Genomic DNA, 129,900 nt, shown 5'->3' on the forward strand with positions numbered 1-129,900 from the left:
CTTTGATCTCCCAGAGTCCTACTATAACACTCAAACCACTATACCACACTGTTGTTGTTGTGTAACTTCAAGTCATTTCTGACTTACAAAGACACTAGGATGAACCTATCACAGGGGTTTCTTGGCAAGATTTGTTGGTGAGGATTTGAACCCTAGTTTTAAGGAATCCACTGACCAGGATAATCCAGGCTGCCCTGGATTCCCCTGTTATCTCCATGCACTGTAGCAACACTAGACACATGTCTAAACACACTTCCTGCTGTGTCATCCAGTGCTGCTGCCACAGGCATGAGTCAATCTCTCTGAGGTCAGAAACAAGACATCCAGCACTGATCACATGGCTGGGTGCGTCGTCGTAACCTCAGAGAGAGCGACTTGTGCAAGTGGTGCCAGGTGGCACAGTGGAATTCATATATGAACACCTGCTTGGTGTTGCTACGGAGTGCTCTAGATTTTCCTGCAAACTCTGGAGTGAAAGGTGAGTTATTTTAAGCCAGTTTAATGGAGGGAAAGGGTGGATTCAGTGTAGCACTGGACTTACATCATGAAGATAGTCCACACTGAAATTGTACCATTGGCCCTGCATCATGAAGACAAGTTACAGTGAGGGTGGTGGTGGGGAACCACTTCATTTGACCCATATAGACATGCCCCTAGTTCAGCCCTCAAACTACTACACCACACTGGCTGTCACACCATGTTGTATCCAGATTTAAATGATGTTTAAATTAGATCTGATGAAATCAGGGGAGATACAGACAGGTGGCTCCATGCCTCCCGTCTTTGCTCCTCATCAGTGCCCTGCCAACCACACAACGCGGCACAGATGCACTCCCTAACAAGCCGTCTAGAGTGGCTTCTTTTTAGGAGTGCCATAATGACCCTCATGCACCATGATGCTTCTGCTTACAGCAAGCACCGTTTGGGCATGCGGACACCTGTGTGTCATCACGTGCCTCATGTGGGTGGGGCCATGGCAAGATGGTGCACGGGCACTGCTAGTAGGGCTGGGCGCATATGGATGCCCAGCCTTCCAGAGCCCTAAAATTGGCCCAGGCCTGTGCTTTGCACCAGTCTGTACTAGGCCTCAGTTAACTTAAATCCTTTGATTTCACAGGGTTTACTCTATATAAGTCATGACAAAGTGCTCTGCATAGTGTTCTATAAAGTTAAGATAACTCAAGGGGGATACAAATGGGTGGCTCCATGCTTCCCGTCTTTACCCCTCGTCGGTGCCGTGCCAATTGCACCGCACAGCACCGACTCGCTCCCTAAAAAGAAGCCGCCTAGAATGGCTTCTTTTTAGGAGCACCATAATGATGCTCATATACCCTGACGACGACGCTTCCAGTGAAACCGTTTGGGTGCATGGATGTCTGTGTGTCATTGTGTGCCCCATGTGGGAGGGGCCGCGGCAAGATTGCACACGGGGCCTGCTATTAGGGCTGGGCGCATATGGAAGCCCAAGGCCTATGGAGCCCTTAAATTGGCCCCAGGACGGCACTTTTTGCCTGTCTGTATCAGGCCTCGCATGACACACATAGATTTTAATCTTCCATCCCTAAATGTAATGCAACATATTTTCAAAGAATTAATTACATTCCAAAATGCATTTTTCCATTTTCAAATTTAAAACTCTTGTGATTTCTTATACAGTGGGCAAAATATAAATTAGCCCTACTAAGAATAGACCCACTGAAGTCAGTAGGACTTTAATTAATTGTATTTAACAAGTCCCATTCTTTTCAGTGGGCATACTCTAAAGAGGACTAATGTTGTACTTAGTCCACTGTTATGAACAATTCTATTGCATTTAATGCAAGAAAAATTAATTCTGTGGTGCTTCACTTTTTTCTGAAGGAGTAAGTGGTAGGTATGCTCTTTTGTATGGAAAATAGAATGTGGACATTTGAAGACACCATTGGAAGGAGAGCTAACAATATTGTCCACCACACGGAATGAAACCTCTTCCAATATATATGGACCCACCCTAGATCCTTTTTCTTGGACACAATAGATTGGGATTAATTCTTGGGGGAACTTCACAAAATTCTGTGGACTGGGTTTTACATACAAAACAGCATTTATTTTCAACTACTATATAGATTTTTGTATATACACATAAGCTATAAAATCCCACTAATCATGTTAATATTGATTTCTTTTTCCAATCTGTTCATTTGTTGATTATGGCCCGGTACAAACTGGTGCTTTGTTGTGCCCTGGAGCCAAAACTAGGGTTCAGGAGAGCAGAACAACCACACACTCCTGAACCCAAGGTCATAATACCGCCGCCATCACGACACCAGTGCAGCATCTGCATGTCGCGGCGCTATGCTTGTGTCATCAACACGTGACAGTGCACCAATGGTGCACTCATGGTATCCACTGCACGCATAAAAAAGAATCTGCTTTTAGCGGGTTCTTTTTGGTGCTGAGATAGGCTGCACGGTTTGGCTGCTGTGGCCTCCTTCAGGAGCAAAAACGGGCCCCTCCAGTCTACCCTTTCGGGGCGGTCTGTCAAGCCTCTAGCTTTTAATATAATGAAAAATACAGCAATTTAGTTACTTGTTAATGCATTTAAAATTATACAGGACAGGGGATAAAATACATTGTGGGGAACGATGAGTGTGTAATTATGTTACTGGGAAGACTATAATGGAAACCAATTTAGCAATTTTTTTAATGTGCCGCAAGAGCTTTAAAAAGTGTAAATAAATAGTGTACACTCATGAAAATACTTCCCACTACTTAGAGGAGGACACCCCCCTAATAGGATTGTATTTTGTGTCAGTAACTACATTTGATTGGTTCAGGTTTGCTTTGGCATAATAAAAAAACACACCAGTGTTTTATAGATTAGATTCAGAGAGCTAATTATATTTTGCAGTACAATCCTGTGGATGTTTGACTGGATGCAGGTTCCACTGAGTTCCCAATTAACTGTGCAGAGTCTTGTAGTCATGGAAGAGTAATCTTTTTGAGGCAATATTTCTATTCTTTCCACTGAGCTCCAGATTAAGAACAGGATTGGTATGAAAATGAATGGTTTGAACAGCTGGCACTCACAGTTGCTTGCTCTTACACTTCCCCCTCCCCCAAGGGAGTGTGTAGGGGAGGAATCTTTAAACACGATGTTGGTGCTACTGCCCTATTGGGAATATAGCTATTGCAAATCCATTTTATGGAACATTTGCTACATGTCAGCATCCTGAACTGCAGAGTACGGTAAATATCATAGCATCCCAAGGGTTCTCCTTCTCTGAAACAAGGTCTCATACAAAATTGCAGTAACAAAGGGAAGGCTCTTTTTGGTCTTTGCTACCCATAACTTCATATTTAATGCATGCAAGGAGAATGTTAGCTGTGTACCATCCTTCAGATTTGGAGGTATGCACATTTCTCGTTTCTTTCACATTTGCAGAAATGTACAGGACTGTTTTATCAGGGTAGGACAAAATAATGTAATTTTCATAACATTGCATTAAAAACCAAGGAAACTATCTCAAAAGCACATAATGTACATTCCAAAGTATCATACACAAAAGGCAGATACAGAGGAGAAGCTCCAGGATTCATCCATCTGCACAGATGTTCTAAATGTTCTTTCATGAGCACAAAAGACTATTCAGTGCTGTGCCACAAATAACTTTCAAAAGGCCTGGGCAGTGATATGCTGCAGGTCTTTTCAAATGTTATGTAGTTCTGATTTTCAAATGTTATGTAGTTCTGAATCTAGTGTGTAAGAATGTTTATATGGGAAAATCACATACAACATGCATACATGGTGTTTATGAGCTGGTGTACACAATTTCTATTGTTCATATAAAGGGCAAGATATAAATGACTAATATTCTGTCACCACATGAGACCAAGTGTGGGTTTTTGCTTCTTACCTACACTAAACTGCTTTTCAGGCAGGAAATGTATAATGTTTGAGGGGGTGTTCAATCACATTGTGATAAAGCACTTAAGCAAACCACAGACGCTGTTGAACCTAGGTTGATGAAAAACACTGAACTAGTTAGAAAATAAGAAGCCCAGGTATAGGATCCAAATCTGGATTGGGTAAGTACAATACAGTTTCTAGAATTGACTGTAAATTGGTATGGTGGAATTTTTAATGCTTTAAAAAAAATACTGGTATAAACGTACATTGTTTTTAAAGTAATAGCATTTTGGTGTTAGGATGTCTAAGTACTCTTGCAGGTTAAGGAGGTATGGAGCACAATGACATTTTGGCTAAGCATTTGCTAGCTGTTGAGGTTATGATCACACCTTCAGAAATAAATTTAAATACCATCTTAAATCTACTTGTCTGACTTTTCTGGAATTGTCCACTTGTTGATTTAGTGGTTAGTCCTATATGTGACAAAGAGAGGGCAACAGAACTATTGTGAAGCAAACTTTTCTTTTTGTTCTTTGCTTTTAAATTTCTGAAAGTTTTTTGTACATGAACCTATGATGGAGGGGCAGTTACAGAGCAGATGATATGCCTACAGAAGGTCACAGGTTTATCTGCAGATGAAGGGATCATGTCTATCATAATGGTTAAGTCTCTTGCCCAAGATCTTGAGAATCAATGTTGGTCAGATTGGACAACAGAGGTTTAGAGTTGAGAAGAGTCTGGTCCTTGTCCAGAGCAGAGCACAGAAATGTTACTTTTTGGACAATAATATCTTGTAGCTGTGGAGGGATTCTAGAATATGTAATGAAAAAAATGTTTGTAAACTGGAATAATTTTACATATTTGATTAATGATATCTGTGACTCAAATTATTCTTTTTCTTTTTTAAAAATGTATATGGGAGGTCAGAGTGAAATTGCATTTAGAACATTGCAAGACCACAATATAAACAATATGGTGGTGTTAAACAAACAACGATTAAATAATATAATAATATAGATTTATTTTTATCCCGCCCAATCACGGGGAATCCAGGCAGCTAACAACAATAAAAAAGATATAATACAAAAAATTACAATAAGATACAAATTAACCCCTTCCCAGTTTCCTGGCCAATACAAAACAACAAAAAGAATAAACAATATAAATAAAAGAGCCCTGCCTAAAAAACCTCCTGGCTATTTTGTGGAAGTTCAATAGAAAGTGAGCCTGGTAGATATCGCTGGGAAATATTCTGTTGATAAGCACATAAAAGGAACCACTGAGAAGACCCATCCTATTAGAGGAGTCATCTCCTAAGCAACATACTGATTTATGTCTTGTAATAAAAAATGTAGTTTCTGATTAATTTGCTTTTTTCCCTTTTGTACTAAGTTGTTTTCAGATGTCAGAGGAAATCTGAGAAGCAAGCATACAGCGAGGCATATTTTCCAGGGCTGTAGTGCCACATATACATGCTCTGTCTTGCTCTGAACTACCCCCAAATCTGTCCTGTTAAACCATTGACTTCATCTGTTCAAAACAGAAAAAGGCTAAAAGCCTTTCCAGTTTTTTTTTTTTTTTTTGGGGGGGGGGATTTTGGAATGTTTGCATATACATAATAAGATATCTTGTAGATGGGACCCAAACCTAAACATCAAATTCATTTATGTTCAGTATACACCTTATAATCATAGCCTGAAGGTGATTTTATACATAATATTTTAAATAATATTGCGCATGAAATAAAGTTTGTATACACTGAGCCATCTGAAAACAAAGATGTCACTATCTCAGTCATCCACATGGGCAAACTCAGATTTTAGAGCATGTACACTTTGAGATTTCCAGATAAAGGATACTCAGTCTGTAGTGGGATTAGATTCATCGTTCTCAGGTACCTAAAATTAAGTCTCTTTAAAACTTTACACAGGCTTCTAATGTTAAGTCATTTTTTCTTCTGTGTTCCACTTGAAGGATTAAAAACTATTCCAGTATAGCAATATGATCCGACTTGTTTCCTTAGCATTTGTGTAACATTTGTTCAATGTCTTACTTCCTTGCCCTAAATAGTTATTTTAGCCTTAATACTGTTACTAATATATCACCGTCATCTTGATCAATGCAAAAAGTGACACAGCATGGTGTAGTGATGTGAGTGTTGGACTACGACTCTTGGGCAAGTTACACACTGTCAGGCCCAGAAAACCCCTTAGGGTTGCCCCAAGTTGGACAGGACTTGAAGGCATACAACAACACATGCAAAAGAATTCAGGACACTGTATACATAAGCGTCTTATGTTCTTTCCACAAACAAGCAAAAGCCTTTCTATTTAAGGTGTTTGGCCTCTCCTAGTGCACTGTTTTGTTTTTGCTCTGCTGCTTTGTGTTTCATTCTATGATTCTAATTTAATTATGTTTTTAACTGCCTGTCAGTTTTTATCTGTTCTTACCTAATTTTATTTTGATATTGTTTGCTTGTTTGTGGATTAGTTCTTTTTAACTGTTGGTTTATTGTTATTAGCTGCCTTAGGAATGGAAGGACACAGTATAAATGCAACCAAAAATAATGCAGCTAGGCATATGAACTGAAGAATCGGTTTAGCTACAGCACCTCTCTGTAGACAAAAAGAGAAATAGCTTCTGAATTAGGTAGGCTCAGGGAAATGGATGGGCTGCAAAATGCATTTTTAATTAATTTATTTTTTGACATTAGCATGCACAAATGAACACTAGCACATTCAGCTATAGGAAGGTAACTTGCACTTCATGCTTGATCTACAGACCATAAAAAGTTTGTAGCTGATTTGTGCATGCTAACATTCTTGCCTTTAATTTATGTGGATGATTATGAAGCAGGAAGAGTTGTAATCCAGATGCCACTGACAGTTACCAATGACTGCCATCTCACTTCTTATCCCACCCAAAATTCCTGCAAATTGCAGTACAATTGCAGGATGTAACAGTGAAAACCATAAGCAGTCAACTCTGATATGAATACTGTTCAAGTATAAGAATGGTGCTGTGTGTTCTAAACATCAGCACAGTTGTGTTAGGAATACAGTTAGATCCTGTGTCCTGTGCGTATAATAGGAGGTAGTAAGATCTAGGGAATGGAACAAATACTTGTAATTTGTGTAGTCTTTGGGATTCAAAAATAGAGTTTCCATGTTATGGAATGCAGTTTCTTTAAAAAAGAGAGTCACCAAGAGCAGTTTGTGTCTATGAAAACTGTTGTGAACAACTCACTGTTTTAGCATAAGTTCATTCATTGAAAGAATCCTATAAATAGGAGGTTTGTTCTGTTCTACAAAATGCTTAATATGTGCCTGTCACGTAATATGTCCCTATTTTTACTGTGTGCACATCAACTCTGCCCCAGTACCCAGAAAGAAAACTGTGTAGTAAAACAAATAGGATTGTTTTAATATAGTTAGCTTAGATGTTTTTAAAAACAAGCTCTAATTTTATAAATAAAGTTTTTGCACTGTGTACACTATTTTTGTTTTTTAATCTTTATTGGATCTTCATTACAATCATACAAACAATTGAACAAATCATTAATCCTATAGCACAGATCACATATCTTAATAACATCTCTTTATATCTTAATAAACAATAAAACAATTGTCTCTTACATTCAGCCTTTAGCTCATCTATAGGTTATACATTAAGTTTTGTTTTTAAAGCAGCTCATTAATTCTCTGTTTTGGACCAGGTAATACCTTCTTTTGGCTTATCAAATTTATCCTTCTGTTAATCGTTTTTAAATATCTCTTTCTTTTCTCCTTCAATTCTTAATCTCTTCTATCCTGCAGTCTCTTACATCTAAAATCTTCTACCCATATATCCTTCTACTCCTATTCACTTCCCTATCTCTCCACCTCTCATCTATCACTTACTCTCACCTTCCTCACTTACTCTTGTCATTCTTAACCATCTTTCCACAGACTTCTCCTGGTCCATTCCATTTAATCGTATAATTATTACAACCATATTCCCTGCACACTTCACAAATATTACTCACATTACTTCCACCACCCTTGATTTTCAAAGTATTATACTTTCTTCTAACCAATTACTATCCCAAGATTAAACTAAACTATAAACTAATATAATGTTTGGTTAAGTTAGATAGCCTTAAACTTTCCCAATCCTGTTAATATCTTTGTTTTTCTAAGAAACGAATCTACATCAACAACTAGAGTTTACCTATATATCACTGTTCCTATAATTTAATTATTATTTTAAACTATTACTCTATATTAAAAATTTTATTGTTCAGCATCCCTTATCAATATGAAATGAGCAGATTTCTCCATTTCCTTTTAATGTATTCTAATATTTAATCCCATTCTCCTGATGTTATTTCCCAAGATTCATTCTCTTATCATACTAGATAGTCTATCCATTTCTATCAAATCATATAAATAGTTTATCCATTCTTCTAATTCATGGACTTCTTTTCCATTTTTTGGCATATAAAACTCTAGCAGAGGAAGTTGCATACATCAATATTTTCCCATATTTCTTATCAATATCATCATCAAACATGCCTAGTAACAAGCTTTCTGGTGTCATATTCAAATTAATCTCCAAAATCTGAGAGGGTGGTGGGTCAGAGAGGAAGTCCTCTCCAGGTGATCTTAAAACCCTAATAGGCTCATCAAGGAGATACGGTCATTCAAATAGCCAGGGCCCAAACTGTATAGGGCTTTATAAGTCAAAACTAGCACTTTGAATTGTGCCTAGAAACTGACCAATAACAAGTGGACCTGTTGCAAAAAGGGAGTTGTGTGTAGCCAGCCCCAGTTAAGAATCTGGTTACAGCTCTTTGAGCCAGCTGAAGTTTCTGAGCAATTTTCAAAGGCAGTCCCATGTAGAACATATTACAGTATTCCAAATGGTATGATGATGGTGATGATGATGATGATGACCACGACGACGACGATGACATCCTGTTGAACAGTTACGAATGTGTAAGCTAGACTGTAAAAGTTAGGCATTTGTAACTGGTAATCATGTTTACAATAGTAGCACTATTGCCACAATTGCAAATGCCTCCCCAAACCTACTTTAATAGCCAGCAGCCCCATCAAGCAATGGGGGTCTGTTCTACTGGCAATCAGCGTAGTGCAGGATGATGTTTCCAGCCCCCTGCCACCAGTGACAGTGGTGTGACAATCAAAAGCAGGACCCTTGTTGCAACTCCTCATTGCACCACATCTTAATGATGGGAGGGGACTGGAAACATCATCCAACAAAGCATAACTTCATCACTCAATGCAGCTACTGGCTGTTAAGGTAGGTTTGGGGAGTCAGATCAGATGATATGTAGTTCCACGTTCATACCTACATCTGTGATTAAGGATTTCAGTCAAAAACAGCAAAAATGCTTCATATGAATACTCAGTGATTCATGCCAGCTCATCGTGTGCTCTTGTTCTGTTGCACATTTAAGTTATCCACCCACCCATTAATGGAGGAAGTGCTCTGTTGGCAAATGTCTTTTTAATTATATTACCATCTTCAATTTACACTGTGGTTTAGTTGGTGTTAATAGCTCTCATTTTGTAAAATGCTATGTTGAAATCTTAGTTTTGCTATTGTTAGCCATCTGATTATTCAGATCATACTCCCCCACCCCTTTAAACATAAACTATGAATGACTTATTTATCTTAGTCTACACCAGTTCTCCAACATGATTTACAGCAAACTTTATTATACTTTTTTAAAATTTGTATTCATGACTCATCATTCCCAGTCATTCAAGTTTCAGTTTACACAGTTGAAGTCTCTTACTTCCATAAATCAATAAAACTCACAACGGCTTAAAATAATTAAATTAAAATAAAATAAATAGTAGCAGAGTCAGCCTAAAGCATTTATGAGGAGGACATACCACAGTGGGGAGCCACCACTAGTAAAGATTCTCTCTCTCTCTCTCTCTCTGATTGCTTCCTGTGATCTAAGGTTCTGTTGGATCAGTATTTGTGGACTCCATTTTTTGATTTAACTCAGATATCTGATTGTGATGCATAGCAGGTGTAACTAGAATATGAACAGGTATTTAACCTTCTCCCTCATTGCCTATATAACTTCTCTGTAATTTACCCAGAGCTTGGGGGTGTTATTTTTGGGCTACAGTTTACAGAATTTCTCCAGCCAGTACGGCCATTAAAAGTTGCTGTCCCCAAAATTGACTTTTCCAAGCTGTGAACTTCAGGCATATGTAAACAGGGCATATGTCGGTTACATGTGATGGTAAGAAAAAACTAAGAGTCTGGAAACCATGCTAAAGCCACAACCCAGTCCTAAGGATTGGAGTGCAGCTTTGGTGTGGCCTCCGGACTCTTAGTAGGCATGCATCATTTAAACAGCATACCTCCAAAATGACCCGAAGCAACTTTATTTTGGCCTGTCTGTATGGGGCCAAAGTCACACTGGCTCTTCATTTTATTTTTATTCCTACGTAATTAAATAAAGCAAACCAAAACAAGTTTCCAGCTCAGTGATATATATATACGTGTGCGTGTGTGTGTGTGTGTGTGAACTGAATGCTTTCTTGCAGCTAGGTTTCCTCTAACTCTGTGGTTTTGTTGCCAAAATAAATGGTATCATTGCAGGTTTAGCTTGAGTGGCAGGCAAGGATGCAGTGATAAGAACTCACAAACCCAACATAAATTAAAAAGAAGTTACAAGTTGCAGCTGTATAGGCTTGGAGCATGAGGCAGCAGATCCAGATGTTGGCCAGCCTGCCTGTTATTTGATGTGCCCAACCCACTGCCTGTCTGTTGAGGGTCAAGCCTATAGTAACATAGTGTAATCTGTATGAGCCCCAGCCACCACGTGGTTTCAATGTCACATAGGTGAAGGAGGTCCCTATGGCCTCCCAGTTCAGTCTGACCTAGTTAGCGTGCACCTCGAAGGTCCTATGATGAGATCGTCATAGAAAGAGGCAAAGGATGAGTTACCAAGCTCTATTTTTCCAAAAACCGGATCCAGCCCCATGTCAAATACATACTAACAAATAATGATACACTTCAAAACCACCACCACCCCCCAGCTACCAATTGGTTGGCCACCTAGAAGTCCATGAAAATGATGTACAGGCTCTAGGGAACCAGACTGACACTGATATAAGTAGTGAATCCCTACTATTCACCTGACCACATCACTGCAAAAGGTTGCCAGGTGGGAAAAAATACATACACACTGTAAATCATATGATATATGGATAGGCTAATATGGGGTTGCCGGTAAGGTGCCTGGTCCTCCTCAGCTTCATTTGACTTGAGCCTTCTTGCAGTTGACTGTAGCTGATGTGCATCTATATTGGAGTGAAAGGGAGAATTCAAGAGACACATGCTTGATACTTTTGATAGTTTCTGATCTTCTGAAGCCATTCTTGAGAATATCAGATATAGTGGGCCTCTTTATCCATGGATTCAACTATCCATGGCTTGAAAATATTCCAAAAGATAAATTCCAAAAAGCAAACCTTAATTTTGCCATTTTATATATGGGAGACCATTTTACCATGTCATTGTATTTGAAACCTAAGCATCCATGGATTTTGGTATTCATGGAGTGTCCTGGAACCAAACCCCAGAGGATACCAAAGGCCCACTGTAGCAGTTCCTTCTGTTTATGAATTTAAGATAATGACCGAATGGAGTACTGGAGGTCACTGTGGACCAAACTACGTAGGTTTGCAGGCTACTAGTTGCCTGCCTGTTGATGATGTGGCAGAGTTGATTCTGTGGTTTGTTTTCCAATGTGCCTGCTGACTTACAGAGATCCCATGGATTTTATAGGGTTTTCTTAGACAAGGAATACTCAGAGGTAGTGTTGCCAGCTCCTTCCTTTGAAATATAGGCCCCATTCATACTGAGCTATTTGTGCTGGATGGAACTGGGTACATCCAGATTCCCTCCCCCCGAATCTCTCCGGAAGCAAGTGCCCACTATTTACCTCAGAGTAATTAACCCTGAATGCCATGCAGCTCCGGTGAGAGTTCTCATTTGCCGAACCGGTTTTAAAAAAGGCTCCTTTGCTGTCAATCAAATTCTCTTCCACTTTCATCAAGGTGATGTTTCTTACAGTGATTGGGCAACTGGATGGGTTATTTCTCCCTTCCCCCCCTCCTTTAAAAAAAAAAACAGGTGCCAGTATGCACATATTTTGTCAAATTTAAAAACCACCTCAGTGTGTGTATGTGTTGTGGGTATTTGGGTCACTGCATGTTATGGATCTTCCCTTGACCCCGTTTTCAACCCCAAAACGCAATCTAATACCAGCTAAGCATCCTGCATCCTCCTTCCTTGCCACCCCAGAGTGCCTCATACACGTGTAATAAGATTGTAAGCCCGAGGGCAGGGAACCATCCAACTAAAAAGATTGTATGTACAGCGCTGTGTAAATTTACAGCGCTTCATAAAGGTTAATAATAATAATAATAATAATAACAACAACAACAACAATAATAAATTAATTCCTCACCTCGGAATGCCAGAAAAGGATGCCATGCATTTCTTGCTTTCCCTCAGCTACCCCTGAATTCCTTACAGACAGTAGCAAAAGCATTCTGTATCAATTTGCCAAATTGGAAAGAGAAACGTTTGTAACATTCGCATTGTAGCATTCGCAAAGGAAAAAAAGCCTCCTGCAAAGTGCTCAGCTGCTGGAAGCAAGGAAATGAAAGGGAAAGTGAACAGGCAGGCAGCCACATTCTATCTATATATCTATCTACCTGTAGCAAAAAAATACACATTGTCAAAAATAATTTTTAAAAAATAAAAAAACAGAGAGAAAGCTGCCCGGTGCAAGTGCGGAGGCTCCCTCTGACCTACCCTGAACTTGACCCTTCGTCCTGCTCCTTCCTTCTCCTCCTGCTCCGTTACCCAGGTTGCCCTCCATGGCCCCCTTCTCCCCCCCCCCCCCCCGGCTCCTTCATCATCCTGTTCCTGCTCCGTCACCGATTCTCTTAAGGCCCTTAATCAGAATACAAAAAATAAATCTTGGTTCGATCAGGACTGCATTAACATGAAACAGATCCTGGTGGAAAACTATAAAATTTATAGACAAAAAAATTTACAAACAATCCCTTCTGAATGGTTTGAATTAAAGAAAAAATATAAGAAACTGATAAAAATAAAAAAAGCAACAGCCCTCAAAAATTCTTGGTGTACTTTAATAACAGCAGCAAATAATAAAGATACATCTACTTTTTGGAAAATTGTAACTAGTGGCTGGCCAAGGGCAGTAAGTATGACTTACTCAATCTCTGTTAATTGTTGGGAACAATTTTATAGCAAGCTATATGATCAATCCCGATGCAAACAAAATCATTCCCCCATCGATATCAAAGAGCTTCCAAAATGACTACCAGTTTCCGACCAGGAAATAAGAAGCCTGATAACAAGAACCACCTCAGGTAAGGCCCCGGGTAATGATAATATACCCTCAGAAGTGTTTAAATCTAACATTGAATGGTGGACCCCTGTTCTTGCATCCTTTTTCACTGCCATAGATCATACTACATACATCCCTGAGGACTGGGGCCTTGCTATTATTGTACCAATATACAAAAAGGGTGATAAAAATGATCCTGGAAACTACAGGCCTATTAGCCTTCTCAATATCATAAGCAAGATGTATGCTCTACACCTATTGGATAAGCTCCAAGAATGGCTTGAGGAGGAAGATATCATCAGGGAAGAGCAAGCTGGCTTTAGGAAAAACCGTTCGGCAATTGACCATGCCCTAGTCCTTAAACATCTTTCTGAAAAGTATATTGCTTCGGCTAGGGGCACACTGTTTACTGCATTTGTCGATTTTAAATCAGCATTCGATCTTATATCAAGAGATATATTATGGAAAAAGCTTGAGACCACCAACATTGATAAACGACTGTTAATATTAATTCGTAAACTACACGAGAATTCTCGAGTAGTTATACGTTGTAATAGCCAGGGCAATGCAACAAGGCCTATTCCCACATTTAATGGAGTAAGACAGGGTTGCATTCTAGCACCTACTCTTTTCAACTTTTATATTAATTCCATGATCTCGACCCTGTCAGAAATATCAGCACATGCCCCGACTCTCTCAAATAAGCCTTTATCGATTCTTGTTTACGCAGACGATGTTGTTCTAATGTCCATCACAAAAGTAGGATTGAATAGACTTCTGAGAGCTTTAGCAACTTACTGCACAAATGATGCTCTAAAAATTAATTATAATAAGACCAAAGTAATGGTCTTCTCGAGGAGCCGCCTCCGATATAAGTGGACCCTAGATGATCATCCCATAGAACAGGTGTCCACTTATAAATATCTGGGAATCACATTCCATGACAAGGGATCTACCAAATTACATCAGAAAAATGCTGTAATGAATACACAAAGAAGTATTAAAGCTTTATGTTCTTTCTATTATAATAAGGGAGGTCAATATATTCCAGCAGCTCTCCAAGTCTTTGTTATTAAGATATTAGCACAATTATTATACGGTTCTGAGATTTGTACTTTCAGTAGCTTTACAACCTTTGAGGTAGTTCAAACCAAATTTTTAAGGACAATTTTAGGTGTCCCAAATTGTGTTTCGAATTCTATTCTCCGTCTAGAAACAGGGATGCTATCTATTGAGGTGCGTGTATGGATACGCAAATTAAATTTATGGCTCAAAATGTTTTTTGTTCCAATCGGTTTAGTGCCATTAATTCTAACAGACTCCTTTCTGTCTCCCTGGAAGGAGACACGGACCTTGAAACTCTCATCTCTTGGACTCTCACTATCTGAAATAACTGTACTGGGTTATGATAAAGCAAAATCTGTGATTTCTCAACGCATCAAGGATACTGATTTCCAGACTCATATAAGCCAACTAACTTTACATCCTGTTAGGGAATCCAGTAGACCTGGCAAATGTGCGAAATATTTTGAGAATTTGAATGTCCCGAAATTTAGAAGAGCTTTCATGTCAGCAAGGTTTAACATCTTACCATCAGCAGTCCTGGAGGGCAGATTTAAAAAGATCCCTTACGAACACAGATACTGTCCTTGTGGCTCAGAGGAAATCGAAAATATTAATCATGTACTCTTTGGCTGTTCTTTGTATACAGAAATACGTGCTTTATATATAACACCAATTGTGCTGCAGTTTCCAGGCAGACAAGAGAAATTTTATACAAATTTTCTACTTGCAGATCAGAAGGAAGATATAACGCAAGCAGTTGCACAATTCTTTGCAGCTGCCATTGCAAATCGTAAACAGTTTGTTAAACAGATGTAATATGTTATAATATCATCTCAAAATCTGTACAGAGGGCTTGATTTAACGGTAAAATTTGTAAATTAGTAATCAATTGCATCTGATTAATGGCACTTTGTAGTTTAACTCTTGCTTGGATAGGGGATATGTTTGTGAATTTTGAACCAATATGTCATGAATGTGGTCCTCTTTTACATAATATGATAGAGTTGTTTGCGAGGTGATGGCAGCCTACTCATTGTTGTGTGTTTGCCTGATCATGCTGGCCTATCATTGCTTTTTATCCTTACTTTTTATAGACTGTAATTTGTTTATATTCTCTAATCTGTTGTGTTTTAAACTGGAATTTTGTAATTGTGCTGGCCAAATGGCCGTAATAAAGTTATTATTATTATTTATTTAGATATAATACTTACTTTCTTTGTGAAGCCATTTTATGATTTCATATTCAATTAACATCTGTTTAGCTTCAGAATTAAATCTGTTAGTTGTTTTTAAAACCTGATAACTGGCAGGAAATAAATCTGATTATTATAATTTTCTGAAATGATTCTATAGTATCAATAAAAAATAAAAGGAGAAAAGGGTTAGAATCATTTGTTGAAGTTAAATGGAGATGGCACAATAACTTTCATTACATTTCTGGTGATACAACCCTGGAGTCTATTTCAAAGTAGCTGCGTTGCACTTGGGTTTAAGCCATAATAAAACGAAAGTATCAACACAAAATAAAATCCAAGGACAGTATTTGCTTAGTAAGCAGGTCATGACAATGTTGATGATAAGATAAACAGGATATAATTTATCAAGGCCTATACATTCAGTGATAATTGAAATAACCCTAATGTACTTGGAGCCTGCAAAGGCAGATACTGCAAAACTTTATTTTCAGTTAAACATCTATTAGCTGTAGACTAATTAAAATTTAGAGTTGCTGATGATGGTAATCAAAAGAATAAAAACACCAGTATTGATAAGAAGTAGTTCTTGATTATCCTTCTCTCATATTATTGTAAACAGAGCAGTTCAACAACTAGTGGGATTTATCTTCTGCTGACTCTTTCAGTCCCACATATAACAAAACAAATTGATTGGAATATCTTTTTAAATAACTGTCTTAAAACCACAGAAGATATCCACTGGAACCATAAAAGGGCATAAGCCTTTCTGATTGGAAATGACATAAGATCTGTTAAGTATCCTTCATAGATATGATTAAATTTAAGCATCGAGCACTGAAATCAGTTTTGCTTTGAGAAATAAAGAGATCAGTCTGCATCAATACTTCTTTTGGTTTGGTTTTGAATATCCTTTTACCTACCCACAGTTGACTTCTAATTAAATGGGTTTGTGAGAAGCTGAATAGAACAGCAAAAGCTTATCTGTCTTGCACAGCCAAAGTCTCCTCTTGGGACAAAGAGAAAATTCTAGTCCAGTAACTGAAAATGCAAGAATGAACTCTTGTAATTAATCTCTCTCAGACTAAAGAATTGGTTCTAACTTTTCTTACTCTTTTTAGACGAGTATGGTCAGATTGACATCTCTTATTTTTGCATCATGTAAGAACTGAGTATTACATCTGTTTTCACCCACTCATATAATAAACCTATCTCATCTTTTAAATCCTCCAGGGATGGTGGATGGGGGAAGGTGGCAGCAAGCTGGAAGAAGGAGGGGGAATCACTAATTCATGCTGTTTTATTCATAAGTAGATTTCATTTCTGAAATTCAGTTTATTTCATCATGCAAGAGCAGGGAAGTTTTACTTTCCCCTCACAGTGGTGTCTGAGAATCCCTGGAGACGAGTGGGTCAGTGACTTTTTAAAAATCACATGTTGATAAAGTATCCCGTTTAGGCTACAGATTCAAGGGGATTGTTGTCAGCTGCTGTCAAGTCAAGTTTCTTGGTGAATGAAAACTGTCTTGAGTCTCCCTGTCACCAACAGCCCTAGTCAGATTTTGCAAACTCAGGGCCATGGTTTCCTTGATTGAGTCTATACATCCCTAAAGCAATCTTCCTCTTTTCCTTCTACTTCCTGCCTTGCCAAGAATTATTGTCTTTTCTAGTGAATCACACCTTCTCATGATGTGTCCACAGTACAACAGTTTGGTAATCTTGGCTTCTAGGGAGAGTTCAGGCTTGATTTACACTAAGACCAATTTTTTTAACAGTCAGTATCCTCAAACCTCTTCTCTAGCACCACATTTCAGATGAGTTGATTTTCTTCCCGAGTAGCTTTCTTCACTGTCCAGCTTTCACAGTCATACAAAGAAATTGGAAATATGTTGGCATGAACAATCATAACTTTGTTACTGTATGTTTAAAGCCATTTCTGGCTTATGGCAACTTAAGGCAAAGCTATCATGAGTATTTATTGGCAAGATTTGTTCAGAGGAGATTTGCCATTGATTTCCACTGAGGCTGAGAGCATGTGACTTGCCCAAGGTCACCCAGTGGGTTTCATGGCCAAGCTGGGAATCAAACCCTGGTCTTTACAGTCATAGTCTAATATTTTAGTATTAAATTACATGTCTTCACATTTCAAGAGCATGTCTAGTTCCTTTATAGCAGCCTTCCCATGTTCTAATCTTCTTCTAATTTCTTGACTGAAATCTCCCTTCTGATTAATGACTGAGCCAAGGCATGGAAACGCTTGAACTCTTTAAATGTCTTCATCATCTACATTAAAGTTATGTAAATGATCTGTAGACATTATTTTTGTTTTTTTAATGTTCAACTGTAAATTTGCCTTTCCACTTTTTACCTTGACTTTTTCCAGTAATTGTTTCATCTTTCCTGTTTTCTGCTAGTAGTATGGTGTCATCTGCATATCATAAATTGTTGTTCCTTCTTCCAATTTTCATGCATCCTACCTCAAAGTTTAATCTTGCTTTGTGTATGATATGTTCAGTGTACATATGATACTTCAGCATACAAGTTAAACAGATAGGTTGATAAAATGCAGCATTGCCTGACCTTCTTGCAAGTTAGAAACCGTTCAGTTTCTTCGTATTCTATCCTGAAGGTAGCCTCTTGTCCTGGGTATAGGTTGTTTTGTGGGGGTGGGGGGTAGATTATGTTTTTAAACTTTTGTATATTTAGATTTTAACTTTCTTGTGTTTTAATTAGGTTATTTTAATTGTCTCTAAAATGTTTGTCTTGATGTGTTTTTATATTGTGAGCCACCTTGGGTCCCTTTTGGGAGAAAGGCGGCATAGAAATAAAATAAATAAATAAATGTCAGGACAATACAATATTGTTCTTTAAGAGCAGCCTATAGTTGTTTAATGATCTACACAATTAAAGGTTTTGCTATAATCCGTAATTTTCTTCATAAATTTTTGATGCACTACATTATCCAATGTGTGTTTACAATATGATCCCTCATGCAAGTTAAACAGATAGGTTGATAAAATGCAGCATTTCCTGACTTTCTTGCAAGTTTCCTGTACCCAACATGGGACCTCACGTTTCTCACTATGAAAAAGAAAGAAAAGCTTTGGTTAACATTTTCTTCACTATTAATGCCAACCCTTCTCTTCTTAGGTTTTCATTTCCTCAGTAAAATATTGTGTAATTATCTGACTCACAATGTCCCATTCCTGCCTACTTCAGCTCACTCACCCCAAGTATTGCAGTGTTTATATGTTCCATTTCTACTGTGTCTAGCTTCCCCTAATTCATGCTTCTCCTATTCCATGTTCCTATAATATGTGCTGTGCAACTTCAAGCTTTCCTTTCACTGCTAAGCAAGTCAACAGTCGAACGTCCTTTTGGCTTGAGGCCAGTTGCATCATTAGCCACAGCATTATTCATAGTTATTCTCTGCTGTACCCCAGTAGCTCATTGAGTGTCTTCCAATATGGGAGTCTCATCTTCTGGCATTATCTCCTGTTTCTTTTTCGATCATCAACATAGGTTTTCATGGTAAAAGACATTCAAAGGGGCTTTACCTTGGTTTCTTCTACACCAGTGGTCCCCAAACTGTCTCCTTTGAGAGATTTTGGGTTTCAGCTCCCAGAAGCCTCAGCCATATTGGCCAGTAGTCTGGGATTTTGGGAGCTGAAGTCCAAAATGCCTTAAAGAGCACAGTTTAGGGACCACTCTACACAGTACTAACAAGTGTTAGCTATGGTGCCACTACCATTATCTCTAAGAGATCCTCCACCAGTGTCACCTTCCTCCACTGCTGCTGCTGCCCAGTAGCTCTGCTTGGTACATTTAGTCTTGCTCCTCAGCAAAGATTGTCTGACATGGGAAACCTCACTAGCCACACAGCCTCTTGAGTTACAGGAGCACACAGTTCAACCACCACAGAAAGGTAGTGCCATGATGAGATTAAAGGGGCAAGGGAACATAAATACCCCCAGAGTAGGTCAGATATTAGAACGAGAGCAGTAGGAACAAAGGTAGCAGAAAAACAGGAGAACTGGTAGGAAGAAGAACATGCTAACCATCTTATTTGCATCCAGAGCTAGTAATAGGCAACATATTTCATTGAGCTCATCAGATGAGATAGCTAGTGGGAGGTAGGAAGTGGCATAGGCCCACTTCCAACTGCAAACTCATTCACTTGCAACTTTCTAAAGACAGCTGATTAACTGCAATTTAGATCCTTGAAGAGGCCCTTGTCTATGCTAGGCCAATGTTAGAAGCACATTTGGGAAGAACATCAGAGAGACTCTTTCCAGGGGCTGGGGCTGGAATTCCCATCCTTAGGAGGCCTGTAAAGCTTTCCTTCTTGATAGTCTTCTGATGACTGGTGAAATATTTTCATGTTTAGAGAGGCCTATGGTTTGCTGAGCTGATTATATTTTGCTGCTGCTACTGAAAGCTTTTTAAATTTTGTCATTTCAATTTAAATGTGTTTCATATTATGTTTTAATATATTATTGTGCATTTCCATCATGGTTAGTCACCTTAAACATCTAGTATGGAAAGGAAAGGAAAATGTTTAAACAAATGAATTAAATTCACAGCGTGGTCACAGGGCTTGTGCCTGGACAATGGTTTTTATTTTGTTTATTGCCTTGTGCTCTATGCTATAGTTACTCAAGATGGCTAACAACAATTTTAGCCATATAGATATCTAGAATTACTATACATATTTTTTTCATGGGTTTAAGTGGAATGCTTCTAGATGTGGGCAAATTGAGGAATGCATGCTAAACATTAGTTTAATCAGATTTTCAAATTCAGCCATTAGCTGTTGTTGCTTTCACGAGAAATAGAGTAGCAAGTGTGAGAGAAGAAAATTGTTGTAGTGCTGTAGCATGTAGCCCATGAGGCCCTGTTGTTGAAATGAATGACTGAAATATAGCTTAGGTTATACTTCAGAGGAAGGACTGACAAAACCATCTCGGAGTATGAGGTTGTCATAAGTTGACATGCTGAGAGAGTGTGTCTGTGAGAACAATGGTAGCTTTGTAATTAGTGGTGTAGGCCATAAGTGTGTTCTGGTGGTTTTGGTTTGTGTGTGGGGTAAACAGGATTGTATCTTCAATTGCAGACAGTAACATTCAGTCAATATGGCATCCAAAGAAGTGGATTTATATCCACTAAAGCTCATGCATTTTTTTAAAGTTAGTGTTTTTAAAAGTTTTTTAAAGATGCTGCCACATTTTTTTTCTTCTCCCCTTTTCTTCCTCCTTTTTTTGCTGCCAGAGGCTAACACAGTCACTTCTTTGAAAACCTCTCAAAAGACCCTAAATATTTTTATCACGGCTTGCCAAGGAAACAGTTTTTTATTGTTGGGAAGGTATTACACTTGTTTTCTTTTTACAATACCTTGATTTCTAAGGTCTGAATTGGCATTGCAAAAAGACTCACTTTTTCCGCCTTGCTTTCCCCCATGTCCCTTAATTCCAGTCTTCTCCTTTTATGCTGTTGTAATGTAATGGATGTCCTTGGTGTTATTGGTGTTATTGGTTTTAATGGTTTTAAAAAGTGATTGAATGATGGATATTTTTATCGCTTGTATTTTATCGTTTAATGTGGGGGGATTTCTTTTATTGGATTTTGCTGTTTTCGTATTTTAACTGATTGTAAACCGCTGTGATCATTGGAATAGTGGTATATAAATAAAGATTCATTCATTCATTCATTGCACCACTTTCCACTGAAGCCCAGATCCTCCAAGATCTTACTTGCTATGCCCACCAGATTTTTATATAAGCACAAGACACAGGCTTTTCTTTCTCCCTATGATTATTATAATAAAAATTGTTCTGACAGGGCTGCTGGCCTATATGGCATGCTGTTCTGTCTGTGTATATAGCCTAGGGGAAGAACTGGAGTAGCTGTCAAGAGAAATTTAGTTAGACTTGCCAAAATAGTGGCATTTGTCCATCTTACTCTTCTTACTTTCTAGACTGCCTGAGTTTACATCATGTACCTCTATCCTGCTTTGATAGATTGTTTCCGGTTAACAGGTGCAGTAAAATTGTGAAAGGCTGTACTGTAGCATAAAACTGCTTCTTGCTGTTTTTACCAAAAGTGGTATGGTAGCAAAAGCACCAAGAATTTGGATGACATGGAAAAGGAATTTTCAGACTTTGATCCCTAGAGCGCCTTTGTTTGTTTGTTTGTTTGTTTGTTTTTTGCATATGATCAGATTTGTCCACATTTGGACAATAATCTCATCAGTTCACCGTCTCCAGTTTCTGGAGTGTTACTACAGTGGACCCTTGTTATACGCTGGGGTTTGGTTCCAAGATCCCCCGTGTATAACAAAATCCGTGTATGCTCAAGTCCCATTAAATATAATGACATAGCAAAATGGTGTCCCTTATAAAAATGGAAAATCAAGGTAAATTTATACTTTTTTTGGAATATTTTCAAACCGTGTATGCTTGAATCCGTGTATAAAAAAACTGTGTATAAGAAGGGCCGACTGTATATGGGAAATAGGAAACTTTGTCTTGTATTGCTTGTTTAACAAGCTGGAATTTATTTTAAGCTACAGTTCTTGATTTGTGTGCAACAGGCTAAGAGTCTGCTAGAATATACTGTAAATACAGTCTGGTTTATTTCTCCTCTTAGCAATTCAGGAGGAAGATCAGAGAAGTGGAAGTATGTAAATCCATGCCACAAGAAGACACTTTTCCACTCACACACATGGTGCTAAACTGTGGTTATTTAGAAAAGTAGCCATTTTAGAATTTTTCTGCTTGATTATTAATAGGAGTTAATGAACTATCTGTGAATGTTTACATTTTATTGGCATTGTAATTTCATACCGTGAAAAGTATTTTTGTTGTTTTTAAGTGATACAGGGGTTTTTTCCCTTTGCCAGTTAAGTTTGATGCTGTAGAATCTGCAAGCCTATGTTTTTCACAAGAAAAAGGAATATTTATGAGAGATGTTCCCTCCTCAGTACCCTCTCTTGCCCTTAATAACCCAATCCTGGCATTTTTGAAAAGGAGATCTGTCAGAAGCACTGTGTGTATTTAGCATGTGTGTCAAATCAAGATGGAAGAAAATAACTGAGGTCTCTCTTTTATTCCAGAAACAATCTGACAGAAGTTCTTGAGAAAATGTGGTGAATAAAAGCTTGCTTGTATCTACAGGGGGGAAATTCTGGTAAGCAACTATACATCTTATATATGTTTTTGCAGTTGTTCCCATTAAATTGTTCCAATGGTTTTCATTCTAATGTGATTTCTACTGAGATTGGAAACCTATAATTTTGCAAGTTGGGCCACTGCTGTGGGCAATATTTTCTTCTTGTTTGTTTTGTTTTGTTTTTGCATAAAGACTCTTTAGTTATAATGAGAAACACTGAAAGAAACCAAGCTGAGCCTTAAAGCAAGGAATGCTCTAGAAAGTTTAATTTCTCAGGCGGCTTCTAGTTATTGTGCTGTGGCTTTTGTAAAGTACTTAAAAGCCTTGAAGCTAAAAAAATTAAAGCAGGAATATCAGAAAACCTTGCCTAAAAAAAGGCGGGGGGGGGGGAATTCAGTATATTATCATGTAAACAGGTACTATAGTTCCTATAGAAACAGTGTAAGAAAGGTATATAGAAATTATTTCACAGCAGACAGTGGAATTGACATACCACAGCTCTTTCTTGTCTCTAATACATTTTCTAAAGTTGTGTGAGTCTCCTTTGATATAACTCATTTTGCTAGAGCAAAGTGAAGTACATCAGACTCCTTAAAGATGATTTAGTTAGGAATTTCTCCTTGGGTGATATGATCTCCCTTAAAACTTTTTTTGGTCCATCAGTTTTCTTAACTTGCTTACTGGAAAAACAAGGCTTGGAAAGGCTTGCCCATCTAAGTCATCTGATGGTTGATTTGAAAGACCTATTTCATTTTAAATAAATACACTTTCCAAAGTGGCATTTACTGACACGTACTTAATCCACTGAAGTTTGTATGTAGAACACTGTCAGCTATGGAAAGCAATAACCCATGAGTTAAAGTTGTATAGTCTCTCCAGCTGTTTTCAAGGTTCTTAGTTGCTCCATCTCAGTACAATGGTTCATTTTATTAGTAAAGGGTTTTTCATCATTCAGGATCCTGCTGTTAAGATATACTTGATTATTTTTCTCCTGCTGCTCCAAGTATAAAATAAGAATGAATTCTGGAGGCCTCCATCTTTGTCATTTTTGAATACAGGAAACAGAAATACACAGAGACATCTTTGGTGACACATCATTGATTAAAAACAGAAATAGACCCAGGGGGAGAGGGGGATATATGCTCTACCTATTATCCTTAGCTTCTGCCCAAAAGTATGCCCATAAGCATATTCCTCCCACAAAACTTGCACTGAAGCCCTCTGAGCTTGCCTTTTAAAGAGGGAGGTGATACACAACAGTTATATCCTCACTCATCTCCCATTGCTCTGTGAGTCTCATACTGTTTCTTTCCTAACTTGAAGGAGCATTTGTTGTTGTTGTGTGCTTTCAAAGAAAATGTAATGTTTATATAACAATTGATTTACCATTGTATTATCTAATACTTGTTACTTTGGAGAGCAAGAAAATTGTGCATTTGAACAATGAGGCATAATTTGTTATTAAAGTTACTGTAGCTGTAAGAGATCATTTGTAGAGTCAGTACCAAGAATAGAATTTACAGGAACTAAGCAGAACAGTGGAGGTTAGGGAGGCTTGGAGAAGTCTCATCCACAGGGTTGCCATGAGTCAAGATCAACTCAAGGGCCGTTAACAACAGTAACAACAAACCTAGAGTAACTGCTGGGCTGTACCTCTGTATTCCATCAGCAGTGATCCATCAGATGGAGGAAAGGCCTCCCTCAAAACGAAAAGCATCCTGATATACATTTCACTGAGCAAGTCCAGAAGCCCATTGTGAGCTTTGTGCTACTGTGACATTTTAATCTTAGGGAGAAATAAATTGATCTAGTGGTTTGTTGTTGTTGACAACCAAATACGAACCATGGTTTATATCTGAATAGATGATTACATGTTATTTCTGTTTGTGTAGGAAATTAATTATTCAGTTCACAATATTTATTCAAATTATAAAATAATCTTATGTTGTGGCAGAGTAGAAGAAATCATCGATTTTTGATGTTATATTTTATATTTTTAATATATTAAATTATGCAGATATTGTGTTTTCTGCTGTAGAGATGGAGTGAATAATAGTCACAGTGTGTTTGAGGTTGTTTCACAATGTATGTGAGTTGGTGTTCCTAAAAAAGGAGGTTAAAACCAAACATATATCAATTTCCTACAACTAAGACTTACTAGTGCTTTGATATAAATATGGTATTTATTTAAAGACTTTTATAACATTTCTGTATTTTTGGGTATGTAGCCTTATTAGTAAGGATGTGGCATCTTGTAGAAAATATATACATTTCATTATGCATATACTGTTTTATTTTCTCCCCTGGTAATTTCTTTGTAATGTGAATTATGAAAACAATGCACCAAACTGGAAATTGTGGGGTAAAACCCTACAACAAATTACAGAATTTTTATTAGAATTGTTTATTAATCATGTTGCTGAGCTCATTAAAGCATTAGGATCATAGAGGGAAAGAGGCCACAAAGGCTACAGAGTCCAATACCCTGCCATGCAGAAATACACTATCAAAGCACTCCTGAAATATATCCATCCAAACTCTGTTTAAAGACCTTCAAAAGAGGGAAGCCTGTATCACCCTCTGAGGCAGTCTATTCTACTGTCTAACAGTTCTTACAGTAAAGAAGTTCTTTCTAATGTTTAGGTGAAATCCCTTTTCTTGTAATTAGAACCCAGCATTCAAATTGGTCAATAGAATGGTGGTAATTATCATACTCTGACATTTCCCCCCTAATTTACCTGGAAGGGCCATTGTCACAGGTATTTTAAAACTAAACAGATTTCTAACTTAAAATATGCTTAGCACTCAAAGGAAGTGTTGCTGTCTTATTTACCAAGGATTATTTTGTCTGATAACAGTATTGGAGAGAAATCTATGTCCTGCTAAGACATAATATTTGTGGACACTGAAAGAATTTGTTTGTATAAACAATACAGCTATAAAAGTGCAGAATACATTTCACTAATCTCATGTAGATGTCAATAAGGTTCGCTAGTTCAAATGTCTTTTTTGACAGGTGAAGCTGGTACAGCAACCAAAGCTGGACAAAAGCATTCCTGGCCACATTTGATGCCTTGGCATACAGGTGCAAATGATATTTGTTTGATTATATCTTACACTTTTATTTTATTTAGTAGCCAGAATTCTATGCATAATGTACAGAGAAACTGAAAACCAAATAAAACAACAATTGTATTGCATAGCAGTATAACACACCAAAAAATAGCACATAATAAAACTGGCATGAAATCACCAGCAAAAACATATTCATCTATTGCCACCAGACAAGCCTCTGGATAGAGCATTCTACAAATGAAGAACCACTACTCACAGAAGGAGAGTCCGTTATGGCAAGTGGAATACTGTTTCTCCTTGCCCCAAATATTCTCAGCCAGTCTGCTTCTTTATTATAGCCAATCCTTACAACCAGTCCACAGAAGAAAATATAGTATGCTAGTGTGGAACCTGACTGAATCTACACAAGAAATTGTTCTTCGGTTCAATGAGATGTCAAGTATTGATGACATCTGTTGTGGGATCATTGAAGGGGAAGAGGAAAGAACAAAGCCAGAGTTAGTTGGCTGCCTCTGCTGCTGTTTAACACCCTGCTGTATCAATTCTGTCACTGCTATCACTGAAAAGTCATTGTCTGTTGTGACGACAGTACTCCTTTTACCTCATTTACTAGAGACCTATAGTGGAGAGCCTGAGATAATGACCTGAGATAATGGTTTGGGTAAGTTGGTTTTTCATGGATGCTTCTTCAGATAACCTGGCTATAAGCTGTGTAGTACTGGGAAGGTTAAATATGATTATCTGAAATGGATGTGAAGATACTCTGTCAGCCTGTGTTTATGGCAATGTATTGACATAATATGCTTATACAGTGGGCCCTTGCTTTCTGCTGGGATTTGGTTACAGGATTCCTCATGGAAAACAAAATCTGTAAATGCTCACGTTCCACTAAATACAATCGCATAGTAAAATGGTGTTCTTATATACAATGGCAAATTCAAAGTGTGCTTTTTGGAATTTATACATTTTTAAAATATTTTTAAATCATGGATTTTTGAATCCCTGGATTAAAAATCTGTGGATACGAGGGGCTGACTGTATTGCCTAATCCCAATTAACAATTGCATCTCCTTGTTTTGATCTATCTGAAATTTTCATCTCATATTGAAAACAAGCCAGTTGAAATAATTTAACAGAGAAACTTTTAGCTATCACAAAATTTTCCCTGTCTAAGAGAAAATCAATGACGTGGTGGGTCATCTTGACAATACAGATTTCCATCCTCTGAAACTAGTGGGAAGGTGTATCTCAGATCTGCTTTATGCAGATGATACAGCTGTACTTTCAAGAACATCCATTGGCCTAAAGAGGACACTGAGAACATTAACACAGTACTGCAGAGAGGATCACCACCATCACTAGCATGGTTGGTGGGGACACAATAGAGGACCTTCTCAGTGGCTGCCCCTAGACTCTGGAACTCCCTGCCCAGGGAGATCAGAATGGCTTCCTTCTTGTTGGCCTTCTGCCAGCAGGTTAAAACCTTCTTATGCAGACAAGCTTTTTAAAACAATGTTCTTAAAGGACTAGGGTGTTTTATCATTTTAAGTGTTTTAAAATTTTATCTTTTTAACTGTTTTAAGCTTTTAATAAGTAATCTGTTTTAATATTCTAACAATTTAATTTGGTTTTAATGTATCACTTTTCTGTTTTTAATTGTCTTGTTTTTAAATGTTGTGAAGCCACTCTGTGTCTCAGTTATGGGAAAAGAGCGCGATACAAATAAATATTATCATCATCATCATCACTGGCAAATTTTGGCAAATTTCTTATGACAAGAGAAGAGCCACTATATACCAGCGACACTCAAACTTTTTGAAGCCAAATCAGTTACACAACTGCTTTATGGTCCCAACTGGGACCTCTCTCCAACTCTGCACCATTAGAACTTGTGCAATCCAAATTTCTAAGATCAGCATTCCAAGCTCCAAAATGTGTCTCTAATGCAACACTGAGACTGGAGTCAGGCTTTATGAAAATGGAGCAAGAGTGTGGATGACCATACTCAGCTACTGGCTCATACTATCCTTTTATCCCACCAGCCTTGCTCTACTTATCCTGACTGATGAATTCCAGTCTACATGGAAACAGATGGTGATGACTAAAATTTATTCACTGGGTTTCTCTCCAGATCTTTTGCTCAGCATGGGATATGAAAAGACTAAAGCAACCATCAACAGTGGGTGATAGAATAGAGCGACAGCTAGCTAGCACCCCAACTTTTATTGTTAATGATCTTTGGCATCACCTATGGCATACATGCAATAAAAGAAAGAAGAAAAGCAAAAACAAAGAGAGATAGGAACAAAACCAAAAGTATGAATATCTGACATGCCAGAATAAGGAGAAATATTACAATGACCAATGCTGAGAAATAGAAGACAACAATAAAAAGGGAAGAACAAGAGACACCTATCAAAAAAATCTGAGAAATTAAAGCCAAGTTCAAACCAAGGGCATGGATGCTCTATGGAGAATAAAGAACATAATACAGGAACAAGAAGAAATAAAAAGGCACGGGAGGCAATACACGGAAGAGTTATACAAAAGAGATGAGGGAATGAATGACATTTGGAATGAGGAGCCATATGAAGTCGAATCCCAAATCCTAAGAAGTGAAGTGGAATCTGCAATAAAGGAAATGGGAAAAAATAAATCAACAGGAACAGGTGATATCCCAATTGAACTGTTAAAATGCCCAGAGACAGATGCAACTTGAGTGCTAAATGAAATATGCCAGCATATATGGAAAATAAAGAGGTTGCCAGCAAACTGAGGTTGCCAGCAAAGAGGTTGCCAGCAAAAAAACTGGAAATGCTTAATACATATCAATTCACAATAAATGAGATACAAAAGACTGCGGCAACTATAGGACAATAGCACTAACCTCCCATGCTAGCAAAATAATGCTCAAAATTCTGCAGCATAGGCCCCAACCATACATGGAGAGAGAAATTCCACAGTTGCAAGCAGGATTCAGAAAAGGAAGGAGCACTAGGGACCACATTGCAAACATACAGTGTCTAATGGAGTGCACCGAAGAATTCCAAAAAAAGAATCAGCATGTGTTTCATAGACTACAACAAAGCATTTGATTGTATAGACCACGAAAATCTATGGAACGCACTCAAAGACATGGGGGTGCCACTACATCTGATAATCCTGATGAGGAATCTGTATCGAGGACAAGAGGTCACTATCAGAATAGGATTTGGGGAAACAGAGTGGTTCCCAATAGGCAAAGGGATCAAGGATCTATGACTGCAATAAAGATGAACTGAACTGAACATGTCTAGGTGGGGTTGAAGTTGGTATATCATTCTCAACTAAATTCAGAAGTGCCCCAGAATTGTGAAACCTGTTTCTTCCAGGAATATGTTTTTCCACATCTAAAACAGGTTGACTCTTCTTTTCTAGTAATAAATATTTTATATCTGAAATCTTAATTCTCCTCTTTAAAAGATAGCATTTTCTACTACTGGGATATTAGTTGGCAAAATTACTGATAGCCATATTTCAAAATAAAAACCCAACAATAGCTATTCATCATTAAGGGCAAAAGGTTAATGTGCAAGCCTGTGAAAAAGGACAAACTTTCTGTGTTCATTTCTTGCCATCACTCAGCTGATGTGAAAGATCTTTGTCTGCAAGCTAAATTTAAAACATTAAATTGCTGCATTAAACATGTCCATTTTTCTTATTCTAAATAACTGCAATGGTGGACAGCAAGATTGGGACCATCAGTGGGAATGGACTAAAACTACAAAGCACATCCTATCAGTAAGCAGCTATTTGTCTCACATGTGATTTTTAATAAATGATTAGCACAAAATCATAAGAAATTGAACCACATTTTGGCTTCTCCTTTCGAATGAGGAATATTGCATATTTTACATTTCTTTCAAATGCTCAATATAAATGGTACATGAGAAGTAGGAGATGTTTATTGTTAACTACCTTCAAGTCAACTTCAACATATGTTGATCCTGTAAATGAAAGATAGTCACCCTATCCTTAACTCCCTGTTCAGCTCTTGCAGATTCATGGTCGTGGCTTCTCTGATTGAATCTATCCATCTGGTTCATGGTCGGCCTCTTTAACTGTTTCCCTCAAGTTTACCAAGCATTATTGTTTTTTTTAGTGAGTCCTTTCTTCTTATGATATGGCCAAAATACAACAGCCTCAGTTGAATTATCTTTGCTTCTAGGGAGATTTCAGACATGATTTGCTCTAAGATGCATTTATTGGTCTATTTAGCAGTCCATGGTATCTCTTCTTTGGTGCCACATCTTAAAAGAGTTGATTTTATTTCCTGTCAGCTTTTGTCACTGTCCAGCTCTCACAACTATACATAGAAATGAGAAATACAATGGCATGGACCATCCTAACTTTAATATTAAATTATACAACTTTCAAGATCTTGTCTATTTCCTTCATAGCTGCCCTTCCAAGTCCAAGGAGTTTATTACACTAGTGAGATTCTGGAGAGAAATGGAAGTTAAACTAGATTTAAACCAAAACACCCCTGGAAATGCCCAAAGTTTATCACACGACGTCGGAGTTAACATGAAATAATGCAAAGTTAATCCGAACGCAAAGTGGAGAAACTGGCAGCTTTTTACTTTTGGAACAACCCGATTGATTTCATGTTATTTCACTTGGGCAGTCCAAATTTGCAAATTTGGTTTAAATTCGAATGTACTTTAAATCACGTTTAACTCCCGTTTTCTTGTGGGATCTCCCCTAGTGTGATAAAGCTCCAAGTCTTCTGAGTTCTTGATGGCAGTCTTTGCTCTGATTGGTGATTGAGCCCAAGTATGGAAAATCTTGAACTCTTTTAAGATGACATTTTGCAAATCAGATTGCCTTATTTATAGGTGCAAGATTAATCCTCTGATGGCAGGTGGGGAAAAGGCAAATCTATCAAAAGAGATATCATGAACTAAATAATCGGCAGCTGACTATTCACAGTCACAGGTGGCAAGGCCTGGTGGTGTCATTATGCCTGTTTATTAAGCATCACCCACAGATACTCAGAAAATATTCAAATTGAATAAACAAAACTAACAAATATGGCAAACACAACATTTAACAAAAACAAACCCAATTTTTTACCAAATCTGTTATTAACACCATTGCAAGCAGTGCTTTTACCCACACATCGGGGATGTAGTCGAATTAATTAAGTTTTCTAATCTCTGCTCTTAACAGAAAAATACCCCCAAGTTTTCCAAGCTCTGTTTTTAACATTTTTCCAAGTGCCAGTTTTAATCAATGAGAGTTGTGATCCAAGCAAAGTAACTTTTTCAAACAAAAAGAAAGTTTTTCAAACTCTGTCTTATCCCCCATCCGCCACATTCCCTCCCTCCTTATTCCAGTCCTACCCTGCCCCATAACCCAGTTGTGGAATCTTCTTCATCCTCCAAACAATAAACATAGCCATAATGCTGCTAATAATCATCAATAGGGCAGATGATGATGACGACAACGGAGGAGGAGGAGGGCCAATGGGCCAAAGGGGTCAGCTCAGTGATGGCGAACCTATGGCACGCGTGCCAGAGGTGGCACTCAGAGCCCTCTCTGTGGGCACATGTGCTGTTGCCCCAGCACAGAGTTTGGCAGAGTCTGTTACTAGAAAGTATTTTGGGCACTCGGCCTCTAAAAGGTTCACCATCACTGGGTCAGCTAGTCTTATCCATGCATATCTACTTGGAAGCAAACCCTGAGTTTAACAGGAGTTGCAACTTTAAAATGCTGAAAATCTAACATATCCCAGTTATGATTACAAGATTTGTGGGGCGGGGGGAGAAATAATTGGAGAGGGAGGAAAGAGAGAAGGAAAAGAAAGATGATGAGTGTAGATGAGAGGAGTAGGGGGTAAAAGGAGAAATGGGATGAGAGAGAGGGAGGAATGGGGAAGGAGAATTTGGGGCATGTCCGCGCGGGTTATTTACTCCGCATTCCTTCCAGGCTTGCTGTTTCCTGTTTACATGACAGTGGCCCGAAACCCCAAATTAGGTATGAACTCACATTCACACCCAAATTTGGCATTTCCTTCCCTTAACCCGAATTTAAAAACTACATTTTGCTCTAGGTTTTTGGTTCTTTCCCACATGGTCCCTGCAAGTTGCCCAGCAAGTCGTTCTAAGGCAAGTCGTTCTAAGGTCAGAATGAGGCACCCAGTGTCAATAACAAGGCTGGGCATCTCATTGTGACCTCAGCAGTGGTGCCAGGTGATGAACAGGGATTGCACGGGAAGGTAGCCACTACAGAGAGAGTCGTCATTTGTGAGAAAGAGCATAAGTAACGGCAAAATTAAGGCCAGAATACTCCTGGGACAACTGGAGTATTCTGGCCACTAAAGACATGCCCAAAGACAAATGTAGCCAGGAAAACTGGTAGGAGGAAGAAAGGGACTTGGCAGTAAGTGAGAAGATAAGCACAAATAGATGTGGGGAGGGGAAAAGAAGAGAAGGAAGGAAGGGAAGGGAAATGCATTTATTCAGAAATTGTGGGAAGGACAGGGAGGAAGGAGAAAGGTTATTAATAATAATTGTTATGTTTAAACTTTGCCTTTCCCCCAGTTTGAGACTCAAAATGGATTACTACACTTTAAAAAATAAAGTTAAAAATTCACAAACTACAAAAGTTAAAAATCATACAAATACAAATACCACAGCAACAACAAATAGAAAATATGTCTGGAAAATTTTTTTTAGGGGGGGACAGGTCTTGTACAATAGGACCTCAAAGGCCTATTAAAACACAAAGGTCTTCACATAGAGAGCATTACAGTAATCCAACCAGGATGTAATTAAGGCATGTGTCCCGATGGCTACATCTGACATCTCAAGGAATGGGTGCAGCTGGTGTACAAGCTTTAACTTTGCAGATGTACTCATAGCCACTGCTGAAACCTAAACTTCCAGGCTCAGAGTTGAATCCAAGATCATACCAAAGCTATGGACCTGGGTCTTTAGGGAGATTGTAACACAGTGCAGCCCAATTTTGAATTCTTTGCTCATTTAAATTTCAATTTGCTCACTGTCATTCAGTCCATTATTGATGAGGGGCACTGGTTTAGGGCTAAAACAACTTCCTTGGATTATAGCAAAAAGAAGTAACAAGACGTAGTAGGTTGGGTGTCATCCACATACTGATGGAACCAAACTCCAAAACCCTGGGCAACTTCTCCCAATAATTTCATATATATGTTAAATAACAAAGGGGCAGAACAAAGTTGCAGGTGGGTAGGAAGAAAGCACATGGAGGGGAAGAAGAATTGAAATTAGTAATTAAAAGGAACCAACTGTCTAGCCAGTGCTAAAGAACAAAGGCACTTACACCATGCTTTATACTAAAAGTAGTATAACCCTCATGTACCTTAGGCCAAGCAAGGAAATTGTACTGTGACAGCTACCATTTTAGAGTAAGGATTGTTGGAAAAGGTAAGAAATACCACAAAGCAGCAATTTTGTGGTACAAATGTAACAACTTCTAAGGCAGAGAATACTGAGACAGCTCAGTATTTCTCCCTACTGACCACTCCCTTTCACTGAACCCTGATGTCCACTGTTTGAGAGGCTTGGGCAGGAGGGCAGGCAGACCCTTGAGTCTACAGACACCTTTAGGTGTGAGGCCCAGAAGTAAACCAGGATCCATATATTTCAGGGTAGTGCTGTCACCCTAACATTTTAGCTCCTTTCCGTGAGCACTGAAGAAGAGGGAGCAGGCCCTGAGATATGAGAGCCCTAGCCTTCATTCTTCCTTCAGAGCAAAATATGCCTTAATACTGAGCTAGGGATTAACAAATCATTACTAGAAGTCTCAGTGATGCCACCTTACATCATCCATTGCACCAGTATGGGTGATCTTGAATTCATTCTTTGTGCTCAGCTACCTAACATCTGTAACATGTTCTCTTTTAAAAATTATTAAAGCTCATATATTTTCAACCAACAACATGTATTTCACTTTGCAACCCATAGAGAAATTTGTTTTTGCCTAGTAACTATCATTTCTTGCTTCTAGAAAGTTACAGCCCAGTCTCATTCATGTTTATATAGCTGGAAATTTCGCTCAGTCAGCCTTGTTTCTAAATTAAGCTGCATAGAATTGAAGCCTTAGCCTTCAAGTAAGCCATCTTGCTTACAATTCTGCAGCTGCACATACCTTGTCTAGAAGAAAGCATAATTCTATAGTACAACAGTTATGTCTTCTGCTTTGCCAAAGCTTTTGAATTTATGTCTTTCGGTTATATAAAGACACCATTTAGTTGAAAATGAATACATTCCAATTGTTAGGGCAACCAGCAAGCATATATGCTTGCTCAGCAAATGTATGAATTTCAGGATGGTAATTTGATTTAAATAATGAGGGACTTGTTCCAAGGTTCATTCAAGGATGGAGTCTAACCCATCTTGATTTAAATCATAATTCCATCTTCACTGTCATCAATGTATTAAATAGATTCCTTGGTTCTTACAGCTGCCACATGAAGAATTATTGTTATCACTTCATTTACTTTTCCCATCTGTTCCACCTGCAGTTAGTGCAGCTGAGATGTTTTCCCCAATTTCTCCAGTTCTCTATAGCATGTTGTTCAAATACAAACTTTCTTTGGGCCTTTAGTTAATCATTTTTTCTTTCCTTTGTGCTGTTTTAGTTTTTGTGTAAATTTTTCATGACAACATGTAATTTTTCCTGTTGGAAATTTTATGAAATGATGTTGCAGCAGAATGAAGTATGGAACAAACAACAACCTATGGCAAAGCAACCTACAATCAGAACTTGGAAAGGTTACGTGTTTGTTCTCAGAATCTGGGATTCTGGGAGTTGTAGCCCCCCCCCCCAAAAAAAAAAAAAAAGACAATTTTCCAAGTGCTGAAAAGCCTTCAGAATAGTTGCTGCCTTGGTTTCAGTTCTTAGCTGGTATTCCCCAGGACAGGTTATCTCCAAATATTCTCTTATGGAACTCATATTTACTGATTTGAAAGAAATAGTAAAACATTGAGATGAGAAGAAGAGCCCTTCTGGCTCAGACCAAGAATCTGTTGAACTCAGCATCATGTTCCCCACAGTGGGCAACCAGGTGTCCATAGGAAGCCTCTAAATGTAATAAAAACCTTGAGGGCAATAGCCATTTCCCACAAAGGAAATCTCTGCTCATTTTCCCCATAACTCACATCATTTTACAAATCTTTTAGCATGCCCTCTGTTATTTATCTATGAGCCCAGGTGGTGCAGTGATTAAATGCCCGTACTGCAGCCACTCATTCACAAACCATAAGGTGGTGAGTTCAATACCAGCCAGGGCTCAGGCTTGACTCAGGCTTGCATCCTTCCAAGGTTGCTAACATGAGTACCCAGTTTGTTGGAGGCAATTAGCTTACAGTTGTAAACCGCTTAGAGGCTGCTTAGGTGGTATGAAGCGGTATATAAATGAAGCTGCTATTGCTATTGCTACCTTTTTTTTACCCTGGATAGTTCCAACTCTTTCTTCATAGGAGTTCCTCCTGCCTCTTGGTCTTCTTTGTACAGCTGTTCTATACTTACTCCATGCTTCGCCATATGTTTTTGAGGTGAAGCAACTAGAACTGATCTTTGTTATTCCTAGTATGGCTATACCATACGTTTGTTGACACATTGGTAGTTCAATTATTTATTACTAAAAATAATAATAATAATAATAATAGGTTTTATTTATATACCGCCCAATCACTGGGAATCCGAGCGGTTTACAACAGAGGGGATAATAGACGGTTCCCTGCCCTCAGGTTTACAATCTAAAGACACGACACAAAAGGAGAAGGGAATGGTGAGGGGGGGAGGGATCAGGCCCAGCATTCTTCTCTCCCTCTGAGGCCTGGACCAAGGCAGATGGACCGGAGGGAGGGCTCTTCTTCTTTATGAGATGTTAATTTTCATATCGTAAACTATGTTTAAATATATGACTCTGAAAGTAGAATGAGATATAGCTTTAAGACAAGAGAGTTGAATAGGGGGAGATTAGCAGGCCCAGAAGTTGGTTCTAGCTGTCTACCTTAACCAACCTGACAAAAACTTTTTAGGTAGATTATCTTGCAGTGGGGACAGCTTGTCTAGCCTGCCTGACCACACAGCAGACAGCCGGCTTCGGCCCGCTCTGAGGGGCGGGGAAAGCGCTGGGGCAGCCGGCGCTGGCCTTCCCCCCGCCCTATGGGGAAGCCTTGGCCCTCCCAGAGCGCAGGGAGAGGCAGTGGCGCCGGGGGCCTGGGGAGAGGGAGGCATGGGTCCCCCTCGTCCTTCTCCCCAAGCCCACGGTTGCTGCACAACCGCGGGCCTGGAGAGAAGGAGGAGGGGGTCCGCAGGAGGAGGAGGAGGAGCAGGGAGGAAGGAAGGAAGGAGCAGGAGGAGGAAGGAGGAAGAAGAAGGAAGAAGAAAGGAGCAGGAGGAGAAGGGAGGGAGGGAGGGAGAAGTAGGAAGGAAGGAGCAGGAGGAGAAGGGAGGGAGGGAGGAGGAATGAGGAAGAAGAGGAGGAAGGAGGAAGGAAGGAGCAGGAGGAGGAGTAGGAAGAAGACATGCAGTCTTTCTGAAGGTGAGACAGTGTGACTTTCCAAAGTGCATTTCTGTGTATTTTCAGTGCTTTCAATGCTGAAAGGTGTGCTTTTACAATGAGAGTGGTAGTGATGATGATATGTCAGTTTGTGGGACATGCAGTCTTTCTGAAGGTGAGACAGTGTGACTTTCCAAAGTGCATTTCTGTGTATTTTCAGTGCTTTCAATGCTAAAACTGCTTTAACAGTGAGGGTGGTTTCGGCCTTCCCCTTCGGCCGAAAGGGCCCCTTGGAGCCCGTTCGGCCAAAGGAAGAGGCCAAGGAGGAGAGGGCAGGCACAGGCCTCCTCCTCCCCGCGGGGCTTTGGCAGCCCTGAGGTGTCCTTTGGAGGACACCTCAGGCCTGGCAAAGCCCCGAGGACAGGAGCAGGGGGCGTGCACCTGTTGTTCCTGCCCCTCATGGGCCCCTACTTGTTCTCTGGGAGGCAGCTGGGGGCCAAGGAAGGGCAGGAGAAGCAGGCGCACGCCTGTCACCCCCTCTCCCAATCCCCCCCACTTCTAGCTGTCTCTCAGACAGCTGGAGGTCGGGAAAGGGAGCAGAGAAAGCCCCGCCCCAGAGGGTGGAAGCTCCTCCCCCAGCATGTGGCCCTGCCTCCAGAGGGTGGAAGCTCCACCCCTGGTACGCGGCCCCGCCCCCAGAGGGTGGAAGCTCTCCCCCCCCGCTTCGGCCCCCCAGTTGTCTGAGGGACAGCAACCCGGCCCTCGGCTCAAAAAGGTTGCCTACCCCTGCTCTAGAATGAAGTTTCAAGAGAAGCCTTTATAAGCAGCAATTATGTCTTTGTGAGCTGAAAGACGTTGAAACACATTTTGGACAAATTTTATTATATTTCTATTTTATAGCCTTAAATTATTTCCTCTTATTATTTCAGTTTTACAAAGAAAAAAAATCCTGGAACATCTAATTTAATTATTACATCTTTTTATCACTCCCAAGCCCCGAGGTTACAGTGACTAGTTTTTGTGCAGCTGCAATCACCTGCTGTAGATCACTGTCAAAATAACAAAAAATGCTGACAAAGCAATGATATTTTAATCTTTTCTTTCTTTTTTGAAATGATTGAGTGATTAAATTGTATTATATTATATTGTTTTTATACTCTACTTAATATATTTTACATTGTTCTCATTTTTAGAATTTTCTGTTTCCTATATGCTGATCTAATGCCCCTAATAAATGTCATTCATCAGTTCATTCAAATTTCATTTCTGTTGCCATATTTGTGGAAGCCAGTCTCCCAACTAATGCAGTGTTGCTTGTTCTCTGAAAGCATGTACTGAACCATTATTTCAGAAAAAGACATATGCTAGACATTGGTCTGTGGCAGACATTGTTGCATTTGTGGTATTTTTGGGTGGTCGTTAAATAAAGCCTGAAATATATAGAACATTTTTAGCTTTTGGTTTATGAAATAGAAAACTGTGTCATAAAGCTAAGCTTGAAAAATACAATTGCAGTGGAAGTTGTGCATATAAAAGTGAGAGGTCCATAATGCCACAGCCAATATTGTGCTGCTTCCCCCCTCCAGCTATTATAGCCAAAATTTCCAGAATAACACACAAATACAATATGACTGCCAAAAGCATTTTGGTTTGCATCTTGAGTTTGCAAAGTGTTACATGTACCAGAAAAAAATGGCACATTAATTGCAAAGCTTCATAAGTCTTGAGAGTTTGCCAGTTACCAGCAGTATAATTTTGTCACTGCCCTCCCTCTCCAACCCAGAAATCTTCATAAAGGACACAAGGAGAATGGATGAAAAGGAGAAAGTCAGTTATGTGCTTGAAAAAAGCATTACAAATCACTGAATTCTTCAATCCAAACAGCCACAAGTATACACACATACACTTACACACACGGGCGAACAGTCTGCTTTCAAAACTTGAACCCATACAGAACAGCGTTTTTTCCTCTTTCTTCCTCAGTACAAGAAAGGGAACAAATGTCATTTGAGGTCATCCCTGAACCAATACTGTGTGCTCCAGATAGTTAGAAAAGCATACTTCAACATGTTTGTAGTTCTTCTCTGTGGGGAAAAAGGAAGAGAGAAGGAAAGGAAAGGAAAGAAATAAAGAGGCTTTTTCTTTAGATTCATACACTCAGTAGTATACAACTCTATTCTTTTATGTACCTGGGTAAAAGGAGAAGAGTGAAAGAAGACTCCCTTTCCCTCATGCTTCTTTTTTCCAGTTAATTTTCTCATCCTGATACATCTGTTGAAGTCAGCCCTGAAGGGCCAACATTTGCTCCAACAAACCACCTGCAGCTCTGCCCAGATACAAAAAGTAGCGGGCTGCAGTATTGATAATGAAGTAAAATATTAAAACAATAATGAAATGTTCAATAGTTTTTAAGCTGAGAGTGGGGAACTGTGTGCTTTTGGATGGTGTTGGACCACAAAACCCATCATCCCTAATCATGGGTCCTGCAAGCTTTTAAGATGGGGGCCCGTTACAGACCGCCCAAAAGGGGCGGTCTCAGGCCGCTGCTGGTTGCAGCGCGGAGGAGTCGCAGCAGCCAAACCGCGCGACTACTCCGCGCTGCAAAGAAGGCAACCCGGAAGAGACGCCGCAAGTGCCAAAGCGCGCACTCGTGGCGTCACTTCCAGGCCGTGACGTGCGGACACAGAGCGTCCGTTACGTCAAAATGGCGGCAGCCGTGTGGCACGGCCGCCACCATTTGTTACGGACTCTGTCTGTAACAGGGTAAGGGGCATCTGGAAGAGATGCCCCTTTTTCAAAATGGGACGTCCTAAGGACGTCCCTTATGGCGGTGTGTAACACGCCTACATAGTCTTACTGTAAGACTACATGAATGCATCCCAAGCCCCACCTTAACTGCTATCAGCCACATTAGATGAAAGATATTCATTCAGCTGTGTTGCTCAAGATGCAAAGAGGATCGTGTTTCCAGCCTCCTCCCACCCACATGAGGAATTGCAACAGGGATTTTGCTTCTGATTGTCCCAGGGGTCATTCTCACTGGCAGGATGAATCGCTTCGTGATTCACTCCTGCCCTGGTTTGGAAAGCAATTTCAAAAGATCCCTAGTTCTCATTATGAAAGGATTTTTCCCCTTACCCTGTGTGGTCGATTTTTTTGTTTGTTTGTTTGTTTTTGAAGCGATTGTGGTTCCCACTGGCAGCACTACTTTAAACTCCCCTGTCAATCATCTGACGTAAACCTGGCTTGGAAATTGGGGGGGGGGGCGGGGGTTGGAGGCTGAGAGAATGTGTTCTGAGGCTGAGAGAGTGTGACAGAGGATGGCAATGGAGCAAGGCAAGGCAGGGGGAGCAGAGAAGAGGAGGAGGATGAGACAGAGGCAAAGCTGGGAAGGGAGCTTGGGGCTGGGGAAGGGACATTGCCAGGCCAGGAAGGGAGAAGAGGAGGAGGAGAAGGATGGAAATAAAGGGCACTGGGACCCAGGGAGGCCTGTGATGAGGAAGACAGAGCATGTTTTCTTTTCTTTTCTTTTTCTTTATAAATACAATTAAGAGCTTAAACGACAGAGTGGTTTAGCACCTTTGCAAGTAGTTGCTAAACCATTCTGTTGCTTAAGCGCTTAGGGTTTTTTTTCTAAAAAAGGAACCAAACATCTCACCAATAATGACAAGACTGCACTGGGGAGGGGGGGAATGACATCTCCAAAAAATGGGGAGGGATGTTAAACACTCCTTTGCCATTAGTCCCTCCCCTCCAGAATGGTGCGATTCCAATCTTTCATTCCCACATGCTCAACAAGCTTTGGAATCACATTTTTTCAAAAGAACCTCTTTTTAGCTGGTGTCTGGAAAAAACAGTTCTTTTGCCTTTACCTCACTTCATCATAACAGATTTGATCACATTGTGACAGGAATCTGTTTCAAATGGGAACTAGGGTCATTTAATTCGTTCAGCAATCCGATTCTTTTTATAGTGGGAATGGGGCCCCAGTGTCCATTATTGGCTGTTAAGATGGGCTGGGGTGGTTGGACTAGGAGACATTACTTAATTATATACATAATTAAGGGTGCATCTGAATTGTAGAAATAATGCAGTTTGACCCCACCTTAACTGCCATGCCTCCATCCTACAGAATCCTGGGATTTGTCATTTTATGAGGCACCAGTAGTCTTTGGCAGAGGCTAAAGACTCTGTAACACTACAAATCCATAGAATGGAGCTATAACACTTAGAGTGGTGTCAAACTGCATTATTGCTACAGTGTACAGATGCATTGTAAGTCTACGAAAGCTCATGTTCCTGGCTTCTTTCTTTCAATTAGTTTCATAGGTGTTACAAGATCCCTTTGCATATTGATACAGCAGACTGACAGAGCCATGTCTTTCAAAGCTGCCATTGTTTCCCTCTCAGCACCACCATTTGAAACACCTTCAGAAATGAGGTATTTTTCCACAATAGTGTCACTGTTTCCTCTGCTTCTATAGCAAACCTATTTCTCACATTGGTGCAGAATTTTCAGCTGTATGTAAATAACAGTACTGATCCCCTTGATACAGCTGTGACAGCAGCAAAAAGCTCTACTGTTCAAGAAAACTGTACTGCAGAGGCTCTGCATTCTAATACCACAACACAAGCTGTCTATATTCAGGCATATCTGTCACTCTTGTTTTCTCATCAGTACTTTGATTGCTTTAAGACCCGCGGGTAATTAGCATGATTGTTACTCAGTATATGCAGATAATCAATTAAATTAAATGCCACTGGCATTGGAAAAAGGTCAAACCAGGTTCTTCTAGTCTTATAGCAACCCGTATGGCTTTGAGAAATTGTGCACGTTCGTACCATGTAGGTTATTATCTTTTTTAGAGGCTTCGTTTAGTTTTGCATTTCATTTTACCTCAATAACTTCTCTTTTTTTCAAAAAAAAATGGCCAAATGGCTTCAATGATTTTGAGTACACTCCAGTTTTGTTTTATTTTGTTTGTTTGTTTTGAGAAAAAGCTTTACAGCAGGAACTGCACCAAAAAAATTAGTTTTGTATGTGTTATGTAATTGTTTATTTAATTGTTTATGCATTTTTGTAAACCACCTTGATCTGTTGGAAAGGTGGTATATAAATAAAATTTAGTAGTAGTAGTAGTAATAGTAGTAGTAGTAAAAATTCTCTTTTAAGACCTTTTCATTCAGAAACAAGAGTGATAAGTTGGGGATGCAAAACAGGAAGGCAGTTTGGGCAACTGAAACCTTTGGGACCATGATAGTGGTGGAGCAGCTGTTCTCTTCCATTTATAAAAGCACTTTAGACTAGGACTGCTATTTATATGGTGACTGAGGAGCCTTTCCTATTGAACAAGTATAGTACTGTAGATTTTAAGAAAGCTGATTTTAGTAAACTTAGAGAAATTCTGGCAGCTATGCCATGATCAGAAATACTAATAGAGAAGGGAGTTCATGGAAGATGGGAGTTTCTTAAAAGTGAGATATCGAAGGCCCAATTTCAAACAGTTCCAATGAGGAAGAAAAATGGGAGGTGCCAAAAGAAATCAGGATGCATATCTAAAAATTTTCAGCTGAGCTAAGATTGAAAAGGAGCATGCATAAGAAATGGAAAGGGGGGGAATCACTAAAGAAGAGTTCAAATGAAACAAACAGCGTTATATAAATAAAGATGATGATAATAATAATAATAATAATAATAATAATAATAATAATAATAATGTGGGCTAGATAATGTGACTGTTAATTGGATTTGTAATTGGTTGACTGACTGAACACAAAGGTACTCAACAATGGCTCCTCATCTTGGAAAGAAGTGATCAGTGGGATGCCACATGATTCTATCCTGGGCCCATTGCAATTCAACATCTGATTCAACAGCTAATACCCCAGAGGACAGGATCAGAATTAAAATTACCTTAACAGATTAGAGGTCTGGGCCAAAATTAACAAAATGAATTTAAACAGAAAGAAATGTAGGACATTATGCTTGGGCAGTGAAATGCACAGGTGTAGAGTGGGTAACACCTGGCTTGATAGCAATATATGTGAAAGGGTTCTAGGAATCTTAGGCTGAACATGAGTCATAAATGTGATGCAGCAGCTAAGAAAGCCAATGCAATTCTAGGTTGTATTAATAGGGGTATAGATTGAGGGAAGTAATAGTACCACTCTGTTCTGCTTTGGTCAGACCTTACCTGGAATATTCTGGGCACTACAATTCAAGAAGGATGTGGACAAGCTGGGACATGTCCGGAGGAGGATGACCAACATAGAGAAAAGTCTGAAAATCATGCCCTATGAGGAGTGCCTTGTGTATTTTTAGCCTGGAGAAGAGAAGGTTAATGGGTGACATGATCACCATGTTTAAATATTTGAAGGGATATCATATTGAGGATGGAGAAAGCTTATTTTTAGCTGCTCCCAAAACTAGGACATGGAACAATGGATGCAAACTACAGGAAAAGGGATTCCACCTAAATGTTAGGAAGAACTTCCTGATGGGAAGAGCTGTTCGGCAGTGGAACATGCTGCCTCAGAGTGTGATGGAGTCTCCTTCTTTGGAGGTTTTTCAACAGAGGCTGGATGATCATCTATTGGGGGTGCTTTGATCATTTGTTGCTGCATGACAGGTGGTTGGACTGGATGGCCTTTATGTTTTTTTCCAACTCTGATTCTGTGATTCCCTAAACTGCCAGTCCCAGGATTCCACAGGATGTTAAAAGGGCCCAGAGTCTCTCTGGGCAATAGATGACTGCAGGCATGGCCAGTGGATTCACCACTCTTAGAGACAGTGAATGTACCTTTGATTTGTAACACCACTCTGCCTGCAGCTCAGTGCTGACAGAGCTCCTCTTCATCTCTGAGTTTATGTGGAAGGAGTTGTGTTAAATCCAGAGTGAATTTGCCACATACAGTGAAACTAGGCAGCTGACCCTGGCTGACTAAAAGCTGCCATCTCCCTCTCCTTAGGTTTCTAGACCCCCGTGCTTTTAACATGGAAGTAGATATGTGTGATGCTATGAACCAGTGTGGCAAATTGTTTAATTTGTAAGGCAAAATTATCATGATGCATGTCGTCATTGAGTGTGTGATTAAGCAGTCATTATTGTGCTAATTGCATAGCTCAGTTTTTATTTTAAAAGTTATGGGGAAAATAAATATTCTTGAATACAGATCCTCGAATAATCTGGAAATTGTAAAATGAGTCACAAATGGGTCATTCAGCATTTCTTACCTATTGGTTGTGAAGACCCACTGGTGTGTATGACTGATGAAGCATAGCAAGAAACAGTATCTCCTATGCAGGTGGTTGAGGGATTGACTGAAGAAGAATGAGTGTCTATTTAGATAGGTACTTACTTGCTAGAAATCTGAAGAAACATTCTTCTCATTCCTTAGTTATCTCTTACTACCAATTTTCTTTTTGCTTTCAGCCACTATTGTTGATCCTGTCTATAATCCACTCTGCTCTTCTAGTTGTTCCCATCTATAGCATTACCTATCTAGTTTGGCCCATCCTTTTTTGCCTTTTCTCAGAGGCAAGCTTCAAACTGAAACCTGGTGGTTTCTCTGTCTCTTTTCCTGGGGGCCCCTTCATCTGCATTGACTGCACATGTCAGCAACACTTTTGTTAAATCATGTAGATTTTATCCACATCTACCAATGTCTCGACCATATTTTCTGCTTTGACTTGTATGCAGTACACAAAGCACCTTATGAACTGTACAAAGCCTAGTTCTTTTGAAAGGCTGTTTTTTCTTTATGTTTCTTAACAACCATTACCCAGCTACCAGGACACTGTCTACTTCCCATTTTTGTTCATTGTTTTGTGTATTACTTCTGTGTAAGTAAGGTGTTGCATGCATTGGTTTAGGGTAATATCTAGGGTAAGATAGTGAAATCCTGGTGACTTCCAGGCATTATTTTGTCATCTATATAGTCATATGATTTGTGATTCATCGGGAGAAGCTACAAAACGGGAAATTCCTAAAAATGTAGTAAATGAATGTGAATTGACTAATTCTACAAGTGGATTTGTAACAGGCTATTGTAAAATTTAATTGTATGTTGAAATCCAGTGTCAAATGATAATATATATTGACTAAAAAAGCAGTCATATGAGTGAAACCCATGTGCACAACCCCATCTTTCATATCATTCATGTAAGGTGTAGTTAAAATTGTGAAATTTTCATTTTAACCACAGTTTTCAATTTCATCCAAACAAGATAAATATATTCACCAGTTTTGACAGAACCCTTATACATATTTTTTTTTAATAATTTTATTTAGAATACACTATTACAACATCTAAAGAATAAAGAAGAAGAAACCCCATAACCTTAGAAACACCCCTATTAAAACCAACATTTACACATTTAAACAATTAAGCATATAACAAATATTTACATCTGATCATCCATATTGTTATCCTTCTATTTGTTCCTTCCCTTATATCTGGATGTTACTATATACTGTAATCTATACATTTGTTCCTGGTCTATAACTTATAATGTTAAATTCACATGGTGCGTTCCGTTTTTCAATTATATATCAACCTTATTTCTTTGAACTGTTTAGTAACACATTTCCTTCAATAAAATTCAATACACTCCATTCTTTTTCCATGCTTTCTACAGATTTTCCCTTTAGTAAAGCAGACAATATGTCCATATTCTTAGCCTCGTAAAGTCTGCTCAGCCATTCCTCGATTGGTGGAATATTTGGTGTTTTCCAATATTGTGCAAAGGACATTCTTGCACACGTAACCATATATAAAATAACTCTGCCTAACTTAACGTTTTTAATGTCATGCACCATGTTCAGTAAAAACAATTTCGGTTCAAAAGGGATACTTATTTTAAAGATATCTTCTATAAACTTATGAATCAGATGCCAAAAATTCCTTGTCTTGGGACACAGCCACCACATATGAAAGAAGTTTCCTTCTGGTCTTCCACATTTCCAACAACTAACACTACCTGATTTATAAATTTGATGAATTTTTTGAGGCGTTAAGTACCACCTGTAAAACATCTTCAGGTAGTTTTCTTTATAATTTTGACAGAGTGTAAATTTATTTGTCCCATTCCACGATTTTTCCCATTCTTCTATAGTGATTGTTTTTTTGATGTCCTGTGCCCATCTTATCATGTTATATTTAATCACTTCAGTTTCCAAATCTCTTCCCTTCAGTAATTTGTAATATTTAGATATATGTTTTCCTTGTTTATCAAATATTATTTTATCAAGTTCATTGTTATCATTGGTCAAACCGATTGTTTCATTATCAGTTTTGAAGCGGCTTTTTAGTTGGTTGTATAGAAACCAGTCCTGCATTTCTCCATTTATATTAATTTCTTCTATCTTTTTTATGATGAGTTTCCCTTCCATATTTTTACAAATTAAGTCTTCATATTTTATCCATTGTTGATCCTTGTCTTTTGTTCTTTTGTAATATGCTTCTTGAATTGAAACCCATTTGGGGATGCGATTATAGAATTGTTTTTTAATTTTATACCATACTTTTATTAATGATTTCCTCAACACATGGTGATTAAAGTTGCTTTTATCCTTAGGTTTAACATACCACAAGTATGCGTGGATTCCCATATTTAAATTTGCACACTCCAAATCCAGCAATTTTTCATCTCTTAGGCTGATCCATTCTTCTAACCAATTAAGGCATGTTGCGTAGTAATAGATCTTTAAGTTTGGTAGATTACATCCTCCCTTGATTTTTTCTTCTGTAAGTAATTTCCATTTGATTCTTGCTTTTTTACCTTGCCATAGAAATCTGGACAAGTCTTTCTGCCATATATCAAAACATTTCTCGTTTGCTATTATTGGAATGTTGCTAAATAGATATAACATTCGTGGCAGGATGTTCATTTTTATTGTGGCGATTCTTCCCATAAGGGATAAATTACATTTACTCCATTTAATTAAGTCTTTTTTTATTTCATGCCATGTTTTTGTGTAATTGTTTTGGAAAAGTTCCATGTTTCTTTTTGTGAAGTAAATTCCCAAATATTTGATTTTGGTTTCAATAGAATATCCTGATATTTCTTTAAGTCTCTTATCTTCATCCTTTGAAAGATTTTTTGTAAGAATAGTTGTTTTCTCAGAATTTATTTTGAATCCCGCTAGTACACCATACTCTTCTATGATTTGAATCATATATTTAATGCTATCACATGGTTCATCTAAGAAAACTACAATGTCATCCGCAAATATCCTTAATTTACATTCCGTATTTCGAATTTTGATCCCTCTAATTTTATCTTCTTCCCTTATTTGGTTAGCTAGTATTTCTAGTATCAGTATAAATAACAAGGGGGAAAGGGGGCATCCTTGCCTCGTACCCCTTCCAATCTTAAAGTTCTTAGATTTTTCTTCATTTATAAGTAAAGCTGCTTTTTGATAACTGTAAATTGATTTGATCCATCTTTCAAATTTATCGCCCATATTAGTTTTTACAATGACTGCTATAAGGAAGTCCCAATCTATCCGGTCGAAGGCCTTCTCTGCGTCTAGCATAATGCATGCTAATTTTTTCTCGTTGTGTTGTTCATAGTACTCCAAAACATTTATGAAGGATCTTATGTTATTTTGGCCTTGTCTTCCTGGTAAGAAACCATTTTGGTCTTTATGTATATATTCCGTTAGGATTTTCTTTAACCTTTCAGATATTATCGTTGTAAAGATCTTATAGTCTACATTAGTGAGAGATGTAGGTCTATAATTTCTTATATCTGAGGGATCTTTATCTCCTTTCGGAATTATCGTTATTAGTGCCTCTTTCCATGATTCAGGTAAACCATTGTTTTGTATCTCATTAAGTGTTTGTTTAAACGGTTCTAATAATACTTCTTTCAGTTTTTTATAATATATTGCTGATAGACCATCAGGACCTGAAGCCTTCCCTAGTTTTTGTTTTTGGATCGCCTCTAAGATTTCTGTTGTTGAAATTTCTTTATTAAGATTATCTTTCTGGTACTCCTCAATACACTTAATATTCTGTTTATTCAGATATTCATTGATTTTTGCTTTCTTATTTACAATTTCAGTCTTATCATCATAAAGTTCTTCATAGTAGCTTGTAAATTTTTCTATAATTTCACCTTGTGTAGTATAATGTTCTCCTTTGTATTTAATCATATTGATGATTTTTTTCTCTCTATGTTTTTTAAGTTTCCATGCTAGCAGTTTTCCTGCCTTATTGCCGCTTTCAAAATTTTTTTGTTTTATTGTTCTTATTTTGGCCGCAATTTGCTTGATTGATAGTGATTTCAACTTTTCTTGCAATATTTCTACTTCTAGTTTCAATTTTTTATCCCCTTTTGCTTTCCACTCTTGTTCTTTTTGTTTCAATTTAATCTTCAATTGAGATTCTTCTAGCTCTTTCTCCTTTCTTTGTTCTGCATTAATCTTAATAAATATTCCTCGAGCCACAGCCTTACTTGCATCCCATATTGTATTCATTGATAAATTTTCCGTTATGTTTTCTTTAAAGTACCATCGCATTTCCTCTTTCACCCTATTTGTAATTTTCTCATTATTCAAAAGGTCCGTATTTAATCTCCAAGAATATGTTAATTTTCTTTCTTGAATGCTCATAACAATTGGGTTATGATCTGATGTTGGCTTTTCAAGAATATCTGATGATTGAATATATGGGAGAAGAAATCTGGATGCTAAAAATAAATCGATTCTTGAGAATGAGTTGTGAACTTCTGAGAAGAAGGTATAATCTTTTGTTTTCCCATATTTATGTCTCCACACATCCCTAAGAGCTAAGTCCTCTAACATAACAAAGAAAGTTTTTGGTAGTTTTCCTTGTGTTTTTTTAATATTTTTCCCTTTCACAGATTTTCTATCAACTTTGGGATCTATTACCGCATTGAAATCTCCTAACAACAAGATATTGTCATATGAGTAGTCTTGAATTTTTTTGTGTATATTTAAAAAATAGTTATCTTTATTCTCGTGAGGTGCGTAAATTCCAATTACTAACAAAACTAAATTTCGTAATTTTATTTCCACTGCAAGGAAAGTTCCATCTGTGTCCGAAAAAATTTCTCTTGAATCGTATTTTTTATTAACATATAATGCAATCCCTTTTTTACTTTTACTAGCTGTTGATGTATAACATGTTCCTAGCTTGGGATTTCTTAGGTATCTCTTATCTTCTGTTTTAATCTTGGTCTCTTGAATACAAGTTATGTCTCCTTTTAATTTCTCGAGTTGGTGGAAAATTATGCTTCTTTTGTATTTCGAATTTATTCCTTTTACATTCCAAGAAATTACTTTAGTTGACATTTTGTTTATATTTTCACTTTCTATTTTTGGTTAATGCTATTAATTTTATTTTAATGTTGTTCCACCCCTTCCGCCCCTTTTATTTACTTATTTAAATCTTTATTTATTTATTTATTTATTTATTTATTTTTCGTGTACAAAGTTTTTCAGTAGACCTTGTGTAATCAATATAGATTTAGCCCAACAGCTGTCTCCTTGCTTTATAGTCCTTAGGTTTGAATCAGTAGATCAGTTTCCGTTCTTTCTAATGGTTCAAAACTTCCCAATTTTTGTTCCTCATTAATTGGACTATCTATGTCTTTATTTTTCTTTTTACTTGGTTTCCATTCCTTTTTCGTATATTCTCCCTCTGATCTTTTTCCTTCGTTGCTTCTATTTTCTTTTTTTATTTTGGTTTCTATTTCGTTAGCTTTTTCTAAAGTGTCTATTTTGTATCTTTTCTGTTGATAAAAGAAGGTTAGACCTTCTATCCTTTCCCACCTATAGTCAATGTTCAAATATTTCAAGAGTTGAGTCAAAGGTTTATACTTCTGCCTGTTCAACATTATTTGTGGAGGGATGTCCTTAAATATTTTAATTTCGGTATCTTCAATCACTAATTTTAATTCGTAACTCTGTTGGATAAATCTATCCCGAACTTTAGTCCTTGCAAAACAAATTACAATGTCCCTTGGTGTAGCTCTTTCTTTATTAAAGGGAGAATTTATCCGGAAAACCTTGTCTATTTCCATCTCCAATTCTTCTGGAGTTATATCAACATAGTTTGCCAAGGCTGGAATGAGTCTTTCATATAGATCTTCTCTGTTCTTTTCAGCCAGACCCCTTAATTTGATACATTTTTCTCTGTACCGTAATTCGTTGTTCCAATCCATACGTCTTTGTTCTTCTTGTTGTTGGCTAAAGTCTTTAGATGATTTTTCTAAAATATCTGTTCTTTCTTTTATCTGTTCAACTTCTTTTTTTGTCTTATTAAGATCTTCTGATAATTTGTCAATTTTTTTCCCAAAAGAGTCTAGTTCTTTTTTAACATCTTTCCTAATCTCAGCTCTTGTGTCCTTTATTTCTTCTCTTAATTCCACACATACATTTCTGATATCTTCTTTAGTTTCCAGCCTTGCATCTTTTATTTCCTGCTGTAGTTTCCTTATTTCATCCAGGATACGTATATTGGGGTCCGTTATTTTGACTGAGTCTTCCATTGAACCTCTTCTTGTTGTCAATAATAGCTGTGATTGTGTTAGTCCTTTGCTGCTTTTAGCCATTTCCTCCTGTTAGTAATTATATGCCGTTAAACAGATTTACTTATTTCGCTATTAAATTAATTCTGTAACAAAGATTTTTAGTGTAGGATATATAAAGAAAATTTTACACACCCATTGCGTATATATCTGATAATCTACAAATATCAAAATAACACACTCTATAGGTAGGGAAAGAAAAGGGAAGTAACAATATACAAATATTATCTGTAAAAATTGTTGTTATTTCTTTACCTTCCTCCTTGCAGCGTCTCTAGTTTCCATATGAATCTGACAAATATATCAAACTTAACTCCCAATATTAGCTTTAAATTGCTTTGTCCTGTTAATTCACAAACTCAAATTACTTTACGCACCTGCATAAAATAAAACAATAACATTGTAATGTGTTGTTTAACTATAACAGTTTCAGTTCTCTTAGGTTAGACAGATATTGTCACTTGTTAATTAATTCAGCTTATATATTACAGTCTCTAAGACTGTATCTTCTTAATCCAGTTTTATTTCCACTATAGGGATCTAATTAATCCATTCAAAAATAATCTTATTTCTCACCCCTATCTTTTCTTTACTTTGTTTCTTACTTCCTTACTTTCTTTTATTTACTTGTTTTCTTACTTATCTCTATCTCAGTCTTTCCTTGTTCCTTTCAGATTCTCCTCTCTTCTTCTTATTCCTCATATTCACTAAGTTAACTGTTTTTGTCATTGCATTACTCACAACTATAGTCAATTAAGTCAATTAAGCTAATTAAAGAATTTCCCCCAAACAATTTTACCACCAGCAAGATAAAGAGTTATATGAAGGTCTCCAAATTTCCTTATTCCTCTGAAGCTACCCCGTCAATAACAGTAGCTAAATCACAAGCCAGTCCGGAGGTTCGCCCCAATGTTGCTTTCACACTGCCAGCTACTAAAGAAGTAAAATGAAAAGCTTTAGAACCCCTCTGCGTTTCTGCCCCTACACCTCCAGGGGCTGCAAGCTATCTTCCGTGTCCTGCACCACCTCCTCACCAGTGACAACCAATAGTCCGTGCTGTCAAGAGTGTTGTTTCACAATAATAATGTCTCTGCCACTGCTCCTTCGAAGATAGAGGGGGAAAAAACAGCTGTTTGCCTTCCCTCAAAGAGCCTTGCCTGGATGTTGCCTCTGTGCCATTAGTTAAGAAGGTGGGGGATCTAAAGAGCTTTATTGTCTTTCAGTGGTTCCATTAATTAAAGAAGCCTCGCCCATATACTGATCCAAGGGCTTATGGGAGTTGAAGTCCTGTGTCAGTGTCTCCTCTCTGCCCACAAAATGGAGCCCGCCTACTCTATAGACTCATGGGAATTGTAGTTCAGAGCTGGTCGTTTTTGTTCTCTTTACTTCAGAGGTGACCAAATCACTTTAATTTCAGCTAGTTCCTCAGATTAAAGGGAGGAAAACAATGCCCAATGCTTACACTCCCACACTCTTTCCAAAACAAACTTTCACTATTCCATTCCGTTTCTTCCCAATATCAGGGTCTCTGCCACCAAAGGCTTATGGGAGTTGAAGTCCTGTGTCAGTGTCTCCTCTCTGCCCACAAAATGGAGCCCGCCTACTCTATAGGCTCATGGGAGTTGTAGTTCAGAGCTGGTCGTTTTTGTTCTCTTTACTTCAGAGGTGACCAAATCACTTTAATTTCAGCTAGTTCCTCAGATTAAAGGGAGGAAAACAATGCCCAATGCTTACACTCCCACACTCTTTCCAAAACAAACTTTCACTATTCCATTCCGTTTCTTCCCAATATCAGGGTCTCTGCCACCAAAGGCTTATGGGAGTTGAAGTCCTGTGTCAGTGTCTCCTCTCTGCCCACAAAATGGAGCCCGCCTACTCTATAGGCTCATGGGAGTTGTAGTTCAGAGCTGGTCGTTTTTGTTCTCTTTACTTCAGAGGTGACCAAATCACTTTAATTTCAGCTAGTTCCTCAGATTAAAGGGAGGAAAACAATGCCCAATGCTTACACTCCCACACTCTTTCCAAAACAAACTTTCACTATTCCATTCCGTTTCTTCCCAATATCAGGGTCTCTGCCACCAAAGGCTTATGGGAGTTGAAGTCCTGTGTCAGTGTCTCCTCTCTGCCCACAAAATGGAGCCCGTTTACTTTATGAAAAATCAGGAAGTTTCTCAAAGAAAAAGGAAAGGAAAAAGACAAAATCTGCTCACATTTCTCTCTGCATGAAGCTCCTTCAAACCATGTGGCTTTCTCACACCAGGAATGAAATAGATGTAAGTAAGTCCAAATATATAAATAAGCTTAAATTAGTAGCTCTGTTGTATCTTGCAAAACACGGCAGGCATCTTTCACCATTACAACGGCTACAGCAACAGGTGCCCACAACTCTTCGGTCCAGGATTCCCTGAACCCCCCTTTGAGTTGCCAGGATATTCCTATATCACAATAAGAATACGGACGGGTAAATTGTTGCCCCGTTCCAGCTAGAACTGTTGCTGTGAAGGTTAAGGCAGAGAGCAACTCTAACCCATGTCCTTCTCTGTTGCCTCCCGCGCCGGAAGTCAGAACCCTTATACATATTAGGACAGTTTAGTATTATGGCTCGCTTCAAATCTCATGTCACCGTTTTCCAGATTAGGCAAGAAGAGAAACTATATTAAGGCCTCCCAAGTTTGCTTGCTTGCACCAGAAAATTAAAATGAAAAGCCTATAGGTGGGGGCAAAGCCTCCTTCCTATCTTCATTTATTGATCCTCATGAAAAGTCAATAACACTTGCATTGTGCAAGTTGTGAAGAATTTTCTGCGAAGTATAAAAAGGCATGTGTTAAAAGCAGTGTTCACATGCCTCCACCCAAATACCCATAGCCAGAAAACATAAGGTGGAATAAAAGCAAAATAAAATCAGATAAAATGAAGTGTACACTTCTTGATTTGCACACTTAATTGACTGCCAGTAATTCTAATGTCTCCCCAGTGAAAGAAATTCCCTCTACTGAAAGAAATTAATGGGGATTTCTCTATGTACCTTTATGTCTCTCCTCTATGATTATTATTATTATTATTATTATTATTAGTGAACATAAGAAGAGCCATGTTGAGCCAGATCAGTGTCCCAGCAAGCCAAGCATTCTTTCTCACAAATAAACTCCAAAAACATGACAGAAAAACAATAACAGCCCTCTCACCACTCAAGGTCCTCAACATGTTGTCCCTGAAAATGAAGGTAATAAATAGCCATTAATACTAGTATTGGACAATGCTGCATTTTTAAAAGCAGATTACATTCAACCACCACCTTCTTCTCATATGGTATACCACTTCAGTCAGTGTTCTCAGCCTTCACCTTGGGCAAACCCATGACCTGTTTGCTGTTGCTCACTTGAGCTGGAGTCTAATCTGTAATTAGATATACGTACATGGGTCCACTGAGGTCTCTCACCTTAGCATACTCAGCCAAGCACTCATCTAAATGTTGAACAGTGTGGTTGTCTTTTCCTCATTTCTTGAAAGCTCTAACTCCCTTTCCTTTTTCTAAAAGCTTCCTTTCATCTGTTCAGCTCTCTGTGTGCATATATTTCTGTATATGCTGTCTTCTGTTGTACTCATTTTGATCTTTCTAGTCTTATTAGTGAACCCTGTGCACAAACATAAGCTTTGCCTTCCCTATTCTCCTTTTCGTAAATCATTGCAAAAGATGAATTAGCTTGTAAATCATAGGCTTGTATTTTATTATGACATTTATGAAAATTATGCAAGCAGGCATAGAGACAATTAGAGAGTTCCTGACTAAGAAGATATTAGGAGGTAGATGGCTTTAAATTAACGTTTAATTATCTAGATATAAGCCCATTAACTGCTTCTTCACCTGGTTTATTTTTTTATGCTTGGACAGAGTCAGTTTTTGCCAATTCTGCAACTGTTCTGCTGTCTTTTACAAATTCTAGTCATCTGCTAACTTCTTTTAAGTCATTCTGACTTATACTTCATAGCTGGAATCTTCAGTGTTATTTTGGAGATAATCTGATTTTGCCCCATTTATTTATTACTGAAATTAAGGATTTTTTTAGTGCTACAAGAATGTGTTTAGTACAGGCTTAGTTTTATATGTGTTCCTTTGCTAATACGAATGTGTAATTAGATGTATTATGAATGTTGAAATGTATCTCGGTAACTAGCATAAAATTTATGTCTGAAACCTGATGTACATTTGAAAGATGAGCAGGTAAAACAGCTAGGGAGAGCTAGCATGAAGTAGTGGGCTGAGTGTTGGACTATGGCTCCACTCGGTCATGGAAACCCACTGGATGACCATGGGTGAGTCACACACTCTCAGCCCCAGAAAACCCAGAGATAGGTTTGCTTAGGGTCAAAATAAATTGGAAATGGCTTGATGGCACCCAACAACAACAACAAAACAGCAAGGCTTGAAATTTGGTTTGACTCTCTGATCTCAACCACTGAACCTGATAAACTAAGAAATTATTTTCATTTTAAAAATCAAATTCTTTTTACATTGTCACATCCCAAATATGGGAATACTTTTATGAAGCAGTCTGGATTTTTCAATAAGTTTCACTCTTTTTTCCTCCTTGTCTGGAAATTACAGTATATTTGTTGTTAACTGCCTTCAAGTTGACGTCAACTTGTGGCAACCCTTTAAATGAGAGGCCTATCCTCACCAGCCCTGCTCAAGTCTTGCAGACTCTGGGCTGTGGCTTTCTTGATTGAATCTATGTATCTGGAATACAGTCTTCCTTTTTTCCTTCTGTCCCTCCACCTTACCAAGCATTATCATCTTTACATGTCAGCATCTTGTCTAGTTCCTTGATAGCTGTCCTTCTAAGTCCCAGTCTTCTGATTTCTTGACTACAGTCCCCATCCTAATTAATGACTGAGCCAAGGCATGGAAAAGCCTGAACTATTTCATTGTCTTCACTGTCTACTTTAAAGTTATGTAAATAATCTGTGATCATTATTTTGGGTTGTTTTTTTTTTTTAATGTTCAGCTGTAAACTTCTGCCTTCGCGCTTTGTGCCTTGAATTGCTTCAATAATCTTTTCAAGTCTTTGTTATTTTTTACTAATAGTTTGGTGTTATCTGCATATCTTAGAATGTTGATGTTCCTTCCTCCAACTTTCACACCCCCTTCCTCTGAATCTAATCCTGTTTACATATTATATTTTCGGCATACAAGTTAAACAGATAAAATGCAGCCTTGCCTGACCCCCTTTCCAATTGGAAGCCATTTTGTTTCCTCCTATTTTGTTCTAACAGTAGCCTCTGTTCCTCAACACAGGCTACACATAAGGCCAATCAAATGTTGTAGCACATCCATTTCTTTAAGAGCGATCCATAGCTTTTCATGATCTATACAGTTAACGGTTTTACTATAATCTATAAAGCACAGGCTGATTTTCTTTTGAAATTCTTTGGTATGCTCCATTATCAGTGTATGTTTGTAATATGAGTTCTTTATAGTTTTTCAAATATAATAATTCAGTAGTTCTCAGTTTGTTTATTATGTGCTACTTATCTAGCATCATAAGAAAGAAGAGCAATAGGTGGTACAACTTCTCAGTGGGGACAGTGTTTTTCTACCCACCTTCAGGTAGCAAAATCTATAATAGTCTCTTTCCCAAAGTCATAGGACAAACCTACCATGAGAGTTATGACCGTGGGTGCCAATGAATCATTTGTCTGACTCTGTATAATTCAGTTGTTATGTTTTCATCCCTACATGGTGTAGGTCATCTGGCTGTGAACCTCATCTTGCTTCCTGCTGAGTTGCAAAACCAGGGTTGAACTAGACCCACCTGGGTTCACAGCAGGCAAAGATTAAATGTCAATTTTCAATCAGAGTGGAACTGCAGACAGAGGAAAACCAAGCAAAATCTAGAACATCAAGGAGACATGTACACAAGTTTGAGGAAAGCTGCAAGATCTTGGGACTTCATTGCTAAAGCTGGGGCTAAGAACCTCCTTTGATGCTTCCAAGGGCCCACTGTTTCTTTTCCATGTTTCTGGTGAATTGTTAGCAATATCTGAAGCATTTAAAGGGTTTCCAGTTTCACTTTTACAGTAGTACATAAGACCATAATTTAAAAAAAAAGAAAGACTAGGAACTCTGCTGTATGGAGAACTTTGCAAACAATCCTCTGACCTATGAGTAGTTAGGGTTGTCTTGCAACATAATCTGAGTTATATTTATACAGAAATTAAGTGATATTGTGTAGGACTTAGGGGCAAAACAGACTGGCAATGAGAGCCAGTTTGGGGGTGGCGTGGGAGCATGATGTATGCACGCCAGATGCCCCAACGCTGCCTCCAAGCTGGCATCATGCAGCCCCACTGACCACACAGTAGGTGTTGTCACTGCATTTCTGTGGCGCAGCATTTACGTGCATCACAGAAATGGGGAAAAGCAGCCACTGTGGCAGAAAGGGGGGCCTTTTTCTAACCCAAAAAGGAGTAGTATTTGGCCGCTCCTTTTTGGGCTGGAAAAATGCTGGATCAGCTCTGCAGCGTGTGGTTGCTGCAGCCCCAGTCCAGTGCACAAAGGGGCAGCATGACGCCGCCCCTTTAGGGCTGTCTGTTTTGGCCCTTAGTATCTAGCAAATATCATTACGTGTAGTAGAATTGCCATCTTACTCTCAACCTCTGTTGCCCCTCCCTCATCCATCTCTTTGTAACTAATGCAAGAATGTGCATAACTCTTAATTCTCACCAGTTTATAATTTGATCAGTGGCTCAATACTGCACAGCAGGAAAATATGAGTATTCCTTAGTAGCAAATAGCAGTTATTTGAACTCTTTATGAAATACATGCAAATATTAAATAACTTTGTAGAACAACCTCCAAAGTGTTATATGAGCTAATTCTAAGTGCCATTTCACATGTTATGCAGCTAGCATGAAGTTAATGCCATATTTGTTATCAAGAGAGAACCACTGCCAGTCTCAGCAAACTCATGAGCATGTTCAATTAGTGCAAGTGTGTTCAATTACCTCTTTGTCATATCTTACTTTATAATTTTATCTGTGTATTTTTAAGCAGCCCTAATTACTTTCCAGGTGCACAGCAGTGACTATTGTATGTATTTTACATTGTCATCAAAATCTGCATGGAAGAAAGAATTTTAGTGCATGTGCAAAGTTCTGTCTGCCTGCAAAGCATTTTTGTCTGTTTCCTTCATGAAAAGGTGAAGTCCACACTTGCAAACGTTTATGAGTTTTTATCCTCTACTGAAGAAAATAAGGGTGACATTTGGGCTCTAGAGTGGGCTAATTGTTTAAATGGTGCTCCATCCAAAGATTCCCTACAAGAGTGTGTACCTATGTGCAAGACATTTTTAAAAATAAAATCTACACATTTTATAGACAGATGAAAATATTGCCGCCTTTGTTTATGTAACTTGTTTTCTCTCTTTTATGTTTCCCCATACTAGTTGGCAAGTATACCCAACACTTTACCTAGCTTTTAAATCAGTTTGAATGGGAAGACAAAATGGAGTTTGGCAAGGTTGTTAACCTACATAGAATGGTGTGGGGTGCTTCCTTCCTCTTTCTCATGCTTAAATGTAACATAGGAATTACTTTGTAGCACCATGTAAGGTTAATTTGCCTCATTTGAATCTAAAAAGGAGCCCACATCCTTCCTGTGCCCTTCAAAGAATTCTAAAAGACTCTACAGAGAAAACAGATGTATGAGTATGTATCTCTTACAATTAGGGATGACATGATTAGGGTTCTGTGATAAAGAAACAAAAGGACAAAACTACTCTAGCAGAAAATAAACTACTGAGAAGTTGGGTAGAGATGGGCACTCTTCAGTTTCCGGTAACTGGAATCCTTCTGAACAGAGAGCAAAGCCATAGGAGAGCAGTCTTCCCCTGCATTTTACTTTCTAAATGTGTTGCATTGCAAAGCCCACAGTCCTCAAATCAGCACTGCCTTTTGCCAAGCGGTCTGGAAATGTAGTCCAGCACATGGGGAGGGCAATAGATGGGGAAAGCTGCCATAGAATAGATGTTTTTATGCTTCAAGGAACTTCTTAGATGATGAGGAACCCTTTTTAGTACTAAGATATTAACAAGGATGGACAAAAGAAAGAAATTAACAAACCAAATATCAGTGCTTATGACAGTGTTGTATAGTTCCTGAATGTTTTGATGTTTTATAGTAAGATTGGCACAGGTTAAGATCAATCAAGGGCAATTAACAATGAAGTTATCATAGCCTGTCTCCACTGTGTGTGTATATGTGCCTTCAAGTTGACTTATGGTGACCCATGAATTTCACAGGGTCTTCTTGGGTAAGAAATGCTCAAAGGTGGTTTTGCCAGTTTCCTCCCCTGAAATATAGCCTGCATCCCTTGGTATTCATTGGCAGTCCACCATCTAAGTGGTCCCCAAACTGCCCTTTAAGAGATTTTGGACTTCAACTTCCAGAAGCCTCAGCCATGTTGGCCAATAGTCTGAGAAACTGGAACCTGAAGTCCAAACCCCCTTAAAGAGCACAGTTTGGGGACCACTGCTTTAGGGTATTATCTTAGTAAAAAGTAATCATTTCATGGAAGGCATTTTTGCATGGACATAAAGGCTGTGTTCTGGGGTGTACGCATAATGTTGAAGTCTACACCATGGAAACAGTCCCTCATCTCTTTCTTTAAACATGCTTAACATCACTTGCCACTGATAAAAAGCACATTTTATCCCTTCTCTTTTTCTTGTTCATTTGTTCATCATAGAAGGGGAACCTGTTAAGTCCTGTCATCCCATGCACACCATCATAATATACATTTAGTGAGGGTGTTGTTATTTTTTTTTGAGGAAGTTGCTTCATTCACCACACTACAAGTTTATCACTACAAAACACACACCTCTCCATACTATAGTCTTCTTGTCCCTTTTTTCCCTCCTGAAAAAAAAAAGATAGCTGCAGTTTTGCTTTTGATTTTGTTTTTAATTCACTGCAGCAGCTAGATTTTATCCACTGTAGGAGCAAGGTCCCCAAGAGTTAAAGAGGTTGCGACCTACAAGTTAAGAACCACTGTTTTAGAGTTATAGTGTTTAGAGTTATAGTGCTAGCCTTAAATTAGAGATGAAAGGAATATCTGAATGCTTGGGGTGGGGATTGGGCCTTTCAAGTGTCCAGAAAACTCAGTGAGCACCTTTCTTGGTTTTCCCCACATTCCTCAAATATACTTATTTCCAGTAGCCAGGTGGCAAGTGAGCACTGGAGAGGCAGGAAAGGATCCTAGAGGGTTACATCCTCCAGACCATTGACTTCCTTACCCCTCATCACAAGGGAGAGAAGCCTTACAAATCATCAGCTGCTTCCCTCTACCAATGTCACACAGGGCCAGAGAGGGGAAAGAGCAGCTGAGGATCTGGAAGGCAGTACCTTCCTGATTCATGGCTGCCTTCCCCTCCCTGATGTCACATTAGTTCGACAAGGGAGAAAGTCTGGGGATCCTGGAAAACTTCAATGTCTGGATCCTTGGCTACCTTACCTCTCCTCAATATCATGCAGGGCTTGGGGAAGGGTAGCCCCTTGGGAAAGGTAGGAAGGATCCAGAAGACTACAATTTCTGAATCGTTGGCTGCCCTACCTGCTCCCTAATGATGTCATGTGAGGCAGGCCAGAGGAATCTCCTTGCTATAAGAGATTTACATGGCATGCCTCTTCAGAAACTTTATGTGGAGAAAAAACTGGTAACAGGGAGAAAATGTACTACACTACTTGTTTCCCTTGCAGGAATAAATAATTCAGCATCATGCATCCCTATCTCTACCTTCTATATCACTTTAGCCACATGGCAATACAAAACATTTAAAATATTAGAAATGAAAATAGAAAATTAAAAATAGAATATAGAAATTAGGTGTAAGACAGAGAATGTGAATAGTGAGGGAAGAGAATTGAGGGTGAAGTGTTGGGTTCATGGGGGGGGGGGTGGTAATGGAGCAAAACCATGTCCACACCACAGCTGAACTACATCTCAGGTGAGAGAAAGAATAGTGTACAAATTGGGGGTACTACCAAAATCAACAACACCAAGCGACAAGCAAGGGTGAAAAACTTTGAACATGTAGGGCACAACTGGATACAGTAAGAGAAATAATTATTACAAACCATTGTAAAGTGTGAAGTCCTGAAATAGAAGGTCCCATCATTTGTTGGAACTATTGGGAGTCTGGTGAAGCAGAGAACTATTTGTTACTGGCATAGGTATGTACTGGATAAAATTCATGTTGTTTTTTTTAACTTACAGTATCAATGAAATTATTTGTATCTGTTGATACAATATCCTCAGAATTTCATATACATTTTAAATCTTTTTCCCTATGATGATAATATTCACCATACTATTTGTGTTCATCAATGAGATTCTGTCTTAGATATATTAAATGTACCTAGAAGTCTTGTTGCTAAGATTTATCCTGGTGAGATAAAATTTTTGGGATATTACTCAACCATTAGTTAAAGTTAGTTATATTTACTGTCCTCTCTGTTTTATTTATAAAGTGAGACATGTTTGAGAACTGTCATAAGTAAATAATCCAGAATCTCTGAATGAACTTACATGAACTTTGATTATTTGTCCTTTTCTGATGTCACCATAGTCTGAGAGCAGGGCCTGTGTGATAATGCACTTGGAGACCAAGATTGGGTTCTTGCACTTCTGTGGTATCCTGAAAATTCCAGGAGTTTCTCATTCCTTCCTGTTCCACCAGGTAACATGAAAGGCCTGTGATAATGGAAAACTGGAACTGTTGTGGCCGCTGAAAGAGAGAGAACCAGGCAAGCTCCAGAATGACTTGGCCCCAGCAGTTAGTGTGAAGCCTTCCTTCTGTTCCAGCTGCCACCACATTGCCCTCAGAGGGAAAGGGCACTAGCATCCCCTTTTCCTTGTGGGTTGTGTCTTATTAAATGGTACACCTGAAGGCAGAGAACTGACAAATTAACAGTTGGTGAGCTGCTCTGGGAGCCTTTTTGGCTGAAGAGTGAAGTATAAATGCTCTTAAAAAATAAATTTGTAGCTCCTCTCCAGGCCAGCATTACACCATTTTTCTAAAGGCTGAAGCTGGAAATGTGGGAGGGGGAACACTCCCACAAAGCTTTATATTATCCCAGCAGCATGGCCAGGATCAGTGCTGCAACAGGTGCTATATAATGTTAAAACTGGTCACAGGCAGTTTTTGGTATTGGACAATTGAGTTTGAGAAGCATCTGTATTACAGCTGCTGTTCTTCCCATGTTTATAGCTGTGTGTCGGGGTACTTTGGAAGGGGTGTCCAAAAAGAGTATATTTATTTATAAGATGATGTATAGATGCAAAGTATTGATACTCATGCTACCTGTTTGCATAGAGGCCCAGGTACAGAAAATGGAGTGAAAATTCCAAATCAAGGATTCTCGTTTTCTGAATGGTTCAGTGTATCCACACAGAAATTCTCTTAGCAAATAATCCCCTTGGCAGTTAGTATGTATTTCATGAAAATATTTTATACTTAATTTAACTTTAGCAGATGAAACATGTGACCCAGCTTCCGGATAAAGTATATTTCCACTTTTTTGGTTTGTTTTATTGACAGAATTTATAGTTGTTGCTACTCCCTATTGTGCCGTCTGGGATTTATTCCAGGAATCAAAATGAATTTAGAGACAACAGCTGCCACAGGCCAAACAACTCCCCTTCTCTCCAACTCAGCCACCACCCACTCATGCGCATTGATGGGATTGAAGCCCCTGGCTGTGGTCCCACATAAAGGAGAACAAAAGCCTGTACTGTGTCCTTGAAGCACACCAAATGTGCTTCATGATTATTACTCTGGTGGTGGAGGAGGGAAAATTACTATTGCTTATGTGAATTCTCTCAGGTAGACCCATGGGAATTACAAAGCTTGTGCATTTGCATCTAAAGAGAGATCAGTTCTGTGCTAAACTATCCCTCATTTCTAACCTGAAAAGTTGGAAAATAAATATTTATTCCCTGGAGGATCAATAATGGAAAGCAAAAATTTACCAACCATAAGAGCATTTCCTCAGATTATCTGTGATGTGAAATATGTTTTTGCCACATGCTTGTGGATATTCAAAGAGGCCTTTGTGTGAGCTGGAGAGTTTAATATTCCAAATGGCACTAGTGCCTAGAGATCACAAAGTGGGCATATTTGGGCAAAAGCTTTAGAAGCACTATACTGTAAAGTGCTTATAGCATGATTTCCTCAAGCCTGTGGAAGATGTCACTCCATTGTGGGTGGTTGATGGGGTCATGGGCAGAGGAAGTAATACACATACATTGTACGGTTGGAAACCAATTTGGATTCACTCAGGTCAATCCCTGAGAGATAACAACAGGTTCCCTGTACTCCACTTGCATTCAGGGTTTTGGTACCTTTCCACCTTCCCTGCCTAAAATAACACATGTTTTAGTCTAGTAATTATAGGATAGGAAGAAAATAAATTCTTTTGAAATGTGATGCTGGAGAATGAGTGAAGGGAAGCCACAACTTTTATTGACTATCATTATATAGCATTGGCCTGGCATGGGTAATGGATCCAGAAAACAGATAACTAGGCTGATATTGTATCAGCACCATTTTCCCTTGCCCTGTCTACGGAGGGACTATTTTGGGGTGAGGGCTGCAGAATCTAGTTGGGTGTAAGCCACTGAATGATTCCCTACCAGATGGGACCAGTCAATAGCCCCTAACTAGACATCATCCTGGTTGTTTTAATCCCCATGGAGACTCTCAGGTGAAGCCTGCCCTCCAACTGGATCTGATCCCATGCCAAACCTCAAAAGCTGTAACAAAGAATTATATGTCATAGTTTTTTGTTGCTATCCACCCTTGAGTCAATCTTGACCCATGATGACCCTGTAGAGGAGACATCTCCAAGATTCCCTGTTCTCCACTGCTCTGCTCAGATGCTGCAAATTCATACTGTTTTACAGAGTCCATCCATTTAGCATGCGGCCTTTCTCTCTTTTTGATTCCCGCCACCTTTCCTAGCATTATTGTTTTTTCCAGTGAGACATGCTTTCTCATGATGTGGCCAAAGTACAACAGCCTTAGTCTAGTTGTCTTGGCTTCCAGAGAGATTTCTGGTTTGATCTGTTCCAGCACCTATTTGTTTCACTTCTTGGTTGTCCATGGTATCCTCACTCATTCTCCAGCACCACATTTCATAAGAATTTATTTTCTTCCTATCCTATAATTACTAGACCAAAAACATGTGTTATTTTAGGCAGGGAAGGTGGAAAGGCACCAAAACCCTGAATGCAAGTGGGGTACAGGTAGGCTTGCCATATCCCGCCTAGGGGCGGGACTTTCCCGGTTTGGGGCGGGTCCGCATGGTCCTGCCCCAGTTTGGCCCCACCCCCGGGATTCCCCCCCCAGCCAGGCCCTGGAGGCGGCTCCGCAATCGCAGAGCCTTCCAAGGCCTCTCTAGGGCCTGGGAGGCAGCGTCTCCCAAGCCCCAGAGGGGCCTTGGAAGGCTCCGCGATTGTGGAGCCGCCTCTGAGGCCTCTCTGGGGCTTGGGAGGCAGCCTCTCCCAAGCCCCAGAGGGGCCTTGGAAGGCTCCGCGGTCAGAGCTCCGGCTGCGGGGTCCTCCAAGGCCTCCGCGAGGCCGGGGAGGAGGAGGAGGCTGCTTGCCATCGCGGCGATCGCGCAATGACAGGCGGCCCCCACACTCCTTCCCGGCCTGGGAGCAGGCCAAGGCTTCCTCCCAAGCTGGGAAGGAGAAGGAGGACAAGGTTTGAAAATGTAGGCTTTTTTTTTTTTTAATTTCCTGGCTAGGAAATTTTTTTAAAAAAGTCCTACATTTTAAAACCTTGTCCTACATTTGTCCCGGTTTGGAGGTCCTCAGCTATGGCAACCCTAGGTACAGGGAACCTGTTGTTATCTCTGAATGCAAGTCGAGTACAGGGAACCTGTTGTTATCACCTGAGTGAATCCTATTTATTCACACCATTCTCCATCTACATCTGCCCCTCTGATCTGTCTGCCATAGATGGACAGAGACAGAGAGAAGGTGAAAAAGGAATATTGTGACTCCTTGCTGTGGCACACCATTTCTTGGCCCACCAGTAGGCTTCTTTGGAGCCCTGGCATATATTGTATTTTTTGCCCCTCTAAGATGAATTAGTAGCCTTATTTAATCTGTCTGATAACTCCACCTTAATTTATCTAAAGCAGAGATGGTAAAGTAAAGCCTTCCAGATGATACAGGACTGAACTCCAAGCATTCATTAACTGAGTGACAAAACTGACTATGGCTGATGAGATTTGCAGTCAAGCAGCTTCTGGAGTGCCACACATTACCCTAATCATAACGTTCATTATACACAGTGTGTATTAACAAATATGGTCATGTTGTGTAATGCCGGTCTTTGGTGTCAGAACATAATAATGTGCATTTCAAATGTGCTTTTACATGATTTTACATCACAGTGGCAGATACTCATGAATCCAGTACAACTTTCAGGAAAGTGCAGAATGGGATTTATATAGACAACAATGCCCAGGTTGTTTCTAGGCTGCAATATGCGACAGCTAACAAGGCCAATGCAATTTTAGGTTGCACCAATAGAAGTGTAGTGTCTAGATCAAGGGAAGTAATAGTGCCACTCTGTTCTGCTCTGGTCAGGCCCCATCTGGAATATTGTGTCCTGTTCTGGGCACCACAATTCAAAAAGTAAGTTGAGAAACTGGAGTGTGTCCAAAGGAGGGCGACTAAAATGGTGAAGGGCCTGGAAACCATGTCCTATGAGGAACAACTTAGGGAGCTGGAGATGTTTAGCCTAGAGAAGAGAAGGTTAAGATATGATAGCCCTTGAAGGGATCTCATATTGAAGAGGGAACAAGCTTGTTTTCCAGAGCAATGGATGCAAGCTCCAGGAGAAGAGATTCCACCTCAACATTAGGAGGAACTTCCTGACAGTAAGAGCTGTTAGACAGTGGAACACACTCCCTCAGAGTGTAGTGGAGTCTCCTTCGTTAGAAGTCTTTAAACAGAGGCTGGATGGTTATCTGTCGGGGATGCTTTGATTTAGATTTCCTGCATGGCAGGAGAATGGACTGGATGGCCCTTGCGGACTCTACAATTCTATGATTTGGCAGAGATAGTATGGATTAATCCTCTTTCGTCACACTTTTTCAGCTGCTTTTAAAATGTCCCACTCTCTCTCCCCTTCCCTCACTTTTCCCTATTCTAATCAGCTTATTTCAGTTGCTGGAAAAATCATTTGCACTCAGTTAACTGAGCAGGGAGGTGAGGATGAGTTGAAATCTTGGCCTCTCTAGCAGGTTCAGGCAAAAGAAAACTGTTGCAGCCTGTTCCAGCTTGTTTGTTCTTCCATGTTAGTAACTTTTGCCATCTTGACCACACTCTGGTTCTTGGCCTTATGTGTTCCACTTTTCACCTGTGAAATGTTATGAGGTATGGGAATGCATTTTTTAATGCCCTTGGCATGTCCCATTCACTAAATTTGGCAGGGTGTCTAGATAATGACATTTTTGGTTTGCAAGCCTCCCATGTCTTCCCTTTTATTTCTTTCACCTTTTCCAGCAGAAAATCCATTCAGGAAAAAGATGGAATTGGTATACAGTTCAATTTATTGTTTACAGTAGACACTCCTAGAACATGGATGGTGAAAGTGTGATCTGTAGCTCACATGTGGGCCCCCAAAGTCATTTTAGGCACTCAGGAGCCCTAGTGCATATCTATCTATCTATCTATCTATCTATCTATCTATCTATCGCCCTGTATGGACTCCACACACACACACACCTTTTTTCCCCTTTTGTCCCCCCTCCCCTCAGCCAAGGTCCAGGAGAGGTCTTTTTATAATAGGAAGTCAATTGGGAATTGATTCTTGACTGACTTCCTGGTGGTTGTTTTTTAAAGGTGTCTCCTGCACCTAAAAAGGGAGTGGTGCCAAAATTTCCCTCACATTTCCTATGGGACTGTGGAAATCATTTGGAGCCAATATTTTTCCAAAAATATTTGGGTTTGAGAATGCAGTGGGGGAGATGTAGCTCCACAAAGTCCCAAGGAGAGTCAGTACTCCTCCCAACACATGGCATGTGTTACCCCTGAGCTGGGAGCACCCTGAAATGCTAGTATTGGTTTAGCCATGGAAAGTAGGCAGAATTCAGTCTTACACCTTCCACAAATCCTCCTCTGCTTCCCTTAAATCTGTTTTGCTATTATTTGCTTTAATTAAGGGTCAGACTAAAATTTTAAACTTCCATGTTCAAGTTACAGTAGGTTTAGGAAATTTAGGAACATCCATGGACATAGTTAGCAAATAGTTAATTTAATCCAGAATTAAGGGATAAGGGGATAAAAGAGGAGGTTGTGAAGAGGTTATGCCCATACCTGATCTCTAAGTGTTTTATTTACTGTTTCAGTAGGTATACATATGTACAGACCCACTAAATATAAATATCTCACAGAACAGAGAACAAAATGTGGTGGGGTTTTTCCCCCATATCATAAAAAAATACTGCTCCAAAGTGTAAAATCCATGATTAATGTACTGTATTTTCTGGCATATAAGACTACTTTTTAACCCAGGAAAATCTTCTCAAAAGTTGGGGGTTGTCTTATACGCCAGGTGTCATATTATAGGGCAGGTGCTGAAACTTCTGAGCTGGACTGGAGAATCTGCGGTCACCGCATATAGTGGGGGGAGCTCAAAAATGGCCGCGGCCACATCCCCGCCATATGCAGTGATTGTATGAAAGCAGCTACCGCTCTGATAGTCTTGGAGACAGGAAGCACTGGGCAGGCAGGGAGAGCTGACCAATCCAAGGAGGCTTTGTATACAACAAGGTTTCCTGCTAAGAACCTGCATGTCATAAGCATTTGAATTTAAATTATCATATTGAAATCAAATCTGATGTTTTTTAAATTTTGATTTGGTGTGTGTTGGAAGAGGGGTAGTCTTATACAGTGAGTGCATCCCAAACTCTATATTTTAATTGGAAAAGTTGGGGGTCGTCTTATATGCCCAGTCGTCTTATACATCGGAAAATACGGTAATCATATGTTGGTGTCAGTCTGACTGTTTAATAGCATTTTAGTGAAAATGATGGATGAGACAGGCTTGGAATATCTGAATTCCCAAGACTCAAAATCCTGGAGGCAAATAAAAGATAATGAGGTTTTAAATTTAAATCATTACACACCAATTTCTTGATTTGGAGCGCTGACTGTAGCATTACTTGATAATTTGGAGTGTTGCACTATCAGATATTTCACATTATAAGATGGCTGCAGGGGAAATGCAGGAACTGGTAGATGATAGCATTCAAGTAAAATGCACAGTAAGCTGTATTAGAGTTTACTATCTCATGTGACCAGGTTGGTCAGACACAAGGAACCATACAAAAGAAACCCAATCACACTAATGCATTAGTATAAAAGAATCTTGGTGGCAGTTTGACCAGAACAGCAGATTGGATCTGTACTGAATTGGGCTATTGGTAGTATTTTTGAAATAAAATATTACCACATTTCTCTGTGATACGCTGATATTGTTTCCCTGTCACTAACATTTATTGAAAGGTTTTTGTCATAATATGATTCTTGCCAAGCCTATGTCTCACATTTTGGATTATTCTGTAGCTGGCGGTATGGGAACAAATCATCTTCCAAATGCCTCTTAAACTGCAGAATACTGACAGTTGGAATTTTTATAATAGGTTAATGCTTTGTAACTGTTGCCTTAGGCAGTCCAGCCAGATTCTTTAGAATACATTATATTGGGTCCATTATAGTATATGCAGCTTCTAAATTGTATCTTGTACAGTGAAACTAATAATGAATTAAACTAGTTATTAAATAGAAAGCAGTAATATATTTGTCATGATTTTAGTAAATCTGGCCTTTGAAAAGGTGACATATGATTCTGAAAACCACTGGCTTTCTGGCTACTTAGTCAATAATCATATTAGTAGGAATATTGCTTTGTCACTAGGCTGCACAATTTGTAAATAAATTTTAAAGTACTCTGGTTAGTACTTGGATGTGAGACCACCAATGAATACCAGGTGCTGTAGGCTGTATTTCAGAGGAACAAACTGGCAAAATGACCTCCAAATATTCCTTGCCTAATAAAACTCTGTGAAATCAGTGAAGTCACTATAAGTCAAGCTTGAAGACACATATACAGATACACAATAAGAAGCACATGAGCAAAAGCTTACTGGACAGAATCCTGCTGGTGCACTATGCTGGTGTAACTGGTGTAATGTATGTTTTTTCATGGTTGCATAGTGGTATTTGGAAGAAGGCACAGAAAGTCTCTGGTTACCATCTGAAGAACAAGCTGACATCTTCTGAGCAACCTGTTTACTCACTCGCTGGTTTCCAAGGGTGGGATTGAAATGCTCTAAATGAATATGTGGGCCCTTCAAGTAAAAGGTGCTCTGGGAATGCTGCCCTGAAAAATTGCCTCAGATTTGCAAAAGTAATATTGGTTTAAAAAACAACCAAGACCACAGGCACCGAGGAAATGGGCTACTTTGAACCATTGTGGAAAAGGCTTTTTCTTCCTTCTCCTAGTAGCTTTTTACTGTGAAATTGCCCTACTCCTGCTGCTTGCAACTGTGTGGAGTTATACGAGCCAGCCTGATCACAGACAAAATATAGATCTCTAAATGCACACATTAGGAATTATGGCATTTATCACTGCCAAAGGATTTTATCAGGCTCAGTGGATAAATATTAACACTGCATCCGCACTGCAGAAATAATCCACTTTGACACCATTTTAATTGTCATGGCTCAATGCTATGGAATTCTGGGATTTGTAGTTTGTTGAGGCACCAGAGCTGTCTGACAGAGGAAGCTAAATATCTTACAAAACTACAATTCCAAAAACCCATAGCACTGAGCACAGTGGTGTCAGACTGGATTATTCCTGCAATGCAGATGCAGCCCCAGTCATATGCTTTGCAAGATTTCTGTGTTGTTCATACTACACATATAGGATGCATCTACACTGTAGAAATAATGTAGTTTGGCACCACTTTAAGTACTGTAGCTCCATCCTATGGAATCCCCAGATGTGTAGTTTTGCAAGGTCTTTAAGGCTTCTCTGCCAAGGAATGCCGTTTTTTCATAAAACTACAAATCCCAAGATTTCGTAGATAGAGCCATTACAGTTAAAGTGGTGTCAAACTGCATTACTTCTACAGTGCAGTACATAGTTCCTATGAGGTGTGACCCTAGAATCACAGGCACAGGTTTTCTACTGCATCGATATACTTCATTATCTTTGAGCTTTCTAAAATTTTTAATATATTGTCAGCTGGCTTTTATTTTTAATTTCTTGTAATATACTTTGGGAACTAAAAGTTGTATATAAATGGAAATAATGAAAGGTTGTTAGTAGAAATAAGGAAATCTTGAGGAGCAACTCTCTTGCAGAGAGACATAATGACACAGTAGGATTTCTTCCTGATCCTTAGAATTTTCCTGGAACAAGTTGTGAAAGAAAAATGAATGGGGAAAGTTCCTTTTTTTTAGGGGTAAAAAGTGTTGTAAACTTTATTTTAAAAAAATACTAATGCATGAAAAAAATAATGACTGTAATACACAAGCACTTCAGAGTACTGATCTATGTTCTGCAACTTTCTGCCAAATACAGAACTTTAGAATAATATTAATTTGAACAAGAAAACAATCCTTGCCATCTACATAGGGTGCTTCAGAAAGGAATACTTAGTCTTTTTGGTGTTTTCTTTCAGAATAAAAAGAATCTGCCACTTAACTTGTCCCAACTTACGCTTCTCAGCTATAAAAGGTTGTAGATGTTATTCTTAGGGGTTTTACCCTTAAAAGTGGATCAAAATTAAAATTTTAAATACATGTATAAAATAATCAAAAATACATTTATTGGGTGGGGATAGAAGGTATTCGTCTTGAAGAGTTCTCAAGTGATGGATTTTAAAGGAATATGCTAAGACAAAAAATTACAATGCAGCTATTTTAATCATGTTTGCTGAAGTTTGTTTTTTACACTCCCTCCTCCCTTTAGGCATTGCTTTTCCCCCTTAACTGAAACTGGTACAAGGAAAGAGAATGAAAGAAGAATTCACTATTCCTTTCTTCCTATTAAAAAGGAGGCCCTAGCACTCATAGCATTATCTGGCAATGAAACTCTGCAAACTGGGAAGAGTGGCAAAGTGGTCTTTTGTTAAGAGCTTGGGGTGATCTTCCTCCTCTTTCATTTGCTGCATTGGAGGGGTTTTGATTACTCCTGCTCAAACAGCCACTTTGTGCTTCTGTGTTTTCTTGTGGATTTGCCAGGTGACCCCCTGACTCATGGGCACCCAGCCAGTTCCACCACAGCAACTATTCCTTAAACAAGCACAGCATAAGAAGTCAGTTTCTGCTACTGCTGTCCAGATGGAACACTGTCTTTCCTGTTTCTTTTCAGCTGGTGGTGACTATATCTTAGGTTGTACCTTGGTTTAAAAATGTGAAAGACACTCTCTGAATGTCAACATAAAGATAACTTTCCATGAGGTTCTACAAGGTATTTCATTCTGTTGGTTGATATACCACCCTTCATACTGGTAGATTTTCATCCTCTGAAATGCGCTAGTGGAAAGGACTAGCCTTTGTTCTTTCAGCTTCTGTCAGTGAGTTGTTTCTGAACACATAAGATGTAGGATGGTTTTGCACAGTTAGATTAAGAGGAAAGAAGTTAGTAATCTAGTTTGGTTCCTCATCATGATTTAGTTTTGTTTTGTTTTTCCTCATGTAAAGACAACAGATAGAAGTACTGTATTTATTGGCTAGAAACAAAAACGTGTCCACCAGACAGGTCACCAAGAGGTTTTTAGGGGTTTTAAAAGTCTATTTAACAAAACAAAAAGTTCCAATGCATTTTGGATATTTTTAGGACTGAAACAATTTGTAAATCATGCTGTTAGAAAGGAATGTATGCTGAAAGATTTTACAACATGTAATAGTACATTTTGGCATGTGGCATACTTGTAATACTGGTATATGCCATACTTTCTTTGTAATAAACTATATAGGTAAAGATTTTCCCTTTGACAAGTTTGTTTAGTCATGTCTGACTGTAGGGCATGGTGCTCAGCCCCGTTACTAAGCCGAGGGAGTCAGTGTTGTCAAAGATGACTTCAGGGTCATGTGGCCAGCATGCTTTTGAATGGCTATGTTGCTTCTCATGCCAGTTGGAAGAAACGTTTTTGCCAACAGTCTCAAGAATTTGATCAGGAGGGCTTTAAAATGAGTTTCGTGGGGGAGGGATACAGTATTAAGGTATCCAAAAGGGCTGGAGAAAATAGTCAAACTGACATAGAGGAAACAAAACAAATAGTGCAAGGACCCAACAGTGGGAGGCAAAAAAACTTGCAGAGGTAGCAAGTAAAGGGGACCCATGGTCTACGATGTCTCTACACTAATGCACAAAGCATGGGAAATAACCAAGATGAACTTGAACTCCTAGTACAACAAAGCAAATATGATATAATAGGCATCACTGAAACCTGGTCGGATGAGTATCATAAGTGGAATGTAGAAATAGAGGGGTATAACCTTTTTAAGAGAAATAGGCCAAACAGGAAAGGAGGAGGAATAGCACTATATGTCAGAGATATTTACACAAGTGAAGAGATCCAAGACATCTATACTGGCAACCAGGTGGAGAGCATCTGGATAAAAATTAACGGGGAGGGAAACAACAAGGATGTCATGGTGGGAGTCTACTACAGACCCCCAAGTCAGACTGAGGAATTGGATGATATCTTTCTAGAACAGATGACCACACAGTCAGAAAAGAGAGATGTAGTAGTGATGGGTGACTTCAACTATCCTGATATTTGCTGGAAGTCAAACTCAGCAAAATCCTCAAGGTCTAGCAAATTCCTCACTTGCCTAGAAGACTATTTCATGGTCCAAAAGGTGGAAGAGGCAACAAGAGGGTCAGCTATTTTGGATATGATCCTAACCAACAAGGATGACTTGGTTAATGGGGTGCAAGTAGTGGGATCATTAGGTGGAAGTGACCATGTTCTCCTGGAGTTTGTTATACAGTGGAAAGGAGAAGCCAGCCATAGTCAAAAACGCATTCTAGACTTTAGGAGAGCGGATTTGAGTAAACTTAGAGAAGTATTGAGGGTGATCCCATGGTCAGAAATACTAAAAGGGAAGGGAGTTCAGGACAGATAGGGCTTTCTCAAAAGGGAGATGCTGAAGTCACAATTTCAAACAGTTACATTGAGAAAGAAAAATGGGAGGTGTCTCAAGAAACCAGGATGGATGACTAAGGAACTTTCAACTGAGCTAAGTTTTGAACGTAACATGTATAAGAAATGGGAAAAGAGGGAAATCACGAAAAAGGAATACAAAGAAATAGCAAGCATTTGTAGGGGTAAAGTCAGAAAAGCTAAAGTACAGAATGAACTCAGACTTGCTAGAGAGGTTAAGAACAATAAAACGGGCTTTTTTGGATATGTCCGCAGCAAAAGGAAGAAGAAGGAAATGGGAGGGCCACTGCATGGAGAAGATGGCAAAATACTAACAGAAGACAGAGAAAAGGCAGAATTACTCAACACCTTCTTTGCCTCAGTCTTCTCGGAAAAAGAAAAGGGTGCTCAACCTGAGGATAATGGAGCAGAGGACAGAATAGGGGAATTTCAGCATAGAATAAGTAAAGAGATAGTACAGGAATATCTTGTTAATCTAAATGAACTTAAGTCTCCAGGACCAGATATACTACATCCAAGGGTATTAAAAGAACTGGCAAATGTAATAGCGGAGCTATTGGCAATAATCTTTGAGAACTCCTGGAAAACAGGAGAAGTCCCAGCAGACTGGAGGAGGGCAAACGTTGTCCCCATCTTCAAAAAGGGGGGAAAAGAGGATCCCAACAATTATCGTCCAGTTAGTCTGACATCAATACCAGGAAAGATTGTAGAGCAGATCATTAAACAGAGAGTCTGTGAACATCTAGAAGGCAATGCCATAATCACAAAGAGTCAACATGGGTTTCAGAGAAACAAGTCATGCCAGACAAATCTGATCTCTTTCTTTGATAAAATTACCAGCTTGGTAGATGAAGGGAATGCTGTGGATATAGTATATCTTGATTTCAGTAAGGCCTTTAACAAGGTTTCCCATGACATTCTTGCAAACACGCTTGTAAAATGTGGGCTAGACAAAGTAACTGTTACATGGATTTGTAATTGGTTGACCGGCCGAACCCAAAGGGTGCTCAACAATGGCTCCTTTTCATCCTGGAGAGAAGTGACCAGTGGGGTCCCACAGGGCTCTGTCCTGGGCCCAGTGCTATTCAGCATCTTTATCAATGACCTGGATGACAGAACTGGGGGCATACTTATCAAATTTGCATATGACACCAAATTAGGAGGAATAGCTAATACTTCAGAGGACAGGATCAAATTTCAAAATGATCTGAATAGACTAGAAAGCTGGGCCAAAGCTAACAAAATGAAATTTAACATGGAGAAATGTAAGGTACTGCACTTAGGGCAGGAAAATGAAATGCACAGATATAGGTGACTCCTGGATGAACAGACTACGTGTGAAAGGGATCTAGGAGTCCAAGTAGTCCACAAGTTGAACATGAGTCAACAGTGTGATGCGGCCGCTAAAAAGGCCAATGCAATTTTAAGCTGCATCAAAAGTATAGTGTCTAGATTAAGACACTATATTCTGCTTTGGTCAGGTCCCACCTGGAATATTGTGTCCAGTTCTGGGCACCACAATTCAAAAAAGACATTGAGAAACTGGAGCATGTCCAAAGGAGAGCGACTAAAATGGTGAAGGGTCTGGAAACCATGCCCTATGGCAGGGGTAGGCAACCTGCGGCCCACGGGCCGGATGCGGCCCGGCGAGGCCTTGGGAACGGCCCCAGCCCGGTCCTGCCGCCGATTGCCACCGAGGCCTTTGGGGGGCAATTGTCTATAGAAGCCTCGGAAACATGCATTTATATTAACATTTTTTAAAAAATCAGCGAATTTTTTCGTGTGTCCTACATTTTTTTAAAAAAAGTGTCTTCCATTTGAAAATTTCGTCCTACATTTGTCCTGGTTTATTTATATATTTAATTTTTTAAAAAAAACATTTAATTATTTATCTTTTGGCTTCGGCCTCCCAGTTGTCTGAGGGACAGCAACCCGGCCCCCGGCTCAAAAAGATTGCCTACCCCTGCCCTATGGGAAACGACTTAGAGAACTGGGGATGTTTAGCCTGGAGAAAAGAAGGCTAAGAGGTGATATGATAGCCCTGTTTAAATATTTGTGAAGGGATGTCATATTGAGGAGGGAACAAACTTGTTTTCTGCTGCTCCAGAGAACAGGACCCGGAACAATGAATGCAAGCTCCAGGAAAAGAGATTCCACCTCAACATTAGGAGGAACGTCCTGACAGTGAGGGCTGTTTTACAGTGGAACACACTCCCTCAGAATGTAGTGGAGTCTCCTTCTTTGGAGGTCTTTAAGCAGAGGCTGGATGGCCATCTGTCGGGGATGTTTTGATTGAGATTTCCTGCAGGGCAGGGGGTTGGACTGGATGGCCCTTGTGGTCTCTTCCAACTCTACAATTCTATGATTCTATGTTGGCAGAAGCTGGGACTAGGATGGGTCTGAAACAACTGACCCCGATATCGTTAGGATCAGCGTCTGAACCATTAAGCCACCACACCCCCATAGACTATATACAGGCAAAATGACAAGGCAGCATCATATTAGTGTGGGATAATGCATTGATGAAACTAAAGTTGTACTATATAGGAAAGATAGATTCCCATAGAATAAAAGGTTTATCCTTAAAAAAAAGTCCCAAGCAGATCGATAACTTCTCTTTAGGAATAACCACTTTGAATCTCATTTTGGGAGAAAAGCGGGATATAAATCAAATAAATCAGTCAATCATTCAATAAAGGGAGCTAGGTGGATGCTAATGAATCTCTGAACCTTGCAGCATTGCAGCTGTTTCTTATCAGTGCTGGAAGATAACAGAAACTTGACTTCTACTGCCTTGCAGGGGGTAGCAGAGAAGAGCAAGGACATTTGAACTGAATAGCTTCATTACTCAGAGTCAGTTTATTTGATCCTGGAGAATAATGGTTGATATATATGTTGTTGTGGTAGAAGGATGAACACTAGGAGTGATCACTGTTTTTACCTCATGTAAACCTCTGTGTCTGTGTGAAAGAGTGATGAGGATTTATTCCCACTGAGAACAGCTTCCTTAGCACTGTGGATTAAAAATCTACCATAGTGCAAATGGCCAATGCCAGAGACACTTTTTATCCTTTTTTCTTTTCTTTTTTGGCTTTAAAGCTCAAGGACAAGTGTGAACTTGTAAGTAGTTAACAAGAGGTGTGTTGACTCAGAGGGGAATTTAAAAATTGTAATGAACCACAGTGCCCATCAGCTCTAGACACACTGCAGAAATAATCCAGTTTGAGACTGCTTTAACTGCCCTGGCTCAGTGATAGGAAATTCTGGGAACTGTAGTTTTGTGAGACATTTAGCCTTCTCTGTCAGAGAGTTTTGGTGCCACAATAAACTGTAATTACCAGAATTCCCTGGCACTGAGCCAGTTCAGGTAAAGCGGTCTCGAACTGGATTATTTCTGCAGTCTGTTTTGGACCACACTGAGGAGTGACAGAAGATGCAGTGTGACGGTATCTTGGGGAAAACATATTCCCCAACTCTCTAGGAAGCAGAGGCAACAGAGGTTCCTGAAAATCGAAATACCTGTACTGTACATTGCTTTCACTCAGGATTCAAAACAAGTGCCAGAAAAATGTTTATACAGGTACAAAACAAATTGATCACCATTTGCTATAGACTGCAGTTACAGTCATTATTAATATACGTAGTTGTGATATGACCAAGTCAAACCCAAGTTTATGGCAACCCTCTCCTACCATTTTCTTGGCAAGATTTATTCAGGGAAGGTTTGCCATTGCCTTCCTCTGAGGCTGAGAGAGCGTATCTTACCCAAGGTCATCCAGTGAGGTTTTCAAGGCTGAGCAGTTCTTCAAACCCTGCTCTTCCAGAGTCCTGATCTAACTCCCAAACTACTATATCTCATAAGCTCTCTTACTGATATTATCCCATTCTTAAACTCTAAAACTATATTTCATAAAACTATTGAAGCATATATTTCCTTATTCACTGATTGATTGCTTTTCTAAATTAGCCAGTGTTAATAACATTGTAATGCAAATTAGTTTAACTGAGTTAACTGTGATTCAAAATAATGAATCAGAAATATGAAAAGTAAACAAGAACAATTATTTTTTTCTGTTATGATGAAATGCTTATTATATAAAGACAAGAGAGAAACAAATATTTGAAAATAGATTTATTGAGAAATGGCATGGGCTTAGGGATGATAAATTTTAGAATGGTGTTATTTATTATTTGTTTGCTATTTTCTGTATCATTATATATATTGTTAAATATAAAAGTTATGTAAAATTTTACAAAACAGCAAAATGCAAGTGTTCATATGATAAATGCTGCAAGAAATGCTGAAGCCATTAAATAATAAAAGTATTGAACAATAATCTGGCAACTGGCAGTTCTCAAGAGCAAAACATTGCTATCAGTGCCACTGTTTTCATTTTCTCCTTAGATGGCTATAAAGTCAGTGCTGAGTGATAGAACTTTGAGGCATTAGAATGCTTTTTCAGTTTTAATACACAAATTTACTAATAGCAAAGTGCTATAGTTGTGTAATATGAGCGATGAGAAGGCATTAATTTGTTCAGATCTCATATTTTTATTTTGTTGTCTTAGTGACTTGAGATCTCCTGTTGAGTTTTCTGCTCCACGTGCCCTTTTAGTTCTAGTTGTCAGTTTCTGGCATGGTTGTGACCTGCCATATGTCATGTGGTTGGCACATTTTGGTAACAGGAAAGTTGAAAAATCTGTGATAAATGAATACCTTAGGTCAGTGATCCCCAAACTGTGCTCTTTAAGAGATTTTGGACTTGAGCTTCCAGAAGGCTCAGCCATGTTGCCCAATAGTTTGGGATTCTGGGAGCTGAAGTCCAAAATCCCTAGAAGAGAACAATTTGGAGACCACTGTCTTAGGTGAACTGCATTTTATAGGGGCTCTACCCTTTGGCTGTAGTGGCTTAGTGGTTAAGACACCAATTCTGATTATCAGAAGGTTGGCAGTTCGAGGCCTGAATGCTGCCTGATGGGATGAACTCCTGTCACTAGTCCCAAGATCTGACAATCTAGCAGTTTGAAAGCATGCAAATGCAAGTAGATAAATAGGTACCACTTTGGTGGGAAGTAACAGCATTCAGTGCAGTCATGCTGGCCGCATGACCACCAGTGTAGTCTCGGACTCTTCAACTTACTAACTGAGATGAGCACCACCCCTACAGTTGGTTGCGACTAGACAAAACTACCTTTACCTTTACCCTTTGAATGCACTGGTATTGCAACATTTCCAGGTTTCAGGAGATTTGGTATGTCAAGGTGGCTGGACAAAACTGAGCAGAGCACTATCTTTTTTGGAACATGAACAGTACATGGCTCATCTCTTTAGTCTGTAGTATCACAGCAAAAAGTCTGCTTAAGTTGCACTCTGCTTATTTGGCAGCTCTTTTCTTTCTCCCATGCAAAACTGATTAGCAGAGTGAGTAGGAGGAAAGCAAGCACAGAGGTTTACATGCATTTATTTAACTGGTTCTAGCCCCCACTTTAAAAGATCAAAAACATATAGAAAATTATATCTTTACTGAGCCATTCTGCTTAGATTCCAAATGCATTACTGTCTTTTCATTCTTTATAATTGTGTTATATTTCTGTCATGTATTATATACAGTCGAGGTATAGGAAAGAAATTTAAGCTAGGTAAGTTAAGAAAATAAACAGCATTTTCCTTTTTATTCTAGACTTTTTGTGCTGACATGCAGGTGCTCATGTTTGATTGATCGTGCAAATACATGACCTTGAGTTCACACGTAAGATGAACCAGGGTGCTCAGGAGAGAATAAGGATATACTGTCCACCTTGCTCCAACAGTGTCCCTTTTTGAGTTTATGGAATGGTCTTGTAGGTCATGCTACCTCCTGGGTTGTTGTACCAGGGGACTGCAACATCCATGCTGAAGCTACACTTTAAGGAGTGACTCAGGACCTTGTTGTTGTTGTTGTTGTTAACTGCCCTCTAGTCATTCTCAAACCATGGTGACCCCATGAATGAGACATCTCCAAGATTCCCAAGTCTCCATTGCTCTGCTTAGTTCCTGTAATTTCATACCCATGACCTCCTTAATAGACCCATCTAGCATGTGGCCTTCCTCTCTACTTCCTTCCACCTTTCCTAGCATTATTGTTTTCTTCCAATGACCTCATAGCCTCTATAATAATGATTGATGTGTAGTGCAGAGGGACTCCTGTTTGATGCTGTGGCCATTGGCTTGCACTGCATTTCAGGATGCTGTGTGCTTTACGACATACACAGTATAAAATTCCTGGGAGAAGCTTTCTAAAATTCTGGCTGATCATATCCTAATCTTCAATCTTCTTTCCATCTAAATCCAATGAATCTCTTTGCTGTCTAATGGCTGCATCCACACTGCTAAATTAATCCAGTTTGACATCACTTTAACTGCCATGGCTTAATGTTATGGAATTCTGGGAACTGTAGTTTGTTGTGGTACCAGAGCTCTGCCACAGAACTCTGAAACACATAGAGCAGAGCTCTGGTGCCACAACAAAGTACAATTCCCAGAATTACATAGCATTGAGCCATGGCAATTAAAGTGGTGTCAAATTGGATTATTTCTGCAGTACAGATGCAACCTAATGTCAGTAATCATTGGATAAGGATGAACAAATTGGAACTTAATCCAGACAAGACAGAGGTGCTCTTCCAGAGATAAATTGCAATGCAGATCAGGGAAGAAGGCATCATTCTGTGGTGCAGGGGTAGGCAACCTTTTTGAGCCGGGGGCCGGGTTGCTGTCCCTCAGACAACTGGGGGGCCGAAGCTGGGGGTGGAGCTTCCACCCTCCGGGGTGGGGCCGCATGCTCCGCCCACGGAGTGATGATGATGATAATAATAATAATAATAATAATAGTAATAGTTACAAGCATGGAAACTACTAAAATGCAATTCAAAATAAAAGGCAGAAAGCATGCACACTGTCTCAACCCAGAAAGGCACAAGGTGCTGAGAGGGGATTTTGCACAGAGAACACCAAGGGCGAGTAAATAATAATAATAATAATAATTACAAGCATGGAAACTACTAAAATGCAATTCACAATAAAAGGCAGAAAGCATGCACACTGTCTCAAGCCAGAAAGGCACAAGGTGCCTTCCTGGCTTCTGAGGGGCCTGGAGGCCCTCAGAGGCTGGGAAGGAGGCGGGGGACACCCGCGCAGGCATCCTCACCCGGCTTCTGAGGGGCCTGGAGGCCCTCAGAGGCTGGGGAGGAGGTGGGGGACACCCGCGCGGGTGTCCTCGCCCGGCTCCTTCCCGGCTTCTGAGGGGCCTGGAGGCCCTCAGAGGCCGGGAAGGAGGCGGGGGACACCTGCGCACGCATCCTCGCCGGTTCCTTCCCAACTTCTGAGGGTGGCCTCAGAAGGAGAGGCCTGGGGCCACGCGGACCCTGGGAGGAGCCCGCAGAGGCCCAGGAAGAAGAGGAGGAGGAGGCAGGACCAGCCTGGGGCCGGTCCTGCCGCCTCCGTGGGCCGGATGTGGCCCGCGGGCCAGGGGTTGCCGACCCCTGCTGTGGTGGATTGGGTCATATCCCTTTGACAACTCAGGTTTTCAATTCATTTATTTTATCATTTATTTAAGGCTCCTTTCCTTGATCCTTCCATCTTAGAGGCTTTTTTGATGGATGCAAAAGAGAGTACTGTGCAAGGCTGGGCTACTCTTCATCCTCTTCACCTTCCATCAGCAGGCAAAGACCTTCATATTCAGATAGACCTGAATTAGTGATCAGTCTTGTTTGTTATAAAAGGAGCTTTGAAGCCAGGTGGGCACTGTACGTAGGAAAAAATAATTTATTTTGAATAAGCTTTAAAGTTCTTTGCTATTGTTTATATTTTTACCTCATAATTTTAAAATTCTTTTTACCGTTGTCACCCCTCAGTTCCACTCAGGGGGAGAAAGGTGGAGCAGAAATCTAATATATAGATAATAATAAATATATAGGATCAGAATGCCTTTGTAAGAGATTGTCTGTTTGATTTCCTAAATATTTTATTTGTTTATTTATTTATTTATATTAAAATATCACAGCCTCAAGATGTGGTTGGCACATTATGAAAACAATCAGACTAAAACAGTCAAAATAATTTAAGCAAACTAAAGTGTGTACATTAGTATTTGAGAGAAATCAATGAGACCCAATGGTTTTGATGAACAGACAATTTTTTACTTGATGCCTAAATGAAATCAGTGTTGATGCAAATTGAGCCTCCAAGGCAGAATAGACCCATTCCAGCAGACCAGTCCTTGGGCAGGTTCATATGAGGAGAGGCACCCCCTCAAGTATTGAGATCCCAAGACAATTGGAGCTTTAAATGCCATCATAAGCTGCTAATACTCAGACTGAAAATGTATTGGCAGCCAGTGCAATTCTTCTAAGACTCCCATTTTTGGACAAAGGTGGGATATATATTTAGTAAAGAAATAAATAAATTGCTGTCTATGTGGTATTCCAGTCAAGCTACTACATTTTGTTCTAGCTGTGGCCCAGAACAGACGAGGGTTGCCTGGTGAGCAGAGCGCCCACACGCCGAGTGCACAACGGTGACATCGCAGCTACACCGCTTCCAAACGGGGTGGCACAGCTGCGATGTCACCACACCGTCTCTGGCATTGCAGCAGCGCCGCAAAAAGGAGCTGCTTCCGGGCGCTCCTTTTTTGCTTTGCAGCAGCGCCACACAATTTGGTTGCTGCAGCGCTCCTGTGGAGCAAAGAGAGGCGCCTGTATCTGTACCACGCCTGTATCTTCTGAATCTTTTTCAAGGGCAGCCTCACATAGAGCACATTACAGTAGTATAATTGGGAGGTCACCCATGCATGCAGTACTCTGGCTAAGTTATCTCTGTCCAGGAAAGGCCATAACTGGTATACCAATTGAAACTGGCACCAAGCACTCTAAACCACAGAGTCCGTGTGGACCTCTAGGAGTACTCCCAAGCTGCACACCTGCTCCTTTAGAAGAATGCAGGCTTATCCAGGATAGGCAGTTTAACCAATTTCTGGACCTGAAAAGTACCAGTCCACAAAGTGTCCATCTTACTGGGATTCAGCTTAAAAGGGAAAGAAAAGTCTTTTCTTCCATAATCCATAGAATTTGACTTTTCTTCTATCCCTTCCACAGCAGCTCACCGTATTCCACCTCCCCTCTCCCCCATAAAGGCACAATCTCTTGTTCGGAAATTATTTATTTGATATCCCTTGCTTGGGCAACTCTTGGGTAAATGTGTCTAAGATTTTAGAGTCGCATGTAACTTAAGTCTCAATTCAGTGTGATTTACTCCCAAATTAGAACCAGAGCTTGGAAACATGTTACTTATAATTTGGTAGCTTGTTCGTTTTTGCATTAACAAACTGAAATGTTATTTTTCCTTCTGTGATGGAAAGGGCTTGGAGTTCACTATTTGTCAAGACAACATAATGGGGTTTCTGGCTGTTGCACATAACTGGATGTGCTCTGACTCAGTGTAAGCAACAGATGGGGGAGAAGCAGAGTCCTGTGGGAGGTTGAAAACAGCTAAGTGAGGAATCAGCAACCAGAGGAGGAAGAGGAGGAGGCATATGGAAAACATGAGTGACATTAGAAACTAAGGAGGTTTGGAAATTTAAAACTGAAAATGAAAGAGTTAACCTATTTTTCTTCTCTGCTTCCATTCTGCTGAAGTGAAAAATATTGCTACTCATATCAGAAAAAGAGTTGCAGAATATGCATGTAGGCCTTCAGGGTTGTTATGAGTTGTGAAAGAGAGTTTCAAGAAAGAGAGAGTGTTTCTTAGTACTCAGCCTTGGCTCAGGCATGACCTTTAGAGCAAAATGGAAAGGCAGAGATATGAGTGAGTAGCTGCTTCTGGATGCAGGAAGGTAGTCCACTCAGGATTATGATGGTCAGAAATGAGACCCAATCAGTAAGCATTTTGAAGCAATGCAGATCAACCTATATTTTTCAGGTAACAGCACAGTGTTAGTAATGTGGCATCCAATGAGTTACTTTCTCTACTGTATTGGTAAAAAGTAACAACTTGTTAGCTGATCAGAGTAATGAGGAATGTAAGAAGTTCATTTTTAAAAGTAGCAATTCCAGCCTAGCAAAGCACATATAGGACTCAAGGTTTAGTGCTGTAACTGTAAGAACAGTAGGTGTGGAATTGATGGTTTTATAAAATTAAAGTTTCTTATGACAAACTACCTATCTATTATTTCTCAAAATTTATTTTATGTTGAAACTATTTGTCTCATTTTGCTTTGCAGAAATGGATTGCCACTGGGCTGTTTTGCACAGCTTTTTGTAACACTGATGGCAGGTTTTGGAACTGTCATATGACCCAGCAATATCTAAATATTTAAAATTGAAACCATAGTAAAATCTTGTTTACTGCTTGTGGTGCTGAACAAAAACCTCTACGGACTCTAACAGAAATGGTTTCCAGATTTTCTTGAATGATATCACCACTTTCCTCCTTAGTATTTGTGTATGTCTTTTTTTAAAAAAAAATATGAATGCTTGCATTCAGCACAGTAAAGGTTTGTGAGGCTTTGCAGTAATAGCAGAAATTAGATTCTTGTTCTCTGGTTGTTTAGCACTATGGTACTACTGCTGAAGAGTGTACTTAAAACTATCTACAAAAGCCTTAGAGTCATTTTGAATCAAGTCCAGCCATGTGCTTGTGATTCTTCCTGAATCTTAACTAGGCAGCCAATGATATCATGCATAGTTCGTGTCTTCCAGAAGAAATGGACAACTTTTCAAAGTCCTGGCTTGAAAAGAAACATGTAGGTTACACCCTCTGTCACATCTTACACAGTCCTGCAACCAAGCAGTCTTTATATGTGCACTGTCTATGCATTGAAGCCAAGTTGCAGAGCACAATAGAAAGGGAAACAGCCACTCCATCAAACTTTTTCACACCCTCCTCCCCATCACTGTCCCAAAAATACATGCCAGCAAAAAAGGTCAGGAGGGAAAAAAGAAAGAAAAGAAACAAGTTAAACTATTTATTTTAAATTTATACTGTACTCATGTCACCATTACTTGTTTTTAACCTCTGATCATTTATTCATTATGTACTTTGCAGCTTGTGTTACCTCTGTCCATATTCATTGCTGGCATAATTTTCTAAGTTATTTGTTCAGATGTCTTGCAGTTCTTGAATAGTTGTTTTCTTTCTTGCTTTTTGGAGGCAGTATTATAATTAGTCCATACAAGTGCCTAGAGACACTTGTGTCACTTAATATTAATCCCTTCCACTACTTGTGACCTTAGAGTCACCAGACGTGGGGATAGAGGAATGGGGATGGAGATCATGCCCATGCTCTTTGGAGCCTATACAAAGCCTCTGAATTGGTCTGTTAATGAGAGATATATGTATTTTGGCTCATTCTGTGTGTGGAAATGTAGCAGTGCTTCTCTGAATGCAATATTTGCTTACATAGGAAGTGTATATGCAACAAATCAGCAATTGTCTCTTAAGTAGCAATGATGAGATGGAGGGGCCAGTGTTGGGCAGTGACAGTTGGTGGCTCCGATGCCATTTGTATAGTCAACCCACTCTGGGTTTTAGTTGAAAATTATCCAAGGTGTTCAACCCCAGCACCTTGGAAAGCTCCATTAAATCTAGGTTTTTGAAGATTAAAGTCAGATGTTCAGACTTCAAATTGGATTCATGATCCCACTGACATCAAAGTTACTAGCCTAACATAGCATGGGATGATCAAAAAAAGGTTTCTATCTTCCTGGAGGAGGTGAGATGAGGACTGTCAGAGGGGCCAAAAGGGTCTGAATTATCAAGTGTACCTAGCTTGTTTTTTTTAAATAAAAATATCCAAATTCTTATCTGACAACAGTGAATACTCTGAGTTTATTTGGATCAGGCAAGTGCAACATAAACAAATCTCTAATGAAGGAAATATGCTGGATTGAAGAGCCTGGTGTGGTGCCCCCCTTTTTCTTCTTCTAGGTTTGTCAGTGTGAGTGAGTTTTTAAAAAAAGAGTGGGTGGAAGTGCATCTGTGGAATCAGCAACTACAGGCTCAGTGGTTTATGAACAATATTTTCCAGAGTGGTAAAGAGGGTGTAAAGTTACTTTAGAAAGCCAAGGTTTTCTTAAGAGGACTTTCCTCTTAAGCTACAAAAATCAGCTGCAGCTTCAGGCAGAAAAAAACAACCATAAAGGGTGTGTGTATCTAATCTGATAAGCTGCCCTCTGTGGATTTAACACTCTTGTCATTCTTTGTTTTGCTCTTTATTTATATTGTGGATACATTATTTATTTTTGGTTAATTACTAGGTAGATGATTATTCATGAGGAGCATATTCTATTACATGTTCAAGTGAAATAGATACTGTATTATGCACAATGTATATTAATTGGGTACTAACACTTATTTGTATATTACCATTTGTCATTAAACTTATATCTTTTCTATGTGTCATGTTGCATCTGTATTACTAGAATGATTCATATGTACAGGTGTAGTTTACATTTACCATTACACTAGTGATATGTTTACAGAGTAGCTTTACAGAGCTTGATGTATAATTGTGAATCTCAGACTATTGTTGAACCAGGACTGATATTCATGCTAAGCCATTTAAGTGAGCTGTACTTGAAATCAACATAAAAACAAATATGCATTTTCTCTCTTTGCCCTTATTTCTTGCAGGATTTTAGATAATGGGCTGTGTGCAATGTAAGGATAAAGAAGCAACAAAACTGACAGAAGAGAGGGATGGGAGTTTAAACCAGAGTTCAGGTTATCGCTATGGGACTGATCCCACCCCTCAGCATTATCCAAGTTTTGGTGTGACTTCAATTCCAAACTACAACAACTTCCCAACAGCTGGGGGACAGGGACTGACTGTCTTTGGTGGTGTCAATTCCTCTTCACATACTGGCACATTACGTACAAGAGGAGGAACAGGTAATTCATTCATATTGAATACATTCATTCTTTTCCTCCATGTTCAATAAGTTCTTCAGTAAAAAATAAAAATGTCAGGCTTTCTCCTACTCAGAGCCTTCTTCATTCTTGTCTTACTTATCCCTAATTAGAAGCCAGGGAAATTATTCTGGTTGAAGTCACAATACAGTACTCCTCACGTTCTGTTCAGTTAACAAAAGTAATTTGTGTTTTATGTAAAACTTCTGTAATGATTTTTTTAAAAAAAAATCTAACTGCAGATCTATAGGCCATCTATTATTTCCAATTTTAAATAACTCAAGGGCTGCCATAAAGAGAAGGGTACAGGCTTGTTCTCTGCTGCCTCACAGAGTAAAGCTAAATCTGATGGTTTTAAGTTACAGGAGGGTAGGTTTCAGTTGAACCTTAGAAGGAACCTCTAACAGTGAGAGTAGTCTGACAATGGACTCAATTCCCTAGAGAGGTGTGTGGTCTCCTTTCCTGGACGCTTTCAGAAAGAGGCTGGATAGTGACATGCTGGGAATGCTTTACCTGGAGATCTGCATTGAACAAGGGGTTAGACCTGATGGCCTCTTCCAACTCTCTATGATTTTATTACCCTGTAGGCTGTTTATATGCCACAGCCAATTATGGAACAGCACATTTGTTTTAAAAGGAATAAAATGGGGAGTGTGTTGTATTGTATTGATTTGTTTATTCCCTCAAAGTTGGAACTAAAGACAGGACTCAAGGCAACTGGTGGCTGTTTTATTCACATTAGTGTCTCTTTACACAGGTGTAACTCTTTTTGTGGCTCTCTATGATTATGAAGCAAGAACAGAAGATGACTTAAGCTTTCATAAAGGAGAAAAATTTCAGATACTTAACAGCTCGTAAGTTTTCTGCTACTGCATAACCTTCTTAATGCTCTTCAAGCAAATTGTAGCCTCAGCACCACTGAACCATTTGCATCCTCTTTTGTTTCCAAAGAGGCATATGGTACATTAGGTTAGGGCCACCTGTCCTCAAATTGTAATTGTTTTAGGGAACAGATAGGGATTATTGTGTTTATTTGAAGTGATTGAAGTCAATTAAGTTCCACATATGTACATAAGTATTTTTTTCAAGAAATTGTGTTCCACACCAAATGGCTTCAGCTTGCAAAGGCTGGCAGAGATCTATATTTATAGCATATTTCTGTGCATTAACTTAAGTAAAAAAGCTTGAAAGCCATAACCTAAGCAATGTTTGAATATGGAAGTAATACATTGTGCTTTGGCTGTGATCCATGTTCTTTGCATAAGGAGGGAAGGATGTATTGGCTCTGCATGCCAACAAAAGAAGGGAGGGAGCTTGGTGAGATAGGAAAGGAGGAGGAGGAAGGGAATGAGCCAAAGTAGTTAATTTTTCCTATAACCTCTCTCCTACTCCTCACTCTTGTGGTGCACCATCTCCTCAGAATGCATCCAAAGAGACAGAGCCTCACCCCCAGAGCTACTTCAACTGGTGTAATAAGTAGCTCTGCTTCTGGACCTGACTCATTGGATGCACCTTACAAGAACAAACCATCAGGTGCTGTAAAATAAATAGGAGGTGCAAGAAGAATCCTCCAGAGTGCTGCCTCTCCCTTGTCAAGTGCCCTTGGCTAGCTGGAGTTTATTCTTTCATGCAAGGAGCCCATGTATCCTGCTTTCTACTTTGCTGAAGTGGATTGTTATTACAAGACAGGCTTTGAATCTGAAAACTGGAATAGATTAATCAGCAATGGAAATACAGCCGTTTAAATGCCAGTGATATTGTTGCAGTTTTTAGAAAGGTTATTTTGAACCATCGGTGCGGTACATTGCTCTGCTTCAGTTCAAAATTTTGCTCAACATACATAAGCATTATGAGGTTGGGCACATCTTCATTTTTGCTGTAAATGCATAAACTGAAATGAAATACCTTCACAGTGAAGCATAAAACAGTGGAAAATTGACGTAAAGGTAGAAGATAATTTTAAAGAATATTTCATGACTCTGTGTATCCGAACAGCTTTGATGTACATGAAAGCACAGCCGCTTCGGTTAAGACTTATAAAAAGAAAGGGGTTTTTAAAATCGTACTTTGCTTTTAAATTTGAAATGGAAAAAGAGTCTGACAAAAGATTTATATTATCCACTTTCTTTTATGCTTCAAAATGATACTGTTGCAAACCTAACAAAGTAATGCTTGAATAATAAGCAGACCCATTACAGATTGTTGACTGCAATGGGTAAGTCTCAAATACCCAACTAGCAGGACTCTAAAAATGAGAATTTATGCTCATACAGCGATATTGGAATGCATGCTGATGTTCATACTGCTAGGATTTTTAAAAGTGAGCTGCACATACAGGGCTTTGCTCTGCTCTGTAATCATGTTCAAGGACCTTAAGGCTTGGAACCAGGCATTGAGCATATTGCCAGCCCTTTGTGGTTTTACTGAGATATTTTTAGAAGGTAAAGTAAGGGAGTCCCATTGTGTAGAAAATAAATCCCAAGATTGCACTGCTTGAATCTATATTACACAAAATTAGACTACAGTACCCATTTTATACCAGTGTTTATTAGTGACTGTTCTAATATTAGGAGAAATAAAAGGCTTTGCAGTACTCTTCTTTCAAGAAATGTGTTGGAAGACTGTCACCTTCTTATTCTAGTGAAATTGTCACAATGCCATGCCTATGAGCTCCCATTCGTATGATAGAGCTTCTCTGTCAATTTCCCTTTCTGTGATCCTTTCTACTGGCATGCAAAGTAGCCTTTTAAACATGGGGGCTTTCAAAGCTTCTTGGCCTTGTACATGTGTGCATCTTGTTGTTACAGCTACTGAAACCACACTTACTGACACATTCTTTAAAAAGAGAGGAAAACTGTTCAAAATGCAGCAGTACAGCAATACAAACAAATGATCTCTTTCAGAAAAGCCCCTCGTTGGATAGCATGGGCTACAGTGTTTATGGATGTGATAAAATATCTCCATCTAGTGGCATATGCAGGCAGCAGTTTCAAAATACAGAGCAATAAATGGATTCAGCAGACATTTAGCTATCCCATTGTTACCAAATGCCACTTCCTATTGTTACTTCCTTTGAATTATGAATCCACCAATGGTATATATTTTTTAAAAAAGACAGAATGAACCTATAATGAAGGGTGGGGGAAGCTGCATCTGTAATAGTTAAGATATGTAATGTTACATCGAGTGGGAAATTTTCTTCTAATTTTTCGTCTTGTTTTGCAGGGAAGGCGACTGGTGGGAAGCCCGTTCTTTGACTACAGGAGAAACTGGTTATATTCCCAGTAATTATGTTGCTCCAGTTGACTCCATACAAGCTGAGGAGTATGTTTTTCTTTTAATGTTATGAAAGCTATTTTAATTCCATGCCTAAAGGAAGTACAAGAGATTTGTGCATGATTAATTGTGGGGCTTTTCAAGGAGTGTAACAATAGATTTGTTTTTTCTTTCTTCTCTTTTCTTTCTTCTTTCTTTTCTTTTCTTTTTCTTTTTTGCAGCTGTACTGATAGAGAAATGGGTAATTAAGTGGTGGGGAAAGAGAGGGGAACCTATTCGTAACAGGTTAAATCAGAACAATGCAGACTTTTTCATGAGGTTGGTAGATATCCTTATGTTGTATCTGGCATGTAAGTACAGAAGGAAAAGTGCCTATCTTTTGTACAGGCTATCTGGCTGGAACTAAATACATAATATTTTTAAGCAGAGCCTGGATGGCCATCTGTCAGGAGTGGTTTGATTGTGTATTCTTGTATGGTAGGGAGTTGGACTGGATTTCCCTTGCAGTCTCTTCTAACACTATGAATAACACTTCTGTGAATAAGGACAAGTCCAGCAATGTACATCTTTAGGTGTCACAACCACAGTTTTAAATGTAGATGTTAAAGAGAATATCCCTGCATTTTTAAAAATTAAGGCCTGGTACATACTTGGGGTTTTATCCGGAGTGGCAGCGGCCTTTTTTCCTGCGGAGGGAAGCTGCAGCCGCCAAACCATGTGGCTTCCCTCCACAGGAAAAAGAACCTGCAAAAGGCAGGTTCTTTTTCTGCTGCGCCGCGCCAGTTATATCCGATTGGGCAATTGGCGCACTTGTGACATAACTGGGGTGACGCAACGTGCCGACACTATGCGTCCATTACATCATAATGACGGCACCCATGTACACGGGGCACCACCATTATGCCACCGCCAGTACGTGCTAGGGATAGGGACTGTGCAGTTGCTGCGTGGTCCCGTAACCCTAGCAAGGTGCAAGCACGGTGCACGCTAAAGTTTCCATGCAAGCACCAATAAAATCAAAATAATAGCTTAATCTTGCACACAGGAGGGAGCAAGCTTGTTTTCTGCTGCTCCAGAGAACAGGACCCGGAACAATGGATGCAAGCTACAGGAAAAGAGATTCCACCTGAACATTAGGAGGAACTTCCTGACAGTAAGGGCTGTTCGGCAGTGGAATGCACTTCCTCGGAAGGTGATAGAGTCTCCTTCCTTGGAGGTCTTTAAACAGAGGCTGGATGGCCATCTGTCAGGGATGCTTTGATTTGGATTTCCTGCATGGCAGGGGGTTGGACTGGATGGCCCTAGTGGTCTCTTCCAACTCTAAGATTCTATGATTCTACATCTCTTCAAAAATACAGTTGGCTGAGATTACTGGGGGTTATTTCCAGGTAAGTGCACCTATAGCAGTTTTAGAATTTATCCCTAAATAGTGAAAATGACCAAAGGCCAGATAAAGCAACACTAAATAATCTGAAGCAATGCTGAATCCAAACATCTTGCAGTCTTGAATGTTGAAAATAATTTAGGGCTATCTTTGAGATGGATTTGTTTTACATAGTCCTTACCTCACCCTACCCCTTCTCCTCTCTTTTTTTGGCTCTCCTCTCAAAAGATCTTAACTAGTAGAGAAGTTCTGCTGGAAGGTTTCACTGTTGACAGATCTCTGAGATCTGGGGGGAGCTAAGATCTTGATAGCAAAAAACTTGCACCTCATCCTAACCTCACAGAGCTGGCACATCTTTGTGAAGATGATCTGGCTGTAACATCTGTCACCTCATTGATTACTAGGATTGGTTTGATCCTGTTGGCTAAGCAAATATCGCTGATTCTCTCACCATTCAATATGTGTATGTGTGCATGTGTGTGTACATGTGCCTTCAAGAGCCTGTAATTACATGCACACCCACAAAACCATTACATCAAATAAAGACAAAACCAAAAAATATGAACAAAGAAACATCAGGCCTAAATTCAAGGATCAATCCCAATTGTGTGTGTGTGGATGTGCCTTCAAGTCACCTGTCAATTTATGGTGGCGCCATGAATTACATGGGGCTTTTTTAGGCAAGGAAAGCTCAGATGTGGTTTTGCCAGTTCCTTCCTCTGAAATATAACCTACAGAACCTGGTGTTCACTGGCAGTCTCCCAACCAAGTACTAACAAAAGCTGAGCCTGCTTAGTTTCCAAGATCCCTTCAAACCTCCATGCTTAGTGGAAGAGAACAACTATCCCAGACAGAAGAACCATACCATTCTTTGGTCTAAGGTGTAAAATGTAATTTACTGGTATTTTTGCTTAGATGGTATTTTGGCAAACTTGGACGAAAGGATGCTGAGAGGCAGTTGCTATCATTTGGAAACCCACGTGGAACCTTCTTGATTCGTGAGAGTGAAACCACCAAAGGTAGTATGGCTCTGTTTAACTGATGAGCAAAATAAAAAGTTGAAGCTAAACAGAATGTTAAGCCAGTTTCAAACAGAATGAAAACTTTAAAATGGGCATTGATTTTTTTCCCCTGTAATAGCTGAGTGCTACATTTAAGACAAACATGAATTGTTAATGAGTAATCAACATGTTCAGTTCATTACTTTTGCACTGGTTTTTGCACTGGTTTAAGTTTGCCATCACTAAACTGTTTTCTTGAATGGAGAAAAGTAGCTGCAGTTATTTAGGCTGACTTGTAAGAATTATGGAATTCTGGAAAAATAAAGACGAGGAAGATTTAAAAAGGAAGATAAAGGAATGCTAGCCAATCCTATCCTAGGGTGTTATAAATAAATGTTGTTATCCCTGTATAACAACCACATTACACAAGATTTAAAGGAATTGAACTGATTGCCTTTATGTTACCTATTTAATTTCAACATGCTAGTGATTATTTTCAAAGCTATAAACTGTTAACATTTGTCAAGGGAGGTCATAGTTTGATTTTCAGGCTGTGAGTTTATTTTGCTTATTGACTTGTTTTAAAATGTGATAAACTGCTTCAATTTTTTAGATTGCGTTATTTTATTGAATTTTATTAATTATATGCTACCCTGAGATCTTTAACTACATTGTGGGATTTAAATATTTTAATAAATAAACAGGGCAGCCCTGTTTTTCTTTAAACTATAACATGCTATCAAAGGAATCTGAATTATTTTCAGTTTCAGTAAAACAATATCTTATCTCTATTTTATTTTGGTTTGCTAAATAGGTGCCTATTCGTTGTCTATTCGTGACTGGGATGATGTGAAAGGAGATCATGTTAAACATTATAAAATTAGAAAACTTGACAATGGGGGCTATTATATTACAACTAGGGCACAGTTTGAAACGCTTCAACAACTTGTTCAGCATTATTCAGGTAATTTTGCAATTAAATATCTAGAAAATGTTCTACATTATTTTAAAATAAGAAAGCATCTATTCCACTTTTTTCTGTAGAAAATGTTAAAGAATTTGATACATATATTTTCTATTGGTCTTTATGAAAACTATTAAGGAAGAAAATCTATGAATGTTACATACTATTTTCTTTAACAAAAAAACCATAGAAGCCTTTAAGCATTTTTGCTGTGTTATTCATTCATTACACAAGTGCCATGTAAAGCCATAAAGAACACATGACATTGACCATGCATTGTTTCCCTCTATCTTTTAATGTAATGCACATATGTATATTTTATACACACGATTTCAGTTTAGACTTTAGTTTTCATATCAAGGATTTCATCTTGAGTGTCTCCAAATTCATATTCACTCTATATCCTGATCCAAATTTTAGAGTCTCCAAGAGCTTGAAGGCATTTCATTCTAATAGTAGCAGAGAGAGTGTTGTCATCTACCAGTTCCCTAATATTTTAAATGTCCTATTCATTTCCCTCATATCCCTAACTGGCTTAATTTGTTGCAATAAATACTTTCCAGAAGCTGTTCTTTCTAAGAAAGAAATAATGTACAAGAAACACATTTCTATGAACAATGTATTTATAGGAATCATTCTAAGAAATACATTTATAGAAATATTGATGTACACATTCAGCAGATGTAGGTTTAAAACACAACTGTGCTCTTCACAATGGCTAGATTGACTTGATAATCCTAGCTGGATTTCATTTCCTTTCTGCTACAAAGAAGTCACTTTGGTTGTATATATTTCCTCTGATTGCCTTAGAAAGTATTATAGCTCACTCAGCCCTTGAAATCCATGGGGTTTTTGCAAATTTTGGCTAACCAATATCCACACAGACTATGTAATGCAGATCCCTCTCCCCAACAAGGGACAGCTGAGTAAAATCACAAACCCAGTTATGGTACATTGAGTCTTCATTGTCAGAGAGGTCTGGTGCCACAAGAAACTACAATTCCCAGAATTCTGTAGCACTGAAACATGGCAGTTAAAGTGGTGTCAAAGTGGATTATTTCTGCAGCCCTCGACTGTTATGCCAGGTCCTCGACATTTCAGTTGACGGTTATCTCCTTTCCATTCTGAGACAAGTTTTACAATATTTTATTTCACATGACCATTTTGGTTTTCTTTGCCTTTACTACTTGAATATCTATTTGAAGAAACAGTCTCAAAATATTTTAATTTATAAAACATGAAATAGTTTTCATTCATTAAGTATGTGTGGAATATTAATCTTTTTAAAAGTTTGATTATTTAAAAAAAAATTGCTGAGGCTTTTTTTTTAAAAAAAACTTACATTTTTGGCTTAACATAATATGATTACAGTCAACCAAATGTAGGATTTCCTATGTCTATAGTTTGCATTATACAGTATATGTATTACTTTTTAAAACTAGCTTTTCCATTTTGTGTGTGTGTGTGCATTTATGCAAGTGCATGCACACAGTATTCTAAAAACATTAGAATTTCTTATCTACAAAATGTCCTTTCAAAACCTTTTTTTTAAAATGTATTTCACATGGTAATTCTACTGTAGCCTAGCTATAACAGTGTCTAATGTGATTTGTTCAGTATTTAAATGTTTTATAAACTATAATAAAAATGTATCTTTTTGGGATTATTACTGCATATTTTTATTTCTGTTCCTAACATTACTCATCTTTTTCTGCTATATTTAAGTCAACTCTACAAAAGAAATACTGACCTTCTCACTACATCTGGCCCAATGCTGTGCTAATTAGAGAAGTGTGCTTCAAATTTAATGCCTCTACTTTTTTTAAAGCACTAATAAACACTTCATATAACTCTCATGCACTGCCTCCCTGTTCCCTTTTGTGTCAAAACACTCCATTTTGATCCTAAGGTCTGTTTATTCCATCTACATTAAGCCTCTTGTATGATAATTATTTGTTGCTTCTTGCCTCCACTCTTTTGCTGGTCTAGTGCTGGAACTGTTATCCAAGGCAGATTTTTTTTTTTTTACAAAGAAAGAAAATCTGTTGCTTCAGTGCAATTCCATGGGTTCTGCAGCGCTATCAGGATAGTGAGTGGGCTAGCTGTTTCAAGGCAAGATGTGAACATGAGTTAGGATGGAGAGCAGTAGATAGCTACCTCTGGTCAGCACCTGAAGTATTATTATTACTGTTACTACTTCTGGTCTCTTCCAACTCAGTTATGATTCTGCTTTTCTCAGCACTGACACTCAAGGTGGCTTACAGTAGTTAAAACACAGACAGATAAAAGTTCATATCATTAAAGCATACAAAAGTTAAAATATAAACTATCTCTAGAATTCAAAGCCATTTAAAAGTTTACCAGTAAAGGAAGAAAAAGAAATTTAGGGGGAGGAATACAGCATATTATTATTAATAATAATAATAATAATAATAACAATAATAGGATTTATTTATATACCGCCCAATCACTGGGAATCCGAGCAGTTTTAAAAGCTCTTTCCTCATGAGAAATCTTTCCCCAAAACCTGACAAAACAGTTTTTGTTTTGTTTTGTTTTGTTTTGCCTGCTGCTGGAAGGATATTATAGATGGCAGTAACCTAGCCTCTCTGGGAAGGGAGTTCCACTATCTGGGGGCAGCCACTGAGAAGGCCCTCTCCCATGTTTCCACCAGATATACCTGTGAAGAGTGGTGGGTGGGATGGAGAAAAGACTCTCTCCTGAAGTTCGCAAAACAACAGGCCTGTTAAGGCCATTCAAGGCAGGAGGAAACTAGTGCTGTGCTATGCCAATGGCAAAAGGACAGCATCATTCTCTTTGGCGATAGCCAGTGCTCTCATGAACATATAGCCAGGCAGAAAATTTAACAGCAGGACACATGTTCTCTCCTACATGAGCCACAGCCTGTTTTAGCTGTCTTTCACAGATGCCCACTGATAAAGAGGGAGGGCTCCTCTCTCTCCACTTAGTTTCTCAGTGGCAACCATTTAGTGCTTTCTACTTTACCAGCTGCTAGCCATCCATAGTCTCTCCCAGTTTTCTTTCCCTTATTACAGTTCAAAAACACACAAAATTAAAGGTATAGCATGTCATTTAGAATCTCTTTCTTTCTTATTGAGCTGTCAGATCCTGGGTTAAGTGAGAATCCCGGCTAGCTGCTCTCAGGCTGTGACACTCCCAGCCACAGGAGGTTCATTTCTGTGCTTTCTTTCTGCAGGCCAACAAAGACCTTTTGATTTAGGCAGGCTTTTGGCTCTTAACACATGGGATAGAAGAATCTTTTAATGGGGTGTTCTGTGCTGTGCTTTTACCATTTTTGTGATGATTTAAATGTATTTAAACCTGTTTTAACATTGTGCTTTATTAGTATTAAATTAAATTGATGTACTTTGTTTTCATGCCAAGAAGAGGTCAGGATATAAATTAAATTAATAAAAAAATGAATAAATGAATGATTATCTCTTATTTTAGTTAACATTGGTGATGATACAACACTTAGCAATTGTAAAAGGAGTATAACTTCACTGTAAATTCTGAGGTTTATCTATTTATTCTGAGTTTTATCATACCCCAGAGTTTGTTTGTTTCATTTGTTTGGTTTTATTTGGTTGATTGCTTGGTTGTTTTTTTCTTTTTTAAGTTAGCTGGTGAGGCAGGCTAATCTGCTTTCCCCTTTTGTTACTGTTTTGCTCTTCACACATGTTCAGTAAGTTATTCTGGAAGCAGGTGTTTACCTTGCCTGTTATATGTAAGCACACACAGCTACAGTAGGATCACCAAGAGTAGAGTAGAGTTTTTTCTCAAATCAAGCTATATTGCATCGTTTACTGTAGACATGTTGTTGCAATCCAACACTGAAAGCTTGTCTTTCTCTAGCCCTCCTTCATCATCCTTCCAATGGCAATGTTGCTAATAAACAAACAAACACCTTCCAGCTAAATTGTAGATAAATGTGGACTGGCCTGCACCCTATAATAAGACTTTATATTTTAAAAAAGAGCTTTGTCAGAGTTTTTGTTAACTGAGGTATCCCTGTTTTTTGTTTTTTTTTTAAATACAAGCCACAACATGAAATGCTTTCCTGAAATTCCAGTCCATTTAAAGTCCAAGAAATTAAATTGTGGGAGAGTGGATTAAGAATCACTGAGATATTTTTCAGTGGTAGAAATTTTGTGAACTGTTACGTGATTTTGGATTACATCCATTATCATTCTTTACAATTGCTTATGCTGCCTAGGGCTGTTGAAATTAACAGTCCGACGGTTTCCACACCTGTTTTAAATGACTATTATATTACATCCAAATGCATCTGAGGAAACAGACTTAAGTCTAGGAAAGCTCATGCTGCCAACTCCTTTCGCCAACTCCTTTCTTTCAGTTAGTCTCAAAGGTACTAGAAGATTTCTCTATGTACTGTTATTACATTATACTGCCTACACATCAATACAAATTGTTGGAATAACAGGAATAAACTGAGAAGTGGTTTACCCACTCTTTTACTGGAAAGAACAGGTTTAACAAATGGAGGTTTTGATATGGAGGTATTGAAACACATTTTCAGAAACCAATGTTTTAAATGTGCAGTGTGTTTATCTTCAAGCCTTTCCCCCCCCCCCCTTTTTTGGAATGCTGCTAACAGACGAAGCAACTTGTTTACTAGCAGTGTTTTTCTTGCTTGCTGTGTTTGTTTCATGTTTGTTACTCTTTTCTTTCCCCTGTGCTTCACTTCTGCTTCATCAGAGAGAGCTGCAGGTCTTTGCTGCCGCTTAGTAGTCCCTTGTCATAAAGGAATGCCAAGGCTTACTGATCTGTCTGTCAAAACCAAAGATGTCTGGGAAATTCCACGAGAATCACTACAGTTGATCAAGAGACTGGGAAATGGGCAGTTTGGGGAAGTATGGATGGGTATGCAGAGAAAAAATTTTTTTCTAACTGTCTCCCAGTTTTGGGGAGGACTGTGGAAGATGGAATGTGGAAACAAAATGACTCATGACCAACAGCATCAATGAGCAAATGTGTTTGATTACTTAGAATAACATACTCCTGATGCTGAAAACCTTTCCTTCCAAAACCTTGTATAATTAAACAAGGGGGAAAATAAATCCAGTCCCCTGTGCACTCCTGGCTTTAGTTGTCAGGCTTGACAAATTACCTTCAGCTTAACAATCAAGACTGACACATTCTATTTTTTTAGTTATGCAAAGGTTTTATCTAAAAGTTATCTGAGCTCAGGCAAATGAAGGTCAAAAACACCTTCCATCTTTCTTAATGCATGCAGTAACTATGTGAATTATATGTATTTCTTTTATCAATTTCATTTCCTGTAGAGAAAGCTGATGGTTTATGTTTTAACTTAACTAAGATTGCATCGAATTACACTCCACAAACTGTCGGATTGTCTAAGGATGCATGGGAAGTTGCACGAGATTCATTGTTTCTGGAAAAGAAGCTGGGTCAGGGCTGTTTCGCTGAAGTGTGGAGTGGTAAGGCAGCGAAAACTGTTCTGTTTGGGATGCATACCTAGAGTCATCATGAAAAAAGTCCATTTCAAAATCAAGTGACATATGTTGCCTTTAAAAAAAAATTATTATACAGCCTATTGTTGGACAAGCCTCAGAATAAAGGTGTCCCACAAAAGGCCTCTTGTGATGGTGTGGGGGGGGGGGGGGGGTGAAGAACCTCCAGGCTATGTACATTCAGGAATAGAAACATCTACTTCCCTCACAACAACGTCTAATTGTGTATTTTTTATTTTTCTGCAAACATATGGAAATAATTCATATGGAGGGAAATATATGGAGTAAATATAAATAAAGAGGTAAACTTGAAAATAACCTTTGAGTGGGATCTCTAAGAGAGACCACACTACTCTATAACTGGTCCAAGAAATGGACCTTGGACCGAGATTGTCCAAATATTATGTCACGGCTAGTTTCTCAGTAGTTACTATTGTTCTCCCTAGAATAAAGTCAATGGCTTTTCACCAGGTTACAACAGATAAGATGAAAAATAGCCCCATATACCAGAGAAACAAAAAAGAAAGTCAAATTGCACAGGCTCATCTCACATTCAAGGAGTATTCTCAAATTCACCCTTTTATTTTATTTTATTCCCCATATAAGTAAATGGCTTCCACATGTGTGTGGAGAAAAATAAAAGTAATATACTAATAGACATTGTTGTCATGAGGGAAGTAGCTGCCTCTATTCCTGATTGCAGATAGCCTAGTATAATACAGAGGCCCTACAGTAACACACATACATCCTATCACAGTGGTTCTTTTGTGAAGCACCCTTGGTCTTCTCATTATCAGAGTATAAGCACTGTTTGTTATACAACATTAATGGTTTAAAATATATAGATGCTAGGAACATCATCGCTTTTCTGACTCACTTTACTGATTTACTATGATTCCATGATTTGTTTTTGTCTCAGAAATAAATGTGTGTCTCATTTGAGAACACTACAGAAAAAATTCAGGGATAAGTAAAAATGGCTTTTCATTGTAAATAAATAGCAATAGCAAGTAATTAAAACATCATAACACATTTTGTTTAACTGATGTATGAATTCTGCTGTTGCCATGGTTTTAGTTTCAGGTTCAGTGCAGAATTAGCTTGGACAAAAGACTATGAATAACTTATCTCTGTATTTTAATTTTTTTTAACTATAGCATACTGTATTGTGTACTGTTTTGCCAAAAGCTGTATATAAACATCCACTCTTAGGAAGTCTTTTTCTCTTCTAATGACTTCCCTCAAATAAGTGTAACTAATTTTAGCACTGAACTATTAATCAGCACAATTTAGTCCAATAGATTTTGCTGTTTTAGTCAAGGTCTTCAGGAACCCGAGCCTCTCTTAATAAAAGAGACTGATAAATTTTCTATAAGGATCTCAGTGATACGTTTAAGCTGTGAAGTAGCTTGGACTACGATACTGTGTACTGAGCTTTATAACTCAGATTTATAACTGCATATTTAAAAGTAGCTCCCCATATTCCTCTAGCAACTACAGTGGAAAGATCTAGATGACATTAACTGAGTGTCTTGTTCCAGAATTCACTGACATATTCCCAGCTCCAGGCCTCCCCAAGAGGTCTTTCAGTGCAAGCACTGACACATGTTACCTCTATAACATAAACTTTATTGGTGGTAAATGATGGAGCAGATAGTACCTGGCAGGGAAGCATTGAAGCCCTTTCAGTGATGGGATATGGCCTCCCTCACAGTCAACAGTAAAACTGAGTCCCCAGACAAATTCCACCCAGACAGTCCTTTGGATGGCAGTGAAATTCCCCATCACTGGGTACATGGGAAGCCTGGTTGAGATGTACTCTGCCACCCCATGGCCAATGGAAGATTGTCTCCCAAGGGCAATATAGTGTAAACTAAAAAATTCAAAGTACCCAAGTGTGACACCCACAGTAGATATGAGAATTTTGCAAGCAGGTTAGCAACATGGAAAAATTGATTCCCTCAGTCTGTTCCCAGCCTTTATATCTTTGCCCAGCCTCAAATTGGAAAACAAATGCAAAAATACCATTTCTGCTACCACTGAACAGCTGTTGACATTGGTCTTGATGCTAAGAAGAACACCAAAATATAGTGGTTTGGTTGCAGAGGCCCAGATGACTACACTGGTTAATGAAGATTCTGCAGCTGCATTAGTGTTGAAAGCTTCTTAGAAACCACACTTACTCAGAGCTTGGAAAAGTTACTTTTCTATAGTAAACCTCTCAGAATTATGCAGCCAAGAAGCCATATTGGATGAGGGATTCTGAGAGTGGTGATCCAAATGGAAGTTCAAAAAGTAACTTTTCCAGTCTCTATAAATGCTGATGTTTACCACTCCTATTCTCTAATGCTGAAAATATTATAAATAGTGTCTTATGATCTGTGCAGGTGTGGCATGATTCCACTGACAGCATTGGTGGTTTATTGGGGGTTTTTTAGGTACTTGGAATGGGAATACTAAAGTAGCAATAAAGACCCTGAAGCCTGGTACAATGTCCCCAGAATCATTCTTGGAAGAGGCTCAAATCATGAAGAAGCTGAAGCATGACAAACTGGTCCAACTTTATGCTGTAGTGTCTGAGGAACCTATCTACATTGTCACAGAGTATATGAGTAAAGGTAGGTTAGAATTGCTGCTTCTTATATATTATGTATATACTTTAACATACTATTAAACTGCTCCTGAATATGGGGGAAGTTCTCTTTTGTAAAAGGAAATGCTCAGAGCTTGGAAATGTTACTTTTTAGACTTCATACCCCCAATTTGGGAATTCTGAGAGCGGAAACTCCAGAAGGTAACTTTTCCAAGCCCAAAAAGTGCTTGCTACATTTTTTAAAAACTTTTTTTTTATTAATAAAGATGTAAAAGTAATATTACAAAAAGAAAAATCATACACAATACAAAGAATTTTTATCTTCAATTCCTACCATGTTTAAACCATGTTAGCTGCAGAATTAATCATTTGTCTGCCCCTTATATTTAAAGCCTGGCTAAATAGATTCATCTTTCCATATGTCTGTATTGTCTTTTAAGACCCAGATGAAACTTATTTATGACTGCTTAGCACAGATTTCTGATGCCTTGTACCAAAATCTTGAATTCTGAAGGCAAGCTCTGGGTGATAGAACTGAAGGAAATAAAAGACTAATAATTACAAGTTTACATCTTTACGCATAGGGTATGGTGGCTCTAAATCTGCTGCAATGATTATGAATACAGAACATGGTAACAGATCTATGCCTCTTTAACACGTTGGGGCTTATTAGTGGGGGAGACCTATCTCTCTCCCCTTTTCTCTGTTTTGCTGTTCACATATTCTTAGTAAGGGATGCTGGAGGCAGTTGCTATTTATTTTACCTGTTGTGGGGGGGGGGGGGGTCCAGAAGGCTACAGTAGAACTGACTAGAGTAATATCCCACTCTTTCTCAGCTCAAGCTTTATTCCATCATTTACTTCAGTGCTGCAATCTAACACTGAAGGGCTGTGTTCCTTCAGCCCACCTTGACCGTCTTCCCAATGCTAATGCTGGTTGTTGTTGTTTTTTAAAAAAAAAAAAAACCTTCCATCTAGTCAAACGATGAGGAGTAAGGGCTGGATGGATGTAAAAGACCTTCACCAAAAGAGCTTCACTGTTTACTGTTCACTGTTCACTGCTTTGTTAACTGAAATGTGCCTGTATGTGCCTTCAAGTCGTCAGTAGACTTATGGTCATCCCATGAATGTCACAGGGTCTTCTCTGGCAAGGAATAATCAGAACTAGTTTGCCTTTGCCTTCTTCTGAAATATAACCTACAGCATCTGGTATTCCCTGAGAATATTTGTGCAATAATCCTTTTGTGTCTCTCCATTTTGAACTTAAGGCACCTGCTATTGGTTCAACTGTTTTTTAAAAAGGGTTTTTTTCTGAAGATCTTGATATGTATCATATGTCTCATTTTTATCCCCAAAACTATCCTTTGAGGTAACTGATTCATTACATGTTCTATTCCTCTAAGGAACCAACAATAGTGTGCAGCATCTTCCTAAGAATTCTGGGAGTTAAGTAAGGCTGAAAATGACAGGCTCAGTGTCACCAATAGCAATTCATGGCAGAGTGGGTATTTGAACCTGAATCTCTCCCAGCCCCACTTCAGTCCACTAAAGTCTACACTGCACTTTATGTCCAAAGTACATCCAAAGGCATCTGTTTCACACCTTGAACATCTGGAGATACACCTGCTTTATGCACTGTCCCCTCCTGACAAAGTAGCAAGCAACTATTATATTTTACACTGCTATCAAGTGATTACTGCCTGCCAATGTGGTGCTGTCACAGATGAAAAGATTTTGTTTTAGGAACTAGTAAACCCAAAATTCCCTATCCAGCATGGCCAGTGGGCATAAGATTCTAGGTACAACTGTCCAAAAAGGGAAATTTTCCAGGTTATGGATCCTCTGACCAAGAGTCAATAAGCACATTTGTGGAGCACAAGTCTCTGTGTGCACCTATATTGTAGAAATAATGCAGTTTGACATCACTTTAACTGCATGGCTCCATCCTACACAATCCTGGGATTTGTAAGTTTGTGAGGCACTAGCATTCTTTGGCAGACTAAAGAACTTGTAAAACTACAAATCCCAGGATTCCATAGGATGGGGCTTCACTTAAAGTGGCATCAGACTGCATTATTTCTATAGATGCATGATTGCCAGGGTACTTACCCTCCCTCTTCCTAATGTCCTCCCTAGATGCACAGCTGCTGCCCGGGGCTCTGGGGAGCAGCTCTGTCCCTGTAGCTGCTAATTGACTGTGGGGGTGTGCCTGGGTACATTCTAGCTGTCCTTGCCCATCTGGAGAAGAAGAAAGAGCATCTTCCAACTCAAACATAAGGCTGCCCCTTCTTCCCCATCTGTCTCCACATCCTATCAATGGCCAAGGAGAGGGAGTTATACCTGTGAGCTTCCCTGGCTGCTGTTATGCACCCAAAGTAAGAAGCATTGCACAAAGAAGGACAGTGTCCAAAAAAAGGTGTAGATGCATAAAGACTACACCAGCATATGTCACCAGCTTGATTCTTGCCTTCGCAAGCCCTCAGGGCAATTGATAGAGGATTTGATTCAACAAGAGCATGTTATGCTTGAGTCTCTACACTGCATGTTTCCCTATTGGCAATTACTTTCCTGTAAGAAATAGCAGGCCAACAGACCTATTTTGGGAAAATGTCTGCTCTAGGGGTCTTGAACAGATCAAGCCTGAACTCTCCCTGGAAGCCAAGATGACCAAATTGAGGCTGTTGTATTTTGGACGCATCATGGCACAACTCACTAGAAAAGGCAATAATGCTAGGAAAGTAGAGGGCAGCAGAAAGAGAGAAAGAGCACATGCCAGATGGATAGACGTGAAATCCCATGATTGCGTTCAGACTGACTTCCCATTGCCCGAAATTGCATGTGGTAGTCTATCACGCAATAACATTAAACCCCATGATTGCGTTCGGATTGCCATTGGATTATACTTCCGATTTCCCTTGTCTGATAACGTCCTCAGTCAGGGAAGTCACAGGCATGAATTTGCAAGACCTAAGCAGAGCAATGAAAGATGGGGGCTTTGAGATGTCTCATTCACAAGGTTGCCATAAATCAGGGTTGACTCAAGGGCATTTAACACACACACACAGTTATTCTTGCTTTGAATGATTGTAGAGTATGAATGCAAGTCTCTAATTTGTTTGCATTTTGACTTTGTTTATTATGCTTTGTTTAACCTCTTTTTAAAAGTGTCATTTAATTGTTTAGAGAGTCAGATTTGCTATTTGCTTTCTGTTACCATCAGGTAGTTTGAGGATGAGTGGGGATTAGAATTCAGGTTTTTTTGTTCATAATAAACATAATAAGCTCCGGGAGTGTTGGCTGAAACGGACTTGTTTTATATGCATGGGTGAACCAGGGCTGCATGTACACTGCAGAAATAATGCAGTTTGACACTACGTTAACTGTTATGGCTCAATGCTGTGGCATTCTGGGATTTGTAGTTTTATGAGATGTGTAGCCTTCTCTTGGCATGTTCTAGTACTCCACCAAACTATAAATCCCAGGATTCCACAGCATTAAGCCATGACAGTTTAAGCAGTGTCAAATTATTTCTACAGTGCAGATATAGCCCATGACTGTTCATTCAGCTTTCCAGTCTTGAATCACAAATTTTCAGGATACCTTTTCATGTAAATATGAACTTTTAATGGATAATTGTTTCAAATTAATTTGATGTGATTTGATTGAAGCATGTATTTATAGAAAGAAATCATAAAGTGGTATCCCATATATCCCATATAAGACAGCAGAAGTGTAAATGAAATTATGCAGATACACACAGGATAAACTAAAAAAAAATCTTATTCTCACCCGCCCCCCAAAATGAGCATTATTTTCATGGTTGGAATATTATTGCTTCACAACAGTAAATATTTTCTGACACCAGAGCATTAAAATTACTTCTGTTTTCCTGTCCCTGTTATTTCTGGCACCCAATAAGAACCAGACCATATAATCTTTTTGCACAGTGATGTCCACATTCTGCTAATCCATATATCAGTACAGTTGCATTTTTATACCCATTTCATTATGAGTGACATTCTAGCAAAGATAGGATCTATTTGTAAGATACTGTTTTGAAATGTTGCTAGTAACAGATGCTTTTGTTATGTAATTTTAATTGTGTGTCCACTTTTTTTATCAGATTATTTCCTGCATCATTTCTTGGACTGCTCTGAGCATTTTCTAACAACCATTTATAGATTACAGAATGACATCTGCTTTCATTTGTTTGTTTAGGATAGGACCTATGTTTAAACAGTACTTTGAGATCTCTGGAATTTTATATATTACACTTTGTTTCTAAAGTATAAATTCATAATTCAGGTCATCAAAGATTACGTACAAGATAAAAGAGGTGAAGTAGTGAATATTTGTGTATTATTAGGACACTGTTCCTCCCACCCATCATTATAATTTACTCTATATAATTACATTACCAGTGGAGGCAATCCTCTTCTTTTATTTTCTAGAATGAATGTATAGCTTGGTTCTTACATCAGATTCTTAAAGCACCTGGGTTTCCAAGCTCAACAACCTCATTATCATCTGAGCATCTGAGGAAGTAGACTGAAGTCTACGAAACTGATGCTGGCAACTTCTTTCTTTCAGTTAGTCTCAAAGGTGGTACAAGATATCTCGACATACTGATTCTACAGATTAACATGCTATATCTTTGAAATCTCTCAATTTCACTGTGTATGTGATATCATGGAGGTGGGAGAGATCTGTTTTTTGTCATCAAACCCACCCTAAGACAGAATGGCAAGTATATCAGTTGTTCTTAATTTATTTGGTCAGTGTTGGACTTAAGCTCTGAAAAACCCTGACCATTGGTCAAGCAGGCTGGGGCTTCTGGCAGATGAAGTCCAAATTCCTGGAGGATCAAAATCTGAGAACTACTGCTAAAGTACAGTACAACCCCTGTATCCATGAGGGGATATGTTCCTAGACTTACCACAGATAGTGAAAATCATGGATATTTCTGGCAGAAATTGACCTTAGAGTCACTCTGGAGGAGCTACCAATGTCCAGAGAGCCCATATTTTTTCAGACACAGGTACGTGAAACTGTGGGTACTTGTCCTGTGAATAGATGAGTCATGCTGTACCCCTGCCAAATAACTTTGGCCTAAAGCAGACGGGCATAAAGTACCAGCTTCAGGCCACATTGGGGCATGGCATGCCATTGACACACCCAAATCAACCGGAAGCCATGCAAAGAGTGCTCCAACACAGAAAAGCCATCACAAAAAGGAGTGGCTAAAAGCTATTCCTGCTGATGGCTTAGTTTGGGACTGCAGCAGCACTCCGCTTTGGAAATGGGCCTGTACAGTCCCAGCGCAGTCCTGGCACAATTCTTTTGGCCCATCTGCTTCAGGTGTGTGTTGATCTTTTCTCTGATAACCATCATAAAAAGCCGTTTCATAGTCACCTAAGACATTGCTCAGTGACTAACGTGGTTAGCATATGTGTTCTGATCTCTCAGTCGATTTATTGTGCGAACATAAGAAGGGATCTCATTAAACTGTCCTGCAGATTAAGCAGTTTCTGTCAATAGATTGGGGAGGGTCGAACAGGCTTTTGAAGCCTGCTCTAAAGGTTTGGGAAACCATCCCTCCCTGCCTTCCATTTCAAGAGTGCCATATTTGTGCAACATTCAGATTTTAGTATGTTACTAGAAACCTATCAAACCTATTGTTTTCACCTTCTGTGTGATTTCATATAAGACAAGTTTTGAAACAATGTGATTTTAATTCCTCTGGTTCCTACCTGCTCTGTAATCTACCAGGCTCTATATCTTTAATACTATCTCTTGAATTTTTAAATTTATTATTGCATCTTATGGTTCCTGAAATGAAAAGGGCTATTGATTTCCACCTCCTAAGGCAATTAAATCCTGGCTCCATGAATTTGCTGAGGTCAGACATTGTGGTGTGATCTAGCCACTTTCTCCATCAGGGAATGCTTAACTAAGCATTCTCAACTGACCTTTAAAATGCATTACCTTCATGAGCAGTCTGGGCAAAATGTTGCTTAGGTGGTGGGGAGAATTCTTTTTAAAGACTTAGCAATGTGGGTACCTTTTTAAAAATATTAAGACAAAGTGATTCATCATATGAAATATTTTTCTTTGTTATGTTTGTCATGATTTTATGCAAACTAACAGTAAAAGCTGTAAAGACAGAGTATAATATTGTTTCAGTATTTTTCTGCAGCTACAGTAAATTTATTAGGGAAATCTCCCATGCCCTTAAGGGTTTCTATTACTGCTGCATTACTGAGCATGATTTTTGTTTATGGACAAAAATAATTCTCTTTGGTCTACAGTTCTGTGGAATAGGCTTGATGTTCCATGGACAAAGGAGAGGGAGTCAGTTTTGCCAGTCTCCCCTCCATTCCTTATATCCCCAGAAACTCAGAAAGTTAGGAAACAACTTGAAAAAAATTGGAAGGGGAACTGTGGCTGCATAGGGGCAGATGGAGGACTGACCAAAATGTCCTCCCCGCCTCCTTTTCACCTGTAGGAATGTCTTGTGTTCAATCTGATTCACTCTCAAAAGTAGAAGATCATTGTGGAAACATATCAGCCCTTGTCTCCTGAATAGTGTTGACCCATTTTGAGCTAGAGTTAGCTGTAGAGAGTCACTCTGATGAGTGAAAATCTGATACATCCTAGGGAAAACATAACATGAAAATGGCAGTTTCTGTCTGAAAGGCCTACACTTCTCCCTTTCTCAAAATGTGCTTCACAAGCTATGAGAAAGACATGCTGAGCAAAAAAAGAATTGGTGGCCTCTGGTGAAAGCAAAACAAGGAACTCCTCTTGATGTCAGAGTAGCAACACATCACATACCGTATATACTCGAGTATAAGTCAACCTCATGTATAAGTTGAGGTCAAGTTTTGAGGCCAAAATTATGGACTCTGACACGACTCGTGGATAAGCCAAGCATAAATCTTAGGAAGACTGCCAGGTTGGAGGAGAGCCCACCCTTTTTCCTTCTCTCAAGCCCAGGGTCGGAGGAGAGGCTTCAAAGGGAAGATCCCACCATTCCTCCTTCTCTCCAGTCTGGCTGTCCCCACATTGACCCATGTTTAATTCAACACAATTTTTTGAGGTCAAATTTTGACCATAAATTTCTTGACTTATAGTCGAGTATATATGATATTTAACAATTATCTGTGTATCTTGATTTGTGGAACACACTGCCTCAGGGAGTGGTGGAGTCTCCTTCTTTGGAGGTTTTTAAACAGAAGCTGGATGGCCATCAGCCAGAAGTGCTTTGATTGTGTATTCGTCATGGCAGGAGTGCTTTGATTGTGTATTCCTCATGAACTGGATAGTTCTTGGGGTCTCTTCCACCTCTATGAATCTGTGATCTTTTTATATATATCAGCTAATGGCAGATAATTACCAAGGCACAATGACAATTCTACTACTATTTTTAAAAGGATACTATTGGTTGATTTCATGCCCATAAGTACATGATGAAATGTTCTGGCAATTTTATCCCAGTTTAACACTGCAAAATGATGTCATGTTCATGTTTTAATAATTTGATGAATGTTGAATTCAGTGTTTCAGGAGAAATGTTTTATATTGAGCTGTGTCATTGTTTAAAAACTGGGTTTCAGAGTATAAAAGTGGGACCTAAATCCAGTTGTTAGTGCCAGTTAGAGTACACCCATTAAATCAATGGATAACTCATAGATAAATCCTTATATAAGTTTCATTGACTGAATAGATCTACTCTAGTTGGGATTAACAATTGGATTTAGGCCCAGGGTAATACGTCACATAACTTAAGCAGTCATTTCTACCTATGTAAATTGTGTACATTTTATTGGATTGTATTTTGTAATTAAGTGCTATGATGACCTCAAACTGTACAGAAGTTGTGTGATTTAGGAGAGAGGGAGGTATTATGACTTGCACTTTCAAAAGACTACCATTGCATTTTCAAGTTCTAAAGTTATATGTTCATTGCAGAGGCAGAATAGTAACTCATAATTACTATTATAAATTTGATTAACATTGCTACATATTGCCCTTCTAATAGGATCTAAAAATATATCAAAATCCTTTTTTGTGTGTGCTACATTGCAGGGAGCTTGTTAGATTTCTTAAAGGATGGAGAAGGAAGAGCCCTGAAATTGCCAAATTTAGTGGACATGGCAGCACAGGTAAATCTTGAATCAATAATTATATAATTAGTTCAGTGTTAAAGTGTTGTGTATCCTGTATTAAGCAAAGTGCATTGTGTGTTGTAAATCTAACAGGTTGCTGCAGGGATGGCTTACATTGAGAGGATGAATTACATACACAGAGACTTACGTTCTGCAAACATCTTGGTAGGAAATGGTCTAATATGCAAGATTGCTGATTTTGGATTAGCAAGATTAATTGAAGACAATGAATATACAGCCAGACAAGGTAGGATGAGTACACCATATAATCTTAACTATAGCTTTGAAAATGGTTGACAGGTGTGTCAAAATGTTGACAGTTCCTCTCCATGCTTAGTCAATCTGGTTTATACAGAATCTGAATCAGTATTTGATTGAAGAGTACAAATAGAGAATTGCAGCTGTTCTTCATTCCCAGTACAGAGGGTGCACTATTGTTTTAATCTCTTTCCACAGACATTAGCTGCATTAGCTGGCTTTTCAAATCTGATGAAATGGTCTGCAGTATATGAAAACCTATGTCAAATAGAGCTCATTAGTCTTTAAGGTGCTACAATTCTCTTTTAACCTAAAGTCTTTCTGACCAATTTGGACCAGCAGTCTTCGATCTGAAGGATAATTTCTGAGACATATTAGTATTCTTGGTGCCAGACTGTCTCCAGAATGATTAGGGAGTGCAAAGCAATGGTCTCCGTATAAGCATGTCAGGAGTGTTCCTGACTGAAAAGGAAAAGACTGGCTGTTTTCACTGCATATAGATGTTGAGTAATAATGAACATAATGGAAGTTATAAATATAAAGAATTCTATTGCTATAAGGGAAAGCAAACCAACAATTTTTAATTGCTGAAATTTAATACCACACCAGAGTAAACTGAATAATTTTCAGTGTTCTCCCAGAGCAGCTTACAAAGACCAGAAATAAGATGTTGCTCTAAAGGATAAATTGACAGCATATCAGTATCACGGTAGCACTTTTTCCTAACTGGAATTGGTTTATTTTGCTTTGGAATAATGCCTAGTGAAAAATTATGTCTGGAATCCTGTTTGGCAGTTTAAAATGCATAACTACCATAATTATGGATCTATGCAGTGAATACCTTAATCCCCACTTACTGGGAAGTAGCCACTGTGATCAAGGGGATACATTTCCCTGTCATTTGGCAAGGAATTGACATTCCCACTCCCTCCTGTGAGCAGCATCCACTGTGACAGGCAGAAGTATTGTGATTCCCCCTCATGCTAGAGATCACTCATCTCGACCTGCCTGACGAGATCCATCAGATTACCACTTTGGAGACCTTTAAGAAGGCTATTAAGACAGATATCTTCCGGCAAGCCTTTTCAGACTAGGTCCACCTCTATTTACCTGCCTCCCTCCCCCTTTTTCTCCATCCCCTTTTTCCATCCTATCTGGACCCTGCTATAAATTTCTTACAAATCTTCTATTGATTTTAACTGTTATTTTATACTATTGTTTTAATGTCTTTCTGGTTTAATCTCTTTTTAGTATTACTATGTTTTTATACTGGGGGGAGGGATAGTGGTTTTTAGAATTTTTAACTGTATCTCATTTTATTGTTTTAATCCACTTGTATTCCAAGTGATTAAGCAAAATATAAATTATTATTATTATTATTATTATTATTATTATTATTATTATTATTATGTCACTCACTAGAGTGGGCCTTAACAGACTTCTGAGAGCCCTTGTAGACTATTGTAAAAATGATTCTCTAATAATTAACTACAATAAGACTACAGTTATGGTCTTCTCAAAAAGACGCATATGCTATAAATATATTGTCAATAGATAACAATCATATTGAACAAGTGACATTTTATAAATAATTAGGCATAGTTTTTCATGAAAGAATGCAATAATGAATGTCCAAAGGAGTATTAAGACCCTCTGTTCCTTTTATTTTAACAAGGGTGGTCAGTATATTTCTGCTGCCCTCAAGGTCTTTGTTGTTAGAATCCTAACCCAACTTTTGTATGGCTCGGAGATCTGTTCCTTTAATAATCTTGTTCCTTTTGAGATTGTTCAAACCAAATTTCTAAAATCTATCCTTGGCATCCCAAACTGTGTGCCAAATGCTTCCCTCCATTTAGAAGTTGGCTTACTATTAATTGAGGCACACATTTGGATTCGCAAATTCAACCTTTGGCTAAGATTGTTTTCATACCAGTTGGTTTGGTTACGTTAATTTTAACGGACCTTTTTATTTCTGCCTGGAGGAAATCCCTAGCTCCAAAGCTGTCCTCCATTGGGCTATCATTGTCTCATTAGGTTACAATAAGGCAAAAATTACCAATATCCAGCAAATCAAAAATAGTGACTTGCAAACCCATAGAAGCAAATCATTACTAAATCATGCCATTGGGGCACCTGGGAAAATTGGTAAATGTGCCAGGTACTTTGAGTATCTGACCTTCCCTAAGCAAAGAAGGGCTTTCATGCTGGGAAGGTTAAATATGCTTCCATCTGCGGTTCTGGAAGGAAGATAGAAAAAAGTACCTTACCATTGTCAGTTTTGTCCTTGTGGCCTTGAGGAAGTCAAATCAATCAGTCACATCCTTCTTTGATAGAGACACGTGCTTTTTATATAACTCCTATTATTAAACAACTACCCGGAAGAAAGAATAAATTCTATGTCAAATATCTTTTAGCAGACTGCAACGAATACGTAGCCAGCAGAGTTGCTAAATTCCTTGCAACTGCTATTACTCTCCTAATAAGATACTTGAAACAGATGCAGTAAACCTTGTAAAATTAACTATAGCTGCCATTATTACTGCAGATATTATGTTACTTGTTGTATGAAATTTTATCTGCTTTTACAAATTGATTGACAATGCCCGTCTATATGTATATGGATGGGATATGCCTTTTTATTTTATTTTTTTATTTTCTTGTTATTGACACTTAAATGACTATGCCAAAGAATCCCTTTTGTAATATTTCTATAATTCTTTTAAATTCCCCTGTAATTCGGCACACGGTAGAGTTTTATCCCAATTTAAATTTCTCGTTGATATGCATGAGCATCATGATCGTATTGTGTCTATATGGATATTTGGTCATTATTATTATTATTATTATTATTATTATTATTATTAGAGGAACATCAGTCAGTTGCTTTCCAAGTGACAGAGGAGCAGATCTCTATCAGTAACAGCAGCTGCTTCCTGGCAAGTGGGGAATAGCGGATTTTCATGGTCCCTGTGTGTCCCCAAAACTAGGGGCTATGTGGGGATCATAAATACCTCACACTTACTCTGGGTTATACATTTGTAACTCCCCCATAGTTTTATGCATAAACTTTTTGTGCTGCAGGAGAAATCTAATTTCTAATTATTCTAAATATTGTAAATATTCTAATAATCTAATTATTAGAAACTAATAATCCTAAAGTTCAGTATCACATACCAGTATAAACTACTGTTTTTTTAAAAAAAATTACTGCTATTGCTACTGCTGCTGGTGGTGGTGGTGCTGCTGCTGTTACTACTACAACTATTACTACTTTCTTAGAGCGACTTGCAAATATCAGAAATGATACAGTCCCTGGTCACAGGCCTACAGTATAAAGGCCTATAGTATAAAGACAAGATACAAAGGGGAATATATTGGGAAGGAAGATGAGAGAGAAGAAGAATAGAACTCAAGGTTTTTGTTACAAAATTCAGTTCATCCAGTACTATGTTCATCAGGTAATAGAAATGAACGACAGAGTAGGCTAGGGGGTTCATCTACCTTGGTGGAAAAAGGCAGCATATGTTGGGCGGGGGGTGTCCTACAGATTTGCAAATGTAGATGTTTAAGTATATTTCAGAATAAATTGATTTTAAGTACATTTTAGAATAAATGCTAAATCTACCAAGATGGTGGTAAGAATCATTCCTTACCTTTATTTTTTCTTTCTTTTCATGCCAGCATGTACTCATCTCAAGAAAGAAAGAAAAAATGTTATGATTAACTAAGTTGTTTATCATTTTAATTTTCATGCTTTAGAACAGGGGTAGGCAACCTGCGGCCCACGGGCCGGATGCGGCCCGGTGAGGCCTTGGGACCGGCCCCAGCCCGGTCCTGCCGCCGATTGCCGCCGGGGCCTTTGGCCTCTTGCACGAGGGGGCATGGTGGGGCAATTGTCTATAGAATCCTCAGAAACATGCATTTATCTTAACATTTTTTTAAAAATCAGCAAAAAATTTTGCGTGCCCTCCATTTTTTAAAAAAAGTATCCTCCATTTGAAAATTTTGTCCTACATTTGTACTGGTTTCTTTATTTATTTAATTTTTTAAAAAAATTATTTAATTTTTATTTTTTTATTTATTTATTTTTTGCTTCGACCCCCCAGTTGTCTGAAGGACAGCAACTCGGCCCCCGGCTCACAAAGGTTGCCTACCCCTGCTTTAGAAGCAAATGAACATTGCAAGTTACTTCCTTGCTCCTTTTAGAACATTGTTTCTGTCACACGATATTTTGTTATGGTATATATGTCATTGTGTGACCCTGTATTTCATAAGACGCTTAAATTGGGCGACTTTGATTTCAATGAGACTAAAATCAACTGTTCATTTGTTTCTATATAGCATCATACCTCCTTTCATGTAAAGACAACATCACAATGAATGCAGGAAAGCAAAAATAAAAACCACAGCAATTCTTGTTGTTGTTGTTATGTTTATTTATATCCCACTCTTTATATCCCCTATCACAATTACCGTCCATGCTTAGGATTGCTTGTAGGATGGGCTGGGAACATCAGTCATCAGCTTACAAGTTGACAGGAGAACAGACCTTTGTCAATCGCAGATCCTGCTGCCTTGTAAGTGTGGCTTGGAGTACTTTCACAAGTCCCTAAATAGCCCCTCAACTAAACTAGGGGCTGCATAGGGATCATCAATACATATCCGTAAGTGTGTAACTCTAACTTACACATGCATAACTGTCATAGAGGATTCCAGCCATTGACTTTTAAAGAAGGAACAAAGATATTTTTTCATACAATTTTTTTATTTTGAAAAACTGTAATACAGTCCGCCCTACTCTTACACGAGAGATCTGTTCCAGACCACCACCACCCCCCACGTAAGACAAAATACGCGGATGCTCAAGCCCCATTCAAATGAATGGGGCTCGTGCCTGCGCCAGCAGTACATGGGGCGCACACCACAGGAGTGTGCCCCATTCATGTGAACGGGATGTGCCGCCCCATGCACTCCCGCATGGCTTTGAGCATATGCTCAAAGCCGCGTATAATGCAGGCGCACTGTACAATACAATACAATAGATCTAGCTTCTTTTGCCTGTAATAAAAAAACAACTCAAGAGCAAATTACGTAATCAGCCTGAAAAACTGATGCAACAGATACACTAATAACAGTTTGTGGTTTATTTAGGCTTGTCTACTTTATTGAAACTGAATTTAAGAATTATGCAAAACCTCATAGTGTCTGCAGTATAGCTGTTTTTGAAGCATGCTCTTAGGCAGATTTTCTCATGAATTGTCTTCTATTTCCCTCTTGCTTCATAACTCCAGAGAGACTGGCAATGGCACAGTGCACCCCCACCTTCCCCACCCCCGTGATCCATAGGGATGCAGCTCAAGGAGTGTGTTGTTTATCTAGCCAACTCCTATTCCTGTAGCATCTGTGGCACACAGGAACAAAAAACTGGCTGGAAAAGTGTGATACAGGCAGGCAGTTGCTTTTGGAGGCAGGAAGTGTTCTGCTTATCCTTGTGAAGAGTTGAAGATTGTATTTCAGAACATTGGCTTTTCTTTCTTCTTCTTGCTACTTGGTATTTAATGTACTTAACATTAATAGGGGTGACTTCCTCTGCCCTACATTCTCCATCTTCTGTCTCTGAAGAAATTGCTAAAGGAAACAGATGGAGATCCCCATCTCCTGTATTTTTGTAATAAATGGTATTATTAGTTCAGCCTGGTTTTTAAAAGTGTTTTCTTAACACTCACATTAACTATTTATATGAGGGAAAATAGGATTATAAACTTTTCTTATTGCCTGCAAACGATGTGCAAGCAACTGGTGAACATACATTGACAGATTGTTACTTCCTTGGTGTTCTGCGGAAGTGCTTACTGAAGTGCCCCCTCCAGACATGTATGTTATCACTGCTTCAGCATCATAGAATAGGACTGTGGTTTCCAATAGCTTTTTTGTCAGCTGATAACAAAAAATAAATAAAGTCTGGAGGGTCTTCTGACCTTGCATGTTCAGAAGAAAAGAGGTTCTCTTTGTTTCTGAGCTGATAGTAACTTGAAGCTTTTGCTCAATGGGATGGGGGAGAGAAAGAGAGAGAGATTGGAAGAGTAGGGAAGCAGGGCAGAGAAGACAAACATTTCTCGAAGGAGTAAACTGAAATTGTGAGTAGGTGGAGCATGCAAGTAACTCTATAGGAATCTACTTTCTGTCTTAGGTGCCTATTTGTTGCCATTATGCTCTGCTTGTATATTTGTAGATAAAGCCACTATTAGACGGGTTCCCTGGGTTAAAGTACTGATGCTGCCAATGGTAGGTCTGTGAAAGGGAAAACAACAGCTGAACTGGTTCATCTCAAAGACATCTGATAGCATAAGCCTGGGTGGGAGTGGAGTAAATCTTTTCCCCCAGGTCATCTGTAGTGCAGAAAGTGTTTGGAATGTTACTGAAAAAAGGAATATGGTGCATTTCTTGTTGTTCTACCTGCTAAACTGGCTTATAACTATTGTCTTTATTGTATGGGTGGGGGTTACATATTCCATTGCACATTTAGTTACATGTCCTCCAAAAGCCTTCCTTCTCAACCCAAGGAGGTCTATAGCCTTCCCCCTCTTCCTTCCTGTCTGTTTCTTGAATATCTTTTTTTCTTTTCCTTTTTAAAAACAAAATACAAGCCACACGGGGAACATATATAGCTCATTTCGTTTGCTACCAGCACTCTGGGTAGCCTTCCAGAAATGCTAATGATCTAATTTCCCCAGAGTACTCTGTAGAGCTACAGTGTTAGACCCCTCTTGCACAAGACCACTTTTCTTTTTATTGGAAGGAGGAACATCTGGAGACACCATTGCTTATGGAGGGAAAGGAAGTGTATTAATAGCTGTTACCAATGATAAGAAATCAATTCCGACTGATGCAGTGACCAGGGATGGCATCTCTCCTCTAGATGCCTGTCTGGACTCGGTAATGGGCTGGATGAGGGAAAACAGACTCAGTTTGAATCCAGAGAAAATGGAAGTGCTTGTGATAGGCTCCCCTGGCCCGGGATTGGATGTTTGTCCACCTGTCCTGAACGGGGTCACACTCCCCTTGAAGGACACTGTTCACAGTTTGGGGGTGCTTCTGCATTCGTCACTCCACCTTACATCTCAGGTGGATGCGACGGTCAGGAGCACCTGTTATCAACTTCGGTTGATACGCCAGCTGCGACCCTTCCTGGGCCGGGGGGACCTTGAAACCGTGGTACATGCTCTGGTAACCTCTCGTTTGGATTTCTGTAATGCGCTCTACATGGGGAAACCCTTGTACCAAACTCGGAAGCTGCAACTGGTTCAGAATATGGCAGCAAGACTGGTCACTGGAGCTTCCAGGGCCAGTCATATAACACCGGTACTTAAAGATCTACACTGGCTGCCTATTCGCTTCCGGGCGCAATACAAGGTGTTGGTTATTACCTATAAAGCCCTAAATGGCTTGGGCCCAGGGTACTTGGAGGACCGCCTCTCTCCATAGAATCCGCCCCGCGCTCTCAGATCAACCAGGAAGCAACTTTTGAGAGTTCCAGACTCAAAATATGCCACGACAACGCAGAGGGCCTTCTCTATCTCGGCCCCAAAGCTCTGGAACTCGCTTCCTGGTGAGCTCCGCTCGGCCACCTCTCTTGACCAGTTCAAGAAGGAGTTAAAAACTTACCTGTTTCAACAGGCTTTTCCCTAGCTCTCCCCGATGTAGCCCTCCCCTCTCTTACTGTTTTTGTTGTAGTATTTCAAGCTAGCTAGATTCTGTAATTTTGTAATTTGTAATTGCTACTGCAATTTTTAATGTAAAGTTTTTGCTGTTTTTATTATGTCTTATATTGTATTGATATGCTGTACTGGCATGTATATGTAACCTGCCTTGATCATTGGAAAGGTGGGCTAGAAATAAATATTTTATTATTTATTTTATTAACATGTTACATCATCGTGTGTTACCTGCATCTTTTGTAGTTACTTCATAACGTGTTACCTTCACATTCTGGTACAAACTGTCCCATTGCTCAGTGCTCTTCCAGGCTAGACCTAGCTCACTACTCACTCCTTTGGTGTTCTTCCACCAGCAAAGACCTTATTATTATTTTACCTTTGGCATCTGCATTGGATTATAGTTGGAATGGGCTATTTTTTATTTGTATTGATGTTTTAATTGTGCCTGTTTCTAAACCAAAACACAGATTATCATGTAAATAACTTCCCGTCAACCAAGGGTCACACAGTATATACACCCCACTCACTTCCATGACAGCATTCTCTGAAGATGCCAGCCACAGATGTTGGTGAAACGCCAGGAATAAAGTCTTCTAGAACATGGCCACATAGCCCCCCCCCCCGAAAAAACCCCCACAAAAAGCCTGTTTCCTCTTGCATTTTTGCTGAGCTTTTCTATTCATACAGTCCTGCCAATGTTGAAGTTGCCTTATGAAAATGAATTGGCTTCCTGCGGAGTACTGACATTAGTGTATTTTTGTAAAAGGCACTTTTCCTTTCTGTTCCTTTGTACACAAAACAACTTTTTAGTGTAGCCATGGCACAGATTCATTCCTTAATATGTTCTAGGTTGCATTCATTTAGTCTAGAATGTGTAGTGCCTGGTGCCTCATTCAAACAATTGGTAACAAGAGTTTTGCCTATCCAAACCAGCCAACAAAAGTGAAAATACATAAAACATAATGTCAAGGTACTACCTTCCTGGCATTTCTTCAAAGCTATACAAATAAAGATGAAAACACAAAAGTGACAGTCTTGCAGCCTGAAGATGAAGGATTCATTGTCAAGTGGAAATAATCTTTAGATTATTCTTCTAGAACATGGCCACATAGCCCGAAAAACCCACAAAAAACTATGGATGCTGGCCATGAAAGCCTTCGACTTCACAATCTTTAGATTATTTCTCAGATCTCATGATTTTTTAAAGTCTAAGTAAAGGTTATTTCTATTTAGAATTCAAAGAAGCAGTGCATTGTTAAAAGTAATGTTACTCTTACTGAATACTTTGTCCTCCTGTTAGCCACCAGTGTAGTGAACTGCCTTGTTCTTTCCTAGGTGCAAAGTTTCCCATTAAATGGACTGCCCCAGAAGCTGCACTGTATGGAAGGTTTACAATAAAATCAGATGTCTGGTCCTTTGGTATATTGCTAACAGAGCTAGTGACAAAAGGGAGAGTGCCATACCCAGGTAAGCAAACACTTTTGTGTTTGTGTATGTTTTCAGACAGTTATATAATTGAAGTTAAATCTTTGGCTTACATGCCTGCCAACAAGTAAGTGATACATGTGCATGAAAGAGAACAGGTGTACAAAAGCACACAGGAACTGCTGCAATAAAAAAATGGGAAATTGACACACACAGGTCTTCCCTACAGGTGCACCTCACTTATTTGGGTCTCTATGAAGAGGAAATATTTCATGGGCCTGTGACTACATTATCTCTTACAACTGCCAAAAGTAGACTCAAGGCAGTTCCAAATGGGCAAAAAGTCACAGGAAATGCCACGTTTTGCTCCTGTATAAACTGATTTTAATTTGGGGATCCATATGAAAAAATTTTCATCTACTCTCCAGGTCTATTTAAATTACTTTCAGTAATCAAATGCATCAGTTACTTCCCTTGTGTGTTTCTACTGTCTCAGACCCAGTCACAATAGCCACCAAGTAAACACAGGTATTGTTTCGAGGACACAGATTGTCAACAGAGATGATGCAAGGGAAGGAGGGATGTTAGCCTAAACCAAAATGATCCTAATGCTTAACTAGTATCTTGTTGCTAAAGCACGTCAGCACTTGATTATAACTCCTGAATATTTTTTAAAAGGCAAAGTGGAAATAGGTAAAAATCAATTTATGAAATGTTGCATAATACTTTGACATGTGACCAGTGGAGTATGGAAGAGGGTGGTCACAAGGGAAGGAGGGCAGGAGGGAACACAGTATATTTCAGGACAGGACTACAGTGGGCCCTCCACATTCACTGGGGTTAGGGGCACAGGGCCCCCATGAAAGTGGGGAAAATGCAAATTAAACAAATATTATTATTTTTTATCTGAGAGAACTTCCCTAGGAATCTCAAGATCCTCCAGTGCAGTTCTGTGGTCAACATCTGCTGAGGTCCGACCATACAATTGTACAAATACCTAGAAAACTATTCTTTCTCTCTAGGAATCTTTAGCTCCTCCAGCACAGTGTTTTACAGAAGTTGACCATAGAGTTGCACAGGACCTAGAGCTTCCTAGAAAGAACATATCAATAAAATCCATGAATAATCAAATCTGCAAAAGTCAAAGACACAAATGTGCGGGGCTGACTATAGATGGAAACCCATGTTTATGTAGGTACAGTCAAAACAAAACAAAATGAGAAACCCTGGATACTTTGAGGCAAAATGAGTCTTAAGCCTACAGATATATATGCTTATATTGATCCAAAACACAGTGCAGAAATATCCAGTTTGAGACTGCTTTAACTGCCCTAACGCATGGCTAGGGAATCCTGGGAATTGTAGTTTCTTGTAGCACCAGAGCTCTGTGACAGAGAAGGCTAAATGTCTCACAGAACTACAGTTCCCAGAATTCCCTAGCATTGAGCCAGGGCAGTTAAAGCAGTCTCAAACTGGATTATTTCTGCATTGTGTTTTAGATCTTTGTAACCGGGCAAATAGCTATTGAATATACAGGGCGCCCGTGCCGTATGCAGGCTCGCCATATGCGGATTTGAGGTTACGTGGATGGCGAGCTCTGATATGGCGAATGGGGTGTGCATTATGGGGATGCACCCCATTCAAATGAATGGGGCACCACATGCGGGATTTGCCTTATGCAGGGGCATCCAGAACAGATCCCCACATAAGGCAAGGGTGCACTGTACACTCGTCCCTCCCCATTCACAGACTTCCTATTTGCGGTATTGAGTTTCCACAAACAGGAGGAACAAAATGTAGCATGTGGGAGCACACTGCCATTATAGTCAATGGGGTTTGACTATCCATGTTTTTTCTCATTCATGGGGGGGGGGGGCGGATCTCCCACGAATGGGGAGGGATGACTGTACTATTTTGTATAGATGCTCTCTGTATATGTGATATTTTCCATCTTCTTTACCTTCAAAGTCCTTGACTTCCTTTAGTCACAAAAGCTATTCAATCTTAATCGTTTAGGCAATCACATGATTTTGTACATGATATGGTAACGGTGTGTCATCTGATATGGGGATGATTCAACTGAAAACTAGAAATATTAGTCAAAGAAGAGGCAGTAGAACAAATTAAATGTTCAGGAAGATGAGAGATTTTGTTAATGCCCTAGTTCCAAATCATTGAAATAAGACAATGCAGTAATTGCTGCAACTGATTTTTTTTTTTTTTTGGGGGGGGGGGTCTAGTTCCAGAGTTCTTGTGGAATAATATTTATTTTGGGCTGAGATCTTGCATTGTCAGACATATATTCAAATATTTTGGTTAGTCCCTCTTGTTTTCTATCTATATCTATATATGCATTGTTTGTTGTGGCTTCTGTTTTACAGGTATGAATAATCGTGAAGTCTTAGAACAGGTAGAACGGGGCTACAGAATGCCCTGTCCCCAGGATTGTCCCATTTCTCTACATGAGCTTATGATCCACTGCTGGAAAAAAGACCCAGAAGAGCGCCCAACATTTGAGTACTTGCAGGGTTTCCTTGAAGACTACTTTACTGCAACTGAACCACAGTACCAACCAGGTGACAACCTGTAATTTTTCTAGCCTGTGCAGAATGCAGTGATCAAATTCCATGTGCAGCTGATGTAGGCTGACTGGCCCCTCCCCAAGGCTGCGTCTTAGAGCACCAAAATGCACAGGAGACTGAAGATGAGAACTTCTAGAACTGCCTGTCTAGAGATCTGAATGTCTTCTATGAACAGAAAAGTGAACACTTGGTTTTGTTCGTAATCAAAGACTTTGAAACTGCATTCTTTTGATGTTATGTAAACTGCAAAATCTTTGTTCAATGTAAATAGTAATTCAGTGCCAATAACTTATCCTAGTGCTTTCCTTTTTTAAAAAATAATAATGCAAAATTAAGTGATTTTAACTAGTCTTCTCCTGATTCAACTAAAGTATTATTTTCCAAAAGTGGCCTCTTTTTGTCTACATTTTTTCATGTTCTAACAGAAATAAAATCAGGACCAGTGTTTGGGGTTTTTTTGTTTTTGCTTTTATATATAAAATATATGTAAAATATATACATACCTGTATATATAGTCTGTGGGTGCTACTACAGAGGAAACTCATTTCAGAAATGGATTAGCCATAATGTTGATGCACCCAGGAAAAGACTAATTTCACTGGTGACACAAAACACCGGTGAAGACTCTGAAAGCCAGTGACTGACTTTTAGGCTTTTGCCCAGCATGACTTTTTTAAATTGGATTGCACTTTTTGGTTTGACTATGTACCTGTAGGTCGTTGTAACTTTTTTGAACTTTCAAAAATCATGTGCAGCATTTCCAGCAACATTTCCCAACTGCGTGGTTTGATTTTGTGATCAGAATTAAAATGAACTTATTAAAGCAAGAAAATCTGCTGTTGCCCGTTTGGACTGGAAGGTTGAACTGCAAGTACTTTCCTGTATGAAAATATGTATACTGAACATTTTCTGATTTTTTTAAATTAATAAACATTGCAGTCACATGCAGTAGTCTCAACCTCATAGCATTCTGGTCATGTCCATATGCTTAACCATTCATCAGGCATCAACTAGAATAATTTTTGTGTGTGTACCATTTCCCATCGTAAGATAGATGTTTTAAATGTCCTGTACTGCTAATGAAATTACTTCCATTATGTCTACAAGTGTTGCAGTGGAATTACTATGCACTTCTTTCACCGGAAATGGGAGTGGGGAGGGATGCACACAATTATTACTTTTTGAGTTGTCTGTACCAGCCTTGAATTCCTTCCTTCTAACCAAAAAGAGACAAAAAAAGCCCCATCCTTTCTATTTCTCTTCAGTTCTTTTTTAAAATAATGTTACAGTCTTAATTACATTTTGTTATTGTTTTATTTGTAAGTTTACATTTTTAAAATGTTTAACTGTCTTAATTTAGTAATTAAAAGAGAGCATTTTACATTTGTATTTTTGTTCTTTCATTCCAATCACAGACAGATGGGATTTGTAGAAGAGAATGAGGACTCTTGGTTACTTGGCAGTGCACTATTATTTATGGATGAAGCTGGTATGAAACAGCTGGATTCAGCATAAGATCGGGGTTGGATCTGAAGGTTATGGCATGCTTGTACTTATTCTAGAAATACTTTGTTTTAGCAGTGATTTTCATATTCTGTCAGAAGGCTGAAAACAATGATTCTGTATAAAATGAAATTATATTTTCATAACTATACTTACCCTTAGACTTTTATTCCAAATAAGGCAAACTTTTGCCAGGAGCAAGATGAACTATAAGGAACATCTGGAAGGGGGGGGTAAGCATGACAAGAAATATGAGGGGTCGTTTGCCTGCCAGAGTATCAGTAGAGGTCACTAGAACTTCATAAATGTAAGAGACAATTCTACATGGAGTAACACTGCTGTGCCTTAGTATTTACAAGTCCCTTTTACATATTTTGCAATTGAACCTGTCAGCTATTCATATTTCTATTTGTACTCAGCATATCTTGCATTCCAGTCAGCAAAGCCTTTTCTCCTATTGATTGCAAGTACAGTTGTCCCTCCTAACTCATGGATCTGGGATCCACGTCCTTGTATATGCATGGAGGGGTAATCTCCACTATTTACACTGGATCGCGCCTGCACCTGGGCCACATGCACGGAGGCATGCCCCATTCAAGCCCATGGGGCTTGAATAAGCACAAACCTCTGTTTTTGTGGGGGGGGGGGGTCCAGAATGGAGGGCCAACTGTACTTTCTTCTGAACCATGTTGAATGGTGGCTACTATCAATGTATCATAATGTTTCAAGTGCTTGTTACCTCTCTTTTACCAGTGGTAAGCAGCTAGCAAAAGTAGAAAGTTTATAAAGTTTTTATGATCAGACTTGAGGGGGGATGGGGATCTCTTTCCCTCTAGATGACATTGAACTCAATTTCCACAGATGTCAGCCAGTGCTGAGTATAGTGCAGAGATAATGAAAAATGTCATTCAACATTTAGATGACCACAGCTTCCCTCCCCGCTTCTGCAGCATCTGGCCACAGGTTATGGCTAGTTGTATTCTGTTGGATGGTGACACGTAATTTTGGCATGGGATAAAGAAGCAATAGAGAAAATGCCTTGGCCTGCATGTGGCCCTCACCCATGCATTTTGTATGGGGTATTGCCAAGCTAACAGATCTCAGAAAAGCAGATAGAGAAACCCCCTCCTACAGTTTTCTTGGGGAAAAAGGCTGAGTGGTTGGCATGGACATTGTCTTAAAGCTCCTAGAAGTGCAGTTGCATGTATTTTTTAAAAAAGCAGATGTTAATTGTGCACCTTGAATATAAAAGAAAATTGTGGCATTTTAGTGGCCACTCTGCCACTGAAATTTGCTGGCACAATTTGCTGGGTGAAAGTCCAGTGCATTCTGGTTCAACCTAAGCAAAATAAGTAACAGAGAATTTGGCTCAAACAGGTCTTCAGAGCCAAACCGAAGGTCTAGAGTCCTGCACCAAAGAAGAAGGTATTTATAAAACAGAAGCAGGCATGTAAAATAGGTGTGTAGAAGGGTATAGAAGTGTGACTATTGTACACTGTAATTTATCAAAAGCAGCTTTTCCACAAACATGTTGGGGTTCTTCATTTGTAAAGCACTGTGTGCAGGCCACATTCAGCATGGCTGAAAAATGTTATTCTTTTCTTAGATCAAGTTAAACAATAAAGAAAGTGTTTTGTATTGATATAGTACTCACAACATCACCACAATTTCCTCACAAAGCAATTACCAGTGTAATTCTGAGTGACTGACCCATGTAACAGGGAATTTAGCACTGAAATAATGTTTTATTGATATCATACCACACATCAAAGTTCGCCAGCATATGCCCCTCCCCCAGTTCCTGGAGTGAAACTCCCATCATATCTCACCATTTCTTAAGATGGCTGGACCTAATGGGAGTTGTAGTTCAACACAATCTGGCAAGCTATGCATTTTTCACCTCCTGCTATACAGGTATGTTTGGAGTCCTCCTAAGAGTATTTACTTACCTGGCATTATTTAAAAGTTTAAGCCTTAATCAAAGTGCAGTACTTTGTACTTGGTTGTCAATAATTTATTTTCTGATCATATCAGGAATGACCAGCCTGTGGCACTTTGGTTTTTGAATTACAATTCTCATAAGCTGCCTGAGGCCACTGGAAGTTTAAGTCCACCAGTATTAAGGGATGGCATGTCTCATAGGAAAGGATGATAATGCTTGGTAACATGGAAGACAGTAGGAAAAGAGGGGGACCACCCTACTAGTGGATTGACTCAGTACAGTCACTTAAGCCTTGAGTTTGCAAAACCTGAGCAGGGCAGTTGTGGACCAGGGTTCTTGCAGATCTCTCATTCATAATGTTATCCTGAATCAAAGTGAACTTGACAGCAAATAATATAACAAATATCTGGTGTGCCAGAGGTTGACCACCCGGAAACAATATTGTAACAGGGAAAGAGTTTATCTTTCCATGTAATAGAATGAGTTACAGTGTCTTAAACAGAGTCAGCCAATTTGGAAAACAAAACAATGGTCACAGTGCCGATCAGGTGCTTTGATGACTGTGCTGAAGTGCAATAGTTTGAAACTGTTTGGTACTGTAGTTATTTTGCTGCTGCTAATGCCAGGATAGTGACAGTGCATTTACTAAAGCCTTTCAAGTCAGACTATTTTGGTTTTCTCAAGAGACACTACACTTCTGTGACACTATGCCCTAAGGACATTCACCAAGGAAAAGCAGGTCACTGTCTAGCAGACTGCCTGGAAATCCAATCATGTCATACAAGTGATTTAAAGGTTACCAGACCAGTTGAGTTCAGGCACATCTCTGTGTCTGAACATTTGCCAAGGATTTGAGTTAATCAGATTTGCTATGGTACCAAGGGATCAAAGCTCCTGATCTCCCTGCCAGAATTCACAAGTCTCCATTGTAGAACTATGACTGTAATCTGTTTAAACAGAACAATGAGAGTAGTCGGTGATGTTGAAACAAGGTATTGGCAATACAACTCTTACCTAACCACACATTCAGTATCCCTAAACTGATCATACAGACCTGTATGGCACAAGTGAGAGACTGAGATTACAGTTAGTTTCTCAGTCTCTCACTAGTCCCATACAGGTCTGTATGACCAGCTGGAGAGCTGAAAGAAAGCACACTCTGGTCTTTGACAATGACCTTTTTAAAAGGGAGGCTGCACACACTGCCTCTAAGGTACAGTGTTAGAGAAAGACTGCCAGCACCCATCCACCAGCCAGTGAAGGAGCAGTAACAGGGAGCTTGCTCCCTCCATCCTTAAGTGGAAAACATTCACTCTGAACTGCCCATTGCTCTGCAACTATGCTCAGGCCCATCCATAGGCAAGAGAAATAAGGAGTGTGAGAAATAAGGAATACATAATAAGAAATAAGGAAACAAAAGGCCACCTGCCAAGACCAGAAGACTTTGCTGAGATTATGTAATTCCAAGTTTTAAACCTCAATTTGCTTGCTTTTTTCCAGATTTTTCTTCTTTTTATATCCTAGCTGTAAACTCATAGGCAGAGACCATATTTTATACTTTCTTCTCTAGCAGCAGTCCTAAAAAACTAGATAGGGAATCCAGATGCTTTTGGCCTAAAGTTCCCATCAGCCATTGTTGTTGTTGTGTACCTTCAGGTCACACTAATCAAGTCATTTCTGACATATAGCAACCCTAAGGTGAACCTATCATGAGGTTTTCTTGGCAAGTTTCTTCAGAGGGCAGTTTGCCATTGCCATCTTCTGAGGCTGACAAGAATATGACTTTCCCAAGGTCACCCATGAGTTTCCATGGCTAAGCACGGATTCAAACCCTGGTCATAGTCCAACACTCAAACCACTACACCACTCTGGCCATAGGCAACACACCAAAATGAGGGTGTCCAAAAACATCTGGATGTCCACTCTGGGTATACATTCTTATCTGGGAGCATGTACCATTGATCCCAGTTGGATTTTCTTCTAATAAGAGAGGCATATGGTTGCAACAAGGATAAAGAAGAAGCAAAGTCTCCATAGAAAAAAGTGGATTTTAAAGAAGAATTTGAGGAGGGGGAGATGGCACAATATTCTGGGAGGATTCAAGAGATATCAGCATTAGAGCAGAAGGAGACGCTTCATACAGCAAAAGGTTTGGAATGACGCAGGAGTGAACTGAACGTTGTTGCAACTGAGAACATTCCACCTTATTCATACATTCAGATCACTTTTTAAAGATAAACACATTGATTGTTGCACTGACCTATGTCAGCTAACCCTATGGCAGACTTAAATGCCAGCAGAGACTGTGTTCAGCAGCAGCTTTATGTGTGACCATTTTCTTGGACAGAAGCTACTCCTCCTAACTTCTGTTTTCAATAGCAGCAATGCTTTTAAGATTGAACATATTGAAATTTGATAAATTGTTCTCTCTTCAAGTAGTATTTGTATTCCACATGTTTTATGTTAAGCTTCACCATTGATCTTGCTTCTGTAATGCTATCTTACAATTTTTGAAAAAATCATGTGAGGTTTCCTTGTAGAGAGCAAGTGCAGCAGTTTTTATAGTTAGAACTCCTATTTTCTTCCACTTCTAGGATGATAAAACATGGAAACTAGATATACGGCAGAAAAGTAAAGGTGAGATCCAGCACCTCTCTGGGTGAAGGACTGGACCTGCTGAGCTTTTTGTTTTGTTTTGTTTTGTTTGTTTTTGTTTTTGTTTTTGGTGTGTGAAAACTTTCCCACTTGAGGACACAGGGAATCTCCAGCCTGTGGACAAAATCTGGACACCCAAAGCTCTCAATGCCATCCCAGGCTATACCTCCTCATCAGCCCTGGGGACCTACACATTTATAGCATGATGATTCCACTTTAACTGCCAAGGTTCCATCCAATGGAAAACCTGGGATATGCATTTAAGATTCTCCGGCAGAGTGCTCTAGTGCCTCAGAAAACTAAAAAGTACAAGATTTCACAGGATGCTGCCTTGGCAGTTACAAGTGAAATCATAGTGGGATGATTTTGCAGGGCATTTGCTCCATGTTACTGGTATTATTTACTCCATCCTGCTTTGTCACAACTACTAAAATGAGAGAAGGCAATGTGGCATATCTCAGAAGGAGAAAAACTCAGTGCAAGCTCCAGCTACAGCATCCCCAGCAGGTAACTGTCCAGCCTCTTTTGAACGATTCCAGAGACTTCAGAAAAAGAGATTTTAAAATAATAATAATAATAATAATAATTTATTTATATTTCCTTCCTCTCCCCGCGGATCGAAGTGGGATCAAAGCATAAGATAAAAACATACATATTACAATATATCCAATAAAATCACAGTATTATCACAGTTACTAAAAACACTAGCTCATCGTCTATTTCCATCTTATTATAGTTGGGGTGGGGGTCTTTCTGGGTCGGTTATAGCAGGTCAGGTGGGTAGGCCCGCTGGAAGAGATCTGTCTTGAGTACTCTCTTGAAAGCTTCCAAGGTGGTGATAAGACGGATGTCTTCCGGTAAGTTGTTCCACAATTTGGGGGCCGCGGCAGTAAATGCCTTAGGGGAAATGGTTATTAATCTTGTTGTTGGATAATCAAGTAGATTCTTTCCCTGATGTTCTGAAAGCACGGGGCACATTGTGTAGGGAGAGGCGTTCCCTCAAGTAACTCAGGCCTAAGCCATGTAGGGCTTTAAAGGCAATAACCAACACTTTGTATTGCGCCCGGAAGCTAATTGGTAGCCAGTGTAAAGATCTTAGCACTGATGTGATATGGTCCGATCTAGACGTTCCTGTGACCAATCTGGCTGCTGTGTTCTGGATCAATTGAAGCTTCCGAACTTGGTACAATTGTAGCCCCATGCAGAGTGCATTACAGAAATCTAAACGAGAGATTACCAGTGCAGGTACCACTGCTTCAAGGTCCTTTTGGTCCAGGTAGGGACACAGTTGACGTATCAACCGAAGTTGGTACCATGTACCATGCACTCCTGGCCATCGCCTCCACTTGAGATGTCAGCTGTAGAGATGAGTCCAGGAGCACTGCAAACTTCGTCCTTTAGGGCAAGTGCGACTCTGTCCAGGACTGGTTGGCAAATCTCCATTCCTGGACCAGGGAATCCTATTGCAAGTACCTCCGTTTTCTTTGGATTCAACCTGAGTTTGTTTTCCCTCATCCAGCCCATTACTGACTCAAGGCAGGTATTCAGAGGGGAGACGCCATCCTTGGTCACTGCAACAGTTAGAGACATAGAGAAAAAGATTTGGGTGTCATCAGCATACTGATAACACCATGCCCCATGTCTCCGGATGATCTCTACCAGAGGCTTCATGTAAATGTTAAACAGCATGGGGGACAGAATGGCGCCTTGAGGGACACGAGATGTCAGCTCTCTTTTATGAGAGCAGCTATCCCCAGCATCACCATCTGGAATCTACTGAGCCACTGGAACACAATGCCCCTGATACCTAACTCTCTCAGGCGTTCCAGAAGGATGCCGTGGTCAATGGTATTGAATGCCGCTGAGATGTCCAAGAGCACCAACAGGGTCACACTTCCCCTGTCAATGCCCAGACGGAGATCATCAACCAAGGCAACCATGGCAGTCTCGACTCCGTATCTCACCCTGAAGCCAGTTTGAAATGGGTCTAGGTAATCGGCTTCATCCAAGACAGCTTGGAGTTGGAAGGCAATTGCCCTCTCGATCACCTTGCCCAAGAATGGTAATAAAGAGACCGGCCTGTAGTTACAGTATTTCTTATCAGGGGGTCAAGGGAGGGTTTCTTCAGGAGTGGTTTGACCACCGCTTGTTTAAGCTTAGATGGAAATTTCCCCTCTCTGAGGGATGCATTAATTAAAGACTGAAGTAATGTTGTTACTGCATCCACTCCTTGTGCGGTCAGCCAAGATGGGCAAGGATTGAGAGGGCACGTTGTCCTCCTAACACTTCCAAGAAGCTTGTACCACTCACTTCTGCCCACGGACTTTCCTGTTCCATGCTAAAGATCACGTCGAGTGTATTACCCACACAATGTGTTGGACCTGAGACTAATTGGGAAAGGCCCATAGTGGTCATGGTATTCATGAACTCCCGAGCTGCAACAAATAGATCTGACATATGTGTGGAAAATATGTATTTCGTTTTTTTATCTATTTTATGTGGGTGTTTTTAAATTAAAAAGTATTCTACACACATCCCAAGACCTCCTTTGGAATGGGTCAACTTCAAGCACTCTGCAAAGTGCCTCCTAGACTTGTGTGTTGGAAATGGAACAAAGGCCAGTGTTTAAAAAGTAAAATGTGTCTTAGCGAGAGCAGTAGTGATAGGATTAATGAGTTCAAACACATAGTCTGGAAAATCCATATGCAAAGGGATCTTGTACCACCTCTGAGACTAACTGAAAGAAAGATGGTAGGTTGAACTTTCATAGAACTGAGTCTACTTCTTCAGATGCCACTTCATGCATTGAGAAAGTAGGCTCAAGTCAAGGAAAGCTCATGCTACCATCTTCTTTCTTTCAGTTAGTCTCAAAGGTGCTACACAATCCCTTTGCATAAGAGTTAATGAGTGTTTCAGTGACCTAAAAGTTCCTCATGTCATTTCCACCTAGCCTAACCTTTCTTAGGCTGAACTTCTTAGGGATCACTCCACTTCTTTCTGCTTCCTTTTTGCTCCTTTAGTGCTCCATAAGTAAAATGTTTAGTTCTCTTCTTGTTCTAACTTAGCTAAGCTTAGCATCTTTAGAGAGCCTTCCTATGTCTGAATTCCTGTAATAAATATGCTCCTTAATCATAGTGCAGTAGCTAGCCACTGCATGCATACACTCTATCACTTGTGCCCACTGTCCACCACTTTCACACAATCTCCCATCCATCCCCTGGTCAGCCTCAGGCTGCTTTGCTTCAGCAAGGTGGCTACATCAAGAACTGTGCCTTCATGCTGTCATGAGCCACAGCCTTCTATTGCTGCTTTCCCTGTGACTCTGTATTCTGGTTGTGGGTTAGAAACTGCAGCCACTCCAATATTACAAATAGTAGGAGTGTTTCAGGCCCCTCAAAATACTTTGCCTTCTTCAGCAAAACTTTGTGAAAGTGACTTATCTTTTTTTCCCATTGCAGAAAGTTAAGGGCACATCTGTGACTCTGCTCACAGCCTAAGCAAAAGAGCTAAATAACCGAGTACACCTATTCAAAAATCAAGCAGAGATCAAACATAGAATTAGCTACCTGAAACGACAACTCACCAAAACAATCTGTGAATTAAGCTGTCTTGTTCCAGGAAGAAAGAGAGAAGAAGGAAGTTGGATTTGGCACAGATTATCATGTAGGGTTTTGTGGCGAAAACTAGATGTGTTCGTTGTTAAACTGCTAGTGAATACTTGCTAAAACAATCTACATAGCTATGTTTGTAAAAGGTGCTTTTTAATGGAAAGGATGGATACAAATGCTACAAAGGGCCTATGACAGCAGGCTCACAAATA

At 39.2% G+C, this 129,900-nt stretch overlaps 1 protein-coding gene across 2 annotated transcripts; it reads left to right on the forward strand.

Moving 5' to 3' along the window:
• Positions 1 to 3,990: 3,990 nt before the first annotated feature.
• On the forward strand, positions 3,991 to 121,367 carry FYN (FYN proto-oncogene, Src family tyrosine kinase). 2 transcript variants are annotated; one of them, XM_089530553.1, is made up of 13 exons: positions 3,991 to 4,068; positions 22,670 to 22,743; positions 84,821 to 85,078; positions 85,854 to 85,950; positions 88,322 to 88,420; positions 90,672 to 90,775; positions 91,572 to 91,721; positions 97,049 to 97,204; positions 99,676 to 99,855; positions 107,918 to 107,994; positions 108,091 to 108,244; positions 117,309 to 117,440; positions 119,780 to 121,367. In XM_089530553.1, the coding sequence occupies exons 3-13, from the start codon at positions 84,832 to 84,834 to the stop codon at positions 119,986 to 119,988; spliced, it is 1,605 nt and encodes a 534-aa protein (XP_089386679.1). In that variant the 5' UTR covers positions 3,991 to 4,068; positions 22,670 to 22,743; positions 84,821 to 84,831; the 3' UTR covers positions 119,989 to 121,367. The 2 variants fall into 2 exon arrangements, with proteins under 2 accessions (XP_089386679.1, XP_089386680.1); XM_089530554.1 differs by lacking the exon at positions 97,049 to 97,204.
• Positions 121,368 to 129,900: the final 8,533 nt, after the last annotated feature.

The sequence above is a fragment of the Sceloporus occidentalis genome, unplaced genomic scaffold (genome assembly GCF_023333645.1).
Source record: "Sceloporus occidentalis isolate IW3139 unplaced genomic scaffold, rSceOcc1.0.p SCAF_6, whole genome shotgun sequence".
Classification (NCBI taxonomy): Eukaryota; Metazoa; Chordata; class Lepidosauria; order Squamata; family Phrynosomatidae; genus Sceloporus; species Sceloporus occidentalis.

Bases quoted from the DNA above. Each gene is read 5' to 3' on its own strand.
- FYN (XM_089530553.1), top strand. From the start codon at position 84,832: ATGGGCTGTGTGCAATGTAAGGATAAAGAAGCAACAAAACTGACAGAA. The intron at 85,079-85,853 runs GTAATTCATTCA...CTCTTTACACAG, and splicing joins ACGTACAAGAGGAGGAACAG to GTGTAACTCTTTTTGTGGCT. The intron at 108,245-117,308 runs GTAGGATGAGTA...GTTCTTTCCTAG, and splicing joins TGAATATACAGCCAGACAAG to GTGCAAAGTTTCCCATTAAA.